This window comes from Theropithecus gelada, chromosome 5, assembly GCF_003255815.1.
Source record: "Theropithecus gelada isolate Dixy chromosome 5, Tgel_1.0, whole genome shotgun sequence".
Classification (NCBI taxonomy): domain Eukaryota; kingdom Metazoa; phylum Chordata; class Mammalia; order Primates; family Cercopithecidae; genus Theropithecus; species Theropithecus gelada.
This window is the reverse complement of record NC_037672.1, coordinates 168,045,680-168,189,858: the sequence shown is the minus strand read 5'-3', so window position 1 is coordinate 168,189,858 and position 144,179 is coordinate 168,045,680.

Below are 144,179 nucleotides of genomic sequence, written 5' to 3'. Positions count from 1 at the left end.
TTTAAGCTCAAAGGCCGGGCACGGTGGCTCATGCCTGTAATCCCAGTACTTTGGGAGGCTGAGACCAGCAGTTCACCTAGGTCAGGAGTTTGAGACCAGCCTGGGCAACATGGTGAAACCTCGTCTCTACTAAAAATACAAAAATTAGCTGGGCATGCTGGTGGGTGCCTGTAATCCCAGCTACTAGGGAGGCTGAAGCAGGAGAATCACTTGAACCCGGGAGGCAGAGGTTGCAGTGAGCCAAGATGTGCCACTGCACTTCAGTCTGGGCGACAGAATGAGACTCCTTCTGAAAAACAAAACAAAACAAAACAAAACAAAACAAAAATTTTAAGCTCAAAGTGTTCAAAAAACTACTGTATATCTCCTACAATTCTTATTTTAATGAATGGGGTCAGCATGTGACCATTTGTCCATGCTTGGAACTCAGTTTCAATCTTTCCAAGGCTTCACATCAATATTTAGTTTTATCACTGTTTTCTTAACACCTAATATAGTATAGAGAACATAATAAATTTGCAATGACTAAATTTGAAGTGAGTCTGAAATGTCAATTTCAAAACTCTGTGAAATTGCCACATGCAATTTGTTCATGAGGAAAAAGAGGAGTCAGGTAGTGAAAATGAGTGGACAGATAGCAGGAAAGTCAGAGGATTATCAAGTTAAAGAAGGTGAAAAAAAAGGAATGCAAGTATGGCAGCTTTCTGGGGAAAAAAGATTAAAAACATTAAGTGCACAGGGGATGCTGTTCTAGTGATTAAGCACTAATTTGTGACTTTAGAGAAAGGTAGTTTTAGTAGAATATATGTGTGTTGAGGGGGTGATATATCTATATAGTTGATAAGGCTCTTGAGAATGAGAAAGACTATTAATTCAAGAAATGAAGAATGAGAATACCTGGTAGTTAGAAAATCTGTGATTCTAATGTTATATCTTTGGAACTAATGAGTTTGTGCTGTATACACTAACAAACAATTGCTTTTTGTTGTTGTTTGAAGTTATGTCTAATGTTTAAAGTACAGAATGGCTTGGAACCACAATGTGTTCCTAACACAATATGATTTTATTCATTTAGTAGATAATTATTGACAACCTACCAAATGTTTTACAGGTCATGAGAAATTAGTAATGAATATGAAAGCCAAGGTCCCTGCTATTTTACTCTGGTGGAGACCAAAAAAAAAAAAAAAAAAAAAAAGTGAGAAATCAAGCAAATGAAGAACATAAATTCCAATGGTATTAAGGTGGACAATAAAATAGGATGGGGCTATAAAAGATGAAAGGGAAGGATAAATGTTGTAGATGGGTTGATCAGGGAAAGCTATTCAGCAAGGATTTGTTTGTTTGTTTGTTTGTTTGTTTGTTTGTTTGTTTGTTTTAGTGACACCTGAATGATTAGCCATGCAGATGTTGTGGACAAAGTATTTCAGGCAGGGAAGACAAGACATGCAGGTGTTTGGGGTTGGCAAAAGCTTGAATTTTAAAAATACAGAGAAAGGAAGCAAGAGTTCCCTGATTCCAGTGAGTGAGAAGATTATCAAAAATGTTATCGTAAGTTCAGTTCACAGAACATAAACTCTGGAATCCAACAACAATGAAATTGAGTTCCAGCTCTGGCAGTTACTAGTTATGAAACAGTAAATAACAAAAATGCTACAAGTTTTAGATACTTTATAAATTATATAGGTATAATGGTATTTATTACCACTCCTATAGACCTCTGGATATATTCAATGAGATATTTCACATAAAGTGCTTAACACAATAAACAATCAATATATGTCTTTGCTTATCAGGCTAAGTAATTTATGCTTTTTTCTTTTCTAAATATAAACTTTCAAGATGTTAGCACTTTAGATTGCAGAGGCATGTTACACAGAGCACAAATATGAAGATAGAATTTTTTTTTTGCAAATACCAATAATAAACCGTTTATATACAATCATCAGTGTAATTTGTGGGTGATTTCAAGGATAGATGTTCTGTAGAGAAACACTGCTTTAGAAAAAAAAGGGAAGTAAGGATGGTTTAATATTTTTATTGGAGTGTTTTCAAACTAACAGAGAAAATGAACAGAGCTCCTTTATACAATTGAATGCATTGCAGGTTAGCTGAAGTGAAATCAAGTCAAGAATATTGTCCAAGGCAATATCAAGTTACTGTAAAGGTAAATCCATCAAGAATATCTAAAGTCAGAGAGAAAAAAAAGAACTTAGTATTTATCTATGTATGTTACTTCATGATTAGTAGATCCAAAATGAGAGTTAATGTGGTACTCGAGTAATGAAAAACAATTGTTTGAATACGTTTGACTAGTCCCCATTGTTAGCAACCAAGTTCATCGCACTCTGAGCTTTAGTTCTCTCATTTGCAAAAAAGTCAGAGGATTGTGGCACAAGTTGAATTAGAAAACCTCTAAGGTACATTCTACCAGTAAAATTTGAATTTAGAAGGTGTGGAATTTAGTGGAGTTCTCATGCATGTTTCTTAATTTGTTTTTCTTGCAAGAGTTGCTGTGAACTTTTACACGTAGGTTCAAAGAATGGTTTCTGCTTTGAAAATGGACCTGAGATTCACCCAAATAACATCTTGAGGATGTCATTGGATTTTCACATCAATATTGTTTGCTTCACCTAGCTTTTCTAATGTCTAGATGCCCATAGGTTTCCCAGAGCGGAAAGAGAAACAAAATAACTTTGGGAGGTTTAAAGCAAATTGCCACTGGATTATTGTGATTCGATGTTTGCTTTTCCAGATAGCTGACTGAGAAATAACCTGGCCTTTCTTCCTGCACCCGCAGGTCCCTTTCTTTTCTGTCATGTGATTCTTTTCGTTCTGTGTTTATGAGAGGATCATTTCTGGCTTCTGGCCCAGGTCCATCTGTGGGTCCACTCATATCTCTCTGGCCTATCAAAACTCTATTGATGCATTTTAAGCTTGAGTTTCTCCTTCATAAGCACTACTGCCAATGTTGATTTTTTTCTTTGCTCCCCTTTCGCAGGATTTAGCACTAAATTTCAAATTACCCTATTGTTTTTTCCCTCTTATTTTCCCCCAACTGCTTATAAGTTTCTTGAATATAAGCTCCATTTTTTAAAAATTATACTTTAAGTTCTAGGGTACATGTGCACAACGTGCAGGTTTGTTACATACGTATACATGTGCCATGTTGGTGTGTTGCACCCATTAAATCATCATTTACATTAGGTATATCTCCTAATGCTGTTCCTTTCCCCATCCCCCCAACCCATGACATGCCCTGGCGTGTGATGTTCCCCTTCCTGTGTCCAAGTGTTCTCATTGTTCAGTTCCCACCTATGAGTGAGAACATGCGGTGTTTGATTTTTGGTCCTTGCAATAGTTTGCTGAGAATGATGGTTTCCAGCTTCATCCCTGTCCCCACAAAGGATATGAACTCATCTTTTTTTATTACTGCATAGTATTCCATGGTGTATATGTGCCACACACTCTTAATCCAGTCTATCATTGATGGACATTTGGGTTGGTTCCAAGTCTTTGCTATTGTGAATAGTCCTGCAATAAACGTATGTGTGCATGTGTCTTTATAGCAGCATGATTTATAATCTTTTGGGTATATACCCAGTAATGGGATGGCTGGGTCAAATGGTGTTTCTAGTTCTAGATCCTTGAGGAATCAACACACTGTTTTCCACAATGGTTGAACTAGTTTACAGTCCCACCAACAATTTGAAAGCATTCCAATTTCTCCACATCCTCTCCAGCACCTGTCGTTGCCTGACTTTTTAATGATCGCCATTCTAACTAGTGTAAGATGGTATCTCATTGTGGTTTTGATTTGCATTTCTCTGATGGCCAGTGATGATGAGCATTTTTTCATGACTCTTTTGGTTGCATAAATGTCTTCTTTTGAGAAGTGTCTGTTCATATACTTTGCCCACTTTTTGATGGGGTTGTTTGTTTTTTTCTTGTAAACTTGTTTGAGTTCTTTGTAGATTCTGGAAACTGGCCCTTTGTCAGATGAGCAGATTGCAAAAATTTTCTCGCATTCTGTAGGTTGCCTGTTCACTCTGATGGTAGTTTCTTTTGCTGTGAAGAAGCTGTTTAGTTTAATTAGATCCCATTTGTCAATTTTGGCTTTTGTTGCCATTGCTTTTGGTGTTTTAGACATGAAGCCCTTGCCCATGCCTATGTCCTGAATGGTATTGCCTCGGTTTTCTTCTAGGGTTTTTATGGTTTTAGGTCTAACATTTAAGTCATTAATCCATCTTGAATTAATTTTTGTATAAGGTGTAAGAAAGGGATCCAGTTTCAGCTTTCTACATATGGCTAGCCAGCTTTCCCCACACCACTTATTAAATAAGGAATCCTTTCCCCATTTCTTGTTTTTGTCAGGTTTGTCAAAGATCAGATGGTTGTAGATGTGTGGTATTATTTCTGAGAGCTCTGTTCTGTTCCATTGGTACATATTTCTGTTTTGGTACTGGTACCATGCTGTTTTGGTAACTATAGCCTTGTAGTATAGTTCGAAATCAGGTAGCGTGATGCCTCCAGCTTTGTTCTTTTTGCTTAGGATTGTCTTGGCAATGTGGGCTCTTTGTTGGTTCCATATAAACTTTAAAGTAGTTTTTTCCAATTCTGTGAAGAAACTCATTGGTAGCTTGATGGGGATGGCATTGAATCTATAAATGACCTTGGGCAGTATGGCCATTTTAACAATATTGATTCTTCCTATCCATGAGCATGGAATGTTCTTCCATTTTTTTGTGTCCTCTTTTATTTCATTGAGCAGTGGTTTGTTGTTCTCCTTGAAGAGGTCCTTCAAATCCCTTGTAAGTTGGATTCCTAGGTATTTTATTCTCTTTGAAGCAATTGTGAATGGGAGTTCACTCATGAGTTGGCTCTCTGTTTGTCTATTATTGGTGTATAAGAATGCTTGTGATTTTTGCACATCGATTTTTTTTTTTTTTTTTTTTTTTTTTTTTTTTTTTTTTTTTTTTTTTTGAGACGGAGTCTCGCTGTGTCACCCAGGCTGGAGTGCAGTGGCGCGATCTCGGCTCACTGCAAGCTCCGCCTCCCGGGTTTAGGCCATTCTCCTGCCTCAGCCTCCGAGTAGCTGGGACTACAGGCGCCCGCCACCACGCCCGGCTAGTTTTTTGTATTTTTAGTAGAGACGGGGTTTCACCATGTTAGCCAGGATGGTCTCGATCTCCTGACCTCGTGATCCACCCGCCTCGGCCTCCCAAAGTGCTGGGATTACAGGCTTGAGCCACCGCGCCCGGCCTGCACATCGATTTTATCTTGAGACTTTGCTGAAGTTGCTTATCAGCTTAAGGAGACTTTTGGCTGACGATGGAGTTTTCTAAATATACAATCATGTCATCCACAAACAGGGACAATTTGACTTCCTCTTTTCACGATTGGATACCTTTTATTTCTTTCTCCTGCCTAATTGCCCTGACCAGAACTTCCAACACTATGTTGAATAGGAGTGGTGAGAGAGGGCATCCCTGTCTTGCTCCAGTTTTCAAAGGGAATGCTTCCAGTTTTTTCCCATTTAGTATGATATTGGCTGTGGGTTCGTCATAAATAGCTCTTATTATTTTGAGATAATATCCAATCAATACCAAATTTATTGAGAGTTTTTAGCATAAAGCGCTGTTGAATTTTGTCAAAGGCCTTTTCCGCATCTATTGAGCTAATCATGTGGTTTTTATCTTTGGTTCTGTTTATATGCTGGATTATGTTTATTGATTTGTGTATATTGAACCAACCTTGCATCACAGGGATGAGGCCCACTTGGTCGTGGTGGATAAGCTTTTTGATGTACTGCTGGATTTGATTTGCCAGTATTTTTTTGAGGATTTTTGCATTTATGTTCATCAGGGATATTGATCTAAAATTCTCCTTTTTTGTTGTGTCTCTGCCAGGCTTTGGTATCAGGATGATGTTGGCCTCATAAAATGAATTAGGGAGGATTCCCTTTTTTTCTACTGATTAGAATAATATCAGAAGGAATGGTACCAGCTCCTCCTTGTACCTCTGGTAGAGTTCGGCTGTGAATCCATCTGGTCCTGTACTTTTTTTGGTTGGTAGGCTGTTAATTATTGCCTCAATTTCAGAGCCTGTTATCGGTCTATTCAGGGATTCAATTTCTTCCTAGTTTAGTCTTGGGAGGATGTATATGTCCTGAAATTTATCCTATTCTTCTAGATTTTCTAGTTTTTTTGCGTAGAGGTGTTTATAGCATTCTCTGATGGTAGTTTGTATTTCTGTGGGATCGGTGGTGATATCCCCTTCCTCATTTTTTTATTGCATCTGTTTGATTTTTCTCTCTTTTCTTCTTTATTAGTCTTGCTAGTGGTCTATCAGTTTTGTTCATCTTTCCAAAAAACCAGCTCCTGGATTCATTGATTTTTTGAAGGTTTTTTGGGTGTGTGTCTCTATCTCCTTCATTTCTGCTCTGATCTTAGTTGTTTCTTGACTTCTGCTGGCTTTTGAATGTGTTTGCTCTTGCTTCTCTAGTTCTTTTAATTGTGATTTTAGGGTGTTGATTTTTGGTCTTTCCTGCTTTCTCTTGTGGGCATGTAGTGCTATAAATTTCCCTCTACACACTGCTTAATTGTGTCCCAGAGATTCTGGTATGTTGCGTCTTTGTTCTCCTTGGTTTCAAAGAATATCTTTATTTCTGCCTTCATTTCATTATGTACCCAGTAGTCATTCAGGAGCAGGTTGTTCAGTTTCCATGTAGTTGAGCGGTTTTGAGTGAGTTTCTTAATCCTGAGTTCTAGTTTGATTGCACTGTGGTCTGAGAGACAGTTTGTTATAATTTCTGTTCTTTTACATTTGCTGACGAGTGCTTTATTCCAAATATGTGGTCAATTTTTGAATAAGTGAGATGTGGTGCTGAGAAGGATGTATATTCTGTTGCTTTGGGGTGGAGAGTTCTGAAGATGTCTATTAGGTCCGCTTGGTGCAGAGCTGAGCTCAATTCCTGCATATCCTTGCTAACTTTGTGTCTCGTGGATCTGTCTACTGTTGACAGTGGGGTGTTAAAGTCTCCCATTAGTATTGTGTGGGAGTCTAAGTCTCTTTGTAGGTCTCTAAGGACTTGCTTTATGAATCTGTGTGCTCTTGTATTGAGTGCATACATATTTAGGATAGTTAGCTCGTCTTGTTGAATTGATCCCTTTACCATTATATAATGGCCTTCTTTGTCTCTTTTGATCTTTGTTGGTTTAACGTCTGTTTTATCAGAGACTAGGATTGCAACCCCTGCCTTTTTTGTTTTGTTTTCCATTTGCTTGGTAGATCTTCCTCCATCCCATTATTTTGAGCCTCTGTGTGTCTCTACACATGAGATGGGTCTTCTGAATACAGCACGCTGATGGGTCTTGACTCTTTATCCAATTTGCCAGTCTGTGTCCTTTAATTGGAGCATTTAGCCTATTTACATTTAAAGTTAATATTGTTATGTGTGAATTTGATCCTGTCATTATGATGTTAGCTGGTCATTTTGCTGATTAGTTGATGCAGTTTCTTCCTAGCATCGATGGTCTTTACAATTTGGTATGTTTTTGCAGTGGCTGGTACTGGTTGTTCCTTTCCATGTTTAGTGCTTCCTTAAGGAGCTCTTGTAGGGCAAGCCTGGTGGTGACAAAATCTCTCAGAATTTGCTTATCTGTAAAGGATTTTATTTCTCCTTCACTTATGAAGCTTAGTTTGGCTGGATATGAAATTCTGGGTTGAAAATTCTATTCTTTAAGAATGTTGATTATTGGCCTCAACTCTCTTCTGGCTTGTAGAGTTTCTGCCAAGAGATCTGCTGTTAGTCTGATGGGCTTCCCTTTGTGTGTAACTCGACCTTTCTCTCTGGCTGCTGTTAACATTTTTTCCTTCATTTCAACTTTGGTGAATCTAACAATAATGTGTCTTGGAGTTGCTCTTCTCAAGGAGTATCTTTGTGGTGTTCTCTGTATTTCCTGAATTTGAATGTTGGTCTGCCTTGCGAGGTTGGGTAAATTCTCCTGGATAATATCCTGCAGAGTGTTTTCCAACTTGGTTCCATTCTCCCTGTTACTTTCAGGTACCCCAATCAGACGTAGATTTGGTCTTTTCACATAGTCCCATATTTCTTGGAGGCTTTGTTCGTTTCTTTTTACTCTTTTTCCTCTAAACTTTTCTTCTTGTTTCATTTCATTCATTCAGTCTTCAAACACTGATACTCTTTCTTCCAGTTGATCGAATTGGCTACTGAAGCTTGTGCATTCATCACGTAGTTCTTGTGTCGTGGTTTTCAGCTCCATCAGGTCATTTAAGGACTTATCTACACTGGTTATTCCAGTTAGCCATTTGTCTCATCTTTTTTCAAGGTTTTTAGTTTCTTTGCGATGGGTTTGAACTTCCTCCTTTAGCTCAGAGAATTTTGATCGTCTGAAGCCTTCTTTTCTCAACTCGTCATTCTCCGTCCAGCTTTGTTCCGTTGTTGGTGAGGAGCTGCATTCCTTTGGAGGGGTAGAGGCTCTCTAATTTTTAGAATTTTCAGCTTTTCTGCTCCTGTTTTTCCCCATCTTTGTGGTTTTATCTACGCTTGGTCTTTGTTGATGGTGACATACAGATGGGGTTTTGGTGTGAATGTCCTTTCTGTTTGTTAGTTTTCCTTCTAACAGTCAGGACCCTCAGTTGCAAGTCTGTTGGAGTTTGCTGGAGGTCCACTCCAGACCCTGTTTGCCTGGGTATCAGCAGTGGAGGCTGCAGAACAGCAAATATTGCTACCTGATCGTTTCTCTGGAAGCTTCATCTCAGAGGGGTATCCAGCCATGTGAGGTGTCAGTCTGCCCCTACTGGGGGGTGCCTCCAAGTTAGGCTACTCGATGGTCAGGGACACACTTGAGGAGGCAGTCTGTCTGTTCTCAGATCTCAAACTCTGTGCTGGGAGAACCACTACTCTCTGCAAAGCTGTCAGACAGGGACATTTAAGCCTGCAGAGGTTTCTGTTGCCTTTTGTTAGGCTATGTCCTGCCCCCAGAGGTGGAGTCTAAAGAGGTAGACAGACCTCCTTGAGCTGCGGTGGGCTCCACCCAGTTCGAGCTTCCCAGATGCTTTGTTTAATGCTGCATTTCTCATGTTACCAAATCTCTGCCCACATTATAAGCATATGAATTTTGAAGTGTAGTTTCTAAAACTTTTAATTTTCCTTCCTGGACTTTTGATGCAAAATGTTAAATTCTTTAGAGATTAGCTATTTCTCCTTACTTCCAGAATGTTTCTTTAATGTTGTATAAAAAAGAGGTGTTGTGCCAGAAGTTGCATGTCTACTTCCAGAGTTCAGATGTGAAAAAAGATGAAAATCTTCCCTTTTAAGTTAATGGGATTTGTGTCACATGGTGCAACTAGAAGGTCAGCTTACTAAGACATTTCATCGTTATTATTTTTAACATCCTATTTTATGTGTGTCAGAGGACACACTGTCCTTTGAAATAAGGAATGGTTACCTTCTTTTCAGTCAAATAACATTCTCCAGTAAGGCAATTCAGATTTTCTTGGAAAGTAGTATTCACAGATATTCGTATTTCTCTGTGTGCACCTGACAGCTTATAATTATATTGTTTCTGATTGGCTGGAGAAAGTAATCTGCAATTAGCATTGTGTTTGCATTTCTAGCTGTTGCCAGGTAATGCTCTGCTGGAGGCTCATTCTGCAGAATCTAAACACTGAAATTAATAGAGCAACAACATGTGCTGCTGGGAAGAGTGGGAATATTTTGCTATTAAGGTTGTTTTTCCACTAATAATGTTCATCACCTTATTTATCTTTTATTTATCAACATATCATAAAAGTGGTGGAGAGAATGTGAAATTATGAAAATACATCATGATTAAATTTTATCTTTGCCATGTTACCTAGAAAAAATAATTTGAGACAAATAAACTTTCATACTTTTTTTTTTTTTTTTTTTACTAAGGTAGAAGAAGAGAGATTCCTAGTGAAGAAGTGAGGGAAAATAGGAAGTGAAGAAAAAGTGAAGAAAGGGCAATAAAGGAGATTTCTTACTACACTTGTCACAACTACAAAATGTTACTGATTGCTAATTCCCCTCATAATATTTAGACAGACTTTGAAACCATTTACATCTTAGAATATTCAGTTGGAATACATGTGAAGGATGCACAAACTATTCATCTTTGCTTCCCTCTTCCATCTCCCACAGGACTGTTCATCCAACAGCATACCAATTCTCCTGTGCTTTTAGGTTATGTCATCTAGCTCATTTAGCATCTCAAGTCAGGCCCTGGGGAAGCCAACGCCTCTGGAGATAGAGCTTAGCCAGTGTGTGTGCACACCATTCTTTGTAACCATATGTGTGCATGGAGAATTAAGTGACAATTTTGATGTTAGATGTAGCAGCATAGGCTTTATAATTCCAAGAAAAATGCAAGCTGTCCCGAGGACCAGCAGAGAAAGTTGCTAAGATTTGGAGGGGAATTAGGCAAGACTGACAATCTGAAATGTCACATGGACTAAATCCAGTACAGTCTTTGCATCATTTTTATTCACTCGAGTCTCTCATAATAACCTGATCTCAATAATGTTTTCTCACTTCTTCAGGAAAAGATGAAGGGGTGGAAAGTGGCAATGTGTTAAAAGACTTGATATAATAGCTGGTTCCTTGGTTACAACTTGTTTTCGTAATCTATTCCCTTCACCAACTTTTTAATGTTTCTTCATCCTCATCCAGCACTGTCTAATCTAATTGATTGCCTAGAATAGTGATGCAAGCCATAGAACCTGGGTTTAGGTGAGGAATGTGAAGTGCAAATGAAAATATTCCTAATTGTGATGCCACTGCCTACTGGTGGTTTCATGAGCCTCCTTATTAGTCATTATGGGATGCCTGTCTGCCCTCATATTGTCATATAGAATCCAAATCCCCAATCCCACCCTGAAATCTCTTTGTAAATCCTGATACCAACATTCTTAGTTCATAATCCCCAGAAAATAAGTTCTAAAGCAAATACTTTTGTGCTAATGTTTTACTGGATACAATTTCAAAGAAATATGGGTGAGGGAAAGAAGGAAGTAAGGAAGGGAAAAGAAAGAAGAGCATTTAAAAAACAAAACAAAACAAAAGGTGTTTAGGCCAGACGCAGTGACTCACGCCTGTAATCCCAGCACTTTGGGAGACCGAGGCAGACAGATCACGAGGTCAGGAGATCGAGACCATCCTGGCCAACATGGTGAAACCCCATCTCTACTAAAAAACAAAAAATTAGCCAGGCGTGGTGGTGTGTACCTGTAGTCCCAGCTACTCAAGAGGCTGAGGCAGGGGAATCGCTTGAACCTGGGAGGCGGAGGTTGCAGTGAGCCAAGATTACACCACTGCACTCCAGCCTGGGTGACAGAGCAAGACTAATGAAGCTGAAGCTGGGACATATGATTTCCTTTGGCCATTGGAATACTACTAGATGATGCAAGCAGAGACTTTAAATGTGCTTGTGGGTTTAGGCTTCTCTCTTGCACATCAAGCTCCCTGTTAGTTCCAGATGAATGAGAAAAACTTGAGCAGATCCAACGTAAGCCCATGGCAATGAGCAACTCTGGCTAAAATTATCTACAACAGTTAAACCCAATCTGTCCTAGAGATGTTTTAGTAAAATTAAGTGGTGGTGGTTATGAAATACTACGTCTTGGGGGTGGTTTAATATACAGCATAATTTCATTAGTAACAGCAATATGGAAAGTCTTGTAGGGTATTTTCAACAAAGCAACATTCAACTATTGAATGTCAGACTATCTATTGGTGGGAGAAAGAATTAAGTATCTGTTGACTCCATTCTGTGTCCCAAATCCCTGCTGCTTCATGGAGCTTCAAATCCCCTATACTACAACGTTGTGTTAGCCAAGGCCTCAAAGCAAATTCTGGTAAAGCCAGGACTGCTCTCTGTCCAGCACACCAGTGTGCAGGATCTGGGCTTTACAACCAGAAAAGGATTGTGAACTTTTACTTCAGCCTTTCTGTCTAGGAAGCAAGACAACTGGCCAAGAATGAGGAGAGTAAGCGACTCTGGAATTATGTAGCATGTAAACTGTTTGTGTGACAGATAAATTGAGTCAATTGAAAACTGAATTAAGCTGAGTTTTTTTTTTCAATTTGCTATCTTTTATAACTTCATGTTACTTCTTTCTTAAAATTAATTTAGACAGCAAAATCTGAAAAAATAAAACAATTGAAAATTAAACTTGATATTTACTCTAGACACAACTGATTTATTATTGTAGTATATTTAAAATTAAATAAACATTAATGAGCAAAAGAACATAATATATAAAAGTTTGAGTCTGATGCTTTATTTCCCCAGGAACAGTACAAGAAATTACAAAGAAATGCTCAACAGACAAAATAGTCAACAGGTACAAAGGAATGTTGCCCCTCCCCTCATACACACATCTACACACACAAAGAAAGTTGGAAGGCCAATAATGTAAAAGGATGTGTATAAGAACTTTAATTCAGACAGACATAGACAAACTCTTATATTCTGCTTTCTATTTATGGGACAATGGGCAAGCCTCAGAGTCATGATTGTATAGTGGAAATAATACCATACTTCACATAAGAACGTTGTGAATATGTATTCAAACTTGTGAGAATGTATTCTCATTAACACATTCCATTACTTAATGAAGAAAAAAGATGAGAATGCCTTTGAAGCAGTCATAAATTAGTGGGGAAAATAAAAATTAGATATACTGTTGTCCCTTGTTATATGCCAGGGTATTGCTTTCAGGACTCTCCCGTACACCATCCCAACCCCCCTGTAAACCCAAATCTGTCCATACTCAAGTTCTGAAATTGGCCCTATAAAACCTGCTGAAGAGTCTGGCTTCAGTATACACAGATTTTGCCTTCCACAAATATTGTATTTTAGACCTGCCTTTGGTTGAAAAATATCCACATATAAGTGGCCTAATTCAGTTCACACCTGTGTTGTTCAAGGGTCAATTGTATATTTACAATAGATAACATAAAAATGTTTCGGCACTGGACTGCTCGGGATTTATGAGACAAGTAAAAATAAACATCTAACAATCTTGTAGATAGAAGATGAAGAAAAATGTCTCAGTAAATGAATATAAAATTGTACAGGTAATAAACTTGCTACTATAGTGATATTTAAAGTTTTAATTCTATCAGACTAGAAATACATTGTTTAGGGTATAACTGTAGTGAGCTATAATTACAGTGGGTCTTACATATCCCAGAAAATTTTGAACAATATATCAACACATCCAGACCCTGCTGACATAATTGTTAAGTGTCGTTCTACGAAATATTGCTAAAGAAGTCATTCCTGCAGATTTACATAACTAATAAATAAAGTTGCAAGAAATGAAATGGTATTTCAAGCCTAGAAAAGTAATTTCTGATCATATACCCAAGCTCCTGTTATTTCCTTCATCTGTAATACTACAGCTTAACCTAAAATGTATATTTAATTCAAACCAGTCATCATATGAGACTGGGAGAGGAGGAATTCAGCTATTTGTTTTAATCCTTATTATAATGTTTATTAATTGAGGTTAACCTATGCTGAATATAGCAAATTTCTATACATCAATCAATTGCATACACTATAAGTAGATAGTGTTCTCTCTAAAGAAGAATTCTTGTTAACATATGGTTTGTGTCTCAGTTTTCACTCAGCTTATCACTCAGCAAGCTTGGATTTAAATGCTAGATTTTTCAATTAACAACAACAAAAAAAAATTGGAAAAATACATTAATAGTAACAATCAGAATAAAGTAGGAGTAATAAGTACACTTGCAATATATTGCTCATACATTTAGAAAGCAAAAGAAAAATTTTCCATTTGAAAGGTTTTTTTCAGTTTAGGAATAAGGTTTGCATTAGTTTAACAGACTTAGAAGATAAAAATTTCAGAGTTCGTGGTCAAACTACTAGTTTTCATTATGATATTTAGATAATCTTATTTTGGGAAATAATGTGTGTGTTTGCATATAATTATGTACCTTTGTTTATTTGAAACCATAAAAATTAATGTCTCTTATCTACTTTTGCCAGGTGGTTTCCTTAGCACAAGGAAACTTCTATTTTAGAAGCTAGCATGTAAGGTGGGTAACGTTGGGTAAATTATTTAGTATCTCTAAGCCTCAACTTCCTTTTAAAAACTGAAGAAATGCTGTTTCTCATAGGACAATTTTGAGGTTAATGGAGATAATAAAGCAAAAAAAGTTCACAAAGTTAATTTTATATATCCCTCTAATTTCTTTAGGCCAATCCACCTGAAACCACCTCTTTTCCATTTCTGAGTTTACTTATTCAGAATGCCCAGACTACCTGAAATAAATGTAACCAATAAATTTAAACACCTATAATGTAATGTTATGATAATGTTTATTATCCATAATGACATTAAACTTTTTCTATGACTACTAATAGTTATGCTGAGAGCAAATACACCTTTAAAAATTAATGAAATTGCATGGCCAATATATCTTTCCTTGTTGATAGGATAGGAATAGAAAAAGCATAATTTGTAGGCAGCGTTTTTGATATGACTTGTGATGTTGGAAAACCAATGGACGAGTATCCTCTGGCTGTCATTCCTGACTGGGGTCCCATGTGAAAATGAAAAGAGCAAAGAAATGTGAGGCAGCCAACTTACAGAATACAAATTGCATGATCATGTGGTTGACAATTTTTCCTTGTAATGACCCAATGGATCAGATGTAGGAAAGTCATTTTAAAGCTGACCACAAAATCAATATTACTTATTTATGAAAGTTTTCAAAGTCAACTTCTTAGAATTAATCTAATGATTCTGAATTTTTTTTTAAGATCTTACTTTTGGCAGCTCAGTAATGAGCTATGTAATTTATCATTATTTCTAAATAATTGCACTATTAGGTCTTCTAAAATGGTAGAATACACTTTTACTGTAATCAATTACTGAGAAATATTAAATTATCTTTATATTTTTACTCATTAGATTAAAGTAGCTATTTTATGACATAATTCAATGTAAATAGAACGTTTCTAAACTATACTGTCTTGGGATAAAAATTTAATTTTTTCCTTTGCACAGATTTTTATACACTGAAATTTCAGGATTTAATTAAAACTGCCATTAGATGTTCTTGAAAGTACAAAAGTTTCACCAAAACTGTAAGTTAATGTATGGAGAATAAATTAGGAGTTTTTTTCCCAACCATGGAATATAACCAAATTTTCACATTTCACACATTGAATCAAACTGAAGCAGAAATATAACTTTGGATCATCTGACTGAAGACAGATGTTGGAAGTAAGACTGAACTCAGTAAAGCCAATTTTATAGATATAAAGTTTATCATTTATTAGCTTAGAAAATGTCAAGCAATTATGCTAGTATATATTTCATAATATATCACCATTCTGTATCAGTGATTTCTTGCTCATGCTAGGGAAGGGGACTGATTTGACATCACTGGAAAACTGTTTCTTATTTAAAATGAACTTTTTTTGAAAAATAGGAAGATTAATAATTTGGGGTTTTAAAAATAGAAATTATGGTCACTATGCTTTCAATAGATCACTGTTTTGTGGTTTTAAATCATTTTGAAATGAGTAATATATTTTTATAGAATAACTGTTAGAACTTCCTATTTTGGTAGAATATATTGCATTCAAATTAAACTATTAGTTAATTAAATTTACCATAGCCTATCCAAATCTACAAATGAATAGAACTGTAGAAAGTTGTGAAAGTTAAACCGATATTTAAAATTTCAGAAAATATTTTAATATTTAATTTTATTAACACATTCAATGGCTAAACACTCAAAGAAAACTTTCCAAAAGTAACGTTAAGTCTTAATGTTGTATTTTATAATTAGATATTCAGTCGTCTTATCTATGTTTGTGTCTTTCATGTAACTGCGGGGTACCTTAGGGCAGAGATGTGTCTTATATATTTTGTATATTTTGTAACTATTATAATATTATTGTGATACTGGCCATATAGGAAGTACATGGTGACTTAATGGGAGGATGAGTAGAAATATAAAAACATAAATTAGCAGATAGGAATAGGGAGATAGGCAATTATAAGAACACATAAAGAAACTACCTAAATAGGTGACATAACTATTTGCACTAATTTAATTGCATCATTAAAAAAGCCCTTTCTTTAAGTCAGTCCATTGCATTAATAAATATAAAAGCACATATTAAATGACTAACATTTCATGGTAGGAATTCCTAAATTAAATTGACCCCGGATAATAGTTTTAAGATAGCACCTTTACACTACAGAGATCCCCCTAAAAACTATTAGATTGGTGTAAAAGTAATTGAAGTTTTTGCTGTTACCTTTTGCCAAAACTGCAATTACCTTTGCACCGACTTTATTTATTTATTTATTTTTTAGAGGCTTGAAAAACCTGCCTGCTAAGGTCATGTATAAACCAATAATAAAATTACAGCTTGAAGACACAATTTATATTGTTTTAAAAATCCCAGGATTTGTTAAAAAAGAAAAGTTTGCACAGAGACTTTGTTAGCAGAATAAAATATCTAGACACCTAGTTACCCCTAGTTACCCAAACAAATCCAGAATCTGGGTATTCTAATCAGAAACAGTAGGTAAGTTGTAGATTCTTTACAATTTTAGTGTATTATGTGACAATCAGATCTGTAATTTTTTGTTTTGTTTTGTTTTGTTTTGTTTTGTTTTTGAGACAGAGGCTTGCTCTGTCGCCCAGGCTGGAGTGCAGTGGCCGGATCTCAGCTCACTGCAAGCTCCACCTCCCAGGTTCATGCCATTCTCCTGCCTCAGCCTCCTGAGTAGCTGGGACTACAGGCACCAGCCACCACACCTGGCTAATTTTTTGTATTTTCAGTAGAGACAGGGTTTCACTGTGTTAGCCAGGTTGGTCTCGATCTCAGGACCTCGTGATCTACCCGCCTCGGCTTCCCAAAGTTCTGGGATTACAGGCGTGAGCCACTGCGCCTGGCCTCAGATCTGTAATTTTCTAATTAATTTAAGAAATTCACCCAACCCATATGGTTGCCTTCTTTGTTATATTTGTATCAATATTTGCCAACAAACTGACAGCCTATTGTATACTGATCTTTTACCGGACATTTGAAACGTCACAGAATTTGAGAAGGAAATTCTGATCTGACATGGCATCTTCAAGAATGGCCATGAAACTCAGCTCTGAGGTGCACTCTCCGTGTCATTTATTCTATTTTAAAATATTCTATAGAGCTTATTTTAATAAGATTTTTAAAGTGTGGGTTTCAGTTTCCTAATTAGGTAAACCAGTATGATTATGCTCAACTTAGGTTATTTTCAGAATATTGTATCACTAAGATAGTTTTGAACAATTTAGAATTCTTGTCATTGAACATAAGCTCCTCAAGCCAAGAATTTGAGGAATACATAAGACCCAATCTCAGTCCTCAGAACAACATGTGCGTTTTAACAGGACATAACTAAGGGGAGCCCAGCAAAATGATATCCAATGAATGAGTAATTGTACATAAATGTTTTGTGAGTGTCTGATTATAAGCGCACTGTAAAACTTTAAAATAGCTGTTTTCAAAAGTAGTGCTGAAGTTATGAATGAGCATTACTCCAATAGCATTAGAAGTCCTCTAATTCAGGAAAATCCACTTATCAGGACTTGCTGAAGATGTAATCTAAAAAGGATACATGTTCCTTGGGCACATCCCCCGCATGACAGTAACACACACTCCACTGCCAACACACGATAACTTTTATCTCTCTACATATGCATGTACGGATCTACACACCGTTACTGTTTTGAAGCAACAAAAAGACATCGTGAAAATAGTGGCAGTGTGAAGGCGTAATTTTTATCATTTGAATGCTTTGCCTCCTGTGACCTCCATTAACTTACCAAATCATTTTAATAATATGAGTTCTACTATTCATATTAGTAATAATGATGTTGAAATTTAAGCTTTCTTAATCATATAGAAAGCATATTTAGAAGCTTGAATTGCTTTAACGTTTAAACAACAACATATATTGTGCACTGCAAATGCAGTTTCAAAACAATTACTTATCTCGTTTGCCACTTTATAGCCCGATTACAGAGCTTCTTAGTCCAGGTTATGTAGAATTCTAGAGACACAACTTCATAGACTAAGGTTAAACTATTCTCAAAGATATCAATACAATAATATATAATCAGAGGCTTTCAGCACATTCTATCACAAGAAAGAATAGAAAATATACATTATACTCAAATTATAATCCTGAATCACAAAATTTATGTATGCCCTGACTCTGGGGAAAAAAAAAGTGTCTTAAATGAAGTCTCGTCTTTCACTGAAACTCTGTAGTCTTTCCATTTGAGGGCATACTTTACGTCAAATCTTTTAATCTAGATTAATCCACTCTGAAAGCTGTCCCTTAGTTTTGAAGCCAGGCTCCATCTTTCAGACCAATTGGACAACCACTTAGAGCAGTGAATCAATCTTGTTTTCTACTCAGCTAAAGGTTCCAGTATCAAATATTGGCATTCTATAAGGTACCATGAAATTTGTCACTGGTTACTTTTGCTCACTTAGTTGTGCTAGCTCAGGAGAATCAAACATCTGATGATCTCTTTTCTGTGCTCTAAGTTTGATAGTTACAAGAATTTACTCTCAATTTGGGGAGAAAAGTTTACAGCTCTTCCTTGTAAGTCACTGCGACAGAATCCAAGATATTATGAATGGTTCAGAAAGGGAGCAATCCAGCACTAGGCTGATTTAATCGGGGAAGGAATTCCCCCATACTCCCCACAAAAAAAACCTGCCTTTGCTGGGGATCTGTCTTGTAGACTGTAAAGGTTAAATATGAATTTATTTGAATAAATACATTAGTAGCAACATCCAAAATTTTTGACTCAGCTCTACATCTTAGCTCTGAGTTTCATTCCTAGGTAAGGTAGCCTACTTACCAATTTTATGTTTAGTTTTTATAAAGCATAATCATGAGTTTTTATTTTAGTTTTGCTGCTAAGTTTAATTCCTAGAGTGCAGCTTCGTTTCTTAAATATGCTATTTATAGAGCAAAAGAGAAAAAATAAGCAATTGCTATTTTTCTAGAATAAAAACAGGCAAAAACTAATTTAGAATATGATTAAAGATGTATTTTCCTATCAGTTTTGAATAATATACATGCACTAATGTCAATATAAATTGCTCCATATATTTTTCCTCCACAATATAATTCTTTAATACTTTCATATTGATATGAATTTCTAATATTTCAATCATTTTGTAAAGGCTGTTACTTTTTCCTGCCTTTTACTATTTGATCTTTTTATTGTTGGAGTCCAGAAAATACCTCATTCTCCTGGGTGTATGCTTCGTAAATGTGCAAATTCTTACTTCCTAGAGGTCAGAAGAATAGGATCCTAGACTTGGCTCCGTTGTATTAGTATATGACTGTTCAGGGCTTGTCAGGTATCCTGGCTTTCCCTAGTAGCAAATGTGAATATAATATGGGTTTTATGAACCTCGCGGGATGTTATAAACACTGTATCAAATGTCATACTCAAAGTCATCGTTAAGAATTAATTTATGAGTTTCACAGTCTGAAAGTCAATAGCTTAATATTAATATCGTCATTCATATGAATTTCATTTTCATAATTTTTAAAAAATAAGTCACTCATACCAATGGGCTAATCTCAATTCTGCTCATAAATCACCTTGCTTTTTTTTTCAAGCAAGTGTTATTTTTCAAGTTTACTTGAAATTAAAACAAATTTTGGTTGTGACTCAGTCTGAATTCAACATTATAAGCAAATACCCTAAGTACATCCCAAGGATTTTGATAAAAATTTAAAACAAGGGTGACTAATAAAATTTGATCTTTGTGCATCCAGGCATTTTCACATCATTTTAACGGTCCAAATTAGAAAAATATATAACATAATATTAATTTTTCTCATAGTTTTATCAGTAGCTATTTTATTTTACACAAATTTCTTAATGAGTACTGAACTCTACTCATCAAGAAATTATTGTGATCTAACAGACTTTAGAGAATACAGACAGAAAACATGAGTGTATTTCCTTCCCTACCTTCACTCACCAAACAAATTAAACAGGTAGAGCATTTAATATATATATTTTTTCTTTTCTTGAAACAGAATCTCTGTCACCAGGCTGGAGTACAGTGTCATGATCTTGGCTCACTGCAACCTCTGCCTCCCTGGTTCAAGCAATTCCCCTGACTCAGCCTCCTGAGTAACTGGGATTACAGGTGCACACTACGACACCCAGCTCATTTTTGTGTTTTTAGTAGAGATGGGGTTCTACCATGTTGGGCCTGGATGGTCTTGATCTTCTGACCTTGTGATCTGCCTGTCTTCGCCTCCCAAAGTGCTGTGATTACAAGCATGAGCCACCGCGCCCGGCTAGATCATTTCATATCTTAATTTTTGTGGGTTTTGCTTTGAGAATACATTCAAAGAAAAATAGCAAGATATTTAAAATTTGAAATAAACATTTCTAAGACACCTAATACTTTTTAAAAGTAATCTCACTTAAAAAATTAGAAATGACTAGTTGTCTGAACACGTCCTAGAGGATTTGACTCTAAAAAAAAATGAACTAAGTTGTAAAGATCACAGCAGTGTGAGTAATTAATGTGAGCAATCACATTGTGTGCCTTTGTTTATGGTTTTCTTGTTTTCATTTTCTTTTGTGCAATACATGATCTGCTAATTCTCCTCACATCATCATGAGTACTTTTTGGGGGACACTGTTTTTATCCATGTCTTCTCTTTGCCCTCAATCAGTAGCATTCTAGCCAAGAGTAACAATTTTTTAATGCCTCATGCTTCTATATAACAAAATTATTTTCAGTAGTAATTGTGTCAAACAGTTAATAATTGTATTTTCTTGATTTGTTTATTAGTTTCACTATGAACAACTTTTTAATAATAAATTTTAGCTTTCAAATATTATTCAATTTCGATGAAATATTTCAGGTATAAACAAAGATTTTCACTTAACAAATAAGCATCACGTTTTGTTGTTTACACTCTACTTCACTCTCTTTTTAGAGATAGCTGGCTCCACTACCCAGGCCCTCAGCCTCCCAAGTAACTAGGACTACAGGGATACACCAGCATGCCAGTCTAGTTTTGTTTTTCTTATTTTTGTTTGTTTGTTGTTCTGTTTTGTTTTATTTTTTGTAAAGATGGGGTCTCATTATGTTACCAGGTTGTTCTCAAACTCCTGACCTCAGCGAATGCCCCCACACTGGCCTCCTGAAGCACTGGAATTATAGGCATGAAGCATTGCACTTCGCCTTATTTCACTGTTTTAAATGTTGAACAGAAAATCACCAATGGATTAACAGAATGATAGAATTGAAGGAAATTAAATCTCCTCCTCCTCTTTATAGTATTCTATCTTTTTTCCCCAAATCTAACCTTTTACATAGAACTGTGCATGTTAATAGGGTTTGAAGAGAAATCTCTAGACTGAAAAATTCAGACATAGTCTCAAAATGCATATAGCAGCCGAATCCATATGTTTCATAGTTCACTGTGTAACAGGCAGTTCTTTGAATTAACCTCTGCATAAAATATACCATTTATTGAAAGAAAAGTTTTTGAAAAGTGCTGATTTGAAGCTTACATGCATGTAATTAAATGTATGTGTGTTTGTGTATAACAAAAACTCAATTATCACATTAGCAAATCTGTAAAACTTAGTAGAACAAAAACTTTTCCGTGAAGTATTTCATCGTTGTCAGTCTTTAGAATTGCCATGATATGGTGATAATAAAACGATGACCACATTTTAGTAAATTTCTTATTATTTATAAATTCTCTGCAGAATGTGTATATCCTGATTGCCTACAGTGTGGTGAAATGCTCCCACTACCTCACTATTATATCTCATTGCTAATTCAAAAAGATGAATATGTATCCAAGTAAATGAAGCTCAGCAGGCTAAATTATAAAGTGTTTTCTAATTACTAAAACGTGTTTGCCTTGAGTGATAACTCAAGGTGCATGTGACTATGAAGTTGTCTTCAATAGTTTTGCAGTGACTTCCAAAGAGATTTCCTTTGCATCTTTTCACATTTCTGGTTTCTTGATGAAATTAGTAAAAATGGATTTTGCTCTCTTCACTTGAGAATGAATGGTAAACACAAAGCTTAAGTGTTTTTTCTTAGTAAAATTGAGCCAGAGAACAACACAGAAATGTTGGGGCTCTATTTGTGCCATTATTAACTTACTATATAATATTTTCAATATAATTGTGATTTACATAGCTGTTGGTTCTATTTTAATTACCAAGGGCTTCACCGAATAGCTGTCTACACATAACCAAGTCTAAAATAGCATGCTTAAACTGAGCAATAAATTAAATTAATACATATTACATGTAAAATATATTAATTGCTATGGTATAAATAATATAAAATAGAAATGTAAAGTATAGCATATTTTATTAACTTTGATTATCAGATAAAATAAATTTTCCAATTTTACTTTTTGTGTTTAATAAAATGCTATTTTTGATTGTTTTAATTTTAAATAACATAATTCATTTATTTTAGAATTCAAATACCTTAGAAAAGTAGAATTCCAAAATAGAAGCCTAGGATTTTATATAATCTCAAATCATTATGTATCACTACATCCCTAAGATTTTTTCCCAATAATACATTTTTCATACGGAACTGTTATAAATAGAGAATGAGACAATATTATCCTATTGAGCTTGTGATTATCTTAAGGGTATTTTTATTTGAATTTGTTTCCAATTATACAGAACAAACAATTTCTAGAAATAATACTTATGGAAAACTAGAGTACACAACTTATAGCATATAAATGAATACATTTGAGTGCTATCACACTTTCATCAGGTTCAGCACCACGTAAAATCACTGCAGTCTGCCTAATAACTTTCTGATTTTATGAAGAAATAGTGTGTTCAAGACCTTGTAATAACAGTCAAGGACAATATGCCGAAAGGAATGAAAGTATATAAATTAAGCTGCAGATCTGATGCCATAAATCATGTATAAAATTTAGTGCTTAGCCAAAATAGCTACATTTATTTTACAGAAATAACACTCACATTTCACTTTTAATAATGTTCAAAGATATTCTTCAAAGGTGTGGAAAAATGAAACAGAGCAAAAACTTTAAAGGATTTAGTTACAAATTCTCTACAACATGTATAAATCCTTGACACATGAAAATTAATTTCCTTATGATTTCAAATTTGCCTACATTTTATTTCCTGAATACTTCCACTTTAAACTTTATAACCTGCCAGTTTAGAGGTTGTGAACTAGGTTTTAATGCCTGTGCAAGTTTCAGAAGCATGTGTTTAGATATAACCCTGGTTATTTCCAATAGATTATAACTCATCTAAATATTATTGGATTCTGATTGACTAGAAAATTGGATTAGCTCAGTATAGACTGTAAAAATATTGTGCAAAAATTAAGTAAAATTTGTTTGGTTTGAACATGTGTGTGTGCGTGTGTGTGTGTGTGTGTTTGAGACAGAGTTCACTCTTGGTGCCCAAGCTGGAGCAAAAATGGCATGATCTTGGCTCACTGCAACCTCTGCCTCCTGGATTCAAGCTATTCTCCAGGCTCAGCCTCCCAGGCAGCTGGAACTACACCATGCCCTGCTAAGTTTTTGTATTTTTTAGTAGAGATGGGGTTTCACCAGCTTGGTCAGGCTGGCCTTGAACTCCTGACTTCAGGTGATCTGCCCACCTTGGCCTCCCAAAATGCTGGGATTACCAGCATGAGCAACTGCACCTGGCCCATTTTTGTGTTCTAAAACTCTTTGGCTTATCATCGTAAATTTATTGGCAAAGAATTTTCAATTTAGCCAACGCTGTGTGAATTACCTTAGTCTTAAATGTCAATAGCAACCCTATAAATATTTTTTTGGTTAAACCACACATATATATACACAAACATATATATATGTACATATATACACACAAACATATATGTACATATATGTATATGCATGTGTATATATGTGTGTTTGTGTATATAAATGCTATAAAATCCCTGGTATTAAGGATTGTTTCAGCATAATGGACACTGAGTCAATTTCTTAAATCTCATTCAACTACAAGTAAATAAAAATATAAAGAGTCCTAAAAACTTTCTTGTCGACCGGTAGTACCCAAAACCAGGAGAACAAAAGGGCCTATTCAGTGTATTGCGAACTATTCATATATATGTATATGTGTATATGTGCACACATATATATGTAAATGTTTATATGTAGACAAATACCAGATAATCCAGATGTTCTAATAGATATGGATGCATGCATGTAACATCCATAGTGTTTTAATTTTCTTATATTGATTTGTTGTCTATTTAATTTTCTATTTTATTAATTTTTCTTGTTTTTTTCATTATTATGAATACTTTCAAGGTGTAAATATTCAAAACATGCAACAAGGATAAGAAAAGAGGCTTGTCTTATCACCTTAAGGAGAAATAATATTAATATTTCTTTTTTTATCCATAATGCTCTATATGCATATATATGTGTATACATAAACATTCATACACATTTTCAAATAAACAGAAGCAGGTTTTCCTGTGCCTTGATTTTCTCACCTAACGATGGACCTTGGAGAGTTTTTCATGTCAATACAAAATTCAGAAGTCCTTGTTCTTTATAACGGCTATGTTGAATTTCATTAATGTATGCATATTTTTAAGTCAGATGTCTGGGTTGTTTATACTTTATAGTAATAAATTATGTAGTAAACACCCTACTACACATATTCTTGAGCAAAATTATGACTATGCCTCCAGGATAAAATGGAAGTTGCTGAGTGAGAAAGTGTTTATATTTAAAATTTTTGAGGTGCTGCCAAAGATCCCTCCAAAGTTCACCAACTTACACCCCAAATCATGTGTATGTGGGTACTCATGATTTCCAAAGCGCTCCTATAATCTCTTGGGACTTCCTTTATCTCTCTGACCTCATCTCAACTCTTCTTGTCAGTTCACTGCTTACTCCTCCTTTCTGATGTGTTTCAACACACCATTTACTCTCTCAACTCAAGGCCTTCACATTTACTATTTTCTTTGTTGTTCTGAATATTTAGTCACTGCCTCATCTGTCCCTTCCAGTAGATACTGAATTTCCTGCTTCTATAACTGATATTAAGGCCTCAGCTGATATTTAAACCTTTCATATTTACTTTCTTTTCAATCAGAACCTCGACTGGAGGATTTCTTATTGAAGTTGTGACCCAAATCTTCTTCTGGAAGAGGGAGAGTTCTCTGTAGAGGTTTTTGTTGTCGTTGTCCTTTAAAGATCAATTAATTTTATTATTGGTCATGGAAGTACAAATACGTGCCTCAAGTAACACTTGACTTCAGTTTCTAGCATTAATTTAATTTCTCCTTGGTAATCAGGATCATTGATACTATCCCATTGAGTAACATCTTCCTTTCCTTATTTGTTATGGGGTGTGAGATGTTCCAATGGCTAGGAGGCAATCCCAACTTAGAATTCAATGGAACTATTTTTCTCTGGTGGAAACTGTGAACCCCGAAAATTTGAGACAGGTCTCAGTTAATTTTCAAAGTTTATTTTGCCAAGGTTGAGAACACTCACCCGTGACACAGCTTCAGGAAGTCCTGATGATACATGTCCAGGGTGGGTCAGGGCACAACTTGGTTTTATACCATTTAGAGTAATATGAGACATCAATCAATAGAGGTAATAAGTACATTGGTTTGGTCTGGAAAGGCCAGACAACTGAAAGCAAAGGCAGGAAGACTCGAAGTGGGGAGGAGGTTTCCAGGTCACAGATAGGTGAGAGACAAATGACTATATTATTTTGAGTTTCTCATTAGCCTTTCCAAAGGAGGCAATCAGATATGCATTTATGTCAATGAGCAGAGGGATAACTTTGAATAGAATAGGAGGCATATTTGTCCTAAGCAGTTCCCAGCTTGAATTTTCCCTTTAGCTTCGTGGTTATGGGGGCCCAAGACATTTTCCTTTCATAAAATCTTCTCTAGAAACCTAAGGCATCTAAACCAGCAGAACTGAAAGTTGTGGAAGGCAAATTTCTTTTATTTTATCATTAGGTTTAATGGTGAAAGAAGCCGTTTTTATTTACATACCTTTTTTCTAATACTTCTACATTCTGGCTGTAAAAGATACAATGTCATATACTGACTGCTGTTTCAAGCATATACTGAAATCTGTAAGATTGAATCCCATGTTCTCAAAGTCTTCCTACCAACCAGTGCCATAATTAGGTCTTCATTAGGACATTCCATGGATCTGTTAGTTCAGCTGCTTCCCAGTGAAAGCATAATGCTAAGAAAATCCCACAGATGTGAGCCCACTATTGCACATGTTCTGCCATGAAATTAATTATATGATTAAAAGCATTATAAGGCAGAATAATATAAGTAAATAACATCTTATATTATTTCACAAGCATTTTTCTTTCTCTGATCCCCATTCAAAATTGGCAGCCTTATGAGTTATTTGATGACATGATGGTTTCATTAGTACATTTACTGTGTTATATGTTGCCTCTGAAATACATAATGGCTCATCGAGCACTGATCTTTTGGGACTCTTGGGTAGTTCAAGATGTAGTGACTTATCTTTCACTGGAGAGGGATCACTGCAATTATAGATTTAGATAATTGGACTCCTAGAAACATTACTAAGTTTGCAGACCCCAAACAATCACAAGGTTAATCTCTCAATGTAGGAGAGCTAGTATGGCATCCAACATACAATGGCACCTAAAGTTTTTGCACTGTGTACTCCTTTGTTCTAGTTAACATATATCATCAATAAAATGATCCAGTGTAATTTTGTGGGATAATGTCAAGATTTTTCCAAATTATGACATGACAGAGAGTAGGATAAATGATGTACATCTGAGGCAAAACTGTGAAAGCATAGTGATAACTGTGCCAGGTAAACCAGTTATGGTGGTTCCTGTGAAATTTTATGAAGAAAAAAGTGTTTGCCAGGTAAGTAGGTGAATATCAGTTACCAGGGAATTGGAACTAGAGCCTCTACCTAAATTTACAATAATCTACAGTTATTCTGAAAAACCTATATGATTTACACATCGATAAAGAGAGATGCTGAATTAGTCATAAAACTACTGTATGCCATGGATTACTAATATGCCTTTTCCAATTTGCAAGGGCATTAGCTGTATGGTCAAGCAGGACAAAAGTAAACCAAACTCAACACTTTATAATTAGATTCTGTTTCTTGGGATGACTCCAAGTACCAATTTCTGTTATTGTCAAAGTGATAGTGATAGAAAACAGACAGATTCCTAGGCAGACAGGTATGGCTCCCTGATGAAACTCAACTTTCAAGCCAAGGATAGTCTAAAGCCTGAAAACCGAGCTACCAGTTTTGGATAGAATTCACGGACCAGAGTGAGAACTTTTGTGCCCATTTTACCCACTCTTCCTCGATTGGTTCTTTCTGAATGATGCCTTTTAACCAATCAAATGGTGCCTTTTCCAAGTTTACCCATAAACAAATCAGCACACACTCCCCCATTCTAAGCCTATAGAAACCCCTGACTTAGCCTCACAGATGACTATCCCTATCAGACCCTTTCTCACTGTCAGCAGCTTTTCTTATGCACAATAAATTCTACTCTGTCTTATCCCTCTCTGGTGTCCAAGTACCTTATTCCTTTTGGTTGGGGGATAAGAAACCAGAGCTCACCAAACAGCAGGAACAAAAGAGCTGCAACGCTCCTGTTCTCTGAGCTGCAGGTGGTGGGAGTAAAAGAACTGTTAACACTCCTGCCCACTGAACTACTGGAGTAACAAAGCCACAACAAAAGTTCATTCAGTTTTAGAAGAGACGAAGTTTCATCATGTTGGTCACGCTGGTTGGGAACTCCTGACCTCAAGTGATCCTCCCTCCTTGGCCTTCGAAAGTGCTGGGATTACAGGTGTGAGCCACGGCACCTGGCCAGTGTGGGTGCCTATAATCCCAGCTACCGGGAGGCTGAGGAAAGATAATTGCTTGAACCTGGGAGGTCGAGGTTGCAGTGAGCTGAGATCGCACCATTTCACTCCAGTCTGGGTGACACAGCGAGACTCTGGTCCAAAAAAAAAAGCAATGTTCACTCATAAAAGATAAACCAGACTAGTTCTTTGAAAAGAAAATAATTTCCATATGACAAATTGCTAATCTAATATAATGTTGTTAACCAGTTAACTTAAGAGACAGTAAATACATAAATCATGAAGTTATCATAGGAAGAAAAACATATTGCAAGACGACAGCTACTACTCCTAGGCTTTGTAGAACAAATGGAAGAGGATACTCCTGTTAAAATTTAATGTTTGACAAAGGGCCCCCCAGAGCTGAAACTCAAGGCTCTGAGGAGGAGGTGTTGCTTGACTGTTGGTGTCTGTCTGTGATGTTGACATCTCCTTGGGCTGGGGTCTAGAGCTCCATTGAGCAAGCTGTGTCTCTGAGTGCAATGGGGTTGGTGAGTAGCAGGTGATGGGGTGAACATGTATGAGAAGGAAATGGTGCTGCTAGGATGAAGATGCGTGTGATGCTCAAAAGAAAGAAGGGGTAGGAATCACATCAGATGCACAGAGGAACAAAACACGAAAGACCAAGTTCATGTTTTTCGACAGCTTTAGCGTCTCTCTGGAGCACCCTGTGGTGGTGGAGCCCAACAGGAGCCCACTAGTAAGAAATGTGGTTAGCAGAGGCTCAGCACAAAGCTGACTATACAAATATTGACTTGGAAACGAGAGCTAATATCTTATCTGCCCCATCAAAAGTAGATATAATTTTCAGATACCTCATGCAAGACCCTCAGTACTCAACAACTTTAGTCAAACATCAACAGATTTTGAAGTTGTGTTTCTATTTGCTTTCTAAACTATTATTTAAAAATAAGTATTTCCTAAACTGTGCTTAGACTATTCTTCCTCACTTATTACACACTCAGAAGACACTGAGCAAGGAGGTTCACTGGTGAAACAAGAATAGACAAGTTTTTTTTTTTTTTTAAGGAAAAAAACAGGTTTTTACTTAATGCATCAGTATATATCAGGAAATATAAATAGCTCTAGTTAATTGAAGAGGGAAATTTAATAATATTGCATATGAATTGTTAACAAACAAAAGATGGTTATCTACTAAGAATGGTAAACTAAAATTCTAATAGGATCAGAAGAAGCAAGTTCAATAAAATAAATAATATTCTAGGCTGAGGAACATGGACAAAATTGGTACTAACTACTTGGGAGAAGACATCTACTTCCAGCTGGCCAGGCTGAAATTCAATCTTCAATGAAAAGTAGCCACCACTAGAACACAAAGCCTGCCAGTGGCCTAGGCCTTGCCAGAGACTTTGGGCAAGTGGGATCTAGTCCAGAGAAGAAGATAGTCAGGAAGGCTGCTTGGTGATTGGACAAAAGCTCCCTAAGAGTATGGTTGGAACTGCTTTGGAAGCAGCTGCCATGTAGACAGGGGAGCCAGAAAGTGTTCCTGGAACTGTCTCTGAAGGCCACAGGAGTAATGCTGCTAGGCTTCCTGCATAAGGATCCATGGTTCCTGCACTGAAGGAAGGAAGACTGGAAGATTTACAAGTCCTGCTGCTATATCAAAAACCAGAGCAAATAAAGGTGGATTTAGAGCTGAGAGACAATAGATGGATCACTATTTGCTTATGTTTTATCTCACATAAAAAGAAACATGGGAAATCAGTCTTGAAACCCTTATTGGTGCATTCACTGAATTGGGTCAATAGTATCTCCATCTTTGATCAATTGTATTTCCTAAGTTATTACGTGGTTAGAGCTAAGAGACAATGCTGTATCTCTAACACAATAGATCCGAAATCTCCCCCAGCCTAGCAGCATTAGCACAACAGGAACGTTTTCAGAAAGCAAATTCTTTGACCTGACTCCTGACATTTTTAGCCAGTAACTGTGGAGCAATCTGTGTTTAAATAACTCTTCTAGATGATTCTTGTATATTCAAAGTTTGAGAACCTTTAATCTACACATTCAAAATTGACTTCATGAACCTTTGAGTCTTTCTATTTTCTAGAATATCTTATAAACTTGCACAGATATGGAGATTAAATAAACTATATATATATATATGTATATATATTTGCACTTGCAATTGAGAAGTTATTTACCACAGCAAAATATCACATTGCTTTTGTTTCACATGTTTCAAATTAGAGGAGAAAAAAGGAAAGGGAGAAAGCAAGAGAGATAGAACAAAAAAAAGAGCAAGAGTGTTAAATCTTGTAATGATTACTGAAGAATGATAAGAAGTGAAAAACTTCTCTCCTTTTTGTAAAACACTATTAGAAATATGATTCGAAGTTATTAGAATGCTAATGTTAAAGAAATGAGGAGTCAAAAAGATTGACTCTGCAACTCTCATTAATAATAAGATAAATTAATACACTAAAAGTCAATCAATAAATCCCTTCATTACTCATCCCTACTATTAAAATTCCAGTGCACCATTATATTCTTCTGTTATAGCAATCTACTTCTTTTAGCAGGAGGTTTGGTAATGGCCAAGACAATATGTAAGTGTTCGTGGATTTGGTTTTCCATTTAATTTGTATGTGTAAGAAATGGAAACATTTTTTGAAAAAAATCTAATTGTATAAAATGCTGGCTTAATGTTTTAAAATAAGTCTAATGATGTGCAGGGGCCGAGGGAAAGCTTTCCCCATTCCTCCTAAGGTTCACTCAAAAGTTAACTGGCAAAAGGCAGATTCATTAGTGAAAGGACATAAAAATTTATTAATTTTCACACGGAGGAAACATAGAGTGATTACAGTGTGGTTAAGAAGCTTATATACCATCTTGAGTTTACAGAAAGAATGAGGACTTTGGACAGTGGCTAAACAGTTGATGAGATGGGGAGAAGAGGAGACCCGGCTAGCAAACATGGATTTGTTATGTAGATGAAATTTCACAAGTAGTAACTATCAAAGAGAACAGATGGTAAATGTTTCTTTTCGAACTTTAACTATGTCAGATTCTCAGTCAGCCTTTCCTAGATCCAGGCAAGGGAAGGGCTCAGGGAAAACCTGGTAGTATCACTACAGATTCTCTATAGATGCAAATTATCCTCACAAAAGATAATTTTGCAGGGTTACTATTTATAGGTTCTCTGAGCAGGCATCTCAAACTATGTCAAATAAATATATTTTGGGGTAAAATATTTTTAATTTCTTCAGAGGCATTACTGTTTACATGTTAGTGATAAATGTGGCACTTCAGTTATACTATTCAATTTCATCTTTTATATAATACGTCTTTTTTTCTAAGACACATTAAGTGTACATCCTTTTCATTAAAATGTAGTAAGCTAAATTTGAATAGTATATCTGAATGATGTATATTTAGTGTAATTTGTATGATCTTAACTTAGTAATATACTTGATGTAAGAGTTCCATCAAGTATATATTATAATCCTAGGAAATTAAAAGTTAGCAGGCTGATAAATATGTGACAATGACAAAAATGCTATAAAGTTGATAAAATCTATATGAATGGTTTCTATTCTCCAATTTCCCTCTTGTATAGGTAAAATTGCCTTTTTATTATTACCATAATTTCAAATAGCCTTAATAGAGTATCCAGCTTGGATTATAATGCATATTATAATAAATGTGTGTGCCTGTGTGTGTGTGTGTGTGTATACAGAAGTGAACATAAGAAGCAATTATAGAATGTTCTTTAAAAAATAATCAATTTTTTTTTGATATTTTTGGATACTAGCACAAACAGTAGGGAGTATCTTTTTTTTTTCAGAAACTGTATCCCTGGAATGTTGCTACCTTTAATATAAAGGTGATCAAATATTTGGGGAAAAAAAAACCTGAAGAGATTTGTTACAGACCCTCAAAAAGTTATCATAGAATCATAAAAAATGAAGTACCAAATTTTTGTTCATGTATGTAAAGATTTGTCTAAAATTACAATTTAAGTGACTGCGGTAAGCTGAAAGATACAGGCCTTCAGTTGACTTCAATTCATTACTTTTTTGTTTAAAAACAGAAAATAATTGATAATAGAAACAATCTTCTAGTATTTTTAAACATTTGATGTATTTGAAGTTGTGTGGTAATGTTACAGCCAGCCTGATGGGTTCTTCTTGCCTCGTGCCCACAAAAGCCAATGCACTGAGAATAGCAAGGACACTATTGGAGCAAAGAAAGAGGTTAACAATTACAGAGTCAGCCAGATAGAAGAATAGGAGGTATTCCTCAAATCCACCTCCCTGAGAATTTGGAGACTAGGGTTTTTCAAGGACAGTATGGTGGCCAGGGGACTAATGAATGAAAAATGCAGGTTGGTTGTTTTATGATTTATGTTTTCTGTTTTTTTCAGACAGGGTCTCACTCTGTGACCCAGCAAAGCTCACTGAAACCTCAAATTCCTGAGCTCAAGTGATTCTTTGCCCCTGAGTTTCCCAAAGTGTTTGGAATACAGGCATGCTCAAATATGCCCAACCTTGAGTCCATTTATTGGTATGGGTTACTGGTCTGGGTGGCGCCAGCTAATCCATAAAAATACTAGTTCTGAAAGATACCTCAAACATCAGTCTCATATTTATTTATTTATTTATTTATCTGGAGGCAGATGGTAGCTCTGTTGCCCAGACTGTAGTGCAGTGGCAGTCTCGGGGCACTGCAACCTCTGCCTCCCAGCTTCAAGCAATTCTCATGTCTCAGCTTTCCTAGTTGCTGGAACTTCAAGCACACACCACCACACTTGGCTAATTTTTGTATTTTTTAGTAGAGATGAGGTTTCATCATATTGGTCAGGCTGGTCTCGAACTCTGGACCTCAGGTGATCGACCCGATTTGGTCTCCCAAAGTGCTGGGATTATAAGCATGAGCCACCATGCCCAACCCAGTCTCAGATTACAATAGTGATGTTATCTATAGGTACAGCTGGGGAGTTTACAAGTATTGTGACCTCTGGCTACATAACCCCAGAACCATAGTTCTCACCTAGTGGCTAATTTATTTGTTTTACAATGGTGGTTTTCATCCCTGAGCTAGAAGAGGATTAGTTTCAGAAAAGAACTGTTATCATATTTGTTTTAATATTAAACTATAAACTAAATGCCTCCAATAGTTACCCAGGAATAAGCAAGGACAGTATGTGAGGTTAGAAGCAAGATTAAATTAGGTGTCTCAGTTTTGCAAAGGCAGTCTCAATCCTCTCTTTAGGCTGGAGAGTTGCGAGCTAGAGAGATGGGAAAAGGCCAACATCCACTCTAACTTCTCCCTGCAGACAAGAGGCATATTTAGGGTAGAGTTTGGCTTCGAGGTAAGAGGAGTGAAACCATTTTGCAGTTGTCTCTAGTATTCATGGGTGCCTGATTGGGGGTCCAAGATTTGCATGACAAAGATGTTAGTACTCTCATTCACAGTTTTAGCACAGCAAGTAAGTGAGCAGCAAACTGAGCCCTAGAAAGAGGAGTGTAAGTCCTAGCTTCATAAGTTCTTGTAGACTGATCTGAAGCATTGAGGATTCCAGGAGAACAACCCTGAGAAGCAATCAGATATAGGGTTCTAGGAGAGAGACAGATTTGTGTCAGAGATGGTTAGAAAGACAAATTGGGATAAACGGAAAAGAGCAGATTTTAATATATCATCCCACATCTTTTTTCATCGATTTCTAGTCCGGAGAAAAAATTAGTTCAGTTAAACATCTATGTACCATTACAAGAGGTGTCATTGCAAATGAGCCAGACCCTTATATATGATGCAGGAAAACATATATTTAATAAGAGACATTTCTACAGGAACAGAAGAAAAACAAAGATTAATATTAGGAACAATCTATAAACCTGTTTACTTAGATTCTGGAGGGTAGTCAGTTGAAGTATCAGATGTTAGAATTAAAATATCTTTAGTTAAAGAGGAAGAAGGCAGTGGCAATCTAACAAGTTTGTCTCACCTATATCACAAGGAGTGAGCTTCAATCTGCAGGGCCTTAGGAAAAATGTAGTAGCAATTTAATTTAGTCCAAGTCACAAAAGTGGGAGACAATTTTGAAAACATTAGCTTGGACACTTATAGCCAGGGAAGAATTCAGGATTCAGTCCAAATTGTAGAAAATAATAACAACTCAAAACAAGGAACAAGACTGGAATCTAATAAGTGTACAACAGTTTTCTTTTGAAACATAATTTTTCTCTCTCCAGACCCCTTAAACACAAATCGTAATAAGACCTATTCACTAACAAAATAAGTTTTAGTCTTATCATTTATGGCCTGATTATTCGCATAAAATTCATCAAGAATAATTATTTGCCACATAGGCCCTTTTTAAAATTGGCTTTGTTGGAACTTTTTTGATAAGGAATCTCAGATTAGACCTCTTTAAAGCCTTGAGTTCAGCAAAGGATTTATCTGTGTCTCCAGATACCTGTATGAATTGGGTGAGTTACTCTCTTCTTTATGTCCCAAGACAACCTGGTGTTTCTGGGCCTGCCAAAAAGTGACACTCTTTACTTACTAGTTCAGGAGCCCTGTAAAGAAATTGCACAGAGAAGATACAAGACCCCTTTTTCCCAAGGTGCTGTTATTGGCTATATAAAGTCAATCTCAATTCCTCAAAGCAGCCTGCTTATGTCTGAAAGGGTGCCATTCCAGTCAAAGCTTTGGTAAAATAACCAGTATCTCCAACCGTGTTCTGTTACAAAGAAAGACATATTCTCTTAAATGTATGCAAAGAATTATATAGCTATCAGTTAAGAATACTCACAGTTTTCAAAATCAGAAGAAATCAGGTAGAAAGAAATAGGCTTTAAATTTTGCTCACAAGAGGATACTTGATCATTTAAAAGCTGCAGATGACTCAAATGAAAAAAGTTCTACTGACTGAAAAACAAAACCAAAGAATCAGTAATAATGTTTCAAACAAACAAACAAACAAAAATCACTAAAAGATTGTTTCGGTTTTCTATCAATTTAGTCTGTAAGATTAAATTTTATTCTGCTCAATACTGGGCCAGAAGTCCTCATGAACACATCAGCTCTCCAAGAGCGTCCTGGAAACTTTTCTCTCTATTCCAATGGCAGAATATCCAAAGTTATCAGAAATCCGCATTCAAGTCCACCTGTCAGATCATTACAGCTGATTATGAACTGCTTTTTAAAAAGGATCAAGGTAAAGACAATTATTGTGAATGAAAAAAGTCTTAGGACAGTCATAGCCAAAGAAACAATTGACAAGGAAAACTGATGATCTCTGTGGCACACAAAAGTCTAACATAATAATAATTATTACTGATAATACATACTGAGATATCAGAAATACAGAAATCTTATATAATTTTGGAATACATACTAATAATACATATTTATAAATATAACCTAAAGAAAGTTAAGCATTATTTCATATTTGACAATGCTTCCTGTATTATTTAACATACCAAATAAGCTAATTATATCTCTTTTGGATGTCAAGGGACATAACATCTAAAAAAAGTTAATTAGTTCAAAATACTTAATTGAAATTTCAAACTTGAAATTGAAATTTTGATTTTAAAATGTTTGTCAAATATCAAATATCAAAAGTTTAAAACACTTGATGTCACCAAATAGAATCACAGTTCATTTATTTGGCCAAAGTGATAACTCAAGATATTTTTTTAAAGGGAAAACCCTTTACCGTTTGATAGGAGACAGCTTTCCACAAAAAAGACGAGACCAAATAAAGGTAGCATAAGGAGGCTAACTGCATCTGTCTCTCTTTTCTCCCTTCCTTCCTTTTTGTTGCAGTTCACTCAAAAAGCAAACAAAAATCTTTCAATATTCCATGAAAATCCTGTATAAAAGGAAAAAAAAACAAATTTACCTTTTCATTAGTGAATTATTAACATTAGAGTTAATTTTTAATAAAATTGTAGAAAGAAATTAATCCAATCAGTTTGACCACACAATAAGATTTTTGTTAAACATTCAAATCTTTTATATATTTTTAAAATTAAAGCATAGATCAGTTCTCCAATAGAACCCTATTATTCTGTCATAGAGGTCTAGATTCTGACTCTGCATCAGTATGCTTTTGGTTTTAATGTTTAATTTATAGAAAAATTAAATAACCTCATTTAAATTTTAGCAAACTTTCTCGCATTCAGAGTTTCTTTTAGAAGATCAATCTTCTACAAACCTTCTGCAATTTAAACCTTCAGTTTTGTCCTATCTTCCTTTAACTTAATTCTTATAGCTGATAATTGCTTTTTGAAAAGGATCAAGGTAAAACAATTATTGTGCTTTTAATTCTTAAAAGCCTCTAAAATAGAATTACTTTCTTTTCTGGAAACCAGAAAACATGCTTTCTTACAACTCTTTTTGAAAAGAAATTTTGATTTTAAAAATTTTGCCAAATATCAAAAGTTTAAAACACTTGATATTACCGAATAGGATCATATTTTTAATATGCTATGTATGAATGGTAACTCTTAGTAACTCTTACTTTTAGTTTTATATATATATATATATATATATATATATATATATATATGAGGTAGGTAATTTTAATTATGTACCAGGTGCAGAGCCCCGGACAGAAGTTTTGCAGATAATGTTTTATTCTTCCCAGTATAGCCATCGGGCATGGCTAGCTCCACACGTCCCCAGGCCTTACCTAGAATCGAATAGCTCTAAAACAAACAAGTCAAATAATTATCAAAAATGTCACAGAAGCAGTTCATGATCTTAAAACATGTAGCAAAGACCATATCTGACCTGCCTAATTCAGACCAAATGTCTAAATTCTGAAAATGTTTCAATTGTATTTTAACAATAATTTTAAAACTGTATTTACAAAAGATTTCAAAAGTCACATTAACTAAAAGACATTTGAGTTTTTTTAATATATAAAATATTTAGTTTAAGCACTTATTTTTCTTTAAGCCAATTAAAGCTCTTTCATATATTTTGGTAGTGAAATATCGCATACACATTACACATATAAACATATGGACAAAACAAACACACAGACAGAAGCAGATCTTATAGTTTATAAGATACTTCCTTTATTAGAGTCCTTATTGAACAGTTTGTAAAGTTTTTCTTACCCATTTTACATTCTCAATCTCTTGATTACTTGTTCACTTCCCTAAACAATCATCAGCTGGGCAACTCTAAATTTACATTTCTAAAAGGACAATTCTTAGGTGAAATGAGATATAAAATTTATATTTTAAAAGCACCAAGTTAAGACATTAGGTGTCAATATTGTAGCATCAGAGGTTCTAATGTACACAGGCAGACACTCTTACATTTAGAGATTTCCTTAAACATATAAATTCGTTTTACACAATGGTTTTAAGATACCCAACTAACTACCAGAGAGGCTGCATTTTGGCTTTTTAACTTGTGTCTTAATTAAATTCAGGCTTTAGGTTGGAGACTTTAGGAAATACAGGAAGAAACAGGACTAAGAAAGCACACAGGCTTTTAGCACCTAATACTTACATATGTGAGAAGCAAGCATAGCTAGAAGGCAGAATAGATCTCCCCAAATCAAGGATCCCATTTTTGCACCAAATCCTGGGTTCCCCAAAAGATGCAAACACTGTGGGATGAGACAGTGCAATATTTTTACAGTGCACTTCACTGTATGGACATTCCCCTGAGGCTGGTGGGCAACTGTATTAAGTCTGCTTAATACAGTTGAGGCTGTATGAGGCTGCTGATAAGACATACCAAAGACTGGGCAATTTACAAAAGAAAGAGATTTAATGCACTTACAGTTCCACATGGCTGGAGAGGCCACACAATCAAAGCAGATGGCAAGGAGAAGCAAGTCACATCTTATGTGGATGGCGGCAGGCGCAGAGAGAAGTTGTGCAGGGAAACTCTCATTTTTAAAACCATCAGATCTCATAAGACTCATTCATTATCATGACAACAGCACAGGAAAGCCCCCCCTCCCCATAATTCAATCACCTCCTACCAGGTTCCTCCCATGACATGTGGGGATTGTGGGAGTTACAGTTCAAGATGAGATTTGGGTGGGGACGCAGCTAAACCTTATCAGCAACCCAATGCCAGTTAACCCACTCTGTAATTAGCCCATCTCCCTTAGGAATCACATCCCTCATTGGGGAGTCAGGATTTTTCTACACCTTCTACATGCTCAAGAGTACACTTTGTATGAAGCAAACGCCAATAGCTATCTCTAAAGGAATGCCTTTAATTTAGCTATTACACACGTCAAGGTTAAAAATTTTCTCACAATACAAAGTAATTACTGGTACCTTCAAAAGCTAAAAAGATGAGACAACACAATGTAAAAGCTTACAGCTCTTGAGTTTCCATGATGAAAACAGAGGTTCCTCCAAATGGCTTTTTTTTCTGTTTTTCTCAAGAAGTCCCAGGCTGTTAGAAATTATGCTAGGTCCTCCCATGTGGGCACTGAAGGTGGCAAGAGAAATAAGCAGAAGATAAAGGTAAATGGAAAAACAGACAAAATTCAATTGACTGAGTTTTTGCAGGGAGAGAACAGAGACCTTAAAACTATATCTATAATATGTGTATACACACACACACATATATAGCTTCTATGTCAGTTTTAATTAAGTTGACTTTTGACTATAGAACTTCAAGAAAAATCTTTTCAAATCTTTTATTACCAGATTGGAGCCAGGATAAACAGCCAATGTTTCTAGCCTTTGAACTTCTTTACCAAAGGTAACCTTTTATTTGAAACCAATAAGTCTTAACCAAGGTTATGACTTAACCATGAACACAGCAGATGACTCCAAAAAGGCAGCAAGCAGTTTTTACAAGGTATAGAATTGAAAGGAGTTAGTTAGCTTGTCTTAGGTAGATGATAAAGGAAGGGTCCCAGAAAGTCCCTGGCTCATGGGTCAGTGCCTGATCCCCATATAACATAAAACGCAGCCTGGGAAAAACTTTCAAGCTTTAGGCACCGGTAAGGGAATGAGTACAGAGTGTTGTGCCTGGAGACATGCCCACGGCTGCACAGATGGAAAAACCTCCAGCCCATTTGGATAAAAAAGTTGCAGAAACCTCCAGCTCATTCAGATAAGGGAAGACGGTCTGTCACAGAAATGTCTTTTCCTTTGTATAGTCAGTAGGCTCCCCAGAAAAGTTTCTTCTCCTTTTGTGGGTATGGGAACGGTGGGCTCTGGTGCGTTCGGTTGGCGCTCTACTTTCCTTTAGGAGCAGTGTAAGTCCGGCTTCAATGAATCATCACCTCAGCCCTTGATTGGTCCCGGGCCAAGGTCCTGGGCCAACCTTTCACTTCAGCCTCTGATAGGTCCTGGGCCAAGCTAAGCAGCATCAATGAATCATCATTTCGGCTTCTGATTCATCCCGGGCCAAGGTCCTAGGCCAAGCTGAGTCACGCATTCGCCAAGACAGCTCTCAGACTAAACACACGTCTTCCCCTTCCCAGCCCTGGAACCCAGCCTCATAGTGGGTACTCCCATTTGGGACCCCGTCTCTAATGGCAGACATTTCTTCTTTCACTTACTAAACTTTCACTCTCACCTCAGCTTTGTGTCGGTGCTCCACAATCATCTTGACAGTGGGACAAGGACTCAAGGAGTTATCTCAGACAACAAAAGACTGTTTCAGAATCACCCCAAAGATAGCTCAGAAAAAAAAAAAAAAAAAGATTCAGAACAGGAAATCAGAACTGTCTTTGGAGGAAAGAGAATCAACAAATGGCAAAAGTCACACAAATACCAAACCAGAAAGGACTAATTCCCTGAGCCAAAAATTGAACCCAGACCACCATGGCGAAAGGGCAGAATCTTACTTCATGAGCTACATCATGGGACATTTGCCATTGCTTTTCCCACAAGGAATCTAGAGCGGACAGTTTTGAGTTTGTAAAGGAGTTTAGCTGCTCAGGATAATTTTCCTGGCTAGCCGTGGCACTATTGTGTGTCTTTTTTAAAAAAAAAAAAGAAATGATTTTCTCATCGACTGTTTAGAATAAGAGATCTCTAAAATCTATATTACAAGACTGCTCACACAAATTCTTTTCTTTTTCCTCCCATTAATCAAAATCTTACCAAAGGTACAAGCAGTGACTTTTGTCAGCTCCACTGGGGAGCACAGAGGGAGAAACCAGGAGCCTAGCTGGTGAGAAATTCTTATCCTTTTGCCAACTCATCAGGCTCCTGGTCCCCAGGAGGGCGGGCAGAGTAGCCCTAGTGATCCTGTTCACTGCACCACAGCTGTGGGGTCCAAGCCATGTTATAAAGCACATTTTCCATTTCATGGACCTTTAGGAAAAGCCTCCAAGTTTTGCAAGATGCTACCCAGTGGGCTGCGCGAGGGAACTTAATTAACATTTCTCTTTCTGGCTTGAGCAATATATACATAGCCAACCCAGACACTGGTCACCCTGCTCAGCACCCAAGCACCAACCTGACAAGGCTCAAACTTGTCATTGTTTGGTCCCTCTTGTCTTAGTTGCATTCAAGGTGGAAAGGGATGACCTCCAAACAGGAGTTTCAATGCGTGATCTCTGGGCAAGATGGAAGAGCAAATGGTCACCCTGAGTTAGGCCTGCTGAGCTTCTGCTAACAAGTCCTTCGTGCTCCTTGAATATGACCGATCAGACAAAAAAGGAGAGTTTCCCAAGTTTTGACTGCTGGATTTCCACCAACAATTCCTTCAGGGGACTTTCTCCACACATACAAATATGTACAACAAGGGAAAGATATAAGACCTTCAAATCAAAATTGCAAATTAAAGATTTCTAAGAATATTCTTCTAAGCAGGATTCTATTCTCTAACTAGGGAGAAATCTCCTCAAACTGTGACCCTTCCTACTATTTAGTGACAGCCAACAAAGACCCACAAAGAGCCACAAGACCTTCAAAGGGCCTAACCAATTGAAAGAAGGATATGGTTGTTGGTTGTGCTTAGAATATTTACCAGAAGATTTCTTCAAATCCCCTCAAAAATTTATCCACTGCAAAGTAGGTTTAAGCACTGGGTTGACTGGGCTCCATTGGCCAAGATGGCACCAGAGGTGCCCTCAGTTCAACCACTTGGGCTCACCTCCAGATCTGTCATACCAGTGAGAGGCTGCCAAACTGAGGGCAAGTGCCCACAAAGGCTATCCTAGATCAGCCCCCAAATTTGTTACCGCCCAACAAGTCCTTCTTGCCCCCTGCCCAGGAAAGCTAGTGCTCTGAGAACAGCAGGTATTACAGGCAAAACAAGAACAACAAAAAGAGTTGAATAATCACAGGGGCAGCCAAGTGAAAGGATGGATGTATTTCTCAAATACACGCCCCTAAGAACTCAGAAGCTACAGTTTTTTTAAGGACAGTTTGGCAAGCAGGAGAGTAGGCAAAAGGGAATGGTGATTGGTTAGGTCAGGAATAAAATCATAGGTAATTGACGTTGTCTTGTTGCCCTGAGTAAGTTCTTGGATAGGAGTCACAAGATCAGTTGATTAGTTACTTTTCTCTCCTTTTCTTTTTAATTTTTACAATTGAGACAGCGTCTCACTATTTGGCTCAAGCTGGAGTGCAGTGGCACGATCATAGCTCGCAGTAACCTTGAATACCTGGGCATAGGGATGCTCTGCCAATCAGTTTCCCAAGGTTTTTGGATTACAGATGTGAATCACCATGTCGAGCCTTGAGTTAGTTTCTTGGTATGAGTTACTAGTCTGGGTTGCATCAGGTGGTCCAACAGAATGCCAGGTCTGAGAGATACCCAAAACACCAATCTCAGGTTTTATAATAGTGATGTTATCTATAAGCATAATTAGGGAGGTTACAAATCTTGTCAGTTCTGGCTACACAACTTCTGAACCATAATTCTAACCTTCTGGCTAATGTATTAGTTTTAAAAAGGTGGTTTCAGTTATTGAGTAAGGAGGAGGTTACTTTCAAAAAAGGACTGTTATCATCTTTGTTTTAAAGTTAAACTATAAACTAATTTTCTCCCTTAGTTGGAGGAATGAGCAAGAACAGAATGTGAAGTTAGAATCAAGATGGAGTTAGCTATGTTAGATTTCTCCCACAGTCATCGTTCTTGCAAAGGTCTTTATTAGTCATCATTTTTTGGAACTGAGAAAATCAACAAAAATAAATTTAAATAAAAATATAGACATAAGAAAGGTGAGGTTATTTTTAATCTTTTAAAAATCTAGGAGGGGAACATTAAACATAAAAATGATTATGCTGATAATCAAGTGAAATATATTTTTGATGTATTTTGAAAAAATTTACTATTACATAATTAACATTACTGCCCCCAAACTTACTTTCATCCTTGGTGAATAGAAGCCATTTTCTTTCTTTCATGTATGCGTAAATTGAGAGAACAAGAGGTGTCCTAACACCTAAAATTAAACTGCTTATTTTAAAACACATATTCTTAAATGTTTCAGCTAAAATCATCACAGGACATGAGGGGTAAGGAAATTATTAGAGCATATCAGCAATCAGTTTCCCACCCCTGTGAAGGATCATTTTATACTCTAAATGAGGCAAAAATTAACGAAGCATTAAGACAACTACAGTGGAAGCTGGAACAGAGACGAAAGCCTAAGAAGTGTAAAATATGTTCTCTGCCACACACTAACTTCATTAACATAGGGGGATTCATATTTATATGTTCCTATTCTAAAGTAGCTAATAAATATCCTAATTCCCTTTAGGTCCTATGAGGCCGAATATTTGCTTACTTATCTGGTCCAAACATTCACTGGCTCTACTCTGGATTTCATGTCAGTGAGGATAAGTGGAAGGAGGAATTCCGTCAGTCTGAAGTTTTCCTTGAGAGCATTTACCTCAGCTAAAACGGGTAAGAAGTTCATCGAGCAGAATTCACACTGTGAAAAGCAACCCTGTTCCACTTTTGGATGGCAACATTTGGAATAAAATATACCAGGAGAACCCGCTCCCCATGGCTAACATGGGTTCTTTTCTATTTCGTAAGTGTCTCGGCTGGGTTGAGAAATAAAGGGAAAGAGCACGAGAGAGAGAAATTTAAAGCTGGGTGTCCAGGGGAGACATCACATGTCAGCAGGATCCGTCATGTTCCCCGAGCCCTAAAACCAGCAAGTTTTTATTAGCGATTTTCAAAAGGGGAGGGAGTGCAGGAATAGGGTGTGGGTCACAGAGATCACATGCTTCACAAGGTAATAAAATATCACAAAGCAAATGGAGGCCTGGCGAGATCACAGGACCACCCGATGAGGTAAAATTAAAATTGCTAATGAAGTTTCGGGCACGCATTGTCATTGACAACATCTTATCAGGAAACAGGGTTTGAGAGCAGGTAACCTGTCTGACCACAATTTATTAGGTGGCAATTTTCTCATCCTAGTAAGCCTGGGAGCACTATAGGAGACCGGGGCTTATTTCATCTGGCTTCGACCATAATAGAGTGGAGGCCTTAAAAAGGGGCCGTCTATAGCCCTACCTTCAGGGCGCATTCTCTTTCTCAGGGATGTTCCTTGCTGAGAGAAAGAATTCAGCGATATTTCTCCTATTTGCTTATGAAAGAGGAGGAATATAACTCTGTTTCCGTCTGGCGGCCTGTTCAAAGTTACCTCTCTTGTTCCCTGAACATCACTGTTATCCTGTTCTTTTTAAAAGATGCCTGGATTTCATATTCAAACACACATGCTCTACAAACAATTTATGCAGTTGACACAATCACAGGGTCCTGAGGCAACATTCATCCTCCGCAGTTTACAAAGAAGATGACGGGATTAAGAGATTAAAGTAAAGACAGGCATAGGAAATCGTAAGGATATTCCTTGGGGAAGTGATAAGTGTCCATGAAATCTTCACAATTTATGTTCAGAGATTCCAGTAAAGACAGGTGTAAGAAATTATAAAAGTATTAATTTGGGGAACTAATACATGTCCATGAAATCTTCACATTTTATGTTCTTCTGCCGCGGCTTCAGTCGGTCCCTCCGTTTGGGGTGCGTGATGTCCCGCAACAAAAATATTTTCTTGAATAAACGTGAAATTAAATTTTAATGAATTCTACTTTCGACTAGTTTGTTGAGCTTCTGTAAATTATTTTATATCCCTTTTCTCACTTAAGCTATGTTGTTATGTAACTTTATTTTTCTGCTTTCACATCTCACTGTATTAACACAGAATTAGCCATCATATTTAATAACAAATTAAAATAAGCATATTTAAATACCATAGAATAAAGACTACTTTTATTAGTAATAGCCATAAATAGTTCAAGCTTCTTGTAAAATTATTTTGAAATTATAGTAAAATTATAAATGCAAATGATCAAATAAGACAATAAAAATATAACCAATAATATCAAATCAGACAAGAAAGGACGGACAAAGAAAGGTAGGTGGGAGCCGATCAACTGTAAAGTACAAAACAATGCTGTAGATTTCAACCTAAAGATTTCAGTAATCACATAAATATAAATGAACTAAATATCTTTGTCAAAAGAAATGTTGGATGAAACAAAAAGGTCAAACCCCATAATCTACTGCTTAAAAGAGGCAAAGGTAAAACTATAGCAGAAAGAAAAAAGGTTGCTATAAATGAGCAAAAAATAAATCATGCAAATACTAGCAAAGAGGAAGCTGATGTAGCTATATTCATATTAAGCAAATATAATTTATTGATCACTTCCTGATGATAAACTGTTTAGCTCACCAATGTAACTTTATTTTATTAACAGCAAACATTGAAGCCAGGCAAGGCAGCTTGGCCTGTAATCCCTGCTACATGGGAGGCTCAGGTGGCAGAAGCTCTTGAGGCCAGGAGTTCAAGAGCAGCCTCAGAAATACAGCAAGACTTCTTCTCTATAAATAAATAAATATATATTAATATAATATATACATATCTGAAAAGCAAAACAAACAAACAGCAAAAATTCATAGATGACAATGTGAAAACAAATCCACAATGATGTAAAATATCCTGTTTCTCACTAATTAAGGTTCATGTCATGGGGAGTAACTTGCTCACACTTCCAGGCTATTTGGTAACCTCTCATGCAACCAGATGAGGGTGTTTCACTCATATTTGAAAGTGGTGGGCATTCTGGCACAAGAGGTATATCAAACAAGAGAGAAAAATAAGGCAAAAGTTGGGAGAAGTCTGAAGGAGCACACAAATTTTGTTTCCAAATGTAAATGCCTAAATGTGCTATTGTACTGAGTATTTTATAATCCTCATGCCTTTTTCAATAAGTGATCACTAAGTATGTGGAGAAGAAATTATACACTGCTGTCCATAACTCATAAAACATACAGTAATATATAATGATTTTATTTAGTTTATTTTGTCACTTCAAGCTCTGATGAAGATAGAAGTTCATTGCCCACAGAATCTACAAAGGAAATATGGGATTGGCCACAAAGATGGAATCATGATGGCCTCTCAAATTACATTATGGCAATGTAAATAAACATTATGCAAAACATCTGCTGCCCTTGCACAACAGCTGCTTGATATAATTAAATACGCCGAGTGCTTCAATGAACAAAATAAGGCAAGAACACAGCAACAACAACAAATCCAGTCTTAAGGACACTGTGATATACCCACATACTCAGTTTTTTAAATTGTAAGTCATCATTTCTAATTATCAACAATATGTTAATATCCCAATCCTCTGCAATTTTGTCTTAAATTCTTAAAAATAGTATCACCACAGTTAAAGTTAAGTGCAAAATATAAAAATACAAAATGGACACTGAAAAAGCAGATCAAATACGAGAGCACTTGATCTCATTGGGAAAATGTAACACTCTCCTCTTGCTGCCCATGAGAATTGAGGCATGGTCTCCTAAGTGTGGATGGGTATTGGTGCAACCAGAAGTGCTAGTCAACAACCCTTAGAAGAAAGAGGAAAAATTATTAACCACAGGAGGATGCTGAATTCTTTCTTATATTTTCCATGTGAATGTCTAGATTTTAATCCAATTTGAAGGGCTTTTTAAAGGGCAACCAAGATTTGCTGCTGCAAATAAAAAAAAAAGAAAGAATATAATAGGCAATTCACAAAAAATCTATTTTCTGATTTTATAAAAAGACGATCTCCACATTTAGTGTATTTTATTCATGTTCAATTAATTTTGAAAACTGCACTGATATTTAATATGTAATACATAAAATATAATTAAAATGCAAGTTATAATAAAATTTGTCTTTAAATAGAACTGAATGTGGATTCTGAGAAAAATCTTATACACGAGTTTATTTACCAAATTACTGTGTCTCTTCAATTTTTGCATATAACTTTGGTATAGTTATTATTTGCTGTGCTATAATATCAAGCGGGAATACAGATGGAATAATTTAAACCTCATTCAGAATTCATGTAAAGATTAGGAAAAGTGTTAATAAATACACCAGAGGGAATGAGGATTTTAAAGCATGCTTTAGATCAAGAGATTTTTCTTGCACTATAAATGTCATTCCAGCAAGCACCATATGGCTTAGATTATAAAACCAGGTAAATAAAAAGATTCATACTGTCAGTCTTTCTATTGTTTAGGGTTATATTAGCATATATTAGCATATAACTGTATATCTATATATGCATACATTAGCATATGCAAATAGATCTATAGGTATATAACTATATCTATATGCTAACGTATCTATATAATATAGATCTACAGAAATATATGTGTAGATTTATATGTATATACTGATACCTATAAACATATATACAGATATACGCTAATTTAAAGATATATGTATATCTGCATATCTGTATGTACATAGCTAGCTTAGCATATACATATAAATCTATATGTAGATACATATGTATAATCTATACATAAAGATATATAGATATATGTACATACACATACACATATGTGATAATATATCTATATACATATAGATATACAGATATATGCTAATTTAAAGGGAGGATTGAATTTAGATAATTATAGATTCTAGATAACATAAAGCTTATTTCTATTTCTTTTCAAAAATTTCTGTTTTAAAAAAAGTTTTACTTTAAGTTCTGGGACACATGTGCAGAATGTGCAGGTTTGTTGCATAGGTGTACATGGGCCATGATGGTTTGTTCCACCTATCAATCCATCATCTAGGTTTTAAGCCCCAGGTGCATTAGCTATTTGTCCTAATGCTCTCCCTCCCTTTGCCCCCCACCCCCCAACAGGCCCCAGTGTGTGATGTTCCCTTCCCTGTGTCTATGTGTTCTCATTGACTCCCACTTACGAGTGAGAACATGTGGTGTTTGGTTTTCTGTTCCTGTGTTAGTTTGCTGAGAATGATGGTTTCTAGCTTCATCCATGTCCCTGCAACAGACATGAACTAATTTTTTTTCTATGGATGCATAGTATTCTATGGTGTATATGTGCAACATTTTCTTTATCCAACCCATCATTGATAAGCATTTGGGTTGGTTACAAGTTTATACTATTGTAAATAGTGCTGCAATAAACATAAATAAATCTTTATTGTAAAATAATTTTTAATCCTTTGGGTATACACCCAGTAATGGAATGACTGGGTCAAATGGTGTTTCTGGTTCTAGATCCTTGAGGGATCACCACACTGTCTTCCACAATGGTTGAACTAATTTACCATCCCACTAACAGTGTAAAAGCATTCCTATATCTCCACATCCTTTCCAGCATCTGCTGTTTTCTGACTTTTTAATAATAGCCATTCTAACTGGCATGAGATGGTATCTCAGTTTTTGTTTTGATCTGCATTTCTCTAATGACTGGTGATGATGAGCTGTTTTTCATATGTTTGTTGGCTTCATAAATGTCTTCTTTTGAGAAGTGTCTGTTCATATCCTTTGCCCACTTTTTGATTTTTTTTTTTTCTTGTAAATTTGCTTAAATTCCTTGTAGATTCTGGATATTCTGTAGATGGGTAGATTGCAAAATTTCTCTCCCATTCTGTAGTTTGCCTGTTCACGGGGATGCTAGTTTCTTGTTGTGGGAAGTCAGGGACCCTGAATGGTGGGACCAGCTGTAGCCACGGCAAAGGAACATAATTTGTGAAGATTTCATCATAATATGGACATTTATCCACACTTTCATATGCTTTTATATACAATATACTTTTATAATTTCTTATGCCTGTCTTTAATCTCTTAATCCTGTTATTTCTGTAAGCTGAGGATGTATGTCACTTCAGGACCACTGTAATAATTGTGTTATCTGTACAAATTGATTGTAAAACATATGTATTTGAACAATATGAAATCAGTGCACCTTGAAAAAGAACAGAATAACAGCGATTTTTATGGAACAAGGGAAGACAGCCATAATGTCTGTCTGCCTACGGGCTCAGGCAAAAAGAGTTACATTTTTCTTCTTGCAGAGAACCTATAAATGGACGTGCAAGTAGGAAAGATACTGCTTAATTCTTTTCCTAGCAAGGAATATTATTAATACCCTGGGAAAGGAATGCATTCCTGGGAGGAGGTCTATAAATGCTCGCTCTGGGAATGTCTGTCTTGTGCAGTTGAGATAAGGACTGAGATACGACCTGGTCTCCTGCAGAACCCTCAGGCTTACTAGGGTTGGGAAAACTCTGCCCTGGTAAATTTGTGGTCAGACCGGTTCTCTGCTCGAGAACCCTGTTTTCTGTTGTTTAAGATGTTTATCAGGACAATATGTGCACCGCTGAACATAGACCCTTATCAGTGGTTCTGCTTTTGCTCTTTGTCCTGTGATCTTTGTTGGACCCTTATTAGTGGTTCTGCTTTTGCCCTTTGTCCTGTTCCCTCAAAAGCATGTGATCTTTGTTGGACCCTTGTCAGTGGTTCTGGTTTTTGCTCTTTGAAGCATGTGATCTTTGTACCTACTCTCTGTTCTTCCCCCTCTCCCCTTTTGAAACCCTTAATAAAAATTTGCTGCTCTGAGACTCAGGGGGTCATCATGGTCCTACAGATATGTAGTGTCACTTCTGGCAGCCCGGCTGTAAAATTCCTCTCTTTATACTGTCTCTCTTTATTTCTCAACCAGCCAAAACTTATGGAAAATAGAAAGAACCTACATTGAAATATTGGGGGCAGCTTCCTCCAATAGTTTTTTTTGCCATGCAGAAGCTTTTTAGTTTAATTGGATCCCATTTGTCAATTGTGGCTATTTTATTCTATTTTTAATATTTCTTAGATCAAGTCAATAAATAAGAATTTTTTTTCAGGGAAAATTATTATTTTTAATATGAACATATTTTTTAAAGAAATTGTTTACTGAAGTAAAAGGATTCTTAAATTTGTTTTTTGGAAAATTCTAACTTACTATTACAACCTGTAGATTACCTAAGTGAAATACCTCTTTTCATTTAAAATTAAGATAAAACAATATGTAGAAGTATGTCTGCCTCTGTATTTCTATCTGAGCATGTAAAAATAAAGATTCCATCAGTGTGGAGTTTGTTTAGAATGATGACAGTGTGATTTTACAATTCTACTTTAAATATGTTAGAACACAAAAATGTCATTTTATTTAACTGCATAAATCCTTGTAGCTATGAAATACACATCTTCATTTATAGTCTAAAATTTATAGTAGACTCTGGAAATTTATATGACTTCCAAAGTATCTAATGACCTCTAGTCACACCACCCCACCAAAAAACAAAAAGAACAACCACAACAACTTATTATCTTATAAAGTAATGGAGTTTTCAAACAAAAAAAATACAATTTTGGTTAATTTTTATGAAATTCTCACAATTCTTTTTATTCATTAATCCAAAGAATATACATTCCTTCAGAATGAGAATAAAATGTCAAGTAATTTCAGAGCCTCAGATTCAGTAAAGGGCTTAGTTTAATAATGAATGTTCAATAAAATTCAATATAATCAGCACACATTTAACAAATTTAATAGGACGGAAAAATAATAAATGAAGTATTTATTTTGATTTGACTTCAATTAACTTTTTGAAAATAATATTAATATTATTTATAAGGCAACTAATAGAAATTATGCAAAGGCAAGCATTTATTTGTGCTTTGTATGATCTGGGCTTTGCTAAGGCCCTTAGAAGTTTATCTGAATTCAACTTTATAACATTTCTATGGGGTAAAATGATATAATTTTAGTGTCAACTCGATTAGGTTTGGGGATACCCAGATAGCTGATGAAACGTTGTTCTGGGTATGTCTCTGAGTGTGTTTCTGGAAGAGACTAGCTAGCATTCGAATCAGTAGACTAAGTGAAGAAGATTTGTCCTCACCAATGTGGGCAAGCATCCTCTAATCCATTGAGGATGAGAATAGAACAAAAGAGCAAATTGTCTCTCTGTTCTTATGCCGAGATATTCATCTCAGATCCTTAGTACTGCTGGTTCTGTGACCTTTGGACTCAGGCTGAATCATACCAGTGGCTTCCCTGCTTCTCCAGCTTGCAGAGGGCAGATTCTGGGACATCGTGGCCTCCAAAATCACCTGATCCAATAGTGCAGTGGCTCATGCCTGTAATCTCAACACTTTGGGAGGCCGAGACGGGTGGATTACCTGAAGTCAGCAGTTCGAGGCCAGCCTGGCCAACATGGTGAAACCCTGTCTCTAATAAAAATACAAAAATTAGCCAGGGCGTCGTGGTGGGCACCTGTAATCCCAGCTACTAGGGAGGTGGAAGCCGGAGAATCACTTGAGCCTCGGAGGTGGAGGTTTCAGTGAGCCAAGATTGTGCCACTGCACTCCAGGCTGGGCGACAGAGTGATACTGTGTCTCAAAAGAAAAGAAAAGAAAAGAAAAGAAAAGAAAAGAAAAGAAATCATCCTTAACTGTAGTTGAAAGACCTCAATTCCCCATTCTTATCTGCCTCTAAGCTTCAAGATGAAGATAAATAATTTATATTCTCCAAACCATTTTTCTCTTATTTGTACCTAAAGTATATCATTAGTGTCAAAAGAAGGAGAAGCAGAAGGAGAAGAAGAAGAGAAAAATATGTGTCATTCAAATTGGGATTACTGATTATTTACAAAGTTGTAGCAGGATGCAGGGAAACCACATAGTTTGGGGCAATATCCTGAGACTAGTAAAAATTGAGGAGGAGCAGTGTCTCTCCCAGGCCTAAAGGAAGGAATGAAGGGACCACCACCCTGAACTCTTACAGAGAGAGAGAGGAGGGGGGTGGAGAGAGAGAGAGAGAAAGAGAGACTGAGAAAGAGAGAAAGAGCAAGTGAGAGGATTGCCTGTGACCAGCATGAAGGGACCACCACCCTGAACTCTTAAAGAGAGAGAGAGGAGGAAGGGGGGGGGGAGAGAGAGAGAGAGAGAGAGAGAGACTGAGAAAGAGAGAAAGAGCAAGTGAGAGGATTGTCTGTGACCTGTTCAGAGGTTGAAATCATCCACCCTGCAGAAGAATACATTCTTCAATCTCACTCTGATCCTTTCTTCTGATCACCTTCTCATTGGTGATTGCCTTTGAATATGGTGTCCAGTTAATATGGTCCACAAGGACTCTGAAGCAGCGCTCAGCAGGTGGGAGGTGGATGGGAGGTAAATCAAATGGGTTAAAGGAAACTCTACCACATCAAGAGTTTTGTCATAGATGATACCATACCATAGATGATACTCTTTATTTTTCTTACTTCTACTCTACTCTTAAATAGACTATTTAATGCTATTTTCGTTCCACAACAAACATATATAACATATGAATTAATCCAACATTACCTTATAATCCTAAACATGTGGACTTGAATTTCCCTTACAAGAACAGCAACCCACATTTATAGGTTTTAATGTCTCATTTTAAGTATTATTGTGAATAAGATAATAGTCATTAAAAATTATTTAAGTGGAACATTAGAGCTATTACAGTTTCATAGTAAACAAATGATTCAAGGAAGAAAGAAACATTTTGTATTGATAAGGAATGAATCTAAGAGTCCTGTATAATTGTCATCAAGTAGAATTAAGTTTTCCATTAACACAGTAAGAACCTACATGTGTTGTTGTTTTCTTAATTTTAAATATTATTATGGATATAAACTAAAATATTTAAATACACCATGAGGGAAATGCTACATTAATTTAATTAGTGTTTACTTAAAAACATAATTATGACTTACAGTATTGCCATAAGTACTTTATAGGTATCATGTCACTAAATTCCTATGATGGCCCTATGAAATGTTATTTATTATGAGTATCATTGCCTATGTACAAAGTCATAGAGACACATGGAAGCCCCATCTGCCTGTTCATTTTTCTCAATTGCTTGAGATCTTCAGCAGAGAAGGGGTACATGTATGGGATTCTACAGCCATCATTGCTGATCTACACCCCACATGACATTGACTGATTGAGGATATAGCAATAAACAAAACAAAGTGGCTATTCTCATGGAGCTGCCAGTATCAGGGAAATATAAGCAGCCCAGATAAAAACAGTAATAAAGGTAAAACATAGTGTCAGATACACTGAACCTGATACCTGTTATAAGCATGAAATTCCACACATCTAAAGCGTAATAGACAAATACAAATACCTTCTTATTTGTATTCTTTTAAAATCCTATTTCAAAATAATCAATATGTATTTATCCTTCAAAAATCAACTCGTGACACTTTGTCCCTTATGGCTTCATGATTTTTCTTTCTACTGCCCCCTGACGTGAACACAGCATATATCTGTGTTCAGCCCCATCAAATTTGATATTCTTGGTGAAGTATATATTGATAACTTTGACTTGACATTGAGATCATTAATTCCCATGCTGTGCACACTGGGTCAGTGACTGGCACACAGCGTGTGTTCAACTCTTCTTCTAAATCAGAAAGAATACTACTACTAATAATTACTAGCATTAAACTGAGTGCCAGACCTTTGTTTTACCAGTGATCCGTGACAGGAGTCATCATCTTACTGGAGCTGCAGTTGGGAGATATAACCCCCTAGGCCAAATCTGGCTGACTGACTCCACGTGAATTTTGAGATTACAGTTTTACTGAAACATAGCCTCGGACACTGGCTCTTTTCACACTGCAACAAAGTTGAGTAGATGCCACAGACACCATATAACCCACAAAGTCAAACATATTGACTATCTGCTTTTTATTACAGAATAAGTTTGCTGAACTCTTGCTCTAGAGTAAAACAGAGGAAATTATTTTATTTATTTACTTCACTTTGTAATTGCATCAGTGGACCTGGTACATAATTTTGCCATTACAAGGCCAATTATACAAAATGCTTGAACAATGTTGTATCCAGATTATTGACCTTTTTATCTACTATATTTTATAATTTCGGTAATAAATTTTTCAAAAAATAAAACTGAATTACATTTCAATGTCATTACACTTATGAGACATTAGAGGAGGTTAATTAACTCATTATTTTTTTCAGTATTTCAGTATAATGAAATAGTATTTATGCCAGTATTTTATTTTCACTCTAAATTAGCTATCCCATGGGAATTACAAAAAGAACAGAAAAAGAAAAAACATTGTTTGAGAACTCTTTGAAAATCAATGCATATTTTGCCCTGGAATCTGTAAATTCAACAATGGTAACAAGTACCTGACTAGTATTATTAAAAAAAACCTCATATGCACATAAACACCCACTTGTAACTTGCAGATACATTTGCAATGACTGAAAATTAAAAGAAGTACAATTGTATGATCAGTTTATCAGCTAATAGACATTTTACAGTTATAGATATAATTTCATAAATACATATTAAAATCATTTATACATATGTGTATTGTGTGTGTATTGTGTGTGTGTGTGTGTATTAGCCATAATGCAGGATTGCTTGGAAGACTACAGTATTTTATTAAATTAAGGCATACTTCAAAGAAAATAATGCAGGAAAGAATAGAAAAGCAATATTTGAATCGGTAATTTTATTTTAATGTATTATAGAAAGATATGAGTTATAAAATTGAAAGTACGCTCATATAACATGGCATATGGAAACTGCATATTATATATTTTTCATATTTTTCTTTTTAAATTGTTTATTTGCCCTTTTGATACATAAATATGAACACACACACACACACACACACACACATCTTTACTGTCTTTTCCCTATATATTAGCAGGCTCCTCCCTTCCCCTAACCTTCTTCCAGATCAGCCCTCTTTCTTTCTTATTTTTTTTTTAGCTTAACAACAATTGCTGAAATAGGGTTTTTTCCCACACTTATTGAGGTATGATGTTTTTAAAATTTCAACTTTTATTTTAGATCCAGAGGGTACATATGCATATTTGTCACATGGAAATATCACATCATATTGTGGTTTGAAATATAGATCTCATCACCCAAGTAGTAAGCACAGCACCCTATAGGTAGATTTTATGCTCCTGCTTCCCTCCGCCCTCTAATAGGCCTAATGTCCAGAATTTATAAGGAACTTAACAAATCAACAAGCAGAAAAAGAAATAACTCCATTAAAAATGGGCAAAGTACTTGAACAGACACTTCTTGAAACAAAATATATGAGTAACCAACAAACATGTGAAAAAATGCTTGGTGTCACTAATCCTCAGAGAAATGCAAAGCAAAACCACAGTGAGATACCATCTCACACCAGTCATAAAGGATATTATTAAAATGCAGAAAAAACAATAGAAGCTGGGGAGGCTGTAGACAAAAAGGAAGCACTTATATATTGTTGGTGGGAATGTAAATTAATCCAGCTACTGTGGAAAGCAGTCTGGAGATTTCTCAAAGAATTGAAAACCGAGCTACCATTCAGCCCAGCAATCCCGTTACTTGGTATATACACAAAAGAAAATAAATCATTCTACTTAAAAGCCTCATGCACTTGCAAATTCATCACTGCACTATTCATAATAGCAAAGACATGGAATTAACACAGTTGCCCATGGAATACTACACAGCCATCAAAAAATGAAATTATGTCATTGTGGCAACATGAATGGAGCTGGAGGCCATAATTCTAATCAAATTAATGCAGGAACAGAAAACCAAATACTGCAAGTTCTTACTTAAAAGTGAAAGCTGAACATTGAACACACATGGACATAAACATGGGAGCAATAGACATTGTGGTCAAATGACACTTAAAAACTCATTAGTTTCAATGTGGAATTTAAACCCATATCAATGAACTTATTACCCTATTACACTAAAATCCACTCGTCTTCCTTATTTGTGAATGGATATTTTATCCTGTATGATTTTCTAGTAGTTCATTGATCATTTGGAAAATATTGTTTTGATGTGCAATTCACATCTTCCAAATGTTGACAGATTTCATTATCCAAAATTAAGAAACAAAATTGTATTTTTAAATATCACCACTCTTTTTATCAGAAAAGTATTAGGTACTAGTGAACTGTCAAATTTGCAATGGCAGATACACATTTTAATAATAGGGTTTTCTTTACAAGCTGAAATTCTATCAGTGGCAACAAATACTGTGAGTTGTTTACCTTGACAGGACAGACTCATTTTCCTCATTTTCAATAAGATGTCTGCCAATAACACTGAAATCAGAAAAATTATGGTTTGTCACTTTTTTCAAGGTAAATTAAACTGTGTTCTATAAAAATACCGAAAACTTACTGGTTTTCCTCACAACTCACATGATGGCACAGGTGCTTTCCTTGAAATATGCATTGTAAATCATTATGCTAAAGTATGTATGCATAGTCTTTTTCATCAAACAGAATATCAAAAGGACATGTACTTAAGGTCAAAATTAATAAAGTATAATTTAAATTCCTTCATCTTGAACATTCTTCAGTGAAATGACATTATTTTTAATATAAGTAGATGGCAGTCAGCAATAGAGTGACTAATAGTTCAGCTGGTGCCACTGCTGATTCATGCTATGAAGCTATTACTTTTGCCCCATCCAAACAAATGTCAGTGCCATGAAAAAAGGCAAATATCTTAGTTTTCAAAAAATCAGGGTGGTAAAAACATCTTCATTTTATCATGAAAATAATTTTGAACTCATGGACTTTTTGGACCTCAGGACCCCCATTGATTCACAGACCATATGTTGGGTACAAAAGGACAACTTGCCTAAAAGAATTTAAAAGGCTAAATGTATTCTATGCAGGTCTAATAAATATTATATTGCATTTATAATGTGTATTATTTTGCTTCTTTGAAAAATAAAATGCAGTTACATTTAAAACTTAAACTGAATGTAAAGGAGCTATTTATATTATTCTCTTCTAACTAACAAATATAAAAATTAAAATATCATATAGCAACCCTCAGCGTTCATTTTAAATGTCAAAATCGTTCATCTTATTTAAAAAGTCAAGAACTAGGAAATTGGCTGCTTGCAATGATACTTTCAACTTGCTTCTCAAAACAGTTTCCACAGACCAAAATCTTTGCATCACCTCAGATAGAAATTAAGTATGTCAGGCTCTACTTCAGACCTATCAATTAGACGCCACATTTTACCAGGTGCTCCCCAGGTGATTCATCTGCACATTTAAGTTTGAGAAACCATGTGCTAAGCTACTTTGTGACAGAGGGAACAATCTTTTTAAATTCTCTCTGATTTCTTCATTCATCCATTCATTTAGTAATCTATTATATGAATTACTACAGTGAGTCTACCTTGATTGGCATTAAATATGTCAATGAAAAAGATTTAGTCCTTATTTTTAAGAGGAGACAGCAAGCAAGCATTTTCACTAAATAGTACAAAATAGTATTTTCCTTTTCTATAAGATATAAGGGAAAGCAGAGAATCTTCTCCAGTAATCTCTGCAAAGAAAGATGTGCACTGGGTTTATTACTCATGCAGATAATAATCCAACTACATTCTTTCCAGGGTAGGATATTTTAAAAAAACAGATACAGTGTGATTGGATATAAGTGAAAGTAAAATAACAATACTTAGCTAAATACCGTCATGTAACTGTGTTAAATAACAGTTTTCACTCCCACCTACTCTTCAGAAGAATTGAGCAGTGTATTATTGGAATCACAACTCAGTTTTATAGAATTTAAGACAGGGCTTTTCTTTGCAGGCTTTTGGGAAAATCATTATTGTTTTCTTTGTAGCTTTTTCTCAGGAATATTGCAAGTTGTAAAAGACAACAAGGAATCAAGTAGGAAATGATAGGGTCAGACAATAAATACCGAATTAATGAACATTTCTTCTTGTGACAATAGTTGTCATTTGACAGAAGCAACCTATTGAACGGAGAAAAACTGTCAATCTGCTATGTAGTTGCTGAGATTTCCAAATAGGTTGATGTGATATCACTCTTGAGTCGTTCTTCTAAACCTCAGGGAATGCTGGAAAATTCGCCTTTTACAACCCAAAGTACTTAAGAGGGAAGGCTAAGTAATATTATTACCTCCACAACTGCTGGAAAGCTAGCAAATGACCTTTATCTCCACACTGTTTACATGGATATTTTTATAGAATGAATTGCCTGGGTGTGAAGTGTTGGCTCTAATAGCAAAGAAAAAACACCTTTTCTTATCCTTTGCTCTCTCTCCCGCCCCCGCCCTTTTCACACGAAAACCTAAACTAATAACTTTCTTCATTCATAATCCATCCCTGCCAGAAAAGTAGCTGAATATGTTGTTGCTATCTCTAGACTTTGGCCCCTTAACCAAAGGAAAATTTCACATACTGGATACGAGGAAGGCCTGAGTTTTGGGTTGGTCTGACAGAAGTATCTTTCCATTCTTTGATTCCTATATTGACTGAAAATAAATTGACCCAATCATATCTTTTTTTTTTTTTTTTTTTTTTTTTTTTTTTTTGAGACAGAGTCTCGCTGTGTCACCCAGGCTGGAGTGCAGTGGTGCGATCTCGGCTCACTGCAAGCTCCGCCTCCCGGGTTTACGCCATTCTCCTGCCTCAGCCTCCGAGTAGCTGGGACTACAGGCGCCCGCCACCGCGCCCGGCTAGTTTTTTGTATTTTTAGTAGAGACGGGGTTTCACGGTGTTAGCCAGGATGGTCTCGATCTCCTGACCTCGTGATCCACCCGCCTCGGCCTCCCAAAGTGCTGGGATTACAGGCTTGAGCCACCGCGCCCGGCCCAATCATATCTTAGTTCAAGAAGATTGGGGTATGACATACCAAAAAAACCTTTAAAATTAGGGTTAGAAGTAAAAGTAAAAACCGGGGCAGATAAAGCAAATTTAGACAGTGAAACTGAAATAGAATTATTGAATCTCTAGTTTCCTCCCCTGCTTGATATGTGCTTCCTAATTATTTTTAAAAATTAAATATATTTAATTGAAAAAAATTAAAGAAATTGAGCACTTGCAGCTGCCGTTTGGTTACCGAAGTTGCTGGTACAAGTTAGAGGTATTGCTGCGTGTTTGCGTGTGTGTGTATAAATCTCAACAATCTTCTGTCCCGTGTTCTTTTCAAACTGAAAGCTCTAAACTAAAATAAAAGTAACCAAGAATAGCCAATGAAGTTTGTCCTGTACAAAAGTGGATGGGTGGGGGGTGTGTTTTCCAATAGAACTACCACAACTTTGATGCCTTCCCTTTAGTGTGCAGTCAACACCTTAATAGAAGAATAGGAGGGTAAAAGTCTGGCAGTTATTTTCTTTGATAACAAATCCACAATCACTTTAATAGTATTTTTTTAAATTTAATGTGGCCTGTACATTAAGCAGTAATTTAACTAAACTCTCTCCAAGCATTTTCTGCAGGTGATCAGCTACCCTATGCCCTGCAACAGTGGTTCCCAAATGTGGTGGGTCCTTAGAAAGTGATCTAATCAGCTTAAGCTGAAGCATTCTGAAGTCCCATCTATTTAGTTCAAAAATTTAAGAGATTTGATTCTCTGAGTCTGGGATGGTGGCCCAGGAATATTCATTTTAAAAAAGCATCCAAGATGATGATGTCATAAGTGATCCAGGGGAAAATTTATTGGAACACCATATTTCAGATTCATCTTTATCAAAACAAAAAGAGAAGCTGAGGTTTGAGCTATACTGTGTGGAGAATCTGCATCCTTGAGAAGCTGATTTGCAATGTGCTGGCTGGTAACAGAGAAAATAATTATAGCTTTTCACTCTTCTAAGTAATTTCCCGCTCTTTAACATATGGATCCAATATGCCATTAAACAACTTGCTAGCTTGGGGCAATTCCATATGTTTAGAAGAAACATGCTTAGTACCAGCCTGTAGTGGTACATCAGTGCAATATGTATCAGTGGTATCTTTAGGTTATACCAAGCTGCTGAGAGCAGGCTGCCAGCAAATGTGTTACTTTCTAGTGATGGATGTTTTCTTCTTTAATCCTGAGGTAGTTTAGGTCTTTGGAAATATGCATAAGATGTTAAGACTCTTTTTCTCTTAGGGAACACTCTCCTCTCTCTCTCTCTCTCTCTCTCTCTCTCTCTGTGTGTGTGTGTGTGCGTGTGTGTGTGTAAACTATGCAGCATAAGTAATTCAGATCTAGTGTTGCTTGTGTAAAATGCTTTTTTTAAAATAATTTTTCCTCCGTAATCCTATTATTAACTGAATCATTTTTCTGTTCAAATAGTTTTCCTCTTCTCTTTATAACAGCTGGAGACTTTTCAAATGTCACAAGGTGCCTGGTTTGCTAAGGTCTTTTTCCCTTCCCTTTTTTAACAGAACTTTTGTTGCTTCTGAAGTCCAAATCATCAAAAAGAAAGAAAGAAAGAAAGAAAGAAAGAAAGAAAGAAAGAAAGAAAGAAAGAAAGAAAGAAAGAAAGAAAGAAAGAAAGAAAGAAAGAAGGAAAGAAAAAAGATGATAACCATGCCACAGAAAAACCCACCAATTGGCCAACAAGACAATGAATGACCGTACCTTCAAAATGTCTTCAAACATTTGGAGAGAGGAATGGTAGTCAAATACTTGCCAAAATTATGCTTAGTGAATTAGAATGTTTATTAAATAAGTTTACAAATTAAATGAGAACTCAGCCAATTTTGGTAGTAGAGACACGCTGAAATTTTGGCTACGAGATGTTTCAGGTTGTCATCCTCTGCTAAGTTGCAACAGTAAGTATGAAAAATGCCTTTAGCTGACCCTGAGGAGTTCACAGGTGGAGATAACGATAAACTACATGAAGGACTCAGTGTGAACAAAGCTCATAGGAAAAACTTCTTAGGGTTCAGTTTAGCTGGAATTCTTACTTGCAATCTAAGACCAGTGTCCATTTACATAATCAGAACAGAAATTAACTGGCACAATATCGAATGTTGTTATAAGAAGAAGGCACATTCTTCTAGATTGATCAGGTGAAGCGTATTTTTGTTGTTGTCATTGTTACTAAACGAGCGAGGAAATCACAATGCTTAATGAGAAGCTGTCATGCATATTTCATTTCCGAAAGATGTCAATAACGTATATAAGACAAGGTCAAACATAGATCCTATTACAGAGCAGCCTTCCTCCCACATCCATGCCTACCTAATCATTTAAACAAACATGTTTTCTGTGTAGCTCCCTTTCCAGTGATTTGTGAAAGCTATAGCTTTTCTTTACATTAGAGTATTGATATGTAAGATGTCTTTTAGACCATCTGGTAGGACAAAAATATATAGATCAGGCTGGCAGAAGACTTGCTTTTAACTTGTTACAACTGATTTTGATTATATATAGCTCTTGATCATAATACATTTCATTTCTCCTTATTTTGCCCTCTCTGTTCTTATAACTCAGTCACAGATTTGAAAGGATGGATTCCTTATGAATAGAATTAAATTATGTCTTTTCCCTTATCTGTGTCCATTTAATTACTGATATTTTTATTTAGGAAATCACCTTGAGTTTCTGGAAAAAAGATTTCTGCTTTTCAGAAAATAACAGCATAATAACAAGTTATCAACATACCCTGATATTAAGGATTCTAATCAAGAAGAGAAGAGGACAAAGCATATTAAGGAAATAGCAGGTGTGCGTGCATGTGTGTGTGTGTGCACACACACTTATATTTCAAACGCCTCTTCCCTTTTTTGTTCCTTCTATACGGCTTGGAAACTTAAGGGTAGTTTTCTAAGTGGCTATTTTAAAATATCAGATCAAGTAAGAAGTCAGTCAGAGGAAGGGTAACATATACTGTGGCTCTCCTGTATTTTTATTATCTGAACTTGTAGCCACAAAATGAATTCTAATCTGCCCCATTAGCCCAGATATCTGAGTCACATTTCAAAGAAGGGCTATAGGCATAAAGATTTCGATTGGATATTGATAAGTTCTAATACTTTAATTTGGGTCTACTATTTAATTGAAGAACTAAGAGTCAGTAGAGATGTAATCTATGGATACTCATCATTAGTTTAGTAGACATATTATTTCATATCTATAGAAATAAATTCTAATACTGCTTTGTTGATTTATTTTCCCTATAGAATCATTTTCATACATTTGTAAGATAATGTTTGAAGGGTTGTTTTTCTCTCAGAGGAATCATTTATATTTCTAATAAGATTGCTGACAATTCCTTGTTTTTGTATGACATACAAAACATTTCACAAATTATGTTATGCAAAAGTTTAAATTATGCATTCTACTATTGGAGAAACCCTCTATGAGGAAGGCAAATCAAATGTATCATCAACATATGTTAGCTTTAATCTTTGCAACAAATTAACTCTCCATTATTGTCTAAACAATAACAACATCCTTCTAAAGTAAGATAACTCTATAATTAAGATTCAATTCCAGATGATTACATGTAAAATCATAATGCATGTATCTTCCAAACACAGAAATATATATTCAGCCACATTTTTTATTTATAAAGTGTACAATTGATGTGCAATAGAGGTTAAGATGATATTAATGCCTTTAACACATGCAATTAGTTTTGGAAACAATAGAAGAAGGACCCAAACGAATGCTTAGGCTACAAAACTCCTAAGAGGCCTTTAGTGTTTGTAGGTTCTAATATGTTGAAGGAGTTCATCATCACTTATTAAGTATGTGGAAATATAAGTAACCTGTGCATTATAAATTTGTTCACATGAAACAAATTCTCATTGATTTGTTTCATGAGCCAATAATATGTGCTTTCATTAATATAAAACCTAATTTATGTCCTCTACTGTTATACACACTTCCATGTGATGGTCAGGGATGCATAGTAACTTTAACTGCTGTAACTTTAGCACTATCTGATTCATAAATTACCATGGTTGGTAAATTCAGGGTAGGCATTTATGAATTTCAATTTTATGAGAATTACTACCACTGATACATAAAGGGACTCCAATTTCCCTTTAGTACTTTTGATTTGGATGCCAAGACTGTTGGAAATAAACATATCCAATGATATTTTCTTATTATCCTCAAGACATCTTTTTATTACTCCTATTCCTTAACCTATATAGGTTTTGATAAAGTGAAGTGTAACAGCCACCCCAGTGTCCTACAATACAGTTGAGTTAGGACAGGTTCTTAGTGGCAATTTACCGGTCGCAGTGCTAGGTCATTTCATATCATTAGCTTTCTAATAAAAATACTCTTTAGTTGAGAAGTAGGTCAGGGGAAGGCTAATAAAAGAGCAGGAGAAAGAAGAGATAAAAACATTAAAGCATCTGGGGATATACTAAAATCGACTGAATTGTACACTTTAAGTGGAAGAATTGTACAGTTTGGGAACTATGTCTCAATAAAGCTGTTTTTAAAAAAGCATAGAAAGGGCAGGAAAGTGCCCAGTGGGCAGGAGGGGTGGAGGATTTTTGAAAAAGCCACAATAATTTCAGTAAACGGTTAGTGTGAACACCTCAGATTCAGTTTCTGTTGTTTCCATTCCAGTTTTTAACCATATGCATTACAATAAAAATAATCAACTTTTAAACGATGTATCAGTGGTCTATTCACTTCCTTAGTTTTCATTTTTGAGTTCTTCGTGTTGAGTAGATAATAAAATAGCAAATATTAATTGCTATAAATATATATTTTGGGTCTCTATCAGGCAAATTATAAAGCTAAGAAGATAATAAAGATTTTTTCTTTTCCATCTTTTTCAGTTGAACAGTCCCTTTAATTTACTATTATATTCTTCTATTATAGTAGTCCTTTTTTTAACCCAAACATTTCCAAAGTATTTTAAAAGATCTGGCCTTTTGTTAATGTACCCATTAATTTTAGGTAAATAGAAATTAAATAATGATATGTGATTAAAGAATAGTCAAGAAATACAAAATGTGAATTAATTAAAATTATTTAAATATTTTACTCTAAGGAATAAAATGTGACATTAAAATTTGTTAGTTTAACTTTAAATTCAAGGTTTGCCCTTGCTCAGCAGTTTTTACAATATTTTTACTACTCTATAGCAATTTTAACTGATATCTTTGTGAACAATAACCTTCAGAAATTAATATACTGAAAGTTAAGATGAATGTCAATGACAAATAGAAAAAAGCCTGAATCTGGATTAAATTTTGCATCTTCTAATTATTAGTAATCATATAAGCCCCTAGTGTGGCTACAGTTTAGAGAATCACTACAGAGGGTCTGCATAGGTCTTGTATTTTTACACAATGGATTAGAGCAAAAAAGATCCTTGGAAATTCTGAAGTAACTGAAGAGGAGTACAAAGGATCTCAAAACTTTTAAATAATAGCCTTGTTTTGGTGTGTACATACTTCAGATGCTGGAAGAAGTTAAAAATTCAGGCTTAAAACTTCATGTGAACTTTGCAGGTATTTGGAAATGCTAAGACATTTCATTATGTATAAACCCAGTCTAGGGTTCAGTAAGTTCATCAACACTTACTGAACCCCTGCATCTTTTCTTCAGAAATAATGAATTTAATAAAGTATATTTTTTTAATTCCTTAAGAAAGTTCAACATAGTCTTTGCAAATACAAAACCAGTGGTTAACTATTTAATGCTCGAATGAATTACAAGATATAATTTGCCTCACTAGGCATTAGATATATATCACTAGATATATATCATAGAGAATTATGGTCACTGGGAATAATGTCTCATAATGACATTTAAGCCATGCCAGGTTTTAACCCATTATCAGGAAATTAGCCTGAATTATTATACAAAGGGGCTATTGTGGGTACTCTAAGGTAGAATATATACTAATGGAGGCAAGAATTCTAATATGTGGTTGGATTGGATGCTTTTAAACACTTAATTTTATGACTTAATTTTCTCTGTTACATCATCAACTTCTATATTAACAGATAATTTACAGAGGTAATCATCTGTTGATAAGATCGTTTAGTGGAAGTAAGTAGACATGTCTTAATGCATATTCATTAACAGTCAACTAAAAATGAATCAGCATGAGTGTCCACACTGATATAGTTAAAGTTCTCCGAATCTATATAAAATAAAATTTTAAAGTAACTTTATTTAAAAAAGGAATATGTGGAAGTGGCTATTTCAGAAGTGGCTTATAATCTTAGAGATTTTTATAATAATTATATATTTAATGAAAACATGGTACAATCATGACTGTAGTGGACACAGCATGTGTTTAATCATTGGCATTATAATGCCACTTGAAGTAAAATCAAAGTAAATAGTTGGCAGTGAAGTATCAGAATAAACTGTCTAACCACCATACAATTTTATAAGCAACTGTTTTGTAATTTAACCCTTTTTTGTTACTGCAGTCAAAAGCAACTGTGCAATCAAGCATTTTGAAAGAAAAATCATATTTCACAAAATAGTAAAATTTAAAAACCTACCTGCTGCTTGCCAGTACATATTACAAATGTCAATCACATTTTTTATACTACACAGTGACTACAGTACAGAACACAAGGACGGGTGTTGTAAAACACTTCAGCATTTTAAAAATGTTTTTGTTTGTGGGCCTGGTGTGTGTGTGTGTGTGTCTATAGAAAATGTCTTTTTTTTCCCTCGGGCTTTGTTATTTCCAAAAATAGAATTTCACAAATGATTAAACTAAATTAGCTTATATTGTCTTAGCAAGTAAGACAAAAGAAGTGAGTCTGTAATAGACCTATAAAGATTAACTAAACTTTCAAGAGGAGAGAATGTTTATAATGGCATAAAAATGACATTCTGTCTTCCTATCATTATTCTCAAGTTATAATTACCTCCTTCCCATAATAAATGCATAATATTTAACTATACAAGCACACACACAATTTTTAAAAAATATGTAAAAGTGAGTAGCACTCTTATATACAGAAGCAACAGGTCATACCTAGGGATTTTGTGGATTCAGTCCCAGACCGCCACAATAAAGTCAATATCACAATAAAACAAGTAACAAACTTTTTGGTTTCCTAGTATATGTAAAAGTTGTGTTCACACTAACAGTAGTCTACTGTGTCCTGAAGCATTATGTCTAAAGAAAGAGTTTACACACCTTAATTTAAAAATGCTTTATTGCAAAAACAGACAAAGAAATAACAACAACAACAAAATAAAACAGAACAATCCTCACAGTCATATGAGCCTTCAGCAACATCTATTCATTTGGTAGAGGATGTTGATGGCTGCTGACTGATCAAGGTCGTGGTTGCTGAAGATAAAGGTGGCTGTGGCAGTTTCTTAAAAAGTACAACAACAAAGTTTGTCACATAGATTGACTCTTCCTTTCACAACAATGTGCTTTTCTGTAGTATGGGATGCTGTTCAGTAGCATTTCATTCACAGTAGAACTTCTTTCAAAATTGGAATCAGTCCTCTCAAACTCTTTACATTTGAGCAACTAAGCTGATTTAATATGTCAAAAACTTTGTCATCATTTCAACAATGTTCATAACACCTGCAGCAGGAGTAGATTCCATCCCAAGAAATCACTTTCTTTGCTCATTCACGAGAAGCAGCTCCTCGTCTGTTTACGTTTTATCCTGAGATTTCAGTGATTCACTCACACCTTCAAGCCCCACCTCTAATTCTAGTTCTCTGTTTCCACCATACCTGTAGTTACTTCCTCCACAGAAGACTTGAACCCCTCTAAGTCACTCATGAAGGTTGGAATTATTGATATTTTAACTTGTTTCACGATTGTTCTTAATGGCGTCTGGAATGGTGAATCCTTTTTAGAAGGTTTTTCATTTCCTTTGCCCAGATCCATTAGGAGAATAACTATTAATATCTATATCAGATATGGCCTTATAAAACATATTTCTTAAATAATAAAACTTGAAAATTGAAATTACTCCTTTATCCATGGGCTTCAGAATGGATGGATGTTGTGTCATCAGACAGGAGGACAACATTAATCTCCTTGTACAACTGCATCAGAGAGTTTGAGTGAAAAGGCGCATTGTCGGACTAATATTTTGACAGGATACTTTTTTTCTGAGGAGTGGATCTCAAAAGTGGACTTAAAATATTCATTAAATAGATGTGCCATCATTTAGGCTTCATTGTTTGATTTCGAGAGCACACACAGAGTAGATTTATCAGTATTCTTAAGGCACCTGGAATTTTTGGAATGGTGAATGAGCATTGACTTTAACTTAAAGTCATCAACTGCATTAGCCCCAAACAAGAAAGTCAGTCTGTCCTTTGATGCTTTGAGGCCAGGTATGGACTTCTCTCACATTATAAAAGTCCTAGATAATATCGTCTTTCAATAGAAGGCTGTTTCATCTACACTGAAAATCTGTCATTACTGTGGCCATCTTCATCAATGATCTTAGCTGGATTTTCCAGATAACTTGCTGAAGCTTCTACAGAAGCACTTGCTCCTTTATGTTGCACTTTTATGTTATAAAGACAGTTTCTTTCCTTACACCTCATCAGTCAAACTCTGATAGTTTCCAACTTTTCTTCTACAGCTTCCTCACCTCTCTCAGCCTGTGTTGAAGAGAGTTAGGACTTGTTCTGAGTTAGGCTTTGGTTTAAGGAAATGTTGTGGCTGATTTTATTTTCTATTCAGACTATTAAAGCTTTCTCCGTATCTGCCATAAAGCTATTTTTCTTTCTTATCATTTGTATGTTCACTGGAGTAGTGCTTTGGATTTCCTCAAAAACTTTTCCTTTGAATTCACAACTTGGCCAACTGTGGTACAAGAGGCCCAGGCTTTATTCTATTTAGGTTTTCAGCATGACTTCCTCACTACACTTACCCATTTTTGCAACTTTAATAATTCGATTAAAAGTGAGATGTGGCAAACTTCCTTTCACTTTAGCATTCAGAGGTCATTATAGGGTTATAAATTGGCCTAATTTTAATATTATTGTCTCTCATAGAAGAGGGAGGCCCAAGAAAGTAGAGATGGGGGAACTGCTAGAACACACACAACATTGATCACAATTGCCATCTTATATGAGTCCAGTTCATAGTGCTCCAAAATAATTACAATGGTAACATCAAAGATCACTTATTAAAGATCAGTAAAACAGATACAATAAAATGAAAAAATTTGGCATACTGTGAGAATTACCAAAATATGACAGAGACACAAAACAAGCAGATGCTGTTAGAAAATCTCAGTAGAATTGCTACAAACCTTTAATTTGTAAAAATACAGTATCTGCAAAGTGCAATAAAGCAAAGAAAAATAAAAGATATATACCTGTAGTCTAAAACCTTATATCCACAAAAAAATAAAAGATCTATGCTAGTAAACACAAAAACAAACAGACTTTAAAATGTCTGCAAAATTGAGGTTAGAAAATCATGGACATTAAAAATTCCTTAATTGGAGAATATTATGTGCTCTGAGTGTCTTGAAAAGTTTATACTCATATTTCTATTCAGAAAGAGTTTAAATCTGCTTGATGTAGATTAAAATATTAAAAAGTTCTACCTTCAATTTATCATTAAATAAGAATTTTTCTACAAGTATTTTTAGCACTTACAGAGAGAGACAAATTAATAATTTAATGTATTTTAACTTGAAGGCTTAAGATTTTTATAATCTTAAGTAAGCTTGTGGTTATAAAAAAATACGAAAACAAAAACGGTGATAAGGTGAAAGTATACTTTAACTCAATAGATCAGAGATGTGTTCATTATTAGAGGAAAATGCTGTAGAATTTAAAATATAAAAAAGAACATTTCCTTTCACCAAGTGATGAAATCTACAAAGAAAAAAATTGATTAGCAAAAATCATGGTATATAGAGTGAAGTGTTTTTTTTTTTTTCAAATGAATTGGTTATATGTGTTGAGCAGGTTAAAATTGGTACTACTATAAACTATGAATCAAGGGAAGTGTGCTAGTGACATTTGAGCTGGTCCTCACTAAATATATAAATTGACTAATAAAAGCTCTTTCTGGCTGAAAGAACAAGCAAACGGAAACACCATTGCAGGGCATAAAGGAATATGATTAGGAATCAGGAAGTAAAATGTTTCTAATTCTGTTTCAGCAATGGCAGCCTACAGATACTCCTCGACTTATGATGGTGTTACTTCCCATTGAGAATATTATAAATTGAAAATAACCTGTTGAAAATGCATTTAATACCTGGAACCACTCAACATTATAGTTTAGCCTTGCCTGTTTGAAACGTGCTAAGAACATTTCCATTAGCCTACAGCAAAGCAAAATCATCTGGCAACAGTACACTGGAGACTATTGTCAGTTTACCCTTGTCCTTGCCTGGCTGACTGGGAGCTGCGGTTCACTGCGGCTGCCCCGAGTGGCAAGAGACTATCCTATCTACTAGATCACATTATTTATTTATTTCTTCAGTTTCTTCACCATTTTGAGACCTAACTTTCAATGCCGTTGTATTTTAAGCCTCATTTTCAATCATAACAACACACTGAAACTTCAATAGTGGAACATTTTTTATGTTCCATATATCAAATAATAAGATTAAAGATTTTCAACTCATTTTGTACAAAATTTAGGAGAATTTTGTGTATTCATTTACAAAAAGAAATCTTCTGCATATCTTTCGGTTACTACAATTGATTTAAAAGTAATCATTTAAATGTTCAAAACTTAGTAAAATTCAGTTGGTGATGGTCAGCAAAGAGAAAGCACATATGTATGCTTAAGTATAATTTGTATTAAACGTCAGCTTTATCATCAGATACAAGAGAAAAATTATTCTAAATATGTGTGTATATAAATTTTGAAAACTCCATTTTGTTTCTATTGGCAAAATTTTGCAATTTGAATCCAATCGTGAGTTCTAAGGGCACAGGCTTCATACATTTTTAATTTTGTAGAAATATTATTTTTCCACAGAACTTAATGTTCAACAAAAAATTGTATTTATGTAATCAACAACAAAGCAAATTATTTTATCTTCAGTGTTAAAGTTTAAATCTATGTTTATAAGAACACTCACAATAATAAACACTAATGAATAATGACATGGATGAAATCAATCAAAGCATATTTGGAATTAACTTACTGATTTTTAATTTATTTTAAAACATCTGAACAGACCTATAGAATCTGGCATCCATTCAATGGGGCAAAGTTCAACTGCTAATGGAAGGACATATAAACAGTTAATCATGCAATTTTAATCATGATCATAAAAAAATTTGAAAGAGTGAAATTAATTTGAAGCACAGTTATTTGTTCTAAGTAAAAAATCCATACTTCATATAGCGATATACTAAGTCAGCTTTCTAGACATGCAAGTGTTAAATCACTATCTACATCTCAATTATTTTGAAATATCTAGTAAATATATATTGATACTTTGCCAGCAGATTTGTGTCTTCTGATTTTCATATTATCAGTAACATCACTATAGCCCTCAGGATAGAGGATAAATGTCAAAGTTTAGGCCAATTTTTATTTGTTATCAATTTTGTTTAGGAACTAAAATCCAGTACTAATGTTTAATTCACATTCACTATTTATTTATTTATTTTTTTCACCTAGGGAGGCAGGGTCCAAAATTTTGCCTTGGATCTGGCTTTGTCTACCACCTACTTTGGCATTCAAAAGGGTTTATCAATCAAGACCTTTTTCTATGCCTCTCAATCTCCTTGAAGATTAACTCGGGCACCTAACTCTGCAGGTGTTTCTAATCCAGGTTTTCTTCTGAACTGCGTGTGGGCTTCTCTATATCCAACTTGAACTGACCAGAAAAGGTTCATTCTAGGCTATATAGCCTTGGGAGTCTGGGGATATTTTCCTGGTCCACAAATTCCCACAATGGCCCTCAGTGCAGTTCAATCCTGCCTTGACTATGCCTCCACCCTGGTACCATCTAATGCCACCCACACTAGCACTGCCCCCAATGCAACCTGAGAGGTAAAAGCTAGCCATTTTTCCTCTCCATGAAAAACCTCTTCCCCACCCATCCAAACCGGCTATTGTATGCTAATATGCAAATAGCACTATATACTAGTGTGTAAATCATGAGCGTCTATTCTCATTGATAGGTTCAGGAGAAATGGTCCTTTTTTCTCCTTAAAGTGTGGTGATGTCACTTGGGCTAGTTCTAACTTAAAATTTGTGATCAGGTGTTTGCAGTCAACTTAAACTCACATAAAACCAGCAGGGAAATAGTCTTGTAAAATCTTTGTTTTTTTGATCTACTAATAGGTAATAAAATAGCTCAATGGTCCCTGGTATAAATTTAAGGGCATCTAACAGTGAACAATCTGAAATAGAAATCAAGAAAGTAATCCCATTTACAAAAGCTACAAATAAAATAAAATAGTTACAAATTAATTTAACTGAAGAAGTGAAAAATCTCTACGATAAAAGCTGTAAAGCATTGATACAAGAAGTTGAAGACACAAAAAACTAATGACAGTCCATGTTCATGAATTGGAAGAATCATTATTGTTAAAATGTCCGTACTACCTAAAGCAATCTCCAGATTTCATGTAATCTCTATCAAAATACCAGTGACATTCTTCACAGGAATAATAAACACAATCCTAAAATGTATATGGAAAAACAAAGGACTCAGAATAGCCAAAGCTATCCTAAGCAAAGAACAAAACATTGCTTGACCTTAAATTATACTACAGTTATAATAACCAAAATGGCACAGTACTGGCGTAAAAACAGACACATAGACAAGTGGCACAAAACAGAAAACCCAGAGATAAATGAATACATGTCTACAGTCAACTTCATTTTTGACAAAGGCACCAAGAAGTTACACTGGGAAAAGGAGTCTCTTTAATAAATGGTGCTGAGAAAACTGGATAACCATGTATAAAAGAATGAAACTAGACCCTGTCTCTTGCCATATACAAAGATCAAGTAAAATGGATTAACGACTTTAAGATCTCAAACTATGAAATGACTACAAAAAAAAAAAAAAAAAAAAATTGGGGAAACTCTCCAGGATACTGGAAAGGGCAAATATTTCTTCAATAATACCCCACAAGCACAGGCAACCAAAGCAAAAATGGACAAATGGGATCACATCAAGTGAAAAAGCTTTCACAGAGCAAAGGAAACAATCAAAAAAGTCAAGAGACAATCCACAAATTGGGAGAAAATATTTGCAAACTACCCATCTGATAAGGATTAATAACCAGAATATATAAGAAGCTCAAATAACTTAATTGGAAAAAATCTAGTAATCCAATTAAAAATGGACAAAAGGCCTGAGTAGACAGTTCTCAAAAAGAAAAAGACCTGCAAATGGCAAACAGATATGGGAAAAGGTACTCAACATCGTTGATCAATAGAGAAACACGGCTCAAAACTGTAATCTCATCTTAACCCAGTTAAATGGCTTTTATCCAAAAGGTAGGCAATAACAAATGCTGGCAAGGATGTGAAGGAAAGGAAACTCCTGTACCCTGTTGGTGGGAATCTAAATTAGTACAACCACTACAGAGAACAGTTTGGAGGTTTTTCAAAAAATGAATAATAGAGCAATCCTACAATCCAGCAATTCCACTCGTAGTTGTTTACCCAAAGAAAGGAAATCAGTGCTTCAAAGAGACACCTGCATTCCCATGTTTATAGCAGCACTATTCACAATAGCAAGATTTGGAAACAACTTAAGTGTCAATCAACAGATGAATAGATAAAAGAAAATGTGGTACATATACACAATGGAGTACTATTCGGCCGAAAAAAAAAAAAAAGAAAAAGAATGATATCCTCACTTTCAACAATGTGAATGGAACTGGAGTTCATTATATTAACTGAAATAAGCCAGGCACAGAAAGAGAAACTTTGCTAAACATTAAAACAATTGAACTCAAGAAGATAAGAGAGTAAAATGATGGTAACCAGAGGTTTAGAAGGGTAATGAGGGATGTAGGGTGGTAAGGAAAGTTAATGGGTACAAAAAATAGTTAGAAAGAATGATTAAGATTTACTATTTGATAGCACAATAGGGTGACTATAGTCAAAATAATTTAATTATTCATTTAAAAATAAAGAGTATAATTGGATTGTTTGTAACACAAAAGAGAAATGTCTGAGACAATGGATACCCCATTTACCCTCAGGTGATTATTTTGCATTGCATGCCTGTATCAAAGTATCTCATGTATACCATAAATATATATATTTACTATATACCCACAAAAATTAAAAATAACATTTAAAAATAAAATAAATGTAAAAACAACTGTGTTTGTGTTGATCTGTTTATTTGTGTTTGTGTGTGTTTTAGTTTTGTGTTTTTCCTATGCATATACATAGGATGGATAATAACATCTTATTTATAGATGTTATTATGTACAGATTTCTATATACATTTGTATCATTTATGTGTATATTTTTATTCATGAATGTACATAATGTATATACATTAATATATTCTTCTGGCTTGCCTAGGAAAACATGCACTATTTTTGATTGTTGTTTTTGAAATGTAAAATAATTTCAGAATAATATAATAAGTAGCTATCAATTTATATCACAAACTAGATGTTTAAATCTCTGTAGGAAATACATTCAGACAACTGTCTATATTTTCTATAGGAGGGCTTATTAATGTCTATTTCTACATATAATGTAGAATATATATAGTGTATATATTCTACAGACACTTGTTACATGATTTACCATTTTCACTTCTGATACTGACTGATTACCCAATGGTGTTATATATTTTACAACCCATAACATCAGCCACTTGACCATTGGCTGTAGAGACAGCAGGATGTGTACCTGTATACCTCTATACGTGTATACCTGAAGAACTGACTGACTCTGGACTCTTACCTCTGTGCACACTTTGTAGACTCAGCAAGTGTTCTTGAAAGGAAGATGTTGCTCACATTATGTCTACAAAGATATGGAAAGGAGGTATGGTTTACTGCTATTCATCTTTGATCTTTATGACTTACTCATGGATCACAATGCATTTCACACACTACTAGGTGAGATCAAGGCAGAAGTTATAAGTATCAGTTGAGGTCTGCTGATATTTTAAAATATTTTAAATAATAATACTTTTATTTAAAGCAACAAATAATACAGAACAATAGCAATTCACATGGACTACCAAGGCCAAAACACTAAACCAAGAATATTGCAGGCAAAAATGGGATGCCTGGTCACCCTAGCTGTAATGCATTTGCATATGGTTTCATGCAGAATGTTTATCTAAATATTAGTGGAATAGGTTGACATTTTAGTAACTATATCCATATTTTGATGTAATACTTACTAAGGTATTCTGAAATATTCTAGGCTATAAACCTGCTACATTTTAAAACCCTTAAATATAGAAGATTGTTTTTCATAAAATACTCTATTATCTTTCTTAAAAAATTTGGAAACTATCTTCACAGAGACACTGCCTTTATATTGATAGTCTTGGGAATCCAGATCCACATGGCATTTACCATTCTATACACTTCTCATATGTCAGATTGTGTCAGGCCAGGTCTCACTAACCCAGGCCTCCGTAACAACTGTTTCAGCAGTAACTGAGTGGTTAAGTTAAATATTAAAAGCTGATAAAGACTGTGCTTTTCTACAAAGGCTGGAATGTAACAAAAGCCCGCCAAAAGTTTTGCTCAAGTCTTTCCTGGGCCTTGAAGCATGATAAAGTAACAAAGGAATTTTTTTTTCTTCTTCTTGCTCTGTCACCCAGGCTGGAGTGGAGTGGAGTGATGTTAGCTCACTGCAACCTCTGCCTCCCAGGTTCAAGAGATTCTCCTGTCTCAGCCTCCTGAGTAGCTGGAACTACAGGCAAGCACCACCACACCCAGTTAATTTTTGTATTTTTAGTAGACACAGTATTTCACCATGTTGGTCAGACTGGTCTCGAACTCCTACTCCTGACCTCAGGTGATCCACCCGCCTCAGCCTCCCAAAGTGCAGGGATTACAGGCATGTCTTTAGATGAATGCACACTTACACGTAGACATATAGTTTAGAAGATAAATAAGCTCTGAAAAACTTCGTAATTTTGAGTCGGTTTGGTGATATTTTCCAGACCTTCTCCCTTGTACCCAGTTACAAAAATAAATTTCCTTCTTTCCCAGTTTATCTGCATCTCATTATTGGGCTGCAAAAATAAGCAACCCAACCCTAAGTGTGATCGAGGAACAAGATGACATTGAACACAGGTATGGTTGATCACAGTCTTGTTTGAGTTAGAGTGACTCTGTTCTCTAGGCCTCTTCTCCCAACACTAGGTTTAGAGTAACCCCCACGAAAATGAAAATAATAGTAGAAACTATCATGTATTTGACTCTCATTATTTCTCAAGCACTGTGTTATCTAAACTATACACATGATTGCATTTGTTTTCTTGGAAAACCCTCTTGGGACGCTGTTATTTAAAGCAGCATACAAAGCTCTGTTGGGAGATTACTAGCCAGCTTGTCTTTGCATCAACGTCAGAAAAGAGGAATGCTTCAGGCAGCTGAGTGAAACTAGCAGAGGCTATTTTAGAGTACTGAGATACTTATTGGTCACTTTCATTTTGTATATATTTAACATGCAGGTGTCAAATTTGAAGGTGAAATACATGGAAACCATTGGTACTACCCCTAGACATATGTTTAACATGTTAGTAGATATATTCTTAGCATCAATATTCTAGAGAGATGCTAATATGTGTATATCAGCATGATTAGATATTTCAATTTTTGGGGATCATGAGTCTAAACTCTGTAGTGCTATAGGATCTAGAGAAATTTTTCATAATACACAAATCAGTCTCAACCATCATATTTCCATAGATTGAGGAGATCATTTTAGACGTATACATTCTCTAATCAGACTGTTTTCTGTTTTAGAAGATAAAACTGTCTATACCATTATCTATTTAGTCTTTTGTCCCCTTTTCCTTGACAGTAGCACTCCATGGAAACATGATATAATTGACAACAGAAAAGAAACTATCAGAGAACACATCCATTCCTCATCATTTGAAATCTTTACAAAAATGCCTTTTTAAATAAATCATTCTTGTGGTTTAGGCTTTCCCAAAGTCAATGTCATATACAATCATAAATTTTCAAATGGTAAGAATTGCCAATTTGCTGTCCACTTATATGTTTACTTATCTGCCAGCTGAAAAGTTTTCATACTTAAAACTTACAAAAGCTTTTTTGACCTACTCCTAAGATTTTAAAAATGGGTGTTTCTATGTTCTTTTAAATGGTTGTAAGTTAAAATTCAGTGCAAAAGGAACAAATGAATCACAACTAAGATATAGTAGTATTATATATAATGTAAAAACATACATTTTCTCTTAAAGGACTAATCATTAACTCATGCAGAAAACTTTTTTAATATCAAACTATCATTTTATCATAGAGCATACTTATAATATCAAGAAATTTAAATATTAATTGACCTTTTATATCTACCACCAGTCAGATACATATTTGATCATACTGAAGTAACACAGCTTGAAGTTTACTTCCAAATATGGTTTGTAAATTTAAGTTAAATGAATTGAACTGTCATTTTAAGTTTCTTATTATGTATGAAAAACTGTGCTGAAATTGAAATAACAGTAAATCAAGGTCTGAGGCTTTGAAGTAGCTTAAAATTTCATGAAAAAAGCAGTAACATGTATGCACACTAATGAATATACAAGCAAGATTTGTATGGTCACACCAAAGAGGGAGAGGAAAATTTGTTTTCATGAACCAAGAAGCTTCATTTAACATAACAATTTAACTAGTGGATCGATGCAAAGAAAAGAAAGGCTATTCTAACTCATGAGCTAAGGCACAGAGACAAGGAAATACATGATCTATTAAAAGTATTTCCTATACTTGTGTTTGGCTTACTTAGAAACACAAAAAGTGAAGAAGAGAAGATGCGTTAAATGTGACTGAAAAGATAATGTAAATTTTATTCAGCATGAATTGGTTAATGTTTGCCTCCCTTTTTTTTCTGTGTTTTGTTTGTTTTTGGAACATGCAAGAGGCAGTGATGATAACTATCATTTAAGGATAATTTTGGTCTAAAGATTTATTAGAGGCAGAGCAAACAGGTAGCAGTCATGTACAATAATTATTTACATCCTTAAGTAGGACTATAGCTTCTCAGGAAAAATAATACATACTTTGTATTTTGATAAACCCATGACATATAAGCATGAAAAATATCAAGCAAAATGACAGTTAATCATATATATGGCTAAATCTACAAAAATGCTGAGAAGAGCGTAGCGAAGTGCTTGATGATTATGAAGGAAATGCATCTTATAAATTATGTGCAAACATTGTTAGAGTAGCAGAGAAACTAATGATCTCATCACAGCAATGTCTCATGTGGAAACAACATGAGAAGAATTCAAGAAATTCTATAAGAAAATTATATCCCAAGAAAAAAGACTTTGAGAACAGGGACTATTGCTAGGAGTAAACATGGCTGAAAGAGCTACAAAAATGAGGTCTCAACTAAGATGGATTAAAGTTTTATGCTAGCTATATGTATTCTGTTTCTACTTTTCACCTGTCTGGAAAAATTGATCTAATTTTAATGTATTGAAAAATTTTTTTTGACTCCTTTGTTTGTCTCCATATAATTAAACATGAGTTGTTATTTTATTTGGAAAATCAAACTGAGTGCACTCTTGTAAGGTAATTGCCTCCAAGGATTGACAGACTAAAATCTTCTTAATCACTAACAGGTTTACAGACAGTGATTTCCTTTATGTTGTTAGGCAAGACAAGAGTTTTGCCCTTTTAGACTACAAAGTAGCATTAAAGCCTTTGAAAGCTTGTGGGAATGCTAATTAAAGTAATTATGACTTGTTTCACTTGTCTTGGTACACACGTACTTCAATAAATTGATTGGGTGATGCTTGATTCTTCATGCAATCACTTGTATATTTTGTCAGTCTATTTCACAAGCCATTGTCATGTAGAGCAACGGTTCTTAGTACCAGATGTATATTCTGAAAACTATGGGGCTTTAAAGATAATGCCAAACCAATCGCAAATTAATTATTTCAGAAAGTCTGGGGATTGTACCTGAGAGCCAGTGTGTTTTGAAAGTACCTCCAGATGACAATAATGTGCAGTCGGGGTTGAGAACAACTGATACCAAAGCAGTAAATATAGCACCAAAGAGCAAGAATAAAGTTTTGAGTTACACTCTATGAGTTCAAGTACAAATGTTGGCATGTATTACTCTATAATCTTGAGCATATCATTTAAATTGTCTATGCTTCTGGTTTGCTGGATTGTTATTGTTTTGTTTTTTCTTGCCTATAATCTCAGTGCTTTGGAAGACAGGCAGGAAAACTGCGTGAGCACAGGAGCTCAAGATTAGCTTGGAAGTTTGATTGAGTTCCTTATAGGTTCCTGATATTAGCCCTTTGTCAGGTGAGTAGATTGCAAAAATTTTCTCCCATTCTGTAGGTTGCCTGTTCACTCTGATGGTAGTTTCTTTTGCTGTGCTTTGTTCTTTTGGCTTAGGATTGTCTTGGCAATGTGGACTCTTTTTTGGTTCCATAGGAACTTTAAAGTAGTTTTTTCCAATTCTGTGAAGAAAGTCATTGATAGTTTGATGGTGACGGCATTGAATCTATAAATTACCTTGGGCACTATGGCCATTTTCACAATATTGATTCTTCCTATCCATGAGCATGAAATGTTCTTCCATTTGTTTGTGTCCTCTTTTATTTCGTTGAGCAGTGGTTTGCAGTTCTTTTTGAAGAGGTCCTTCAAATCCCTGGTAATTTAGATTCCTAGGTATTTTATTCTCTTTGAAGCAATTGTGAATGGGAGTTCACTCATGATTTGGCTCTCTGTTGTCTGTTAATAGTGTATAGGAATGCTTGTGATTTTTGCACATTGATTTTGTATCCTGAGACTTTGCTGAAGTTGCTTATCAGTGTAAGGAGATTTTGGGCTGAGACGATGGGGTTTTCTAAATATACAATCATGTCACCTGCAAACAGGGACAATTTGACTTCCTCTTTTCCTAACTGAATATTATTTATTTCTTTCTCTTGCCTGATTGCTCTCGCCAGAACTTCCTACACTGTGTTGAATAGGAGTGGTGAGTGAGGGCATTCCTGTCTTGTGCCAGTTTTCGAAGGGAATGCTTCCAGTTTTTGCCCATTCAATATGATATTGGTTTTGGATTTGTCATAAATAGCTCTTATTTAGAGATACATCCCATCAATCCCTAGTTTATTGAGAGTTTTTAGGATGAAGGGCTGTTGAATTTTGTTGAAGGCCTTTTCTGCATCTGTTGAGGCAATCATGTGGTTTTTGTCTTTGATTCTGTTTATATGATGGATTACATTTATTGATTTGCCTATGTTGAACCAGCCTTGCATCCCAGGGATGAAACCAACGTGATTGTGGTGGATAAACTTTTTGACCTGCTGCTGAATAGGTTTGCCAGTATTTTATTGAGGATTTTTGCATTGATGTTCATCAGGGTTATTGGTGTAAAATTTTCTTTTTTGTGTGTGTCTCTGCCAGGTTTTGGTATCAGGATGATGTTGACCTCATAAAATGAATGAGGGAGGATTCCCTCTTTTTCTATTGATTGGAATAGTTTCAGAAGGAATGGTACCAGCTCCTCCTTGTACCTCTGTTAGAATTCGGCTGTGAATCCATCTGGTCCTGGACTTATTTTGGTTGGCAGGCTATTAATTGTTTTCTCAATTTCAGAACCTGTTATTGATCTATTCAGGGATTCAACTTTTTCCTGGTTTAGTCTTGGGAGGGTGTATGTGTCCAGGTATTTATCCATTTCTTCTAGATTTTCTAGTTTATTTGCATAGAGGTGTTTATAGTATTCTCTGATGGTAGTTTGTATTTCTGTGGGATAGGTGGTGATATCCCCTTTATCATTTTTTATTGCATCTATTTGATTCTTCTCTCTTTTCTTCTTTATTAGTCTTGCTAGCAGTCTATCTATTTTGTTGATCTATTCAAATAACCAGTTCCTGGATTCACTTATTTTTTTGAAGGATTTTTTGTGTCTCTATGTCCTTCAGTTCTGCTCTGATCTTAGTTATTTCTTGACTTCTGCTAGCTTTTGAATGTGTTTGCTCTTGCTTCTCTAGTTCTTTTAATTGTGATATTAGGGTGTCACTTTTAGATCTTTCCTGCTTTCTCTTGTGGGCATTTAGTGCTATAAATTTCCCTCTACACACTGCTTTAAATGTGTCCGAGAGATTCTGGTGTGTTGTGTCTTTGTTCTCATTGGTTTCAAAGAATATCTTTATTTCTGCCTTCATTTCGTTATGTACCTAGTAAGCATTCAGGAGCGGGTTGCTCAGTTTCCGTGTAGTTGAGCGGTTTTGAGTGAGTTAAGTTACCTCTCTTAAGCTTACCCACCTAATGTTCCAGATTTGGTGAATGAACAAAGACGCAATCTAGTCTTATCTATTTTTATTTTTATAACTTTATTTCCTTTTTCTTTTTTTTTCACAAGGAGGGGCATGGCTACTCAAGTCTATGAACAGCAAGCTTGTCCAACCTGTGACTTGCAGGCTGCATGTGGCCCAGGACAACTTTGAATGAGTCCAACGCAAATCTGTAAACTTTCTTAAAATATTATAAAATTATTTTTGTGACTTTTAAAGCTCATCTGCTATCATTTGTGTTACTGTATTTTATGTGCGGCCCAAGACAATTCTTCTTTTTCCAATGAGGCCCAGGGAAATCAATATATTGGACATCCCTGGCTAGACTTCAGCCTTAATCTTTTAGGCAATCTCTAAAAGGAAGTTGTTTCTCCCTACAAAACATTGATTAGTTTACTGAATTTTCTCTGGTCTTCTTTCTATCTCTTTAATCCACTGCCCGCCCTTCCTTCCTTCCTTCCTTCCTTCCTTCCTTCCTTCCTTCCTTCCTTCCTTCCTTCCTTCTTGTCAAGATACAATAATGAACCACACAACTTATTCCTGCTAAGTGTGAGCTACCATTATTTCTAAAGTGTTTTTGTGAGAATTTGTGTGTTTTATTTCAAGTATTTTTCTTATATCATTAAAATTATATCAGGTATTTTATTTAAAACTAAAAGTGCTTCAGCATCTTTGTACAATAGTACATTTTTCAAGTCACTCCTATGACTCTTTTAAATGTAATCTCCTTAGATTTTTGCATCTGTTTGTTTTCTGTTACACTAATATTTCTCAGTTTCACTGTGAACATTCCCTGACACAGAAAAGAATCAGCTATTTCTCTAATGAATCCTGATAACTTAGAGTGGGCATATTATTTGGCAATGAAATTGTGTTACTATGAAATGATATTCACGATGAGATATCATTGCTTTCACGTTCTCTCAGTAACTAAAGTCAGAATTTTAAAAATCACATATGCACATTGATATTTTCAATTCACTTTGATAGTTCATGTTTTCTAACTGAATGTAGTATTCAATCAAAATAAAAAACCTCTAGAAGATAAAAACACTGAACATTTAGATTACAATAAATATATTTGAAAAATTTCTTTCTGCAGTAATAAATTAACCTTAGATTACTGTAACTTTTTTCTTTTTATAATTTAAAGATATTTTTAACTTTTTTGAAACTTTTGTAATAACATAGCTTAAAATACAAATGCATTTTACAACTGTATAAAAATACATTTTTCTTTCTTATCCCTATTCTATAAGTCTATCCTTATAGAATAATTATTCTATAAGTAAACAACAAAGTGTACTTTAAAAAATTAATTACTAAAAACAAAGACACAAACACACACATTGGCTTAGGCCTACACAAGGTCAGCATCATCAATATCACTGTCTTCCACCTCCACATCTTGTCCCACTGGAAGGTCTTCACTGGCAATGACAGCCATAGAGCTGTCATCTGCTATGATAACAATGCCTTCTTCTGGAATACTTCCTGAAGGACCTGCCTGAGGCTGTTCCACAATTATCTTTTTTTTTCTTTTAAAATAAATAGAAGGAGCATTCTCTAAAATAAAATAATGCTAAGTACAAAAACCAGTAACATAGTCATTTATTATCACTATCACATATTATATACTGTACATATTTGTATGGGCTATACGTTTATATGAATGAAAGCACAGTAGGTTTGTTAATACCAGCATAAACACAAACACATGAGGAATGCATTGCATTATGATACCACAAGGTGACTGAAAATTTTCAACTTCATTCTAATTTTATGGGACCATCATAATACATGTGGTCTGTCGCTGATCAAAATGTCATTATGCAGTGCTTCACAGTATTGTTAACTGCAGGAAATCTCTACTTTACCAGGTAATGCTGTGGCTGAAACTTTTTCCTTGAGCAAGGAGCCAGGAGTCCTTGCTGTAAGTCGTGCTACTGCAGCAGTTAGGACCACTGCTGTCATATTTTGTTATACAAAGTTTTAAATTTTATATACGAAAAATTATTGATATTTTCCTTCATTGCTTACAGATTTTGAGCAAAGAAAGGCTTTATCTATCCCTCCGTATAAAGGAATTTTATGCTTTTTTCTCAGCTAAATAAATGGTTTCAATTTTGCATTTAGATCTCGAATGAGTTGGGAATTTATTTATTTATTTATTTATTTATTTATTTATTTATTTATGAGATGGAGTCTCACTCTGTTGCCAGGCTGGAGTGCAGTGGTGCGATCTTGGCTCACTGAAACCTCCACTTCCCAAGTTCAAGTGATTTTCCTGCCTCAGCCTCCCGAGTAGCTGGGACGACAGACATGTGCCACCACACCCAACTAATTTTGGTATTTTTAGTAGAGATGGGGTTTCACCATGCTGGCCAGGATGGTCTTGATCTCTTAACCTCGTGATCCACCCTCCTTGGCCTCCCAAAGTGCTGGGATTATAGGCATGAGCCACCGTGCCTGACCAGGAATTGACTTAGTGTAAGTTACAGGACCAATGATATCTTTTGACCAATGGTTATACACTTGCCTCAATATGATTTAACTTAATAATTCTTTGTTCCCCATAGATCTGAGACACTGTATTTATAATAAATTTAATTCCCAGGTGAATTTGTTTACACATAATTATTCACAGGTGTCTGCATTTCTGTGTCTTTTAAAGGATATTTGCATAGCAAACAAATTTAGGGGACAAAAACGTCTCCCCTTGGAGCAAAGGACTGCTACGTTTGCTTCCTATTATAAAAGATTTGGGTTTCCGTACACAGGGTTATCCTCTTGTAGGCCTACCCCTTTTGAGAGCAGACATCGTCTGTCTATTTCTATGTTGTTTTGTGAAAATTTGGATTTGAGAAATAGACACAAATAATGCTGCTGCGACTACTGTTACTGCTGTGAGAAATATACTATCCTTCATCTCTGACCCGGAAGTATTCTTCTAGCATTAATGAAAATATGGCAGGATTATGCATTAGCTTGAAAATAAGGTCACTACTTGTCATTGTAGTTACTTAAATTACTTGTGAACTTTGTTTTGTATTTTACTAGTTTTGGATAAAAGGACAAATACTACACCATTTGAATTCTAGGGTCTTTATGGTAGGCCATGACATCTTGTAAGGCTAGAACTTCTTCATGTCCTTGTTTTCATATTTTCCTGCCTATTTTTTATTTTATTTTATTTTATTTTATTTTATTTTATTATTTTATTTTTGAGACAGGGTCTCACTCTGTCACTCAGACTGGAGTGAAGTGGCTTAATCTCGTCTCACTGCACCTTCCACTTCCCAGGCTGAAGGGATTCTCCTGCCTCAACCTCCTGAGTAGCTGGGATTACAGACAAGTGCCACCACACCCAGCTAATTTTTGTATTTTCAGTAGAGACAAGGTTTCACCATGTTGGCCAGGCTGGTCTCATACTCCTAACCTCAAATGATCCATCCACCTCGGCCTCCCAAAGTGCTGGGATTACAAGCCTGAACCACTGTGCCCGGCCCTGGCTATTATTTTTTTATTGAGTTTTAAAAATATACCTAAAATAAACTTACAAAATATCAGGGGAAAACAATAATATTTTATTGGAGTCTCAATGTACTAAGGTAATTAATTAATTTGGGATAATTAGCTTTATGAAATTGAATCATTCTAATCAACTTCTAAAACTCCAATTTTTTCCCAGTTTTACAGTTGCAACATTCACCATAGTTTAAGAATTTTCTTATACATATTTACCCATTTCTCAAAATTTTTCATATTATTTTATGTTTTTAAATATATGCACTATATAGGTGTTCTACTAACACATCTTACTAGTTATTATCATATATATGAAGAATACTGATTGGCATAGTTTTTTTTTTTTTTTTTTTTGAGATGGAGTCTGGCTCTGTCGCCCAGGCTGGAGTGCAGTGGCGCAATCTCCGCTCACTGCAAGCTCCCCCGCCTCCCGGGTTCACGCCATTCTCCTGCCTCAACCTCCCTAGAAGCTGGGACTACAGGCGCCCGCCACCACACTCGGCTAATTTTTTTGTATTTTTAGTAGAGACGGGATTTCACCGTGTTCGCCAGGAAGGTCTGGATCTCCTGACCTCGTGATCCACCCGTCTCAGCCTCCCAAAGTTCTGGGATTACAGGCGTGAGCCACCGGGCTCAGCCTGTTATAGTTTTTAAATGTAATGTTACCTTATTGAATTTTCTCATTGTTTGTATTTTCAATTGTTCAATAACTGCTTTGGCTTTTAAGGCATACCACCATATCTTTTTTACCAGTCATTTATGTTTAATTTCTTTCCCTTCTATAACTGTCTTGGCAATTCTCCCCACAAAATATCAAATAGTAATGATTATAGTGAGTGTTCGTACTTTTCCTCTTTTTGGTAGAATGTCCCCAGTTTTTCTCCATTAATTAAGATGCTGTCCTTTGAGATTGATATATGTAATACATACACATTCTCATACACATAGGTAATCAAGCTTAGAAAGCATCTATTTAGTACCATTGAGTGCTTTTAGCATAAATATATATTGACTTTTCTCAATGATTTTCAGTATCCATGGGAATGTTTCTTTCATTTATAAATATAATCAATTTTAATGGATTCCTATATATCAAACAAATTAAATAGATTGGTATTATCTGAATTTCTAAAATTTGGTGGAATTCCTCTTTGAAAGTACGTAGGGCTGATTCTACCTGAGGAGACTCTTCTGACAACTTTATGGATGTCTTTTATGGATGTGCTCAGGGATACCCTATTTTTGAGTTCGTACACGGTCAGTTTTTTAGTAGCTTTGATACATACAAGACTGCTTGGCTAGATATCCAATTCTTGATACACATTTTCTTTTCTTGAGCTTTTTGAAATATGGATCCCCTTTTACTTTATCGAAACTTGTTGAAAAGCATGGTATCAACCTGATTTTGTTTTTTAGTGGTTTCCTTGAAAGTTAGTTTTTTTGTTGTTTTTTTTTTTTTTTTTTTTTTGAGGCGGAGTCTGGCTCTGTCGCCCAGGCTGGAGTGCAGTGGCCGGATCTCAGCTCACTGCAAGCTCTGCCTCCCGGGCTCACGCCATTCTCCTGCCTCCCTCAGCCTCCCGAGTAGCTGGGACTACAGGTGCCCGCCACCTCGCCCGGCTAGTTTTTTGTATTTTTTTAGTAGAGACGGGGTTTCACCGTGTTATTAGCCAGGATGGTCTCGATCTCCTGACCTCGTGATCCGCCCGTCTCGGCCTCCCAAAGTGCTGGGATTACAGGGTTGAGCCACCGTGCCCGGCCCTGAAAGTTAGTTTTTTTATTTGTTGTTTGCTTATAGGTCCAGAGTAGTTTTTAAAATATTGTTAAAGTGATAAAGTATAATAATTTTCCTAGAGTATGTTTTAGGTCTGGCTTTTTTGGGTGATTTTTTAATTACAATTGTATTTTTACAGGAATTCTTTTATTTTAAGATACTTGTACATTCTGAGGGTTTCTACTTTCTCAGCTTCATTCCCTGAGGACATGTGTTGATAGGAGCCTTCCTTATTCAGTAAACAATAGACCAGTGGAGTGTGAGATTGGGCTGTCCATTCTATCTGCAGACGTAAGTGGACTTTGGGGAAATCTCAAGGCACAGTGTTCTTGGGAACAACAGAGTCATAAATTCTAATCAGGTCAAAGGAAACAGCATACTGCAAAAGGCAGTAGCTCAGAATAGACAAGTATGTGTGATAGGTTCCTGACGCTAGGGGATCTTGAAAACATCCATCTGAAAGAGACCAGGCTTAAAGATAAAAATAAGCTAGAATTCCAAAAATATTATATGGTTTTGTCCACATGTTATCTAATGTACTGAAATCCACCATGGCTTCTATTTTTAGACAAATTCTGATTTGCTTTAGTTTTATAGGAGAAGGCAATGAGAAACTTTGCTGAGACATGATAATACCTCATATAGAGACAAGAGGCTTCCTGGAAGAAGGATGAGCTGGCTAAATCCCTCTGACTACACCTAAATTGACCGTTTTCCACATTCTGGAAGGCACAGCTGCTCTGTTTTGGCTGGCTTATACACAAGTTCTCAGAGTGTGGACAGTGGGGTTTCTCCAACCTTCTGAGTTTTTCAGAAGATTTAGGGTGTTTTGTGTCAGACATTGGCTGATCTTATGCTACTACTTTTATTCATAATTTCTCTCCTTTTGATTACAGGAATTGTGTCAACAAGTTGACTTAGACCAATGTAAATGATAATTCAAAATGTCGTTAATATATTTTCCTTCCCCAAATGCACCATTTATACTTTTAGACCCTGACCCACATCTACATTTTGCCAATAGAGGCACCTTAGCAAACTTGATCAATAGTTTTTCTCTTCCTTTTTCATTAAGGTGAGGTCCCTATGAAATATTCCTTATTTATGTGTCTTGAACACTGTTGAAAATATTTTCAGAATGAATTGATGTGGAGGTCCAGAGAGAGACAATAGAGGATCAGCTATATGCCAATCACTAACTCCGTACTTACCCTACCTTGTCCCATGGAATTTGCCACTACTTCAATATCCTCAGATCCACCATATATAAAAGGCAAATAAAGAGAAAAATTAATAAACAGAAAAAAATACTGAAAGTTGCCACTTTGCTTGAATAAAAGAATCTAACATCAGTAAGGTTTAATTTGAAACCAAGGATAAGTTATGGTGGTAAACAGAATTGTCTCCCCAAAGATATCCATATGCTAATACCTGGATCCTATGAATATGTTATGTTATTGGCAAAAAGAAATTAAGGTAGAGTATGAAAGTACATTTGCTAATCAACTGACCTTAAAATAGGGAGATTATCTTTCATTATGTAGCCAGGCACAATGAAATTGCCAGGTTTCTAAAGGGAAGGAATGGGGCTTAAGAGGAGTAAGAAAGATGTGACCATGAAAGAAATGGACAGAGATACAACATTGCTGGCTTTCAAGAAGGGGCCTTGAGCTAAGGAATGCGGCGAACTTTAGGAGCTGGAAAAGGCAAGGAAACTGATTCTCCCTTAGAATCTATGAAAGGGAATACACCCTGCTGACAGCATGATTTACTCCAGGTACACCAATGATGAATTACTAATCTACAGAACTGTAAGACAGCAAATTTGTGTTGATGTAAGCCACTCAATTTGTGGTAACAACAAGAGAGACCTTAACACAGTTAAGTACTAATAGAGAAGTTAACACAGTGATTACTGAATTAATACTGAGTGAAGCCATCTTCTTCAGTAAATGTTATTGTCCTCTAGATTTAAATTGTTTAATTGTATCTAGAGATGTTTTCTTTATGGAAAGTCATGTTTTTAATCTTTTATTTTTAGATGACTATTTTAGATACTTTGAAAGTACAAAAGCGACAAAATTGTTAACAATATTTATTTATTTTTACTTTTAGCTTTTAACATCTAGCTTGGAATTTAAGTTGTCTATATATGTATATACATACATGTACATATATACATATATATATCAACTTTTACTATATAAAAACCAGATTTTATTTTTTTACCAAAATTGCAAAATAGAGAAAATTAAAGCATTAAAACATACATCTGAGAAAATGGAAAATGAATGCTTAAATGTGAAGTTAAAACTTTATGTCAGTCAGTAACAACGAGGTAACACAACCTATGTAGGAAATTTAATTTATAGCATTTATTCTGTATTTTCAATGTTGCTAAAAGTATTTAGGTGAAAATAACTTACAAGTGTAAATGTTTTTTCTCACTTATTAGAACAAGACCAAATAGGGAAAAGGATACAATTTCCATTACCTAATCTTTTCACAGAAGCAAAATCTTTAATTAGTGCTATGATACTGTTGAATGCAATAAATATTTTATTAAAATTAGATAAAATTTAAATAACTTGGACATTTTACTTTTTGTAAAGCTCTACTTTAAAATACATATAAAAGATAAAGATTAACAAGAGTATGTTGATAAGTTATGCAATATTCTTATTGAATGTTAACTAATTTAAAATTTATCCATCATGTAAAATCAGGACATATTTATTATGTATTTTATAATTATGTAGCACAGTGATTAGGATTACAAGCACTGGAGTCATTTGGCCTTGCTTTAAAGCCTGTCTTCTCTACTTTCTGAATGCATAAGTATGGCTGTGTTCCTATAAAACTTTATTTTTGGACACTGAAATTTTAATTTTATACAAATTTTACATGTTGGGGAATATTATTCTTCTTTTAATTGTTTCAGCCATCTTAAAATGTAAAAACAATTACTATCTGGGTTGTCTGTATATATTTAAGCAGCAGACTGGATTTAGCCTACAGGCCCTAATTTGCCAAACTTTACTTCAGAAGCTGTGTCATCAGGCTATCAGATTTATAGTCTTGAAGATCACTAACTCCCTTTGTTTTTCTTCTTAAAGATGACTTTCAATAATAGTCATTCTTCATGCATCTTGTCCATCATAAATAGACATGCTGGGTAGCAAGCACAGGTTAGATTGATTATAGTACTTTTCTTTTAAGAAAACAGTCATTCTGAATATTGTATTAATGGGATTTCAACAAAATGAGTCAGCAAGCAAAGAGCTGGATCACCTCGGAAGACTAACAAAATCAAATTGCCTGACTTACAAACATAAATACTTGGCTCTGAAACGTAAGACCCATTCCATTATATTGTGTCCTTGTAGGTCATGGATTAGCCGGCTGACTTCCACCAGGGGATTATTTTCTAAACATAATATAAGCTATTGCTAGAGTATGCCAAGAATTATATCACTATATCCAATAGATATTCTCATCTGTGACAATAATAGTACTGTTTTGAAATATACTATATTTTTAATGTACTTGTATTCAAACAAAGTATCTCTAAAACATAAAATGTAGTTCTTCCTCTAATTATTAAATACAGGAGAAATAACTGATTTCCAAAATGATGCATCAAATGTAAGTTGCAAAGTTGTATTGCTTTTATATAATTTATAGTAACCAGAAATGTTAAGCCTATTCCTAATAGCACAATAAAGATAATTATGACAAGCATTAGGCAAGTGAGATTTATAATTTTAAATATAGGCTCAGTAAAATTCTGGAGGATCAAAGTAGGAAAAAAATAAATATACATTTTGGAAGTAATTTTCTGATTGAATAACAATATCAAGATTCATATTATATGAATTAGAGATTCATGAAACGCCAAATTCTCTAAAAGGATTACTTGATCAAATGGACTATACTGTTAGTGGAGATTAGAATAATAGCTATATAATAAGCATATTCATTTATCGAGAAATAGCTATTGAATACTTTTTTTTTTTGAGACGGAGTCTCGCTCTGTCACCCAGGCTGGAGTGCAGTGGCCGGATCTCAGCTCACTGCAAGCTCCGCCTCCCGGGTTCACGCCATTCTCCTGCCTCAGCCTCCCGAGTAGCTGGGACTACAGGCGCCCGCCACCTCGCCCGGCTAGTTTTTTGTATTTTTTAGTAGAGACGGAGTTTCACCGTGTCAGCCAGGATGGTCTCGATCTGCTGACCTCACGATCCGCCCGTCTCGGCCTCCCAAAGTGCTGGGATTACAGGCTTGAGCCGCCGCGCCCGGCCTATTGAATGCTTAATAAGGCCAGGCTTTGAGCCAGATTTAGAAGATAAAATGAGCCCCGCTCTTTTGTATCTCATAGTTTAGTGGGAAATACAGATTAGAAAACAAATCCAGGAGGAGACACTGGGATTAACATTTTGAAGGTTGGCTAGAAGAACACATAGAAATGGAAAATACTGCAAAATGAAATATAACAAATTTTACTGAATATATTTCGGGTAATGAGTTTATTCTCTTTGAATGTTAGAGATTTACTACTCAAATTAATGAATAATACTAAAATATAGAAAACATTATTTTTTAAAGAACCAAGAAATATTTCAGCAATGAATGTAATGTCATAGCTTCTTCCACTGTGATCTTTAAACTAAATAGCCAAATGCTTAAATATTCTCATGTATTTGATGTTATTCTGATAAAACTGTAGTTGGTTGTATTCAAAACTAATGTTTCCAGGACGCTTGTCCATAAATTGACAGTCTAATTTTCACTGAAAGTGTGACTGACAGTGAGGAAGCCCTACATTTTATTTTTAGTTCACTATTCATTTACTTTATTCTCTAGAAAAGTATGTGTATGTATATGTATGTGTATATATATATGTTGTGTGTTATAAACATATATATAGAACCTACTCCATATCAAAAAATAAGATGTATTTTTCAAATGTTATTTGCACAGTATTGTGTAAATATCTTATTGTACAGCATTCTGCAGTATTATGGAGTTTAGTTTTATAACTGTATAGCCAGTAGGACTTAGAGAGGCATAACCATGATTTTAAATTTATACTATAAATGACAGAATAATTTATAAATACAGAGTTGAAAAAAATGGGAGTTGCTTAATATGTAACATTGAGAATTTTACATTTCTGTTTTATTTTAAGGTCTTGTATGGTCCTGGGAATATAGTAAGCCCCATCTACACATTGCTAAATTTAGATGATATTGCCATTAAAATGAATTACATATTTGAAATACAGTAAAGATATGGATTAATTCCTCTTCCCTTAATATTTGTCAAATTGTATTAAAACAATGGTTAAATTATATTAATATATTATTTCCAGTATTTTTTCATGTGTTCACTCCATGTGTTACAAATACCCCCAGGTTCAAATTAAAGTGTTGATCATTGCTTTAATAAAAATGCTAAAATTAAAAAGATTTCCAGTCTATGTTGGATCCAATTAAGGTATAATTTTATTTACTAATTATTTTGATATGCATTAGCATCCTTAGATTTCTAAACCCATAGTACTGAAACAGTTAAGCTCTTATTTTTCATTCAGTGCCTAGCTGCAAATTATTTACTTTACTGAGAATAATCACAAATAATACCTCGTAGATAAACTGTGTGGATTCCAGTTACCCTGTAACAAGATAAAGAATCCCTTGACTTTATCATCCTACTTCATAACTCAATCTTTAGGATATAAACTTTTTTCTGAAATTTGTAATGGGATTTTGATTATTTGTTTAGGTGTGTTAAGAGGAGTCTATATTGGATAGTAATGGCAGTTAATGTAGGATTTTCTTCATTAAAAATTGGGACTTCTGTTTACTCAGTGGTTAATGTAGATTTGAATTATGAGAGCCAGAATTTATGGTTTGTATGAAGAGTATGGTAGTATGGGATTAGGCAATGCAGAGCTTCCTCTCATATTGAGGGCCATATGTAGCTGTCGCCTAATCCTGTTTCTCAAGTTCCAACTCCAACTGTGAAAGTCTTCTGTGACATAATGTCCATTTCAGAGGACTGGATTTCTGGCTTTAGTCTTAAAGAAAAGTGCTGAGGTACCCCATAGGTAGAAGCTCCATCGTCCACGGATCGGTGATGGTAGAACAGCAGCAGTAGGTAAAGGAAATTTGGTGACAGATGGAGGCCACCAAGCTTCTCCTGCAGCTGTCAGCAGAAGACGGCAGTTTGCCTGCTTGGGGAGTCTTGAGCCATGGCCAGGATATTTTAGTTTATAAAATAACAAAAGACATTACATTTTTTTAGAGAAACAAATAAGCAGAAGCTATGCTGAATCCTGCTGATTTTTTTTTTTTTTTTTTTGTAGATTATTAGGTAAATTTCAGTGCATTCCACATGTGTCTTAATACTTCTTGTGGAGAGAGTTCAGATTTGGTATGAAACTGATAACAAAATACATTATGGAACACAAGAGACATTAACCACACTCAAATGTCAAATGAGTCAAACCTAAATAGTCTAATTTTCTTATAAATACCCAGGTCCAAGGATGGGTTATTTATTAGCCAATATGGGCATTGTCTATTAGGAAAAAAAAGGTTAAACTCTCACTCTTTGTAACTATACATGTCTTAATGACAAAATACATGAAATTAACTTTCTGATTTAAAAGACCATTTTACATTTCTGTTTTATCTTTAGCACCTGTGTAGGCATGGGGGCATAGTCAGCTCAGTTTAAACACTGCTACATTTAGTTGATATTGTTATTTAAATTAATTACAGGTTTGAAATACAATAAAGGCATGGATTAATTCCCCTCCCCTTAATATTGGCCAAATTATATTAAAACAAATGTTTGGTTAAACTATATTAAACCACTATTTTCAGTATTTCTTATGTGTTCCATCCATGATGTGCACTATCCTAAAATGAAATGGTGCCTGTCAATCGAGCACTTTGAGAGGCCAAGGCAGGAAGAAGTTTATCAGTTGAGCCCAGGAGTTTGAGACCAACATGGACAACATAGTGAGACTTTGTCTTTAAATAATGTTTAAATTAGCCAGGCGTGGTAGTGTGCACCTGCAGTCCCAGCTACTCAAGAGGCTGAAGTGGGAGCATCACTTGAGGAATTTGAGGCTGCAGTGAGCTATGATCATGCCACTACACTCCAGAGTGGGAAACAGGGCAAGACTCCATCTCAAAAAATAAAAATAAATAAATAAATGGGAACTAATTTACCTTATGCTAAGTCCTTATTTAAAAAAAAAAAAAATCTGTATAGATAATCCAAGACTCTTTAATAGAAATACGTTTTTGAGCCAAATAATGTATATCAATAACCAATGAAGTGTTAATTATTAATGTGATTTTTTTAAAGACAATTTGACTAAAACTTAACCAGGACCTTAGATTTCCATAGCAAATTGTTCCCTGATATGGACTGCTTAGAAGTACAGTAGAGAAAAAATTCTCTTGCAGATCCAAGATAGATTGGGACTGTTAAAACTTCATAAAACTTTGCAAATGTCCTGAAAAGTTAGGAAAATGAAACCTAAAAGAGCACCCATTTCAGGATAGCACATGGATTTTCATTTAGCCATTTTTTTCTTTTAGTATTTAAATGGGTAGTAAGGAACATAGTAGGTTGTAAGGTGACAATTTAAATGGTGAAAACTTTGAACACTAGATGCCAAATCCCCATTGGTCCCACTCCATCTGGTCAGAAATGAAAATGGGGTAGTATGTTTATAATATTATCTTGAAATTATAGTGTTTCATATTTTCAGAGAGCAACCCTATGTAAACCATACAATACCGCTGTGCGATAGGTAAGTGTTATTATCTTTTTGCTGAGGAAAAAGATGTTCCACAGATATTAAATGACTTGTCAGAAGCCACAGTGCATTACAACAGCCAAGCAAGGATTGGGCCATGAAGGCCTTCGATTTTCAGGAATATGCTTAGAATCTACCGGAAATTGAATCAAGACAGTAGCTGGCAACTATAATATCCTCCTCTTAGTGTTCACATTTAAAGACAGCTTTAAAAGAAGATTTCTATTAGGCAATAATACTGAAAAGTAAAGAAAAGTAGAAAGAGTGGGAAAATGGCCCTGCAATATATAAAGGACCCCAGGAACGCTTGGACAGAACATCACAGCCTGTTATAAAATGTAATACAACAATTTCTTTGTATTTATCTATTGCTAAGTAACAAATAATGTCAAAACTTATTAGCTTAAAACAATTGACTTATTATCACTTCCAGCTTCTGCATGATAGGAATTTAGGATGGACCAGGCTGGGTAGTTTTGGGTCAGGTTCTCATGTGCAATTGCAATCACATGGTGACTGGCGCTAGAGCTAATAATGGCTAGGCAGGCATTTCTCTCCCTTAATGTGGTCACGGGACCTCTCTATGCGAACTTTCCAGATGAACTGTTTGGCCTGTTAGCCTCAGGGTAGTCATAACGCTTATACAACTGGCTCAAGGCTTCAAACAGAGTGTTCCAGCAAGCAAGGCATAATTTGCATTGCTCTTTCTAACTGTTATCAGAAAGCATGCAGTGTAACTTCTGCTGCATTCTACTGGTTACAAGTGAGTCATGTCACACCCTGCTCATTCAAATGAAGTACACATATAAGGATTTTTGGGAACAATATCAAGGTTCCATTATATATTAACTTGCACAATGAAAGCTATGCCACAGCCATATTTATATAATAAAATCCACTATAACATCTCACAGAAACAATTACAGAAATGATTGAGGAAGACATTTCATGGGTACAAAATACATATGTTGAATTGACAATGGCAGATATGTAATTGCAGGATCCTGCTCTGAAGAAAGCCTATGAGGATAGGAAGCTTATACAACTGCCCTAAGGTGACTGGGATACTAATTCCTTTGTAAAGATGACAGTTCTAAGTAGCTCGTAGTGTAGGAAACAGGGCACAAGTTGAAAGTTGTAGGAAATGGAGCTTTGGTTCAAACTTGGTATTGGTGGTATTTAGTAGGCATTAAAAGATGTTTGAAACGCAGAAATGTTAAAGGATGGCCAAAATAAACCCCTTCTCCTTTTGAAAGTGATTGAATGTATATTTTAGGGGTATTCTACCAAATGTGAATTTCTGAATATAATCTGCTATCCACTAGAGTTTCCGTGGTCTCTGCAACTTTACCTCATATGGGAAAATTCAAATGACTAGTTCTCCCATACCTAAAAATTATCAGTTATTGAAGAACCGTGTAAACTGTTATAACAATGTCCAGCAATAAGTAACTTCAAAGAGAGTGTTAATGATTATTTTTTATATCATCATCATCACAATCATCATAATCACTCCTCAGAGGCTTCATTGATCCTTCAGTTGTAATATAGTTTTTCCCATTGTGTGCACCTGGCGTCTTCCAAATGTTGGCATTTGTGAGAATTGTTTGTTTTTCTCTTCTGCTACAAGAGAATCTTTATACCATTAAGGAGAATATCTGCCTTGCTTTACATTTTATTCCTAATGAATATTGAAGACTTTACTTGTATTCTGTTCCTTAAAGCATATCATATCATTCTTTAAAATAATATTAAGAATTATAGGAAATGTATATAGGTTTATCTAGTTTTCCTTACTAATAAGAGGAACATAGCGCATATATGTGTGTGTGTATGTGTGTGTATATATATATCTACATATATATCTAGATATCACACATGTTCTATCATAATTCATTAGACTTTTCGCTTATGTCCTTTCCTCTTATGTCTAAAACAATTTAGGTAATCTTTTTTGCTGTTATAAAAATAGAAATCTAAATACCAAACTGTTTTTATATATATATGTATAAATATCTGAGTTCAGGTTGCACACAGTTGCAAAGAACAACTCTCTGGAGAAATGATCTTGATAAATGTATTTATGAAGCATCTCACCTGATGTTGGTAAAATATGAATGTCCAATGTTTTAGTTATCTGAGATTTAGGTAAGATTTTATATGACTACTATAATGGCTTAAATAACCTTTTGGTTTTTCAGGTCATAAAAACATATTCTGTCCCTGCAAATATAAATTATACAAATTTACCGTGATTTTGTGGGACAACAATCTTTTCAGGTCACTCCACTGATAATTACAACTAATTAAAATGTGCCGAAGAAAGGATAGAAATTTATCACTGCTCATTAAACCTGTAAAGACTGTGTTAATTAGATGTCAGGCTCTGTAACTCACATCAATGTTTGCTGCCAGTCTAATTTTACAGAAAAAGGAAAGTGAACTTTGGAATATTCTGGCTGGGATTTTAAAATCGTTTTAAAAACATGTATCTTTGGCGAGACAACAAATTTGCAGCTTTCTTATAGATATACTCATCATCAATCACTGGCGTAAACAAATGACATACATTAGCATAATATTTGTTGACCTTTAACTGATTTATGTCTACAGTAAGCCTGTAAGACATTTGCAACATTTGCAAAAATTTTAAGAGTCTGTATATTTTAAACACCTTATCTTTTTTAAAAATCAAGCAAAAATATTGTTCAAGGTCATTGTATTCAGAAAAATAAGTATTTAATTGAAGAAAAATGTTTTTTCTTCACACAAGATACTACATATATACATATATTCATATATACTATATATACACTCATAAAATGTATATTCTAGTATTAAATCCTGCTGTAAAAAGCATGCTTTGTATGAATAATAAAGAAATACTTGAGGAAAGTAGAGTGAAGTTGCAGGAGACTCTGATGTGGTTATGGACAACAAGGCTAGTAGTATAATAATGAGCAAAGTATAAAAATGACTCATTTTCTTTATCTAAAAAGCAGGTGTAAGGAGTGAACCATCGTGTGCAGGATATATAAGAATCCTAGAGCCATAGATGTGTCAGGATTCAGGCAGAAAGCACTGTGAGTCTTTAAATTATTGGTTAAGTATTTCATGTATCTGACTTTTTAGACTTAGATATCTCACATATTCTATCATAATTCCTTGATCTTTTTGTCTTGTGTCTTTTCCTCTTATGTCTCAAACAATTCAGGTACTCTTTTTTTGCTGTTATATAAATATAAATATGAAGACCAAACTTTATATATTGCTGTATTTCAAACACGACCAGTTTTTGTACAATTTATATGGTCACGCTCCAAGGTCACCAGAAGGCCTGAGATCACCTAAGTATGAACGTATGAACTTACATATTTGCAGAATATTTCTGTAACTCAACGTGGCTGTCGAAACTGAAATTCATAACTTATCTTATGTTTAGCATGATTTTGATCAATTTGGATGATGTAGGTTATAGACCTAGCCAGCAAACATGGAAAGAGGGCAGTCAATCATTCAGAATTCGTTGAGATTTTTATCATGATATCTTTATCATTGTTCAAAATGATGGCTTTAATTCAGTTGATTTTTTTCACATAATAATAATCTTCTTAAAAAATGTCTTGAGTGTATATTATGAACAAAGAATTAATTAATTTTCTTTTGTTTTAAAACCTGTTATCCTTTGAAATGATATTTTCTCTAAGATGAACAAAAGACAAAGGAGGTGTTAAACTGAGAGCTGCAGGACTCTTTCCCTAAGCTATTAAATTCCAGCAGCAGGACATCATTAATTATCTCAATTTTTCATTATTTTAGTAGCATAGCCATGTTTTCTTGTTGTCTTTAGTCTTTAGCTTTCTAATCTGATTTTGGTTTTTGATCTCTACCTCTCCACTTAACCGTTCTTATAGAGACCTCAGTGACTTTTCCGCTGACACAATCAGTGGACCATCGAATAATCACAACCTTTATGTTACTCTACCTGAGAATATTATTTAATGAAGGCAAAAATTCTGATATGTAGTATGATGTATCACATTGAGTTACATAGGTTGAACCATACTTGCATCTCTGGGATGAATCCTACTTGATCATGATGAATAATCTTTTTAATGTGTTGTTGAATTCAGTTCGCTAGTATGTTCTGGAGAAGTTTTATAACCTTGCTCATCAGAGATATTGGCCTGTAGTTTTCTGTTTGTTGTTGCTGTAGGTTTTTGTCTGGTTTTGGTGTCAGGGTGATGTTGGCTTCAAAGGATTACTTTGGAAGTACTCCTTCCTCCTCCATGTTTGAATAGTTTCAGTAGGTTTATTATTGATTCTTTAAATTTTGGGGTCAAATTCATCAGTGATAACATTAGGTCCTTGACTTTACTTCAAAGGAATACTTTTTGTCACTACTTCTGTCTCGTTATTTTGGATTTCTTCATGGTTCAACCGTGGCAAGTTGTATGTGTCTAGGAATTTATACATTTCTTCTAGGTTTTCCAGTTTATTCACATATAGTTGCTTATCATAGCCTCTAAAGACATCAAGGGTGATGTCCAGAATGGTATTTCCTAGGTTTTATTCCAGAATTTTTATAGGTTTAGGTTTTATATTTTAGTCTTTAATCCATCTTGAGTTAATTTTTGGTTTTCTTAATCCTTTTTATGAATTTTTGAGTCTCAGTTTTATTCAGCTTGGCTCTGGTTTTGGTTATTTCTTTTCTTCTGCTATTTTCGGGCTTCATTTGTTGTTGCTTTTCTACTTCCTTCAAGTATGATGTTAGATTGTTTATTTGAGATCTTTCTAACTTATTGATGTAGGTGTTTAGTGCTGTAAGTTTCCTCTTTACACTGTTTTGTCTGTTTCCCAGAAATTTTGATATTTCTCTGTTTTCATTTATTTTGAGGAATTTTTAAATTTCTGCCTAAATTTCATCTTTTACCCAAATATCATTCAGGAGTAAATTGTTTAATTTTTATGTAATTTTGTGCTTTTGAGATATCTTTTCTGTAATCATTTCTATTTCTATTCCACTGTAGTCTGAAAATATGATTGGTATGACTTTGATTTCGGTGAATTTATTAAGACTTGCTTTATGGGCAAGCATTTGGTCAATCTTAAGAGTATATTCTGTGTGCAAACGTGAAGAATATATATTCTATGTATGATGAGTGGTAGATTCTGTGGTTGTCTACTAGGTCCAATTGGTTAAGTGTCAGATTTAAGCCCCAGATTTATTTGTTAGTTGTCTGCCATGATCTGTCAAACACTGTCAGTGGAGTGTTAAAGTTCTTCACTATTAATTTGTGGCTATATAAGTCTTTTTGTAGGTCTGGAAGTATTTGTTTTATTATATCCATGTGCTCCAACGTTGACTGCATTACGTGTTTAGGATAGTTGAGTCATCTTGTTGGATTGAATCTTTTATTATTATGTAGTATCCGTCTTTTGTTTTCTTAATGTTGTTGGCTTAAGTTTTATTTTATCTGATTTAAGAATAGAGCCTCTGCTCTTTTTGTTTTCTTTTTGAATAATCCATCTTTCTTCAACTCTTTACTTTGAGTCTATTAATGTCATCACATGTGAGATAAATCTCTTGAAGGCAGCAGACAATGGGTCTTGTTTTTAATCCAACTTACTACTTACTCTGTCTTTCAAGTGGTTTTTTTAGACCATTTTCATCCGAAGTTAATATTGATATTTGAAATTTTGATTCTATCATGAAGTTATTAACTGGTTGTTTTGTAGTTATTTTATAGTTTCTTTAAAGGGTCTGTGTGCTATGTACTTAGGTGTGGTTTTGTGGCAGCCAATGTTGTTATTTCATCTACGTGTTTAGAATTCCCTTGAGGATCTCTTGTAAGGCTGGTCTAGCAATGAATTCCATTAGCAATTGGTTATCAGAAATATTTTATTTATCCATTGCTCAGGAAGCTTAGTTTTTCTGGTGTATGAAATTCTTCATTGGAGTTCATTTTCGTTAAGAATGTTGGAAATAGGGCCCCAGTCTCTTCTGGGTTGAGAATTTATCCTGAGAAGTCCGCTGTTAGCCTAATGGGTGCCCTTTGTATGCTATTTGACCTTTTTCTCTAGCTGTCTTCAATATGTTTTTCTTTAGCATTTATCTGAGATAATCTGGTATGTATACACCTTGGTGATTGTTAGGCAGGCCTTTGGATTTCTTGTATCCTGATATCTACCTCTCTAGCAAAATTAGCGGAGTGATCTTAAATTTTTCCCTCAAATGTTTTCCAGGTTATTTACTATTTCTCCTTCTCTGTCAGGAATGCCAGTAGTTCACAGGTTTTGACACTTTGCATCAGCCCGAAGAATATTACTAAGATTCTTTGTTCATTAAAAAAAAAATCTGTATTTTTGTTTGGCTAGATGAGTTTGAAAACCCTGAAATTCTTTTTTTCCTTTGGTTTAGTATATTGGGTTTTTTGTAGTTTTCTATTGTATTTGAAATTACTTAAGTGAGTTTTTTGGTTCCAATAGCTCTGACTGATTTCTTTTTAAGATATTTGCCTCTTCATTTCATGGATTGCTTTACAGGTTTCCTTGTGTTGATTTTCAACCTTATTTTGGAGTTCATTGAGTTTCTCTGCAATCTGTGCTTTGAATTCTCTATCTGTCATTTCTCTGGTTCCTTTTTTTGGTTAGAGATGATTGCTGAAGAGCTAGAGTTAGCCTTTGATGATGACTCAGCATTTATATTTTTAGTGACAGAATTATTGTGCTGGTTCCTTCTCATTCGCTAAGTGAGGGTTGTGTTAGGTAGTGTCTTTTCATTTTGCTTCTATATTCGTATGCACTTCTGTCAGCAAGTTTTGTGTTAGGTTGTGCGATTTGACCTATAGACTAGTAGACGATGTTTACAAGTATAAGCCATCTATTATACAAGCAGGTGAATATGTGCCTGACGTTTGTTTACTGTGAGGCACTCTCTGTTGTTACAGGTGAAGAGTTGGACAGTGGAGTGCCTGGTGTTCTGAGCTACTTGTTTCATGCGGGTGGCAGGACACAGCTGGGCAGTGCTGGAAGCCCCTGGCTTGCCCACAAATATTCCAGTGATGAGTGTAGGCACCAGCCTTGATGAGAGTTGCTGGGAGAAGCTCCTGGTGAAATGCATTGAGTTGTCTGCGGTAGTGCAGTGAGAACGCTGTATCTGCTCCCTGTCCTAGGTAGGCAGGAATCTAATCTGTTTTCCTCCAAGACCTCTGCTCCAGGATTCTTCACTCCTAATTCACTGTAATCTATCTCCAGACTGCAATATGGTTGAGGGTCACAGGAAATGCCAGTTTTGTGACTCTCTGTGGGTGTGGTTTTAGTGCATAACCTTGTCAGTCAAGCTAATACAGATAGCTTTAAGGCTCACCTGTTCTCCTATGTGGCAGTAACTGTTGTTTTTTCAAAAGGGATGACTCCACCTTTGGGCTTGTGCATGTGGGTATTGGTCATGGTGGTGTAGGATAGTTGGGATAGCCTCACCTCAGGCCCTGAGGGAATTGGTCAGGTGCCAGGAGATTCAGAAAGAGGCAGGTAGTTTCTGAGTTCCCAAGCTTATAAATACACCACTGTGCATTTATGCTGAGTGCACATGCTGAGTCCTAAATAGGCTGGAATAGGGTCAGATTAAACCAAAGTTCAGGTGCTGGCTATGGTGAGGGGATCAGTCTGGTCACTGGATAAGCAGCCAAACTCTCAGACAGGGGAAAGCAGAACAGTTAGGTGGTAGGACCCCCAGGGAACATCACAGGCCTATGGACACTGGGTTTTCAAAAAGATTCTGGGCCAAAGCTGAAATGTTTGGGAGGGAGCTGGGTGACTGTGCTGTGTGCTTTTCACTGGAGAAAGCAGTACACTTCACCTGGAGTAATGAAGACTGGTGGCTGTGGGGTGCATTGCATGCTTGTACTTCTCTCCCACCAAAACAATGGTGAACTTCATTGCTGAGAACATGCAAAGATACCAAATATTGTATGTTATCTCTGGGAATTTTGTGGCAGAGGAATACAGAGCTGTGACCCATCACAATGATTTCCATTGTGCTGGAAATTCAAGCCAGTTAGCCTTGTGTGGCTTGGAGCAACCGAGGTGGAGGGTCACATGGTCTACCTTCACTGTAGTTCCTAGGGGAATGCAGAGCTGGGCCCACCCGTAGAGTTCAGGCAGCAATGGGTCACTATGTTGGAAGCTCAAAGTAGCTGGCCTTGCCTGTCCCAGAGCAGTGTGGGTTGGGGGGTCATGTGGTCTACTCTTGGAGCAGTGCAGATGTGTGCCCACCTGCAGGATTTAGGTGGGTGTGGGTTGCTGTGCAGCAAGCTCAAGCTCAGTTGAGCCTAAGCTTGGAGGGGCTGGAGAAGTGAGTCAGACTAACCGCTCCTCAGACTGCAACTGTGGCCTCTATCAGGGCCATGGCAGCTGGCACTGGGCTGCATAGGCATATCAGGCTTGCTGGGCTCCACATGGGCCTGAGCAGTACCTTTTTAAAAACTCCAGAAGGCTCTCTGAGTCAGTCTAGAGGTCTGTGGGGCTCAAGAGGGTTCTTCTCTCTTTCCCATGCTCAGATTTGCTAAAGTCTGCATGGAAAGTGTGGATCCCCAGTGGCTTTCACTCACTCACCCTTTCCCCATGTTAGGGTGCTTCTCCCAGCTCCAGGCCAGTGCCAGGTGGGCAGCTGTGTGGCTTTGCTCCTCTCTGTTCTCTGTGGATCCTCTTGCTTCTTTGATGAATACTGATGTGGTCTCCAAGATGGGCAACTTGAAGAGCCACTATTTTCTCAACACTTTGTTTCCTCTCCATGACAGTGGTGCACTATAGCTATATCTGATCAGCCATCTTGAACCCAACTTCTTAACTTTATTATATACCTTGAGGTAGTCTTATTTGGGTTTAATCTGCCTGGTATACTTTGTCCTTGTTGTACGTGGATATTAATGTCTTTTTCTAGTTTTGGAAAGCTCTCTGTTATTATTTCTTTGAATAAATTTTCTACCCTGATCTATCTCTATTGGGGGAACCATCCCCAATATTTAAACATACGTTGTTTCTATTTTCCATAAGTGTCCTCACTGAGAAATAAAGAGAGACAGCACAAAGAGAGGAATTTTACAGCTGGGCCGCCAGGGTGACATCACCTATTAGTGGGACTGTGATGCCTACTTGAGTCTCACACCAGCAAGTTTTTATTAAGGGTTTCAAAAGGGGAGGGGGTGTAAGAACAGGGAGTAGGTACAAAGATCACATGTTTCAAAGGGCAAAAAATAGAACCACTAATAAGAGTCTAAAAAAGATCACATACTTCTGAGGGAACAGGACAAAGGGCAAAAGCAGAACCACTGATAAGTGTCTATGTTCAGCGGTGCATGTATTGTCTTGATAAACATCTTAAACAACAGAAAACAGGGTTCAAGAGCAGAGAACCAGTCTGACCACAAATTTAACAAGGTGGAGTTTTTCCTCACCCTAATAAGCCTGAGGGTACTGAAGGAGACCAGGGCGTATCTCAGTCCTTATCTCAACCACATAAGACAGACATTCCCAGAGCCGCTGTTTATAGACCTCCCCCCAGGAATGAATTCCTTTTCCAGGGTATTAATATTAATATTCCTTGCTAGGAAAAGAATTTACTGATATCTTTCCTACTTGCACGTCCATTTACAGGCTCTCTGCAAAAAGAAAATATGGCTCTTTTTGCCTGACTCCATAGGCAGTCAGACCTTGTGGTTGTCTTCCCTTGTTCCCTAAAATTCGCTATTATTCTGTTCTTTTTCAAGGTGCACTGATTTCATATTGTTCAAACACACATGTTTTGCAATCAATTTGTACAGTTAACACAATTATCACAGTGGTCCTGAGGTGACGTACATCCTCAGCTTACGAACATAACAGGATTAAGAGATTAAAGTAAAGACAGGCATAAGAAACTGTAAAAGTATTATTTGAGAACTGATAAATGTCCATATTAAGATGAAATCTTCACAAAAAGTTGCTCTGCTGTGGTCCCAGCCAGTCCCTCCATTTGGGGTCCCTGACTTCCCACAACATATCTGTATCTCTCTTCCTGCAGCCTCTTTAAGGCAAGTAACTTTTAGATTTGCCCTTTTGAGGCTATTTTGTAGATCTTTCGGACATGTTTAATCCTTTGTAATTTTTTTTCTTTTTTTGGTCTTCTCTAACTGAATATTTTCACACAGCCTGTCTTTGAGCTCATTAATTCTTTCTTCTGTTTGATCAATTCTGCTGTTGAAAGACTTTCATCCATTTTATTTTCATTTTCCCAGTTGAACATTTTGACTCCCAGAATTTCTGCTTGATTTTAAAAACTATTTTAGTCTCTTTGTTAAATTTCTCTGATGAAATTCTGAAATTCTTCTCTGCAATATGTTGAAATTCATTGAACTTGCTCAAGACAGTTATTTTGAACTTTTTATCTGAGTGGTCACATATCTCCATCATTCCAGGACTGGTCACTGGTTTCTTATTTAGTGCATTGGTGAGGTAATGTTTTACTGATATACTTGATTCTTGTGAACATTTGTCAATGTCTGGTATTGAAGAGTTGGGTATTTATTGAATCTTCACAGTCTTAGCTTCTTTGTACTTGTCCTCTTTGAGAAGGCTTTCCAAGAATTCAATTGAGTGTTGTGACCTAAGCCTTTGCAGCTGTTTCAGCACTAGAGACCTTCCTTAGCCCAGGAACACTGCAACTCCCACAGACCCCCTAAATGCACAGCCTTAGTGGACTTGAGGACCATAAAGGCAAATTATCTGAGTTACCAGGCAAAGTCTCTCATTGTTTTGTCTCTTTTTCCCTCAATCAGAAGGAGTCTTTCCTCACTGGGCTGCTTGGAGTCAGAGAAAGGGTGTTCTGGGCCCTCCTGTGGCCACCATGACTGCAACTGCACAATGTTGCACCTAAACCTTGCAGGCCAGCACAGAACTGGGGCTCACCCAGTGCCTGTGGCCACTATTGTCTGGCTGCTGCTAATATTCATACAAGGCTCAGGGCCACTTGAGGTAGTGGGTGGTAAATGCTGTTGGGACTGTATTTGTCCTATCAGGGTGGCAGGTTCCCTTCTGGCCCAGAGTGGTTTTAAAAAAAATTGTCCAAGAGCAAACTTCTGGAACTGGGGGTTTCAGGAATCTCTCTGGTGCTTTATTATACTGTGGTTGAGCTCATACCCAAGATGCAAGACAAAGTCCTCTGTGCTCTTCCCTCTCCTTTCCCCAAGTGGGAAGAGTTTCTCCCTGAGTTGTATGGCCTGGATTTGGAAGAGGGGTAATGCAGAAACTTTTTGACCAGCACAGCTGATGTCACACGGGGTCACACCTCACATCTCCTGCCTCTGAGACCATTGCAGCATCAGGAATTTTACAAGGGCTTCAGTCTTTGTGGCCTGACTGCCACTCAAATTCATTCTGGGTTCCAGCCCAATGTAGTCATTTGGTGATTGAAGCAAGGACTGGAGTTTCTTCTGCTTGGGTGGAGGATTTACCTCTGGCCTCCAGCTGGTGTAAATGCTCATTCCATAGATGCTGGTAGAAATCTGCCCTCTGCTGTGTTCTGCTGTGAGAGCTCTGAGTTCCAATGCGAAGTCCCACACTCTCTTTGCTCTTCCTCCCACAAGTACACAGCTTCTCTCTCTCTACATGGCACTGCCTGGGGTTGAGGGAGGGAGGATGTATATTGTGCAAAGCTCTTTAAGCTCTCTTTCCTACCCTCTTCAATGTCTCTTTCCTTGATACTATGTTACAATCATATACTGTGATTGCTCAGCTGATTTTTTTTTTTTTTTTTGGAGTCTTATGAAGGTTCTTTCTTGTGTGGATCCTTGTTCAATTTGGTATTCCTGTGGTGCAATGATCACTGGAGGGTTCTATTTGGCCATCGTGCTTTGCCTCCTCCAAGAAACCACTAGAAATAAGTTTTTGTTGTTGTTTTTTGTTTTGTTTTGTTTGGTTTGGTTTTGTTTGGGACAGAGTTTTGCTCTGTCACCCAGGCTGGAGTGCAGTGAGGCAATCTTGGTCCACTGCAACCTTGCCTCCCAGGTTCAAGCAATTGCCCCTGCCTCAACCTCCCGAGTAGCTGGGATTACAGGCATCTACCACCATACCCAGCATATTTTTGTATTTTTTAAGTAAAGATGGGGTTTAACCATCTTGGACAGGCTGATCTTGAACTCCTGACCTCAGGTGACCCACTCGCCTCGGCCTCCTTAAGTGCTGGGATTACAGGCATGAGCCATTGCCCCCAATCAGAAATAAATTTTTAGGTACAACACCAAAGGCCGTTCTTGCAGAGTAAGGTGCTATTGCATTGTGGGTTTAATTTGCATTTCCTGATAATTAGTGTTATTTAGCATTTTTTCATGTTTTTGGCCCTTTTTATACCTTGTTTTGAGAATTGTCTATGCATGTCCTCAGCCCACTTTTAGACAGGATTGTTTGTTTTTTTCCTGCTGATTTGTCTGAATTCCTTGCAGATTCTTGGTATTTGTCCTTTGTTGGATGTATACATTGCAAAGATTTCCTTCCACTCTGTGGGTTGTTTGCTTACTCTGGTGATTACTGTTTTTGCTGTGAAGAAGATTTTTAGTTTAATTAAGTCCCATCTATTTGTCTTTGTTTTTATTGCATTTGCTTTTGGGTTCTTGATCATGAAGTCTTTGCCTAAGCCAATGTCTAAAAGAGTTTTCCAATGCTATCTTCTGGGATTTATATGGTTTCAGGTCTTAGATTTAAGTCTTTGACACATCTTGAGTTGATTTTTGTATACCTTGAGAGATGACAATCCAGTTTCATTCTTTTACATGTGGTTTGCCAATTATCCCAGCAGCATTTGTTGAATCAGGTGTCCTTTCCCCTCTTTGCGTTTTTGTTTGTTTTGTTGAATATCTGTTGGCTGTAAGTTTTTGGCTTTATTTCTGGTTTCTCTATTCTTTTCCATTGATCTGTATGCCTATTTTTACTAGTACCATGCTGCTTGGGTGGCCACAGCCTTATAGTATAGTCTGAAGTTAGTTAATGGGATGCCTTCATATTTGTTCTTTTTGCTTAATCTTGCTTTGTGTATGCAAGCTCTTTTTTTTTTTTTTTTTTGGTTCCATATTTTAGGATTTTTTTTTTCTGGTTCTGTGAAGAATCATGGTGGTATTTTGATTAGAATTGCATGGGATTTGTAGATTGCTTTTGGCAGTATGGTCCTTTTCACAATATTGATTCTACCCATCCATAAGCATGGATTGTGTATACCTTTGTTTGTGTCATCTATGATTTCTTTCAGCAGTGTTTTGTAGTTTTCTTGTAGAGGTATTTTACCTCCCAATTTAGGTATATTCCTAGTTTATTTTTTCTTTTTGCAGCTATTGTAAAAATGATTGCATTCTTGATTTTATTCTGAGCTTGGCTGATGTTGGTGTATAGCAGAGTTACTGATTTGTGTACATTGATTTTGTACTATCCTGGTTTTGGTGTTAGGGTGATACTAGCTTCAGAGAATGATTTAGAGAGAACTGGATTGGTATCAATTCTTGTTTGAATGCCTGATATAATTCAGCTGTGAATTCATCAGGTCCTGGACTTCTTTTCTTGGTAACTTTTTAATTACTATTTCAATCGTGTTGCTTGTTATTGGTCTGTTCAGAGTATATTTTCAGGAATTTATCCATCTCCTCTAGATTTTCTAGTTTATAGTAGCCTTGAATGATCTTTTGTATTTCTGCGGTATCAGTTGTATTAATCACATCACCCATTTTATTTCTAATTGACCTTATTTGGATCCTCTCTCTTCTTTTATTGGTTAATCTTGCTAACGGTCTATCAATTTTATTTATCTTTTTAAATAACCAGCTTTTTGTTCTATTTATCTTTTGTTTTTCTTTTGTTTGTTTCTATTTTATTTAGTTCTGCTTTAATCTTCATTAAATTTGTTTTCTTCTGCTGGGTTTGGGTTTGGTATGTTCTTGTTTCTCTAGTTCCTTTAAGTGTGACCTTAGACTTTTTTATGTAGGCATTTAACATTATGAGCTTTTCTTTTAGCACTACTTTTGCTGTATCCCAGAGGTTTTAATAGGTTGTGTTACATATCACTCAGTTCAAATAATGTTTTAATTCCCATCTTGATTTTGTTTTGATCCAACAATCGTTCAGGAGCAGGTTATCTAATTTTCATGTATTTGCTTGGTTTTGATGGTTTCTTTTGGAGTTGATTTCCAATTTATTTCATTGTGGTCTGAGAGAACACTTGATATAATTTCTGTTTCCTTAAATTTGTTGAGATTTGTTTTGTGGCCTATCATATGGTCTATCTTGGAAAATGTTCCACTGCTAATAAACAGAATGTATAGAATATTCTGTAAATATCTGTTAAGTCCAGTTTTTTCTAGGGTATAGATAAGTCCATTGTTTCTTTGCTGACTTCTATCTTGATGACCTGTCCAATTTTGTCAGTGGAGTATTGAAGACCCCTGCTGTTATTGTGTTGCTCTCTATCTCGTTTCTTAGGTCTAACAGTAATTGTTTTATAAATTTGGAAGCTCCAGTGTTAGGTGCATATATATTTAGGATTGTGATATTTTCCATTGGACTAGTCCTTTTATTATCACATTATGTCCCCCTTTGTCTTTTCTAACTGCTGTTGCCTTAAAGTTTCTTTTGTCTGATATAAGAATAGCTACTCCTGCTTGCTTTTGGTGTCCATTTGCATAGAATATCTTTTTCCACACCTTTGCCTTAAGTTTGATGAGTCCTTATGTGTCAGTTGAGTCTCTTGAAGACAGCAGATACTTGGTTGGCGAATTCTTACCCATTTTGCCGTTCTGTATCTTTTAAGTGGAACATTTAGGCCATTTACATGTAATGCTAATATTGAGATGTGAGGTACTATTCTATGCATAGTGCTTTATGTTGCTTGAATACCTTGGTTTTTTATTGTGTTATCTTCTTATAGGTCCTGTTAGATTTGTGCTTTAAAGAGGTTCTATTTCGGTGTATTGCAAGGATTTGTTTCAAGATTTAGAGCTCCTTTTAGCACCTCTTGTAGTGCTTTCTTGGTAGTGGCAATTCTCTCAGCATTTGTTTTTCTGAAAAAGGAATATATATTTATTTATGAAGGTTAGTTTTCCTGGATACAAAATTCTTGGTTGATAATTGTTTTGTTTAGGGAAGCTAGATAGTACCCTAATCCTTTCTAGCTTGTTGAGTTTCTGCTGAGAAATCTGCTGTTAACGTGATATGTTTTCCTTGATAGGTTACCTGAACCTTGTGCCTCACAGCTTTTAAAATTCTTTTCTTCATTTTGGCTTTAGATAACCTGATGACTATGTACCCAGCAGTACTATTTTTGTGATAAATTTCCCAGGTATTCTTTGAGCTTCCTGTATAAAGATGTCTAGATCTCTAGCAAGGCTGGGGAAGTTTTCCTCTGTTATTCCCTCAAACATATTTTCCAAACTCTTAGATTTATCTTCTTTCCTGGGTACACCAATTATTCTTAGGTTTGGTCATTTAACATATTTCTAAACTTTTTGGAGGCTTTATTCATTTAATTCTTTTTTTCTTTATCTTTGTCAGACTTGTTTAATGTGAAAGCCTTGTCTTCAAGCTCTGAAGTTCTTTCTTCTACTTGTTTGATTCTATTGGTGAGACTTGCCAGTGTGTTTTGTAATTCTCTAAGTGTGTCCTTCAATTCTAGAAGTTGTGATTGTTTGTTATTTATGCTATTTCACTGGAGATTTTTCTATTCACATCCTGCGTCTTTTTTGTGTGTTTGTTTTTTTGTTTCTTTATGTTGTACTTCACCTTTATCTGGTGCCTCATTGATTAGCTTAATAATCGACCTTCTGAATTGTTTTCTGGCAACTTACAGCCATCTTCTTGGTTTGGATTCATTGGTGGTGAGCCATTGTGATCTTCTGGTGGTGTTAAATAACCTTGTTTTGTCATATTACTAGAATTATTTTTCTGGTTCCTGCTCATTTTGGTAGCCTATGTCAGAGAGAAAATCCAGGGATTAAGGGCTACTGCTCAGATTCTTTTGTCGCACATGGTGCTCCCTTGATGTGGTGCTCTCCCCCTTGCTTTAGGAATGGGGCTTCCTGAGAGTCGAACTGCAGTGATTGTTATTTCTCATCTGGATCTAGATACCAGGATCCTGGCTGGTACTGGAGAGTGTCTGCAAAGAGTCCTGTAATGTGATGTGTCTTCAGGTCTCTCAGCTGTGGATACCAGCACCTGCCCTGGTGGAGGTAGTAGGAGAGTGAAGTGGACTCTTGAGAATCCATGGTTGTATTTTTGTTAAGTGCATTTGTTTTATGTTGGCTGGCTTCCATGCAGGAAGTGTCACCTTTAATAGCACATCAGTTGTGGTGGTAGAGGGAGGATCAGGCATTTTCCAGGGCCACAGAGCTCCCAAGAGATTATGTCCTTTGTCTTAGGCTACCAGGTAGGGTAGAGAAAGATCATTAGGCAGGGCAAGGTTAGGCATTGTCTGAGCTCAGGCTTTCCTTGGACAGGGTTGTTGTGGCTTCTGTGGGGTAGGGGGGGTGTTTCCCAGGCAAATGAAGTTATGTTCACAGAGGACTATGTCTTCCTCTTCTGTGTCACACAGGTCTCCAGGGAAATGAGGGAAAGCTGGCAGCCACAGACCTCACCCAGCTCCTATATGACCCACAGCCCAAAAGGCTGGTCTCACTCCCACCGTGCTTCCTGAACAGCAGTGAGTTTATTTCCAGGTAGCTGGTGAGCTGCCCCAAGCTCCGAACTTGCCCCAGGCCACAAGCCTCTCAGCTGAGAAAGCAAGCAGACTCACAGGTCCCAGTTCCTCTGTTGTCCCACAGAGCCTGCAGAGCAATCTACCTCCTTCAAAGGGTCTGTGTGTTCCTTCAGCTTTCCTGCTATGTTCCTGTTTTTGGAATAAAAGTTCACAATGTGAGTCTTCACATTCTGCTCTTTCTGGTTGAGTGGGTGCTGCAGGTTAGACCTGCCTCCTATCTGCCATTTATTTCCCGTATCTAAAGTTTTGGATTTTACTTTGAAGGGAAATGGGGAATAAATGAAGTATTTTAGATAAATGCGTCACATACTCACATCTGTATCTCAGAGAGTGTGATGATGAATGAATTTTGTAGAGATAATACACGAGGTAGAAAGCCCAACTATGTCCATTAGATACCACAAACGATGTTGGTGGTCTGGATTTGGGTAGGAGCCAGTGAAGCAGATATACATGAAAAATGTTTTAAATCTGGAATGGATAGGATTTGCTAATTGTTTGGTTTCCTGGAAAGAGGGAATGAAAAGTGTTTGCTTTGAAGCAGTTATGAGCCTGTATTATCACTTATTCAGAAGGAAATCATGAGAGAAGAACTAATTTAGGCCATATTGATTTTGAGGTGCTTATTAGACATTGTAATATTAATTATAAATGTCTGGGCCTCAGGGGACATACTGTGACTAGAAATATAAATTAAGAGAAAAAGTACATAGATGGACGATATATAAAGGGAGTAAGTGGGCTTACGGGTAGACTCTAAAGCATATCAATATTTAAATGTTAAGAAAGTAACATTTATTGAAAAATATTCAGAAATGGCCCATATGTATTTAGAAAATGGGAGAATGCACTATAAAGACAAAGGAAGGGCATAATCGACAATGTCAAAGACTGAGGACACTTAGAACACTTAGGGCAAGTTCTGTATTTAAAAAAATAAGAAAATTTATGGAGTAACATTAATTCAGTCATTTTGTGTTCCATAGACTCTGTATGTGGAGTTGCATTAACAGAGATCTATAAATACTAAGAAATCCTATTGAGCAGCTGGGGTTTTAAAAGCTGGTATCTTTTCCGTTGGAATGAAAATGCCTTCCTCAAATCATTAAATGGGCTATAATTATGGCTTTTATTCTAAGCTCTTTGTACAAAAAGCAAGCAATTGATTTCTTTGTAGCTACCTTAATGCTTTCCTGTATTTATATTTAAGTTAAGTTTAGGTGATTGAAGAAACACAATAAAGGAATTTCCCATTGTAAGAAAAAACAAATGGCAGAGATGAGAGATGTGAGGGATGTATATTTCAAAGATTATCTTACACAAGCATGTCACAGAACACACTGAATAAGAGTACATATAAATTGAAGTTCACAACTCATATAAATAAAATATGTTGCATTTCTATAGTTTACTTGTCACCCACATTTTTATTCTATTACTTGTTCACAATAAACTCATTATTGAGATTGCCTCTTTCTAAGGGTTATGCAGACTGTCCTAAGACTCACTTCACACAAAAGTGATAATTAAACCACTTTGTACTTTATTTGTCCATCAGTAAAAGTTATAAAGGTATCAGCAGATGTGGAAACTTTCCTGCAGTCCCTGGCTAGTGCAAGCTACAGCCCTGATTCTTTAGAACTAACCTGCTTCTATGTGAGCTTACCCTCTGAAGTCTTGCCATTGCTAAGACTTATCCTTGGGTAGCAGAGTTTGTGTCATTTCAACTAACTTCTTTCTTTCTTTCTTTCTTTCTTTCTTTCTTTCTTTCTTTCTTTCTTTTTTTTTTTTTTTTTTTAGACAGAGTCTCACTCTGTCACCCACGCTGGAGTGCAGGGAATGATCTCATCTCACTGCCACCTCCATTCTCCGGGTTCATGTGATTCTTGTGCCTCAGCCTCCCAAGTAGTTGAGACTACAGGTGTGTGCCACCACACTTGGCTAATTTTTGTATTTTTTAGTAGAGACAGGGTTTCACCATGTTGAATAGGCTGATCTTGAACTCCTGACTTCAGGTGATCCACCAACTTCAGCCTTCCCAAAGTGCTGGAGTTTGGGTCACTTCAGCTAGAAGAACTTATGAGGTCTCTACTCTCATGTTTTTTTCTCTCTTTTCAAGTCAACTATGAAAAACACAACAATGGGCCTATACCTTGAAAACAGTCAGAAAAAGGTATAACACATAATTCAATAGGACACATTGTCCACATTATCTAACATTAGAATAGTAAGTTCTATCATAAACTTTATGCTGCTAAAGATTAAGCTCTCTAAAATGGGAATTAAAAAATTTAAATTTACTCTTTGTTTTTAACGAGTTGAAATCATACTTTGTATTCTTTGTTTCTTTCACAGATGAAGTAGTGACTATATGAATTGATACTGTTGATACTGTAGGAGCTAAGAGCAATGCCTGGCCTATAGATAGCAAGAAAATGGACACATCAGTACTATACTTGCAAGGCACCTACTCTGCAACTAACTGGAATGAACTGGGAAGAAGATCCTGAGCCCAAGTAAGATAACTGCTCCAACTAGCATTTTGGATTTCAGCATGGGCATGCCCTGAACAGGAGATCTAGTTAACCTGTGCCTGCTCTTGACACATGGAAACTCTGAGTTACTAATTTTTTTTGCTGTGGTAAGACCCTACATTTGTGGCAATTTGTTACATAGCAACATACAACTAATACAGATACTAAGAAAAGTTATTCCAATCAAGTACAAGTGGTGAAAAACAAAGTTTAATGTACTGTGTAATTTCTTTGGAAAATACAAATGAATTAATACAGAAAAGATGATAACATTGTCAAATAAATGAAGAGCATATCAGCACCAGTTAGGCTTAACCTTGTTTAAAAACATTTGTTTTTCTTTTTTTCTGGAACCAGTCCTGCTGACTGGCATCCTTGTATGATGTTTTGTACTCAGCAAGTCCATTCTATCCAGAGATCACTATAATGAAATTGCAGCATCAGTGCTTTCTAACAGGGCCACGCTTACAGTACAGGTGGGCAAACTACACACTCTAAATCTAATTTGTGTTTTCAATAAGAAAATGGAAATTTTTTTATTACTTTTAACATTATTCTGAGGATTCAGGGCTCATCATGCTGAACAGATGAATAAGCAGCCTCATTTATCTTAATTAAAGCTCCTCTTAATCAAGATACTGTCTGTCAGACAATATTTCTTGAAAGACACTTCTTAGTCTCGTCATCATAATATCAGTCACAGGGGAAGCACCATCAGGGGTACATATTTGAATACACAGCTGAAAACCAAAAGAAGAGTCAGCTCTAAAATCTTATATAATGAAGCCTTACTTCTTGAATAAAACATGATAAGATAGTCACTTAATTCAAATATTTGGAGCCTGGTGTCTTAATTAATTTTTTTCAGAATCTGAACAAGTGATTATACATATATAAAACATGTATATATGTGTGTATATATGTACATGGAAGCATCAAATTCATTTAATGTGTTATGATGGTATTTTTCTATTTTTTAATAAATAAACGTAGTTAAAAATAGCATATAAATAATGTATTTGTGACCATTTAAACTATTAAAAATACCAATTTCCACCTTGAATTGTAAACTGTCATTATTTCACCTCTTCCCTCTTTCTGCAGTAAAAGTAGTAAATATCATATCCCTTGTCATATAACTTTTCAGAGCTCTCCCACTTTAGACTCCTAACTTGCTTTGAAAACTGTGATGTCCACATTTGTGATGTAAGCAGAGGCTTGGGATGTGCTTATGTATTGGGGCTGGTTCTCCTGAGCCTCTGCAGTCATTATGAAAAGTATATGATGGGCCAGTCCATTGGTCCCAGGAGGAGAATGAGAGTCCCCCTTGGAGGAGAATCCTAAGTTCAATCCAAGTTAAGATCACCAGAGACCCATTCAGGATCCCCCTACATTAGCAAATTGCCCACCCACTTGAGACTTGTGATATAATAAGTGCTGAGTTTTATACATCACTGAGATTTTGTGGTTCTTTACAATAACATTATTATAATAGCTAATTAATATATTTTCTAAATTTCATTTACTTCCTATATAAAACAAAACAAGAACAAATTAAGAACCAGTATTGAGTTTAAGTAATGAAAAACATAAAAATGTTTAAAAAAAATGTTAATTTTAAAAATTATTCTACTAGGGCTATAGTATCAACAAGCAAAACTTGGTAGCTATCTGTATAATGTGGTTTAAAGCAATGCAAGTTCAAATGCACATGCCTTTAAAGGAATGAAAATGGAGATTGATGATAGCATAAACTGGTAAATTCATCTTTAAAAATTGTTATTATTTGCTAAATGAATATATGCATATCAGGAGTGCCATTGAGTAGATTTCTTGGAATACATTTTAGGAAATTTGTATATATTTGTAACAAAATACATATGAAATTATATTCATAGCATATTAGTCAATCTCAATTATAAAACACCTCATTGAATTTCCATAGTAGAAAGCATTAAAACATTAGTCAACAATTACAAAAGAAGATACAGTGATATAAAATAAAATGAGAAGATTTCACAGACATAGTGTTGAAGAAAAAAGAGAGACAAAAAAATACATACTACATAATTCCATTACCACAAAGTTTTTCCATAGGACTAGACATCAGAAATGTGCATATACTTTGGAGTATTGTCTGAGACAGACCTTAAGAGCTGGGTGGCTGATAATTTTTCTTTGAGTAATAGTTATATAACTAATATCACCACATAAATATTATCAAGTGGCACCTTCATGATTTCTGTACATTGACATATATATGGATATATAGATATATATATATATCTCCTAAAAAGAAATGTCAATGTAAAGTCAGAGGTGAGTCTGTGAAAAGTTCTTTAGTGCTGAAAAACAGAAAAAAAATTAAATACCATAAGAATCACCACCATCTAGAGTCCTTCTTTGACCATCTGTTGCTTCCTTCGCCAGATACCTGCTTAGAGAGGTGATAAAAATGTATTTCTTCAAATACCATTCTGACCGAATATCTCTAGTGGAATATCTCTAATAGAATGTTAAAAGACTATTTATCATTGTAGTTGGAATTGGAATTTAACTTATGGTTACAAATCCAGAATTATTTTTTTTTAAACTCTTTCATGTCTCAGATTTTTATGTAGATGTTAGCCTTGGCAAATCCTGAGGGTGCCACTTGATAAAATTTATGAAGTGATATTAGTTATGTTACCATAATCAAAGAAAAATTACCACGTAGCAACTTAGCAAGGCAGGCCAACATTCAAATTCAGAAAATACTGAGAACACCACAAAGATACTCCTTGAGAAGAGCAACCCCAAGACACATAATTGTCAGATTCACCAAGTTTGAATTGAAGGAAAAAATTTTAAGGGCAGCCAGAGAGAAAGGTCAGGTTACCTGCAAAGGGAAGCCCATTAGACTAACAGTGGATCTCTTGGCAGAAACCCTACAAACAAGAAGAGAGTGGGGGCCAATATTCAACATTCTTTTTTTTTTTTTTTTTTTTTGAGACGGAGTGTGGCTCTGTCGCCTGGGCTGGAGTGCAGTGGCCGGATCTCAGCTCACTGCAAGCTCCGCCTCCCGGGTTTACGCCATTCTCCTGCCTCAGCCTCCCGAGTAGCTGGGACTACAGGTGCCCGCCACCTCGCCCGGCTAGTTTTTTGTATTTTTTAGTAGAGACGGGGTTTCACCGTGTTACCAGGATGGTCTTGATCTTCTGACCTCGTGATCCGCCCGTCTCGGCCTCCCAAAGTGCTAGGATTACAGGCTTGAGCCACCACGCCCGGCCTTATTCAACATTCTTAAAGAAAAGAATTTTCAACCCAGAATTTCATATCCAGCCAAACTAAGTTTCATAAGTGAAGGAGAAATAAAATCCTTCACAGACAAGCAAATGCTGAGAGATTTTTGTCACCAACAGCCTGCCTTACAAGAGCTCCTGAAGGAAGCACTAAACATGGAAAGAACAACCAGTACCAGCGACTGCAAGAACATGCCAAATTGTAAAGACCATTGACCCTATGAAGAAACTGCATCAATTAAGGGGCAAAATAACCAGCTAACATCATAATGACAGGATCAAATTCACACATAGCAATATTAACCTTAAATGTAAATGGGCTAAATGCCCCAATTAAAAGACACAGACTGGCAAATTGGATAAAGAGTCAAGAGTCATAGCTGTGTTGCATTGAGGAGACCAATCTCACGTGCAGAGACACACATAGGCTCAAAGTAAAGGGATGGAAGAAGATCTACCAAGCAAATGGAAAGCAAAAAAAGCAGGGGTTGCAATCCTAGTCTCTGATAAAACAGTCTTTAAGCCAACAAAGATCAAAAGAGACAAAGAAGGCCATTACATAATGGTAAAGGGATCAATTCAACAAGAAGAGCTAACTATCCTAAATATATATGCACCCAATACAGGAGCACCCAGATTCATAAAGCAAGTCCTTAGAGACCTACAAAGAGATTTAGACTCCCACACAATACTAATGGGAGACTTTAACACCCCACTGTCAACATTAGACAGATCAACGAGACAGAAGGTTAACAAGGATTTCCAGGACTTGAACTCAGCTCTGGACCAAGCAGACCTAAAAGACGTCTACAGAGCTTTCCACCCCAAATCAACAGAATACACATTCTTCTCAGCACCACGTTGCACTTATTCTAAAATTGACCACATAATTGGAAGTAAAACACTTCTCAGCAAATGTAAAAGAACAGAAATCACAACAAACTGTCTCTCAGACCACAGTGCAATCAAATTAGAACTCAGGATTAAGAAACTCAGCCAAAACTACACAAATACATGGAAACTGAACAATCTGCTCCTGAATGACTACTGGGTAAATAACAAAATGAAGGCAGAAATAAAGATGTTCTTTGAAACCAATGAGAACAAAGACACAATGTACCAGAATCTCTGGGACACGTTTAAAGCAGTGTGTAGAGGCAAATTTACAGCACTAAATGCCCACAAGAGAAAGCACAAAAGATCTAAAATCAACACCCTAAAATCACAATTAAAAGAACTACAGAAGCAAGAGAAAAAAAATCAAAAACTAACAGAAGGCAAGAAATAATTAAGATCAGAGCAGAACTGAAGGAGATAGAGACACAAAAAAACCCTTCAAAAAATCAATAAATCTAGGAGGTGGTTTTTCGAAAAGATCAACAAAATAGACCACTAGGAATACTAATAAAGAAGAAAAGAGGGGCTGGGCACAGTGGCTCATCCCTGTAATCCCAGCACTTTGGGAGGCCGAGGGGGGTGTATCACAAGGTCAGGAGATCTAGACCCATCATGGCTAACACGGTGAAACCCCATCTCTACTGAAAATACAAAATAATTAGCCAGATATGGTGGTGGGGGCCTGTAGTCCCAGATACTCGGGAAGCTGAGTCAGGAGAATGGCATGAACCCAGGAGGCAGAGCTTGAAGTGAGCTGAGATTGCACCACTGCACTCCAGCCTGGACAACAGAGTGAGACTCCGTCAAAAAAAAAAAAAAAAAAAAAGGAAAAGAAAAAAGAAGAAAAGAGGGAAGAATCAAATTGACGCAATAAAAAATGATAAAGGGGATATCATCACTAATCCCACAGAAATAAAAACTACCATCAGAGAATACTATAAACACTTCTACGTCAATAAACCAGAATATCTAGAAGTGGATAAATTCCTGGACACATCCACCCTCCCAAGATTAAACCAGGAAGAAGTTGAATCTCTGAATAGACCAAAAACAAGCTCTGAAATTGAGGCAATAATTAATAGTCTACCAACAAAAAAAGTCCAGGACCAGATGGATTCACAGCCGAATTCTACCAGAGGTATGAAGAGGAGCTGGTGCCATTCCTTCTGAAACTACTCCAATCAATAGAAAAAGAGGGAATCCTCCCTAACTCATTTTATGAGGTCAGTATCATCCTGATACCGAAGCCTGGCAGAGACACAACAAAAAAAGAAAATTTTAGGCCAATATTCCTGATGATCATCAATGCGAAAATCCTCAATAAAACACTAGCAAACTGAATCCAGCAGCACATCAAAAAGCTTATCCATGATGATCGAGTTGGCTTCATCCCTGGGATGCAAGGCTGGTTCAACATACACAAATCAATAAACATAATCCGGCATATAGACAGAACCAAAAACAAAAACCACATGATTATCTCAATAGATGCAGAAAAGGACTTCGACAAAATTCAACAGCGCTTCCTGCTAAAAAGTCTCAATAAACTAGGTATTGATGGAACATATCTCAAAATAATAAGAGCTATTTATGACAAACCCACAGCCAGTATCATACTGAATGGGCAAAAACTGGAAGCATTCCCTTTGGAAACTGGCACAAGATAAGGATGCCCAATCTCATGACTCCTATTCAACATCTAGTTCTTTTAATTGTGATGTTAGGGTGTTGATTTTAGATCTTTTGTGCTTTCTGTTGTGGGCATTTAGTGCTACAAATTTCTGTCTACACACTGCTTTAAATGTGTCCCAGAGATTCTGGTACGTTGTGTCTTTGTTCTCACTGGTTTCAAAGAACATCTTTAGTTGGAAGTTCTGGCCAGTGCACTCAGGCAAGAGAAAGAAATAAAGAGTATTCAATTAGGAAAAGAGGAAGTCCCATTGTCTCTGTTTGCAGATGACAAGATTGTGTATTTAGAAAACCCCATGATCTCAACCCAAAATCTCTTTAAGCTGATAAACAACTTCAGCAAAGTCTCAGGATACAAAATCAATGTGCAAAAATCACAAGCATTTCTATACACCAATAACAGACAAAAAGAAAGCCAAATCATGCATGAGCTCCCTTTCACAATTACTACAAAGAGAATAAAATACCTAGGAATCCATCTTATAAGGGATGTGAAGGACCTCTTCAAGGAAAACGACAAACCACTGCTGAACGAAATAAAAGAGGTCACAAACAAATGGAAGAACATTCCATGGTCATGGATAAGAGGAATCAATATTGTTAAAATGGCCATACTTCTCGAGGTAATTTATAGATTCATTGCTATCTCCATCAAGCTACCACTGACTTTCTTCACAGACTTTGCAAAAACTACTTTAAAGTTCATATGGAACCAAAAAAGAGCCCACATACCAAGACAATCCTAAGCAAAAAGAACAGAGCTGGAGGCATCATGCTACCTGACTTCAAACTATACTACAAGGCTACAGAAACCAAACAGCATGTACTGGTACCAAAACAGATATATAGACCAATGGAACAGAACAGAGGCCTCAGAAATAACACCACACATCTACAATCATCTGATCTTTCAAAACTTGACGAAAACAAGCAATGGGGAAAGGATTCCCTATTTAATAAGTGGTGTTGGAGAAAACTGGCCAGCCACATGTAGAAAGCTAAAACTGGATCCCTTCCTTACACCTCATTACACCTCATACAAAAATTACCTCAAGATGGATTAAAGACTTAAACGTAAAACGCAAAACCATACAAACCTTAGAATAAAACCTAGGGAATACCATTCAGGACATAGGCATGGGCAAAGATTTCATGACTTAAACACCAAAAGCAATGGCAACAAAAGTCAAAATTGACAAATGGGATCTAATTAAACTGAAGAACTTCTACAGAGCAAAAAAAAAAAAAAAAAAGAACATGCAACCTGCAAAATGGGAAAAAAAATATTTTGCAATCTACTCATCTGACAAAAGGCTAATATCCAGAATCTACAAAGAACTTAAACAAATTTACAAGAAAAAAAACCAAACAATCCCATCAAAAAGTGGGCAAAGGATATGAACAGACACTTTGCAAAAGAAGACATTTATGCAGCCAACAGGCATATACAAAAATGCTCATTATCACTGGTCATCAGAGAAATGCACATCAAAATCACAAAGAGATACCATCTCACACCAGTTAGAATGGCGATCATTAAAATATCAGGAAACAACAAATTCTGGAGAGGATGTGGAAAAATAGAAACACTTTTACACTGTTGCTAGGAGTGTAAATTAGTAAACACTTTTACACTGTTGGTGGGAGTATAAACCATTGTGGAAGACAGTGTGGTGATTCCTTAAGGATCTAGAACTAGAAATACCATTTGACTCAGCTATCCCATTACTGGGTATATGCCCAAAGGATTATAAATCATCCTGCTATAAAGGCACATGCACACACATATGTTTATTGTGGCACTATTCACAATAGCAAAGTCTTCGAACAACCCAAATGTCCATCAATGATAGACTGGATTAAGAAATTGTGGCATATATATACCATGGAATGCTATGCAGGCATAAAATAGGATGAGTTCATGTCCTTTGCAGGGACATGGATGAAGCTAGAAGCCATCATTCTCGGCAAACTACCACAAGGACAGAAAGCTAAACACCGCATTTTCTCACTCATAGGTGGGAGTTGAACAATGAGAACACATGGACACAAGGCGGGGAGCATCACACAACCGGGTCTGTCACGGGGGGAGTGGCTGGGGGAGGGATAACATTAGGATAAATAACTAATGTAAGTGATGAGTTGATGGGTGCAGCAAACCAGCATGGCACATGTATACCTATGTGACAAACCTTCATGTCCTGTACATATACCCTAGAACTTAAAGTATAATTAAAAGTAAATAAATAAAAAGAAAAATTACCATGTAGATACCATGGAGTCTGGCAGAATTTGGAGTTCAAAAAGAATTCAACACTGGTCTTGTAACTTAGGGATAACCAGTCTACAAATACTATATAAAGTCATAGCCCTGAATGAGATTCCCTAAAAAGAATAATGTAAGGAAAGAACGAAGCCCATTATTACGTTTGGTCTGTCTAATATTGTCAAGTTTATATTGCTTCATTTTTCAGAACAAGATCCTCTGACAACATGCTTATAAAAACATTAGTTTTTATAAATTGTATCAGGTATTCAAAATATTAAGAATTATTTCACATGGATTTTCCATAATAACGTATTTAGACTTTAGATGAGATTCAAATTTTAATTTGTATTGTTCCAACTTGCTTTATAAACTCTAAAACAATATAAATCTTAGTTTATTTATGAATAGGTTTATGCTATCATCTCATTCAAATTATGTTCAGAAAATAATTTTAAGTTAATATGGGCAATAACATTTTAGATTTAACATTAAAAAACATAATTTATGAAAAAATAAATTGGCATTTGTTAAAATTAAAAATGTGTACTCTGTAAATTTTTTGTTAAGAAAATGAGAAAACAAGACATAGATTAGAAAAAAATTTGCAAAATCATGTATTTAATAAAGACAAATCTAAAATGGAAAAATAAGACTTACAATTTACCAATAAGAAAATGAAAAATCAAATTAATAAGAGGACAGAAGATCTGAACAGATACCTCACTAAAGAAAATATGTGGGTAGAAACATGTAGGTAGAAAATAAGCCTATGAAAAGATGCTCAAAATCATTTATTATTAGGGAATTGCAAATGTAAACAGCATAACATGAAGCATGTGTTAAAGCCAGATATCACTACAGAAATTCTATTAGATTTGTAAAGTTTTATTTTATTTATGGCACTTTTTTTTTTTAAGAAAGCTGACTAAGTCTTGGTGAAGATATGGTACAACAATAACTTGCATTCCTGCTGGTGGGAATGCAAAATAATACAGCCACTTTGGAAGACAGTTTGACAGTTCCTTTTAAAGTTAAACATAGCCTTACCATAGAACTCAGCAATTATGTATGCAGGTATTTACCTAACTGATTTGAAAACGTATGTCCACACAACATCCTGCATGTCAATATTTGTAGACCCTTTATTCAGAATTGCCAAGAACTGGAAGCAGCCAGTATAACCTCCAATGAGTGAACAAATAGACAAATTGTGGGGCACCTATACAATGAGATATTATACACAATAAAAATCAACGAGCTATCAAGCCACTACAAAAAATACATGAATTTTAAGTGAATATTACCTAATGAAATACCTTAACCTGAAAAAACTGCATACTGGATGATTTCCATTACATAATATTCTGCTAAAGACAAAATACAAGAACAGTAAAAAGATTAGTGGTTGTTAAGGGTTTAGGGAAAGGATGGTAGGGTTGAGTAGATGAAGCGTGGGACTGAGGATTTTTAGTGCAGGAAAACTATTCTGCATATATGTATGTACTCAGTGTGATACTATAACAGTGGATTCATAACATGAAGCTTGTGTTAAAACCAATTGAACTTTACAGCACAAAGACTGAACCTTAATGTATGGAACAAAAAATATTGATGAGGATGAGGCATATTAGAAATAAATAATGTTTGTGACCAAAGAATCTAACTATGTCACTAACATGAGAAACATTCTCTCTGAAGGGGCTGGGGTAAATGATGAAGACATACGTAACTTTGGGAATGCGTATGAAGACTAAATGCAAAAGGAAATGCATGTAAATGCTACAGTCCAGTTGGTCAGTTTGCTTCCTATGGGCACGTAGGTTAACAAGTCTGAGACTGCTATACATGTATACTGGAACTGAACAATTAAGTAAATGGATGTTGAAAGTTGGGGGAGCCTTGTGTTTCTTCTCGAGGGAGAAGATACAAATAACAAGACAAGTCTAAAATGATTCTTGTGTTAGTGAATTCAAGTTAGAGACATCAGTATAAACTAATGCTTAGCTTAATATAGATACAGATGGTTTATACAGAAATATATAGAGATGTGGGCAACCCTGGTGCCCTGGTTTTAGTTTCTAATACCGTTCTCCAATAAAGTTAGCCAGGGCTCCATGGATAAATGTCTGATTCTAAGACTGGGCCAGGAAATAAACAAGATGAGTCTGAAATATCTTGTAGTTACCGAAAGTAAGAAGGACTGAAAAAAAAAAAAAATCAATGAGAATACATCAAAGAGACAACGAAGCTAAGTAAAATATATGCTAATAACCAAACCTGGATTAATTTGACCAAAAACCATATTAAATTGTATTGAATTACAAATTCAATCATAAAATAAATATCCACGTGTTTTAGTCTGTTTGTGCTGTTATTAAAAATATCTGAGGCTGGGTAAATTTATAATGAAGAGAAATTTAATAGCTTACAGCTATGGAGGCTGAGAAGTTCAAGACCAGGGTCCTGGTATCTTGTGAGGGCCTTCTTGCTGCATCATAACATGGCAGGAAGCATCGCATGGTGGAAGGGCAAAGATAAATCATTAGTCATTAGAGAAATATAAACTAAAAAATCAGTGACACAGAACTATACACCCCTGGAAGGACTGTAATAAAAAAGATAGACAATACCAAGTATTGGTAATTATGGAGAAAAACCAGAGCCCCTACTATGCTGATATGGAATTTAAAATAGTATAGCCACTTGGGTAAATTCTTTGACATTTTCCTTTTTTAATTTTTGAGGTAGAGTCTCACTCTGTTGCCCAGGCTGGAGTACAGTGGCACCATCTCAGCTCACTGCAATCTCCACCTCCCAGGTTTAAGCAATTCTCCTGTCTCAGCTTCTGCAGTAGCTGGAAATACAGGTGTGTGCCAGCATGCTCAGCTACTATTTTTTGTTTTGTTTTGTATTTTTAGTAGAGATGGGGTTTAGTCATCTTGCCCAGGCTGGTCTCAAACTCCTGACTTCAAGTGATCTTCCTGCCTCAGCCTCCCAAAGTGATGAGATTACAGGTGGGAGGGTATTTTCTTACAAACTTAAATGCAAACTTCTCATATTACCCAACTGTTGCACTAGAAGAGATCTATCCAAAAGAAATGATGATATTTTCACAAAAATAATTGAGTACAAATGTTCATAAAAGCATTATTTATAATTTTCCAAAGGTGGAAACAATTCAAATATACAACAGTTGGTAATAGATGAAAAAAATATATCAATACAATGGAATATTATTCAGTAATAAAAAAACAGAACTACTGATACAATGTACAAGGTCAATAAATCTTAAAAAATATGTTAAGTGAAAAATGCAAAATACAAAAATAAAATTATTGCATATTTTCACTTCCATGAAGTTTGCAGATGAGTAAGTGTTTGGATCAGAGTGTGGTAATGGGTATTGATTGCAAATGACTCAAGGAAATACCTGTCGTAATATGAATGCTTTAAATTGAGAAGGTGGTGATGGTTGCACTTCTCTACAAATTTGCTAAAATATCCTTGAATATGAATCATTGAACACTTAAAGGGTGAATTATAAGGTAATAATTTTAGTAAATTTTCCTTAGTAATGCTATTTTTGAAAAATGAAAGCATATATCTACATTGTTGCATGAATTTTAGCTGAGGAAATATAAGATTGTGAACATTTTTTAAAAGACATCTGTGACAAGAAAATAAAGACAATGTGTCAGCTGAAGTGAATAATTTATCTTAGGAATTATGCAATGTAGCAAATTCCCTTTTCCAGGGTTCTGCCTCATTATCAACATGTTGTAAAGTAATAAATGTATTCATAATTTTAGCTGGTAACTCTAATCTCTTTGTGTAAAATCAAATTCTATCCTTCAAAATCCACTTTGATTTTCTTAATTGTTTGAACTCTTGGCTGATAAGGAAAAGCTAATATAATGCTTCAGCAGGAAGAGCCAAGTAAGAAATATGGATTTAGCTAGTAATACACACCAAAATCTCAATAAAATTATTATTGGCCTCTAGTCTGGGGACTTTTCATGGATTATATCTTGAAATATGTTTTCCAAATTGGTTCCATTTTCCCCATCTCTTTCAGGTATACCAACCAGTCATAGATTGAGTCTCTTTACATAATCCCATATCTATCGGAGCTTTTGTTTATTCCTTTCCATTCCTTTTTCTCTATTCTTGTCTGCCTGTCTTATTTCAGACAGACAGTCTTCAAGTTCAGAGATTCTTTGTGCTTGATCTATTCTGCTATTAATACTTGCGATTGTGATTGCATTATGAAATTCATGTATTGTGTTTTTCAGGTCTATCAGGTCAGTTATGTTCTTCTCTGTACTGGCTATTTTGTCTGTCAGCTCCTGCAATGTTTTATGGTGATTTTTAGTTTCCATGCATTGAGTTACAATGTGCTTCTTTAGCTGAGTGAAGATCGTTTTCATCCATATTCTGAAGTCCACTTTTGTCATTTCAGACATCTCAGCCTGAGCCCAGTTCTAAACCCTTGCTGAAGAGGTGATTCAGTCATTTGGAGGAAAGAGAGTACACTTTGACTTTTTGAGTTTTCCGTGTTCTTGTGCTGATCCTTTCTCATCTTTGTGGGCTTACCGTCCTTCAATCTTTGAAGTTTCTGACCTTTGGATAGAGTTTTGTTTGTGTTTTTGTTTTCTTTTAACTGTTTGGCCACTTTTCTGTAGGACTGCTGCAGTTCACTGAGTGTCCACTCTAGTCCCTAGTTGCCTTTGATTTTCCAGTACCTGGAGTTCCCCAGAGAAGGCTGTAAAACCACAAAGATGTCAGCCTTATCCTTCCTCTGGGAGCTCCATCACAGTGGGGCACAGAGCTGCTGCCAGCCCGAACTCACCTGTAGGAGCTGGCTAGGGGCCCTGGTTGAGGGGTCTCACTTAGGAGCAACGGGATTGGGGGTCCTTTTAAAAAAAAAAAAAAAGCAGTCTGGCCGGGCAAGGTGTCTCACACCTGTAATCCTAGACAGGCGGATCACGAAGAAAGGAGATCAAGATCATACTGACTAACACAGCGAAACCCTGTCTCTACTAAAAATACAAAAAAATTAGCCGGGTGTGGTGGTGGGCGCCTGTAGTCCCAACTACTCCGGAAGCTGAGTCAGGAGAATGGCGTGAATCCGGGAAGCAGAGGTTGCAGTGAGCCGAGATCGCACCACTGCACCCCAGCCTGGGCGACAGAGCGAGAATCCGTCTCCAGAAAAAAAAAAAAAAAAAAAAAAAAAAAAAAAAAAAAAAGCAGTCTAGCCATGCTTTTGTACAGCAGCTGGGCTCTGCTGGGGTACCACTGCTGCCTTCAGTTGGCATGAGCTCTCCAAAACCTGGAGGCTAGAATGGCTAAGTTGCTGAAACAGCAACTGTGGAGCCTGCCTCTCCCTCTGGGAGCTCTGTACCATGAAGTTTTCAAACCCTTGTTAGCCAGAGAACATCTAACAAGTGGCTGGAGGCCCCGGTTGGAAGTTGCACTCAGTGAGGAGGAACAGATTGAGGACCTGCTTAAGGAAGCAGTCTGGCCATGCTTTCTTAGAAGAGCTGGTATCACTAGCCATATGCAGAAAAGTGAAACTGGACCACTTACTTACACCATATACAAAAATTAACTCAAGGTGGATTAAAGACTTCAATGTAAAAACTGAAAACTATAAAAACCTTGGAAGACAATCTAGGCAATACCATTCAGAACATAGGCACGGGGAAAGATTTCATAATGAAAATGTCAAAAGCAATTAGAACAAAAGAAAAATTGAAAAATGATGTCTAATTAAGCTAAAGAGCTTCTTATCAACAAAAGATACTATCAACAGAGTGAGCAGACGACTTGCAGAATGGTAGAAAATTTTTACAAACTATGCATATGCATCTGACAAAGGTTTAATATCCAGGATCCATAAGGAACTTGAACAAATTTACAAGAAAAATAAAAACAACCCCTTTAAAAAGTGGGCAAAGGACAGGAACAGATACTTATCAAATGAAGATATACATGCAGCCGACAGGCATATGAAAAAGAGCTCATAATCACTTATCATTAGATAAATGCAAATCAAAACCACAATGAGTTACCATCTCACACCAGTCAGAATGGCTATTATTAAAAAGCAAAAAATAACAGATGCTGGCGAGGTTGTGGAGAAAAAGGAGCAGTTATACATTGTTGGAGGGAGTGTAAATAAGTTCAATCATTGTGGAAGACAGTGTGAAGATTCCTCAAAGAACTAGAGGCAGAAATAGCGTTTGACCTATCAATCCCATTACTGGGTATATACCCAAAGGAACATAAATTGTTCTATTTTAAAAACACTTGCATGCTTATGTTTGTTGCAGCACTATTCACAATGGCAAAGACATGAAATGAACCCAAATGACCTTCAGTGATAGACTTGATGAAGAAAATGTGGCACATATACACCATAGAATACTATGCAGCCATGAAAAAGAATGAGATCATGTCCTTCGCAGGGACATGAATGGAACTGGAGGCCATTGTCCTTAGCAAAGTAATGCAGGAATAGAAAACCAAGTACCACCTGTTCTCACTTATAAATGGGAGCTAAATGATGAGAACTCATGGATACATAGAGGGAAGCAACAAACACTGGAGGGCGGCGAGCGGGAGGAGGGAGAGGATCAGCAAAAACAATGAATGGGTACTAGGCTAGTTTAATACTTGGGTGATGAAATAATCTGTACAACAAACTCCCATGATACATGTTTACTTCTATAACAAAACTGCATATCCTGCACTTGTACCCCAAACTGAAAATCAAAGTGTAAGAAAAACCTAATTATTCCTATAAAAAGTTTCAATTCTTACTCTCATAAGGTCAGCCAAAGAAATTATCTAATATGACATCACTCAGGTCTAGGAGTATACCTGTGACTGTGATGATGCACTTCAACACATCAAAGTGCTAATTAGTTAAATCATTTGCACTTATTTCTGGAGGCTTTTAGCCATTCATCCAGCATCACTGACCACACCTTCTGCCCCAATTACCAGAAGGTCCCTGAAACCAGTTGTGGAGGTCTAGACATTTTCATTAATCCACAGACACCCACTGCTTCTCATTGTTACCAGGCTACCATACCATGTGGCATTGTATATATCTTCTAAGAGTCAAACATTGTGTTCCAAATAGTTTTAACTACATTAACATACAACGTTTTTTTTTAATTGAGCACATGATACCGGTTCAGAATCTCCTTTTCCCAAGAGCAATATCCTATCAAGGACCTTATGACTTTTCCCTGACACTAAATCTTTTAATGACCAGCCCCCTAGTTCACTGTGACCAATCTTCCTAGCTTTGAGACTTGGGGATTAGACAATTTGCCTTTACAGGCAAAGGTAAATTGGCCTCCTTGGACTCCAATGGCCAACACTGCCAACCAGGCATCTCAGAGAATACATATGTGTGGATTACCAATCAGCTGAAGAATGGGTAGGTAATCTCTGGAGCTCTCTTTCTCTATCTTTTTCCTGTTCATGCCTCTCTTTTCTGTTTTTCAATTCTCTGGCTTGTGCATTCCAGCTGCTTTGTTCTCCCAAAATTCTCAATCCTGTATCCTCAATTGAAGAGGCTGCAGCAATATCTTTGGATTCACTTTCCCTATGCCGTGTCCTGTGAACTCTCTCCAGGCAGTAAAATGGGACAACTGTAGGGCTGAAGTGATACTTCACCTAAGAGATAACTGCCTTGTACTATTTACTGTCCAATGTCTACAAACACTTTCCTCACATACTTTGTTTTGTGTTTAACTGTTTGAAGCAGAAAGATAAATAAGTTCCCTATGAACCCATCATGGCTGGGAAAAGAAGCCTCGTCTCCCAAACCCAATGAAGTTTTTAAATTTATTGTTATTAATATTATAGAAATTACTCCTGAACAGTCGCAGAATCATAGCATACTTCACTGACTCTAAGATGTCATTGGGTTTTAAATGCACTATTATGTAAGACTAAGAAAGAGTAACAGTTCCAATTTTATTTTTACATTGCTATCTCTATGTGAAGATTTCAGAGACAGAGAGGTAGAAAAGTGGCACCAAGTTAATGAAACATGATCTCACTGACAACATATAGCAAATAAACATTATAATAAAATTCAAATTCATATGTGATAACATTTAACTAGCTTTACCTGTTCTATTTTTGTAAATTAGATACACACAGATATTTCATTTGTTTGTAGTTATCCTAGTAAGCAAGTGGTTTTTTTTGCATAAATGGGCAAGAGTCTTGCAGAAACTGAAAATTACGTACAAAATGAGAGTATCTGGTATTCGCTGACCTCTTAGAGGCTTAAAATATATCTCTCTGTGACAATGACATACTGACTGAGCATTTCTATCAACTTCTTATACAATTGGACACTTCAAATAGCACTGTGGTTTTTCCTTATTCAGACAGAGTTAAAAGAAAATATGAAAAAGGAATAAAGATTGTAGTGAAACATAACTTTTAAAATCTTTGGAGTAAATGCTATCATGTAACTATTCTGAAACAGAATGTTTACATATTTCCAGTTCAGCAGTCTTTTAGGTAAGTGATGACATTCAAGACTGAAATTCAAATTTGAATTCTAGGTGCAAGTCCAAGGATTCACAATGGACAAACTGAATTAACTCTCACAATTCCTTGAAGCTTTGCTGCCTAAGGAGATGTAGTAAGTCTAGAATACACAATTATCTGGTATTCATAAATATGGTAAATGGAGTCTATTATATTTAGAAACTAGATCTTTAAAGAACCAGCTATATACCAAAGCAGCATAAAAATCACAATCACTTCTCATTAGTTCATTCAGTCCCATGTAACTAGTTCTTGCTCTGCTTTATCTTGGGTTAACTGCTTGATGAACTGATTAGTTTTTCCACTCTAGTTCTAGAAGTCCGTACACAGTCTAGTGGTGTGTTCTAAGAGGTATTTCAGCAATGCCATCAGAAACCTGTATTCCGGATTAACTGTCATAGTTCTGTCGGTGGTTTCTGAAACAGTAACATTTTGTTAAAAATGAAACACTTTGGCTAGTAGTTACTTACAAGAATGCTTAGGGAAGAATCAGAATAAAATTAAAATTATTTCTTGATGACAAATAGCTTTAAATGGCCATGATTAAAGATCTGATGAGAGTTTATTTGACAAAATATTTGGCTGGTGACATCACAGGTTATATTTCCAGTTATTTTTGTGGCATAACAATTGAAATTATTACTGGTAACATTATACTATGACATGTCATGGCTAGATATAGCATTAACAGATTTCTATGAACTTGGTACAGATTCTGAAATAACTGTATTAATAATATTTGCCCAGACAAATATCATGTAGAGTAGGCTGAACATCTTTTTTATTTGATAATACTTTTCATGCAATTTAACATATCAAATAAACCAAATTATTTGTCGTCTCTCTTTTACACAATAAAAGAACAAATTGTTTGAGATTATTCAGTGACCTCTTGGGAATCTCAATGTCAGTTCAAGAACAACAACATTTTATTTAGGATTTGATTTTGGAAGGACAAAATTGTAAAATATATTTTAAAAAATAGTTTTTGAAAACTGCAGTCTGCATACTGTTAATTAAGAACATAGTGAAGGTTAACATAAAGCACAGGAAATTCATCTGATAGAATAAAAATCTTGGTTTCCTATGCAGATTAATTAAATGGTAAACAAAACCTTTCACAGTCCCTCATTTTATTAAGATAGTACCGTAATCAGAACAGTAATCCAATAAAACTATAATTTTAACAGAAAAAAAGACAAATTTTAGCTTTGCATCAACCTACTTTTGATAATAAACTTAATTTTTTTTAAATGTTGTAAATAAATCAGTTCAGTCTTTGACGATTTGGCCAATTTTTTTTTTTTCCCCACAACCTTTCTATAACTTTCCATATACATTTAGTTTTTGTCCTGTATTTTTCTTTCTTTTCATTTTGGAACAACCGATTGTTTTAGTTTAGGACAAATTATTGTCCTAAACACAATCTTAATACCTTATATACTTTTTCTTGTCAAAACTACATTTATATTCCTTTCATACTTTACGTACTAAGTTGCTGCCCTTGTATATTTAGTAGTTTTATTTTCATATGTTGATTATAATTTTAACCATTTGTAATCTTTCCTTAACAGAGAAAGCTAGGCAGTAGACATTTGTAAGTTGTCTGTTGCTAACCAGAATTCTGTAGATAACTAGGAAACTTTGCAATTATATTATCTGACAATTTTATTGGTATGAATTTTCTCACAGTATAATTTTTCAATATGTCAAAAAGCACACAGGTATTATCCGAACCAAGTATCTTTAATACCTTTATATCCTATAAAAATCAGAAGTCAAAAGAATATAAACTGAATCTTATGTTTGGTAATTAAGGTTTCCATAGATTATGTTACTCAGAAATGATCTGGAATTTTTTTTAGACAGATGTATAAGGTTAATCAAAGCTAGCCACCATCTCCAGTTTCTTCCCTGTTGACTGTTTTTATAGTACATGCATGCATGTTAGACAAATATAAAACACACACACAAACTACAAAAAGTTAAATGTACAGGTTTTTTCAATTGTTTTACTGTATGTTTAACGTGCATAAAGTAATGGATTTCAAGCAATTCATTTTTTACCGCACCTTTACTTGTATATTTTTTCTTAGGATGAATTTAGAATTTTGGCTAGTAAAACCAAGTAGAACAACGATGTATGCTCATATTGTACTAATGCTAGTATCTTGGAAAACATGGCTGTTTTTATTAAACCACAATATTAAATTAGTCTTTAAAGATTTACTCAAAATACATGCACTCAAAAAGTATATGGGTTACTTTCTACGTTTCTGGGAGCATTTGAAATATTTAATTTATATAAGCAGTTATTTATCTCTGAACCAATTTGAATAGAACTTTTTAAAGGTATTTTGTAACTTAACTTTTTAATACCATACAGAGTTAAATAAATATCACATATGCATAACATGCATACATACCTATATAGATACAGACACACATGAATACCTTACAGCTTACATTCTAAATAGAAGACTCTGCTTTTCCCCACTTTAACACTTCTCTCAGTTGTATTTCTGGAAGATAGAACAAGCTACGTTTACCTACTTAATATGAGGGTTAATACTTTTTACCCATATTTACTGGGGAGACTTTTAGGATTTTCTTCAATTCTAATATGTATTCTTAGGGAGGCTGTGGATATTGCTCAGCATTAGTAATGGCAAATCAGGTGGTAGCAGTAGATAATTTATTAATTTGTATAACATAGGCCAAATTATTTAATCTAGACAACGTAATTAAAAGAGAAGATAAATATTTTTACCACTTCTGTAATTGGCTATAATGTTTGAAAATCAGTTATCCATTCATATGACAACATTTAATAAGGAACTTCTTATAATTCACCATTTTTGTCATTAAATATACAAGAGGGAACATAGTATAGTCCTCTGCTTTTAGAATCTAACAGACTATGTCATCATTCTCATCTTTTAGTAAAGAAAATAAAATTTCATCCATTAGAATATTTAATATTCCAATAGGTTTCAATTGTAGTAAGTATGCCAAGATTTTATAAAGTCAGCTAACAGCCATCATAATATATATTACTAAGAAACAATTATCCCAGAAAACAAAATCAATGATAATTCTCTAGGAAATCATATCCAAAGTAATGAAACAGTGATATAATAAAGTATTCACTGCCAGAAATGTTTTTTTGAGAGTTGAGGATAATAGCCAATGAGTGAAGGACCTCAGCAAAGTGAAAGTGTAACATATTTTAAATCACTAGTGATTATTTTACACTAATTTGGTAGTAGTAATTGAATTTACTAGTACATTTAGTAGTAGTACTTGAATTCCAAGTATAATCAATTAATTGCCACGTTATTTTTAATATTCATGTAAAAGGAAAGTATGTAATAACTATTAACATCTTCAGAGTTCAAAAAAGTAAAAAATTACAGGTGCTATGGTTTTTCTAAATTAACTAATATCTACTTTATTAGGCATTAGACAACAAAGATCCATTGAATTTTAATGAACCAACTTTTAGATATGTTCATCAATAAGATTTTACAGGTGTTTTTTTTCTAGTCTCAACTCATGAAAGACATTAATTATAATGAAAAGAACAAACTGCTAGAAGTGTACCTGGGACAATTGCAGGAAAATCCAGATCGTGAAAGTACAAATTTGGAAATTAAAAAGGGAGTTTCTCATGAACAAAATTCAGAATGCTTTCAGTTCAGCTGTATTTTCTTTATTTCTATGGGAGAAAATTCATTGAAGGACACAGTCATCATAGAAGAAAATAATCTAAACATTTTCTAGTATTTTGAATACTACAACTACACACTCTTTTGCCTTACCTAAATAATACATGTGTTCTTGAAATTTGGAGCATTTTCATTCACTAAAAATAGCAATATCATTTTATACATACTTTATCAGTTAGTGTTTATTCAGGAAAACAAAAGCTTCTTCAGTTGTTTTGAGAAGGTAGTAGCTTAAAATAGGAAAATTGAGGCTTAAACAGTTGGAAGCTAGAGTGATACAGGACTGAGAATCTGGAATTGCAGGAACGGCAGGGATGGACTCAAAGGTCTCTAGCAACCACTTGAGTATTTTCTGGGAGAAAGTTCAGAACTATTAGAAGCCACCATCGATGACATCTGCTCATCTGCTGCCAACAGTACCAGTGTGAGTTATTCTCAGGACACCATGCAAAAGCTGCAGATAAATCATAATGTCTCTAATGTCTGCTGTTTTCCACATGACTTCCCAAAGCTGCCATGGAAGAATAATGGCTTTTCTCTTTTCCATCACCCTAGTCTACATTTGGCCATTCATTGGTGGAATCTGACAAAAACTCTCCTGGTAGGGGACTTGGGAAAATTAAGTTTTCAGGCTCTGTACCTCCATGGGGAAAAGGAAGGAAGCTTTAAAAAGCACGGATGGCATTGTTTTCAATGAAATAATGAAAAAACACTGAACCTTTCTTTTTACCATGATTTCACATCTGTTTGTTTAAAGGAAACTTTATATTTTTTTATGTTGATTAATGTTCTTATAAATCAAGAAATTACATCTTGGTGTGGTTCTTTGTATAATTTTACATATTCATGGAGTATATACATCTTCAACAAATGTAGCTTAGGCTTAATGCTTTGACATTTTACTCATTCCAACAATTTGATGCAAATACTCTATTGAAATTCTTCCTGCTAAGTTCAACAAAGACTAATTATCAATGCCCATGGCTCCTTTACAATTCTTGTTACATTTTATTTTTCTGTGTTATTATTAGTAGTAACAGTTCACATTCTTGAAATCATTGTTCACTTGACCTTTGTTAGGGTTGAACTTTATTATGAGCCCTGCGCTTACTCAGCCTCCGTTTCTATTACTATTCCTTCTTTTGCCTCCATTTTACTCCTTTTTCTTTACCAACATCATGTTTTTTCCTAAGTCTTGTTTTCTTCTCCCTTACTGCTCTATAAATTATCTCTGCGTATTATCAAATCATTCCATGCCTTCAGCCATATGCCAATACTTCATCAAGGTTTACACATAGTCTTAATTTATGTCCCAAGTTCAGTACCTAAATCTAGCTTTACTCTGAATAGCTCTATTTAAATAGCTCACAAAAATGACAATTGATAATCTTTAGATATATAAGAATAACTTTAATATTCAATGACTTCTCTTTCTATATTCCCTCTTTTGGTTACTTCATTATTTATTCAGTGAACTAAGAGATCAAATTCAATACCACAGCCAAAGGCACACGTGGAAACTATGCTTTCTTTAACTTTTTACCCTGGTCTAGAACGCAGCACATTGTCAAAAATGGTGGTTAAACAAATAAGATATTTATCTAAAGAAAACAAAAATATATATCATGTAAATAAATTAGAGAAAATGAAGTGGCAGCAAAATTGCTCAAAACCTCATTTGATAGAACTCATTTCCCAAACCAGACCAACTCATTCTGACAGAAGCATGTGGTATACATGATAAGGAATCTCTAAGTGATCAAGACAGAAATCAAAAGCGATGCAAATTAGTAAATATAAGTTTTCGTATATCAATGAGTGACAAGTATTTATTTAAGAAGACTTACTCATCTCTGAAGTGTTTACATTAATGAAATAAATTGGAAGGTTATCAAAAGCTAACTGCAAAGTCACAAAGAAGACCAATCACGTAGTTTGCTAAGGCAGCTGTCTGAGAACATTTCCAGGTTAGGAAGCATACAGGGACCTTGCCTTTCGAATTTGCAGGAGTCATATATAAGTATATTTAACATAGGCATGAGGATTATAGACAATAGTAAATCTATTCCAGTGATGTAAAGTATACATGCTTTAATACATTGTTCAGAACTCACCCTTCTTGCCATATCTAATGTGGATTGTGTGCCTTATCTCACTTTTTTATTTTTTACGTTCCTGTAGCAGCTGGTCACAACTTGAACATCAGTGCTGTCTCTGACTGCATGGAAATTACCTGGCTACTTGTATGCCTTCAAACAGAAGACTGAACCATTTGGAGGGGTGTGTGAGTATAAGTTTGTTTTTGTTGTTGTTGTTTATTTGTTTAATCTTTATATCACTTCACATGGCTCTTATTAGTTATTCAATAGTTGCTGAATATTGATACTCATATGAGTGAGAAGTCGTGACAATGACTGCAATAAACTCAAGTCACCCTTGAAATAGACAGAAATGCTTGAGAGCTGCCACTCAGTGAATCAACTTGATAAGCAAGATGTAGAACAGTAAAGGAAATGGAATCCAGATTTGGGTGTTGGTGGAGAGATTCTGAACAATTGATGAGTATGTATATAAAATGAAAGTTTTTCAAATTTCTAATGGAGCTTTTTAAAAGTATAATTTACATACAAAGAAAATTCACTTTTAATGTAGTTCTATGAATACAGATATATGCATTTAGTAGTGTAAGCATCACCATAATGAAAATTTACAGTGGTTCTAACCCCCAAATTCTTACGTATCTGTTGTAGACAACTCCTCCCTCACACTCTCAATCTTTATTAGTCACTGCTATGTTTTTTATCTTTATACTCTTACATTTTCCATGATATCATGGAAATATATTACTAGGTTCTGAGGTTGTCTACTTTCACTTAACGTAATAAATTTGAGATTCTTGCATGTATGAGTTTTTTTTTTCTTTTTTGAGTATTATTGCCTCATTTAAATACGTTGTAGTTTGTTTATTAGCTCACCGTTTGAATGTTTCAGTTGATTCTTGTTTGGATTAATTATTTTAAAAATCAATAGAACCATTCAAATACAGGTAAGTTTTGTAAGAATATAAGTTTTTATTTCACTTGTATAAATACTAGACTAAAATTTTGATGCCACTTAGTGTTTAACTTTCTATAAAATTGCCAAACTGTTTTCTAAAGTGGGGTACTACTTTTTTCTTTGTAGAATCTATGAGAATTCCAGTTGCTTCTCTTGTAGACACTAAGTATTGTTAATTTTTAAACCTGTTCTACCAAGTGCCTGATTATATCTTATTGTGGCTTTTATTTGCCCTTATCTGATAACTAATATTACATATTACCATGAACATATTCTCCATTCACATATATATCTATGAATGGAAAATATATTTATATTTCATTATATATATATATTTCATTATATATATATATATATATATATATATATATATATATATATATTCCATAAATTGTCTTCAAAAGTTTTGCCCATTTTTACACTTGGTTATTTTATTGAGGTAAAGTGGGATTTTCTTGAGGTAAAGTTAATATAACATAAAATTGATAATCTTAATGTGCACAAAAGCATTTAGAACATACACAATGTTATGTAACTGTCACCTTTATATAGTGCCAAAACATTTTCATCACCCCAAAGAAAATTGTGCATTGATTAAACAGTTACCCTGCATTCTTATCTCTGCCCCAGCCACTGGCAAACATCAATCTGTCTGTCTCTATAGATGTACCTATTCTGGATATTTCAAATAAGTCATATCTCAGATTACATACAATATGTGATCTTACTGGCTTCCTTCACTAAGCAAGATGTTTCTGAGGTTCATCCATGTTGCATTATCTATTAATACTTTATTTTTTATGGCTGAATAAAATTCCATTAAGAGTATATATTACAATTTGTTTTTTCATTCATCTGCTGATGGACAGTTGGGTCATTTCCATCTTTTGGTTATTGTAAATATTGCACTGTATATTGTGAATGTACATATACAACTATTTGTTTGAGTACCTGTTTTTAATTTTTGGGTATGTATCTAGCAATGGAATTACTGGGTTAATTGTTAATTCTAATTAATTTTTTATGTAGCCACCAAACTGTTTTCTATACTGACTGAACAATTTTGCATATTTCTATATATTTTCACCATTACTTATTTTATTTTAAAAAGAACTATATCCATTTTAGTAGGTGTGAAGTAGTATCTCATTGTGGATTAAATTTATGTTTTCCCAGTGAGACCAATGGGATTGATAATTATTTCCTGTTTTTTTGTCTATTTCTATATCTTCTTTGAAGAGATGTCTATTCTAGTTCTTGGCCCATTTTTCAGTTGGGCTATTTGTATTTTTGTTGTTCAGTTGCAAGAGTTATTTATATATTCTGGATAACATATATTCAGATAGGTGATTTACAAATGTTTTTTTCTTATTGTGTTTGAGATTTTACTTTTTTTACAATGTCTTTTGATGCACAACGTTTTTTATTTTGATGAAGTCAAATTTATCTGTTTTTAAAAATTTCATTGCCGATGCTTTTGATGTTACATTTATGTTATTGACCCTTTTTGAAATCAGAAAATATAAGTCCTCCAAATTTATTATTTTTTTAAAGATTGTTTTGGCTATTCAGGACCACTTGCAATTCATTATGAATTTAAGAATAGGCTTTTCCATTTTTTAAAATAAAAGGCTATTGCTATTTTGATAGAGATTGCTTTCAGTTTGCAGATTCCTTAGGAAGTATTGATATGTAAACAGTAATGCCTTCCTATCTGGAACACTGGATTTATTTCCATTTATTAAGGCCTTCCTTCAGCAATGCTTTCTTGTTTTTATTGCACAGATTTTACCTTTTTGGACAAACTTATTTCTAGGTATAAGATTCTGTTGGAACCTACTGTAAATCAAATTGTTAAATTGTTTATTTATTTATTTTTTTCTTTTGATGGAGTCTTGCTCTGTCACCCAGGCTGGAGTGCAGTAGTGTGATCTCAGCTCACTGCAACCTCCCCATCCCAGGTTCAAGTGATTCTCCCACTTCAGACTCCCAGGTAGCTAGGATCACAGGAGCGTGCCACCATTCCCGGCTAATTTTTGTATTTGTAGTAGAGACAGAGTTTCACCATGTTAACCAGGATGATCTTGAACTCCTGACCTTAGATGATCCATCCACCTGGGCATCCCAAAGTGCTGGGATTACAGGCGTGAGACACTGAACCTGGCCTGCTTATTAATTTTCTTTTGTGAATATTTGCTGGCAATTTAAAGGAAAACAACTCATTTTTTGTGCATTGATCTTGTATCCTGGAATGTTAATTCATTATTATTAAATAACAAATTATTAATAATAAATTAACTATTAATTAATTTATGTGTGTGTTCTTTATTATTTTCTACATATATTGCTTAATGTCATCTGGAAAGATAGTTGTTGTTCTTCCTTTCAAATTTGAATGTCGTTTAAGTCTTTTTTCTCTTCTAATTGCTCTAGACAGTTCACCCATTAAAGTGTAAAATAGCAGTGATGGAAGTGGGCACCATTTTCTTTTTCTTCATTCTAAGGTGAAAGGTTTCAATACTTCACCAGTGACTCTGATAGTGGCTGTGGGGTTTTTGTTTTTATATACAACCTTTAATGTTTTGAGGAAGTTCCCTTCTATTTCTAGAGTGCTGAGTGTTCTTATCATTATTCATGATGCAAAATTTGGTTTGTAATTTTTTTGTTTTTTCTTCTGATGTCTTACTCAGAGTTTGGTATTAAAGTAATGCTGGCCCCATAAGAATTACGTAGGAAATGTTTTCTCTCTTCTCTTTTTGGAAGACTTGGAACAATATTAGTGTTAATTCTTCAAAGGTTTGGCAGAATTTACCAGTGAAGCCATATATGGTCTTGGACTTTTCTTTGCTACGAGTGTTTGTTAAATTCCCACAAAATTGGTTCTCGGAGTTTCTGCTAGTTTTTGTTATTGTTTGTTTGTTTTGCACCCTCTTCAGGAAGGGCCTAAATTTAGAGTTTCTTATCCCAACATTTTGGCTAATGTCACATAGCACTTTCTTAAAGAGGATTTTTCATGTGTAATCTGAAACCATGCCAATCAATTATTATACTCTGGAAAATTAAAATCCATTTGTCACTCTGCATGTAATATTTTCATTTCTAATACCATTCTCTAATAAAGAAAGCAGTAATCCTTTTGGAAATAGTTGATTCTACAACTTGACAAGGGATATAGTTGATGAGCTGGAATCATCTTGAAGCCCCAGTAAGAAAGTTCACACATGTACATACATGCATAGCATAATGAGAGTATATCAAAGGGAGAAATAAACTAATTTAAAAGAGCTCCCAATGTCCAAACTTGAAACAATTTGAGTAACAAAATAAATAATAAAGTATTATATTATGACATCGAATATTAAAATACATACTTGAGTCCATACTGGTAGAAATAATGAGCAAATAGATAAATAGATGATCACAACAGACAAATCTTCCGTGCAAAACAATTCAGAATAATTTATGTCGATACTACCCCAAGGATTTGAGTTATACATAGTATTTTTTTTTCTTAAGAGTACTTTTGGAAAGGGAAAGGGAACAGTAATTTTACAACAGAGAAAACTGGTAAACACTATGTCAGTCAGATGGTTATAGTTAACATCACCAGTGATAGGTTATATTGATAAAATATACCCTTCATATAATTTGATGAAAATAGCAATTTACCTCTGCAGTTTTCTTCTTTCTACCAACCACCTGAAAAACAAACAAACAAACAAAAAACCAAAATAATAATAATAATAATAATAATTTTCTAATCCTCAGAAACAAATCCAGCATACTAAAATTGAAGAGCAGTCTATAAAATGACTAGTCAGTATTCTTAAAAACCTGTTGAGACCAGTCTGAGAAGTCATCAGAATCTAGAGATGTCTACAAATACATGACAAATAAATTTACTATGGTACTCTAGAGAGAATATTGAACAGAAAAAGGGCGTTAAAAATTGTAGAAATGTTGTTTGCACTTACTAATGGCATACAATATTTGTTTCTTACTTGTAACAAACATTCCAAAATAATTTATAATGTTAATAATAGAGGGCTCTGGGTCTGCGGTATATGGGAATTGTCTGTACTCTTTGCAACTTTGAAAAGAAATGTTTGTGACACCTAAGTATGAGAAATCAAAGTGTCAATGTCCATAAATAATTTTTTGAAGCATATACATAGAAAAGTTTATTGTTCTATTTTTCGTTTTGAGTGGATTTTTAAAATGTATGCATAATTGTATAACATCATATAACAGTTATTCAGAAAATTTTGTTTCCCTGAGTTTTGCAAATACATATGCCAAAACTTGCAATTACAAAGGTCACATTAATTAATTTCACCAGTGATAGCATACAAATATTCTGTAAGAACTGGCAATGTTGAAGCCCATGGTGGTAGGCACAAGTTTGCTAAAAATTTAATTTTTCATTTATAAACTTGTATTTAAGTTTGTTAAAAATTTAATTTTTCATTTATAGACTTGTATTTTATAATTGACACCAAATACTACCAATTGCTTTTCTTAGAGTAATAGGCTAAAGAACAATTTTTGTATGAGTTATGAGCCAAATTAGTCACCTATTTTATGGACCATTAATTTTGCTTTAAATCACTGACAAACAAAAGATGGTCATCCATATGCAAGTAGTTGGCAGACATTGTAATTAATTTTATAATGGGAAGGCAACCAATGAAAATATTACATTCCTTTTGTGTTTCTTCGAACTTAAATACAAACAACTAGAAAGAAGTACATTGCTGTGTAACTAGATGGGCTTGACTTTCTATCAGACAATTAGATATGTGTACATGTCAGTCAAACAGGCAAACATCTCTTCTCTTGAAATTAGTATCTACATAATTTGAAACTTGTTTGTATATACTTGATTTATATACGTATATATATGAGTATAAATTGGTTACAAGGCTACTACACAAAGAAGTAACAATGCTGATATATACTAAAGGGTGTCCATAGATTTTCATTGCATGGTTTACTTCATGTAGTTTGGAAAAATGAAGAAAATAATATTGTGGAGCTAGCTGGTGGCTAGAGCAGCTCTGGCAAAAATGATAATCTTTTCCCTTTCTTCTTTCCTAATTTCAGTTGCTACATAAACATTTTCTGTGTTAAAATAATCTACAGCAATACTGCATCTTACATTGTGCCTTTATGTGTATCCTTTATTAATATTTTCTTAATATGGTTTTCCGGAAATGGAAGAAGTCATGATTTTATGGTAAAACACACTGTACTACAAGAAGTTGTATGAATCACAGAATTGGAATCAGTTCATATAATGATCCAAATATAAAGGGAAAATGCTTTATGTAGTAAATAAAAAAAACATGAAGTGGGATCAATAGAATGAGTTCTCCTGTAGTAAATCACACCTTCATGAATTGCATAAATCTTTCTCATAAATTATCTTATTTGAGCTTAACGGCAAGTCACAGAAATAAGTAGGAAAGATATCAGTTTACCAATTCTAGAAGATGTTGTTATGGACAAAAAATGTGACACCCCCCGCAGCCACTCATAAACATATAAGGATACCCAAGTCCTAGTTCCTGAAACCTGTGACTGTTACCTTGCATAGCAAACAGGACTTTGCGGATTGTTTAAGTTACAGATATTGAGATGGAAAGCTTGTCTTGGATTATCAGGTTGGCCTAGGGTTATCACAAGTGTCACTGTGATAGGAAGCTAGGAGGGCCAGAGTCACAGAAGGAGATGTGATGATGGAAATGGAGGTTGGAGTGATGGAAGAACGGTTTAGAAGCTAAGGATGGTAGGCTACCTGGAAAAACTGAAAAAGGCCAGTAAACTGATTCCCCTTAAGAATCTTTGGAAGGAAGATAACCTTGCTGATACCTTCATTTTAGGACTTCTGACCTCTAGAACTATAAGATAATAAATGCATGATGTTGTTTTAAGCCATTAAGTTTTTGGTAAATTTTAATAGCAGCATAGAAATCTAATACAGATGAGAAAACTAAGATTAAGTAAGTATAAATATTTGTACCCCCAATCTCAAAGCAAAAATACTATTGAGCCTAGACTTAACTTAGAATATCTGATTTGTTTTTAGAAGTAATACCATCATTCACATAACATTATTACAAAAGAATTTCATGTGAAGAAAATCTCAAGGGATATAGATAGACCAATATAAAAAACGTGGATAGATATCAAAATCACATAAAGGAAAGTGACAGCAAGCTAGACATTAGAAGAACCCCTCCTGAATCAACCAGGTTATAAATTTTTACATGAACATAGAGTCAGAGACATAGAAAAATGTTGTAGAAAACTGATAGAGTAAAATTTACACTTGAAATTTTCTCAAACCACCAAAAAGGTAACATTAAAGTAGATATTCACATGCATTTAATTTTTGAAGTTTGTTTATATTTAAGAATCATCTTTAGGTCATTTGAGATCATTGGGAACTGGGAATTTATTGATGTAAAACAGGTTCACTGTGCACTGGTTACCAACTTGTCTGAATCCGGCAAGACGGAACTTATTCATACAAAGAAGTGAATGTATCGCTTACAGATAGGCAGCAAGGGGCAACGGAAGCCTGTGATTCATTGCACACTGAAGCCTCAAGGCTCAAGAAAGCCTCCTGGGATCAATGCAATCTCATCTGTGCATGCTTCCCTTGCACCGCAACTGAGGGACCCCCAAAAACAGCCCAGCATAGGTTTTATACCCTGGGGTCCTGTGAAGCACTGGGTTAAAGCGTTCAAGATTATCCTATTTCTTGAGAGGACTGGAAAAGAGCCCAGGCTGTTCTCTCCAATCTCCTTTTATCTCAGGATGTTTCATTCCCAGCACATCCTACAGTTATTCTTGAAAACTACAAATGAGAAAGTTGGGAGAAATGAGTCAGTGCAAGGCTACCAGGAGAACTGGACTGCAAATAACATTTTGCAACTCACACTGAATCCAGAGCCAATGCTGGAGGAGCTGCCTGCGAGGCAGTTTGGCCTAAAAAATTTAAATCAGTGTCCTGCTCTCATTCTCTTTACCTAGAGAATTGAATTAACTTATTCTCGACAGGACTTATCTCCACTGATAAATGGAAAGGAGTGGGAAATGCAGGAAAATGTTTTTCCAGGCTTTGTTGAAAGCAGAACCTCTTCATCAGCATCTCAGAGACTTGAGCAGGAATGGAAATAATCACTTCTGCAAACACAATTTTCAGAAAGTCACCTTTGCTCATAATTTAACTTCCCTAGAAAGTATTTCTTACTGGAATGTCCTGAGAGAACATTCTGTTTCAAGCTTAATCTCTTTCCATTAGCCATGTATTAATGATCTAATTTCTTAAATATAGCAAACATGTTGAAGTTCTGGAGTTTTAAGAGTGGGAGGGCAACAGTAAAATTCTTTGAGGTCATTCAATCTTGACCAATCTAATCTAATATTCATTATCCATAGCCAGTGGTATCTCACTGATAGAAATGTCTTCTCACTATTCTTCCTGATTGTATTCTCCAACATTTCCACTCCACCACCATTCCTGCTCAGTTATCCTGCTGGAAGGTCTGTTTAAAACACAAGAACATCTCTCACTTCTCTGAAGAAATTTCTTAAATGTTTATCTAAGGTATTCAAATTATTCATTTCACCACACCAAGTCTTACAAACTCTATTTTCTTCCCATTTTCACTTTGTATAACCTATATTTCCACAGTATATATTATTTGCATAGGGATAATGATATCAGAGCTGAAATAATAATCTTCCTCTACCTCTATTTACCCCTCAAACCTTAGCTCACAATTCTTTAGCCTTCTTTGCCTGAACTCCAAGATCAATATTAGAGCTTCAAACTTTGTGCAGATCACAAATTCTCCTTTTCCACCAATAATCACAATTAACTGCACTTATTTATCTCTATGGGATCATCATTTCCTTAGTTCTTTATTAAATTTAAATCCCCTGTGCCTAACATAAGGATTGATTGTCATATAATAGACATCTAAAGGTTATTAGTTTACAGAATAAATTATTTTTTGACATTTTCCCCTAAATTTAACAAAACAAATTTTACTTTACATTCAAAGTTACAACAATTCTAAATTGGTCAAAGTAAATGAATTCAACCTGGTAATTAATTAATGAAAATATTTCCATGTTCATATGCTCAAACAGTCTAATATCAGTACTATACTATATCCTTTTGAGGGTGCATGTTTTTTGGAAGCAAACCACATTCTTCATTAGCCCATTCATTTTTCTGGAAGAAATTAGTCTTTTGCCCAGTAACACATCTACTTTTCACTTTAGTTGAAATTGGCAAAACTACCACAGGGAAGAATTGACATTTTCCATCAATTTCTGGAAAGTGCAGTAGTGCCAAATGTCATCAGAATTGAGTTATATTGGGAATTATTTTGAACTGCTCATGTACATGATTGTAAAGTTTAATGTCAATCCTAGTGGCATAGCAACTAGGGTAATCTAGTGTCTAGAGCACCAGAATGACCCTAAGGTTACTGAGTACTGCATTCAGTTCAATCCATCAAATACTTTTGGACACTTTTTATTACGCTCCTGTTGTACTAAAACTCTGTGGCATTAAAAAAGATGTGGAGGATATAGTCTACTCACAAAATCATTCAGTCTAGAAGGAGAGGCAAAAAAATT